Below are 116,283 nucleotides of genomic sequence, written 5' to 3' on the forward strand. Positions count from 1 at the left end.
GGCTTCACCAGTGTGTTATAAAACTTAAGTATAACCTGCCTTGACATGTACTCCACACATCGTGCTATATAACCCAACAAACTATTATCCTTTGTGAGGGACGGCCAGGACACCCTCACAGTTTAGTGACCGGGGGATTTAGTGTGCACTGAGCATTGTCTCCCCCGGATTGCTAGATGGCAGTATTGTTGCTGACCATGTCCATCCCTTTATGAGTGATGTGTACCCATCTTCTACTGTCTACTTCCAGCAGGATAATGTGCCATGTCACAAAGTTCAGATCATCTCAAACTGGTTTCTTGAACATGACAATGAGCTCACTGTACTCAAATGGCCACCACAGTCACCAGAACTCAATCCAATAGAGCACCTTTGGGATTTGGTGGAATGGGAGATTCACATCATGGATATGTAGCCGACAAATCTGCAGCAACTGTGTGATGCTTTCAGGTCAATATGGACTAAAATCCCTCAGGAATGTTTCCAGCACCTTGTTGAATCTAATGCCATGAAGAGTTATGGCAGTTCTGAAGGCAAAAGGAGGTCCAACTTGGTACTAGCAAGGTGTACCTAATAAAGTGGCCACTGAATATATTTTGCATGAACTTTACAGTTCCTGTTGTGCAGTGGGAATGCAACCCATGAAAGTGGATAGGGCTCACATTGTACAGGAACTCATTCATTCCTGAGAACAAAGTTCCCTGCAGAGCGAAAGGACCCCATGACTCCCCGGTCCTTTAGACCTTATGAGATGTTGCCATCTCCCCAGCTGAACTCCACACCCTCAGTGAATTGCTGTTAATGTGGTAACAAGAAAAAAAAATACCAAACATCCTTTGGCTATAAGTGAAATAAGAGGGTCTGTGTACATTAAGTTGATAATTACATAACTTTTAGTTGGAGGGAATCTCGAACTTGACGACTATGGTTGCCGATCTCGTCACCCAAGAATGTAAATTTATAGGACTAGAAATCACTGGCAATGTCAAAATGACGTGACTGCAGGATGGCTTGGCTTTCCAGCACAGTAACACTTTTCCAAAATATTAGCGGGTTGGAAAATGGATGGATGGATTTTGGGCTTACTCCTTTTACTGAGAGCCAACAACGTGCTACCTGCTTAAGCCAGTGCTGTATGAATGTTTGCAGTGCATTTTTTTTCCTTTTCCGTCATGGTACAGATTGACGAGCCTCTCTTCAGTTTATGAGGTTCAAAATACCTGCCTTCCTTATTCCTTCTAGTTGTGTTATTTGCATTGTAGTTCTGGGCGTACACCCACACACATCTGGCCCCTACAATGTAGATTTTGTCAGGATGAGTCACAGACTGGCTGGATTGTGTTTCTGGGTATACCAGATGACGTGACAGTAAGTGAAAGACTCGCTAAGATGATGTACATGAAGTTCATGACTCAAAAATTGCTGGAAAAGTTGTGTAATGTGGCAGGGCCTTTAGTGGTCCATAGTGGTCCTTAGCACCTCTCTGCTCAAACATATGCTAACACTGTAATCCTTTCCCCAAGTGCCGTAGTGTTACTGCAATATGAAAAAATGAGAAATGATATAACCTCAACCCAGCCACAGAGGCTGCACAAACCAGTGTGTTTCTTCATGCCGGTCCCAAGCCCAGATGTCAGGAAGGGCATCTGATGTAAAATTTGGCCAGACCAGGGCATCTGATGTAAAATTTGGCCAGACCAATCTGCGAACAACAATAGATACTTCCATATCAGATCAGACAAGGCCTAGGTTAACAATGGCCACCACCAGTACTGTCAGCCAACCGAGTGCTGGCCGAAATTAGGCTACTGTTGGCTGAAGAAGAAGAAGAGGAGGGGGAAGGCATGTCCAGAGACTTGGAGGAAGGTGAAGAAAGTGGAAGTGAGGGTAGGAACTTTGAAGGTTGGAAGTATGATTAGTAAAGGGAGAGAAGAATCAATATGTCAAAAATGTTTTGGAGGTGAAAAGAATGTCAGACAGAGTAATGATTATGAAGCTGGGAACTAGAGGTGTGAAGATGAATGTCGTTAGTGCATATGCCCGGCAAGTCGGGTGTGTGATGAATGAGAAAGAAGATTTCTGGAGTGAGTTGGATGAAGTGATGAACAGTGTATCCAAGGGACAGAAAGTGGTGATTGGAGCGGATTTCAATGGACATGTTGGAGAAGGGAATAGAGGAGACGAGGAGGTGATGGGTATGTATGGTGTCAAGGAGAGGAATGAAGAAGGTCAAATGGCAGTGGATTTTGTGAGAAGGTTGGACATGGCTGTGGTGAATATGTATTTTAAGAAGAGGGAGGAACACAAGGTGACGTACAAGACTGGAGGAAGATGCACACAGGTAGATTACATCCTATGCAGAAGAGTCAATCTGAAGGAGATTGAAGACTGCAAAGTGGCAGCAGGGGAAAGTATAATCAGACAGCATAGGATGGAAGTCTGAAGGATGATGTTGGATATCAAAAACTGGAGGAGAGTGAGGGCAGAACCAAGGATCAAATGGCAGAAGTTGAAAAAGGAAGACTGTAAACGTGAAGTTCAGGGAAGAGGTAAGTCAGGCACTGGAATGCAGTGAAGAGTTACAAGACAGCTGGGCAACTACAGCAGAAGTAGTAAGTATGACAGCTAGAAGGGTACTTTGTGTGACATCTGGATAAAGAAAGGAGGACAAAGAAACCTGGTGGTGGAATAAGGAAGTACACAAGAGTATACAGAGAAAGATGTTGGCTAAGAAGAAGAAGTGGGATAGTCAGGGAGATGCAGAAAGTAGACAGAAGTACAAAGAGATAAGGTAGAAGGTGAAGAGAGAGGTGGAGAAGACTAAAGAAAAGGTGTATGATGAGTTGCATGAGAGGTTGGACACTGAAGAGGGAGAAAAGGACCAGTGGGCTATGCAGGGGGACAGAGCTGGGAAAGATGTGTAGCAGGTTAGGGTGATAAAGGATAAAGATGGAAAAGTACTTACAAGCGAGGAGGGTGTGTTGAGCAGATGGAAAGAGAGCGGAAGAATGAAGAGAATGAGAGAGAGAGAAGGCTGGATGATGTGGAGATAGTGAATCAAGAAGTGCAACAGATTAGCAAGGAGGAAGTAAGGACAGCTATGAAGAATGGAAAGGCCGTTGGTCCAGATGACATACCCGTGGAAGCATAGATGTGTTAAGGAGAGATGGAAGTGGAGATTTTAACCAGATTGTTTAATGAAATCTTGGAAAGTGAGAAGATGCCTGAGGAGTGGAGAAGAAGTGTACTAGGGATGTGCAGAGCTGTAGTAACAACAGGGGGATAAAACTGATGAGCCACAGCATGAAGTTATGGGAAACAGTAGTGGAAGCTAGGTTAAGAAGTGAGGTGATGGTTAGTGAGCAGCAGTATGGTTTCATGCCAAGAAAGGGCACCACAGATGTGATTTTTGCTCTGAGGATGATGATGGAGAAGTTTAGAGAAGGCCAGAAGGAGTTGAATTGTGTCTTTGTAGACCTGGAGAAAACATATTACAGGGTGCCTCGAGAGGAGTTGTGGTATTGTATGAGGAAGTCGGGAGTGGCACAGACGTGTGTAAGAGTGGTACAAGATATGTACGAGGGAAGTGTGACCGTGGTGAGGTCTGCGGTAGGAGTGACGGATGCATTTAAGGTGGAGGTGGGATTACATCAGGGATTGGCTCTGAGCCCTTTCTTATTTGCAGTGGTGATGGACAGATTGACAGATGAGATTAGACAGGAGTCCTCATGGACTATGATGTTTGTGGATGACATTGTGATCTGTCGCGATAGTAGGGAGCAGGTTGAGGAGACCCTGGAGAGGTGGAGGAATGAAGGTCAGTGGGAACAAGACAGAATACATGTGTGTGAATGACAGGAAGGTCAGTGGAATGGTGAGAATGCAAGGTGCAGAATTGGTGAAGGTGGAAGAGTTTACAAATTTGGGATCAGCAATTCAGAGTAACAGGGATTGTGGAAGAGAAGTGAAAAAGAGAGTGCAGGAAGGGTGGAATGGGTGAAGATGAGTGTCAGGAGTGATTTGTGACAGACGGGTATCAGCAAGAGTGAAAAGGAAGGTCTATAGGGTGGTAGAGAGACCAGCTATGTTATATGGGTTGGAGATGGTGGCACTGACTGGAAAACAGGAGACAGCTTGAGGTAGCAGAGTTAAAGATGTTAAGATTTACATTGGGTGTGACGAGGATGGACAGGATTAGAAATGAGGACATTAGAGAGTCAGCTCAAGTTGGATGGTTGGGAGACAAAGTCAGAGAGGCGAGATTGTGCTGGTTTGGACATGTGCAGAGGAGAGGTGTTGGGTATATTGGGAGAAAGATGTTAACGATAGAGCTGTCAGGGAAGAAAAAGGCCTAAGAGGAGGTTTATGGATGTGGTGAGAGAGGGGGTATAACAGAACAAGATGCAAAGGACACGAAGAGTTGGAAAAAAGATGATCCACTGTGGCAACTCGTAACAGGAGCAGCTGAAAGAAGAATAAGAAATGACATAACCTCATTAGACCATATATGAAAGGGGAGGGTCCACGTCACGGAATCTGGTGGCTCACCCTCAGCACATTACACCGGTGTGGACATCATTATCTCCCTCCCAAACGGCTCCATACTCTCAGAACATTGCTGTTTCTGCAGCAAGGGTAAGCAGAAAATGGCAGGCCATTTGTTATTTTTTAACTATTGCAGCAGTGAAAGTAATAAGTAAATGATATACTAGCACACAAAACTGTTAAAACTGTGGACTGGCATCTTGCCATTCTCTCTCAACTGCCGGTTCGCACAGAAGTGTTCAGCGGCCCCTCTTCACTGCCAGTGGTGGTCTGGCAGCACGCTCAGAGTGTCCATTGCTGTGCCTGTGGACATAAAACACAGTATCATTAATCAAGTTTAGAGCCACCGTCGTATTTTTTAACTCCTTCACTGTTGTAATTTGGTGTGTCTGTTAAAACAGACAACTCAACTGACGGCACAAAATACGACATGTAGTAAAAAAGGTTAAGAAACCAGAAGGTTCTTCTCTGCAGGATTTCATTTGAAATGATGGTGTTCGAGCCAAAGTATCTATGATATTAACAAACTGAGTCAACGGCATCATCAAATGCTATCTGTTTATTTGCTTTTACACAATATAGCAATTCCATCTTGTGAAATGTAATGCAGAACAAAAAAAATCACTGGCTCATTTTAAACTTTATTAAAAACGAATGAATCATCAGATTATGTCCATTTCTCAAATTCCGTGATAGAAATGTGACTGGCTCCTCTGCCAGCTGAAATGACTTTATGATAAGCTTGGCCCTCTTCTTTGCAAACCTGCAGTCTCTGGCCTACGTCACATAGACTTCTGCTCCATAGCAGTAGCTCCGTTTGCACGGCTGAACCACAGCAACAGGAGAGATTAAGAACACAGTGCAGCGACATCACTGACAAGTACTAGTCAGCCAAGTGAATCCTTTCGTGTTTCACCAGGTTTGAACGGTGATTGAAACCACGACCACAGTGCTTACACTTGAACTGTTTCTGGTTCTGATGGGTGCGTTTGTGTTGCTGGAAGGTGGAACGGTGCGCAAAGCTTTTCCCACATCCAGATAATGGACACACAAAGGGCCGCTCACCAGTGTGGGTGCGACAATGCTCCGTGAGTGAGGCTTCCCACTTGAAACCCCGACCACATGTAGGGCACTTGAAAGGGTTTTCCTGAGTATGAATCCGTTCGTGTTTAACCAGGCAGGCTGCCCGCTTGAATGTCTTATTGCAAGTGTGGCAGGTGAAAGGTTCAGCCTCTGAGTGCACTGCCAAGTGCTTTGTAACGTCCCCTTGTAGCTTGAAGCACTTGCCGCAGGTGGGGCACGGGTATGGCCTCTTCTCCGAATGAACAAGACGATGCTTTATGAGGTCGGCACACCGAATGAAGCGCTTTCCACATTCGGAGCACAAGTATGGGCGCTCGCCAGTATGGATCCGATGATGCTCCTGAAACAAGAAGCCCAAGCAGGATGTTAATAATAACATCACACTCAAAGCTGTTTATTGACACAGTACGATGAAACTATGGAAAGTGACGAGAGTTGTCAGGTACACATTAATAGATATATACACTATTGGTCTAAAACTTTAGAACACCTCAGTGTTTTAAAATGGCAAAAAATGTAAGCAGTAAACTGAAAGAGGTTTAAACTTAACTGAATAAAAAAGAAAATGTCAGAATATTACAAACAGGCCTTCTTCAAGAACCAACTGATAGGTTACAATCTACAGATGTTCTGCAGCAGTTAAAGTCAGTTAAGCCTTGCAAGCTGAAGCAAACAATTTGCAGAGGTGTCCCAACTTCTATTGATTACTTAGAAACCCACTCTCTGTCTTAAAGCAGAGATGGAACAAACTGTGTTACTAATTTCCTTTTTTTCAGTTTTTCCTACCCTAAACTTTAAATGTAAACCTCTGTCAGTTTACTGCTTACCTTTTCATCATTTTAGGTAATTCATTGAACTTCAACTGATTAAATTTGAAGAAAACCAGACATGTTCTAAAACTTTTTACCAGTAATGCAGTGTAAATGATTAAGGCATCCGTGACCCCTTGAACCCTCGGATCAGACGTCTCACACCATATAAAAGTCCAAATATTGCTTTTATTCAGACAAATATGTGCACCAAGCACCCTATACTCCACTACACTCATATAAATAAATCAATAATTAATAAATCAATACAATAACCAATCCTCCTCGCCCAGACACTTTGCCACCCTACCTCCCAGCTCAGCTCAAATGTCTGGGCTCACCCAGAGTCCTTTTATAGCCCCCGACCCGGAAGTGGTTCCTGGCCAAACCCCCCAAGTCCTTATCCCTTCCGGGTCAGGGTAAACAGTCTTTCTTCAGCCCGGGAGCACGTCGTTTCTTCCTGTCACGTGGTGATGACGTACTCCCGGGTTATAGGGCACGTAAGGGCCCACTAGCCCCCTTACAGCGGCTCCTGGCGGCCCCCAAGGTATCCAGCAAGGCTGTGTAATAACACTACAATGTCCATGATGCCCTGCTGGAACTCGCGGCACGAATATGCTGTCCGGAGGGCTCCTCCTAGCGGCCTGGGGGTGAGGGCCGGACTGGGAAGCCGGCAATCCTCCACAGCAGATAGAACTTTTATTGGGCTTGAGCTTTTTAGCTCAGGAAATATCACAAACAACATCAACCCCCTCAAATACACAGAGGAATTACAAAAAGAAAACAGCTTCTGATTTGAGAATAGAGCGGTCACAGTGAGGCATTATAAGCATGTATTGATGAAGACATGAAGGAGCTCCAGTCGTGTTTCTTTACATACTTCTGCTGAATCATTCCTTGGCTGAAAGTCCTCAATGCTAGTGTGTCATAGAAAAGACATGTGGCATTGTCCATAATGGCATTCAGTGGTATGTTCATTCTTTCCTCAGATACAGTCATATGAAAAAAATTGGGAACCCCTCTTAATTCTTTGGATTCTTGTTTATCATTGGCTGAGCTTTCAAAGTAGCAACTTCCTTTTAATATCTGACATGCCTTATGGAAACAGTAGTATTTCAGCAGTGACATTAAGTTTATTGGATTAATGCAATATGCATCATAACAAAATTAGACAGGTGCATGAATTTGGGCACCCTGACAGAGACATTATATCAATACTTAGTTGAGCCTCCTTTTGCAAATATAACAGCCTCTAGACGCTGTCCTCCTATAGCCTTTGATGAGTGTCTGGATTCTGGATGGAGGTATTTTTGACCATTCTTCCATACTAAATCTCTCCAGTTCAGTTAAATTTGATGGCTGCCGAGCATGGACAGCCTGCTTCAAATCATCCCATAGATTTTCGATGATATTCAAGTCAGGGGACTGTGATGGCCATTCCAGAACATTGTACTTGTCCCTCTGCATGAATGCCTTTGTAGATTTCAAACTGTGTTTTGGGTCACTGTCTTGTTGGAATATCCAACCCCTGCGTACCTTCAACTTTGTGACTGATGCTTGAACATTATCCTGAAGAATTTGTTGCTATTGGGTTGAATTCATCTGACCCTCGACTTTAACAAGGGCCCCAGTCCCTGAACTAGCCACACAGCCCCACAGCATGATGGAACCTCCACCAAATCTGACAGTAGGTAGCAGGTGTTTTTCTTGGAATGCGGTGTTCTTCTTCCTCCATGCAAAGCTCATTTAGTTATGACCAAATAACTCAATTTGTGTCTCATCAGTCCAAAGCACTTTGTTCCAAAATAAATCTGGCTTGTCTAAATGAGCATTTGGATACAACAAGCGACTCTGTTTGTGGCGTGAGTCCAGAAAGGGCTTCTTTCTCATCACCCTGCCATACAGATGTTCTTTGTGCAAATTGTGCTGAATTGTAGAACGATGTACAGATACACCATCTGCAGCAAGATGTTCTTGCAGGTCTTTGGAGGTGATCTGTGGGTTGTCTGTAACCATTCTCACAATCCTGCACATATGCCGCTCCTGTATTTTTCTTGGCCTGCCAGACCTGCTGGGTTTAACAGTAACTGTGCCTGTGACCTTCCATTTCCTGATTACATTCCTTACAGTTGAAACTGACAGTTTAAACCTCTGATAGCTTTTTGTAGCCTTCCCCTAAACCAGGAGACTGAACAATCTTTGTTTTCAGATCTTTTGAGAGTTTCTTTGAGGATCCCATGCTGTCACTCTTCAGAGGAGAGTCAAAGGGAAGCACAACTTGCAATTGACCATCTTAAATACCTTTATATCTCATGATTGGACACACCTGTCTATGAAGTTCAAGGCTTAATGAACTAATCCAACCAATTTGGTGTTGCAAGTAATCAGCATTGAGCAGTGACAGGCATTCAAATCAGCAAAATTACAAGGAGACCCAAATTTTTGCAGTCAGTTTTTCACATTTGATTTATATTTCATACAACTAAATACTGCTTCACTAAAAATTTTTGTTCGGAACACACCAGTACTCAGATGTTTCTAGGAAATGAAAGACATACCACTGTTATCTTTTTTGTTGAAAGGAGAGTAAATTATTTTGCAGGCTGAGAGGGGTCCCCAAACTTTTTCTATGACTGTACTACACTCTTAAAAATAGAGAGATGCCATTCAGGAACAATTTTTCATTCCCAATCTTTATGAAGGTTCCAGAAAGAACTTTTTTTTATTTAGATCTGTAACAGGTTTCATAAATACCTACGGATGGATGGATGATAACAGATTTGTGAAATACTAATGGAGTATGTGATTTTACAAGGACTCGCCAAGTTCAGGTTTTCTTGATCTCTCAGAATCCTGCTAGGCAGTCTGCAATACATGAATGATTTCTGTTTTGTCCAAATATTAGGAACTTTTTCAGAGCCTAAAGAACCAACTTCATATGCAAAACCCTTCTCAGAATGAAATGCTTCTTTGTCAAGGAATGGTTCTACAAGGATCCACATAACCAAGTAAAGTGCCTTTAAAGACCCAGCGTTTTTAAGAGCGTGCCTTCTGCATCTCCAAAATGCATCCCATAATTTTGCTTGTCTTCTTAATCAGCTTTAATCAGATATAAGAGATGCCCCTTCATTCTTGGCTTTTACAACCCCAATTACAAAAAAATTGAATGCAAAAAACAGAATGCAATGGTCTGCAAATCTCATAAACCCCTGTTTTATTCACAATCAAACATAGAAAACATATCAAATGTTGAAAGTGAGAAATGTTATTATTTCGTAAAAAAATTGACCTCATTTTGAATTTGATGGTAGCAACACCTCTCAAAAAAGTTGAGACGGGGGCAACAAAATGCTGGAAAAGTAAGTGGTACTAAATAAGAAACAGCTGGAGGAACATTTTTGCAACTAATTAGGTGAATTGGCAGCAGGTCAGTGATGTGATTGGGTATAAAAAGAGCATCTTAGATAGGCAGAGTCTGTCAGAAGCAAAGATGGGCAGAGGTTCACTAATCTGAAAAAAAAACTGCATCTACAAATTGTGGAACAATTTCAGAATAATGTTCCTCAACATAAAATTGTGAAGACTTTGAATATCTCATCATCTACAGTACATAATATCATGAAAAGATTATGAGAATCTGGAGACATCTCTGTGCTCAAGGGACAAGGCGGAAAATCAATATCGGATGCCAGTGATCTTTGGGCAATCAGGTGGAAATGCATTAAAAACAGGCCTGATTCTGTCATGGAAATCACTGCACAGGCTCAGGAACACTTCCAGAAATCATAATCTGTGATAACAGTTCGCTGTGTCATGGAAAAATGCAGGTAAAAGCTCTATCATGCAAAGAAGAAGCCAAATGTGAACATGATCCAGAAATACAGCTGTCTTCACTGGGCCAAAGCTCATATAAAATGGACTGAGGCAAAGTGGAAAACTGTTCTGTGGCCAGATGAAGCAAAACTTGAAATTCTTTTTGGAAAACATGGACGCCGTGTCCTCCAGACTAAAGTGGGGGTGGACAATCCGGCTTGTTATCAACGCTCAGTTCAAAAGCCTGCATCTCTGATGGCATTGGGGTGCATTAGTGCTTATGGAATTGGCAGCTTGTAAATCTGAAAAGGCACCATCAATGCTAAAAGATACTGTATATACAGGTTTTAGAGCAACATCTGCTCCCATCCAGGCGATGTTTGTTTCAGGGAAGGCCTTGCATATTCCATCAAGACAATACTAAACTACATACTGCCTCTAACAACAGCATGGCTTTATAGCAGAAGAGTCTGGGTGTTGAATTGATCTGCCTACAGTCCACACCTTTCACCAATTGAAAACATTTGCCGTATCATGAATTGAAAAATACGACAAAGAAGACCCCGCAGAACTGTTGATCACCTAGAATCCTATATCAGACAAGAATGGGACAATATTCCTCTCCCAAAAGTCCAGCAACTGGTCTCCTCATTTCCCAGACATTTACGGACTGTTGTTAAAAGAAGAGAGGATGCTACACAGTGGTAAACATGGCCCTGTCCCAGCTTTTTTGAGATGTGTTGCTGCTATCAAATTCAAAATGACCTTATTCTTTTCTTAAAATGGTACATTTTCTCAGCTTCCACATTTGTTATCTATGTTCTATTGTGAATAGAATATGGGTTTATGAGATTTGCAAATTATTGCATTCTGTTTTTATTTAGATTTTACACTTTGTTTGGAATTGGGGTTATAAATCCAGACAGAAGGTTCACTACTTTAGTTTAGCATACCCTGTCTAGAGCTGCTGATTAGCTGGGGGCACACTGCATTTCTCTTTGTTATTTGTCATTTGTTACAGAAATATAAGTATCTCAATATTTTAAACCATTACTAACGCTCCACTATTCTGTTTCTCTTCTTGTTATTTGGATGTGGCACTTGGTGCCATGGCTTTATTGCCAGGCTGTTCTCCTGCAAATGGAAAAGTCATCTTGGATAAAGGAGTGTTGGAGAGATTCTCTCATCAGATTGGACAGTCAGCACAGACTCCACTTTGGAAACGCTAGGAGTGGGTAGGCGGCCAGTGGGCTGAGGTGTCCAGGACTTTGACTTCAATTTTAATCTTCTCCATTGTCAGCTTACCATAGTTTATCAGTTTGTATAGTGGTCTCAAACTCCGGTCCTGGAGGGCCACAGTGGCTGCAAGTTTTCGTTCTAACCCTTTTCATAATTTTTGCTGGTAATTAGCTTCTTTTGAATTAATTGTTATTGACTTGCTCTTGAACACTCAGACCCCTTTTTAATTGTTTCTTTTTCCTTAATTAGCTGCCAAACAATAATAAGATACAAAATGAACCAAAACAGGACCAGTAAACTGTGTCCATCATACAGTATCTGAAAATAAAGAAAGATGAGGGTCGCAGGAATGTTGATCTGCTCAGGTCCACAAAACATTTTACCAGTGCTCTTAGAAAAGAGAAAATCAACAATTTCAGAAATGTCTGCTATTACACAATGAGAGCAGCAACAAGCAATGGAATTAAAGAACGGGATTAATTAACGACAAGACTCGGCACCTAATTAAGCAACTGCTTGGAGTGAAATTGGTTGGAATTTGAGGCCCTGACTTAGTTGATCTTCTGTTGGCTCACTCACTTCACATTTCATTTCTGTTTGGGTACCATTTAAGGAAAGAAATGAAGCAATTCAGAGGAATGATGAAGAAATTCAGGGGAACAAATTATAAAAAAACAAGTCAATTAAAATCAATTCAAAAGAAGTTAATTAGCAGCAAAAACAGATCCCTAATTAAGAAAAGGGTTAGAATGAAAACCTGCAGCTACTGCGGCCCTCCAGGACCAGAGTTTGAGAACCTTGAGACAGATACCGTTGGATTCCATTTATGATTAATCAGTTGTATCCTGTTCTCTGTGTTTTAACATATGTGCATTTATATGTGTGCTAATTCTGTATTTAGCAAGGAGTATAACTTATACTTTTAAGTTTTAACTGAGAATTGTTCACAGTGCTCTGCATCTGCAGTTAGTGACAATGAGTTGGATTTGATGGGCCTCTCCTTGTAGTGATGTTATTTGCCCAGCACTCTGTAGTGTGGATAATCACACTGGCTACAGATCACCAGAGCCACAGAACATGTAAAGATGCCACTACCCATATTAAAGGCGCACAGTCTCTTAAGAAAGAACAGTATGCTCTGCCCCTTTTTATGTAGTAAGGAACTGGTTGTCAGCATGGTGACACTGCTGTCTCACAGGTCCTGATCCTGTCTTTCTGGTGTTTGACGATTCTCCCCATATCAGCATTTGTTTTCCTCCCACATCCAAAAAAACTGCCAGGTCAATTGGCTGGAAAAAATTCTGGCCCTTGGAAAACTCTAAGCCATCATGGTACTCAGAGCTGTGCTCTGCTTAAATTAAATTAAATTTAACGATTACATGTGTACAGCTATTCACCTAAATTTTGTGCAAAATAAATTTTTTTCTCATGCATCTACCCGAATTTACAGTTAGTCAGAATTCTTACTGTCGTGTGTGATGAACTTTGGTGTTTTTGTTATTTGATCCTTTTATAGTTCACATTAGGGCTGTGCCGGTGATGAAAAACAAAAGAGAAAATGGTGGTGTGGAAAATGTAAAACAAACAATAAAAACCAATAACATAAAAGGAAAGTAAAAGTACAAAATACATCCAAACTAAAAAATTATATTCTAATACCTCAGAAATCACAACAATCTCCTACACTGTTTGGAAAGGTTACTTATATCCTACCATTTCTCTAAAATGTATTCAAAAGCCAATTGGTATTCTGGGCAAAGAACCAATTTTTACATTCACATCAAACTTGTCACGAATGTCTTTAATTTGTAACTCACAGCAATCAGTCAGGATTCGTATTTGTATTGCATAATGACCAAGAAATACATATTTAGTTACCTTTAACCAGATTAAATCAAAGTAAAACAATCACAATTCCCTACACCATCCACAAAAATAGTATACCGAGTATGCTGTTAAGCACATTTAGCCAACTATTTATCACTAGTTAAAGTAAAAAATCTACAGCAATCCACGCGTGCAAGGATCAGTCTGCCTAAGGACATCATTTATAGTGTCACTGCTGTCATATGCGCTGGCGACGGTGAAATTCTTACTTGCACACACGAACACATCACCACGCCTTTGCAGTTACAAGTTAATACAAAATGCTTGAAAAAGACGTCAAGTGATTCAGATATGCACATTCCATAATGTGACATGATTTGCATTTATTTCTTAATGTTAAGAAAAGTGTACTTTTGACTGTAAATTAAATCAGGAATGTGTTGTTCACATTCACTCAGGCTGTATATTACAAATTAATATAATTGATGCAGATAATTAATGTTGATGATATACTTGGTCTTTTGTGGTTATTTGGGCACACATACTGCAACTAATATAACTGTCAAGAAGTATAAAAATGCTATTATAATAATTTGAAAATACAGTTTTTACTTATTAATAATATAACCAGCACAGTATTAGAGTTTGCACACCTTTATTTCCATAAGATACTAATAGAGGTTTAAAGTTAACAATATAATCAAGCAACTTCATATAGAGATTCACTGTAAATAAAGATGTTAACTATCTCAAAATTAATTAATTCTTTCCTTTACCTCTGCCTTATGTTCTTATTCTGGATAGAATATTGGGACAGCTTAGCTATTAGCTAAACAAATGAGCTTAAAGAACTAAATGGTCTCTCGTTTGTCGAATTTCTTATGAAGAATTAATAATACTAAGCAATAAATTGCATGAAACTGCTCTCTCTAGTCCTATATACATCTGTTTTGTAGGCTTATGCCCAAGTACCACAGCAGGATAATCCAGTGCTGCTGTTTCATGATAATTAAGCCTTGTATTTTGACATGCATTGTCTGTGTTGAAGCCAAAAATACATCCTTGCCTTGCAGATGTTACACTCAGGACTGAGGTAATGCACATCTAGCCCATGACAATTACTCTCCCTTGACAAGTAACAGCCAGAAAGAGCTCTTTTTTAAATGTGATGAACCAAACTATAGATATTTTGAGGTCTTTTTAGAAGGGTAAATCAAAAATGAAAGCCAATTTCAGTTAAAATCTAATACTCACCAAAGACAATTAAACCTACTACACCATTAGCTGAGTCATTCCGTTAGTCTGCTATTTATACTAATGAGGAGGATGCAGGGAGTAGAGTTGGTGAAGGTGGATGAGTTTAAATACTTGGGATCAACAGTACAGAGTAAAGGGGATTGTGGAAGAGAAGGTGAAGAAGAGAGTGCATGCAGGGTGGAATGGGTGGAGAAGAGTGTCAGGAGTAACGTGTGACAGACGGATATCAGCAAGAGTGAAAGGGAAGGTCTACAGGACGGTAGTGAGACCACTTATGTTATATGGGTTGGAGACGGTGGCACTGACCAGAAAGCAGGAGACAGAGCTGGAGGTGGCAGAGTTAAAGATGCTAAGATTTGCATTGGGTTTGACGAGGATGGATAGGATTAGAAATGAGGACATTAGAGGGTCAGCTCAGGTGGGACAGTTGGGAGACAAAGAGGCGAGATTATGTTGGTTTGGACATGTGCAGAGGAGAGATGCTGGGTATGTTGGGAGAAGGATGCTAAGAACAGAGCTGCCAGGGAAGAGGAAAAGAGGAAGGCCTAAGAGAAGGTTTATGGATGTGGTGAGAGAAGACATGCAGGTGATGGGTGTAACAGAGCAAGATGTCGAGGACAGAAAGATATGGAAGAAGATGATTCACTGTGGCAACCCCAAACGGGAGCAGCTGAAAGAAGAAGAAGAAGAAGAAGAAGAAGATGCAGGCCTTATGGTGTTATACTATATACTGGCTGGTATTTTACACTTTTGGCTCTTTAGCCTTTAGTATTTCTGTGGTGAAACTGGAATCCCAGTGTTAAAACTAAAAATCAGAGTCATGTGACCAGGACGTAGACAGATGCCATTAAACTTTATTCCCTATAAAGATGTTTGTTGGTTAGTGGAAATTGGCCTCAACATTTGAGTCCAGGGAAACCAGTAAACAGTACCAAGAGCAAAACATTAATGTGTAAATTCCTAAAAGAATTTGTTAATGACATGCAAAGAAAAATCCAAGAGGGTTGATAGGTTTATTGGCTCATTATTGTAACAGGTATGCAGTAGAGTGAAATTCGTACTTGTATGTGGATATTCAATCAAGAAAAAGTCTAAAACTGCTAAAATGTCTAAACAGACATTTTGTGGGGTGGTACATTGGCGCAGTGGTAGCGCTGCTGCCTCGCAGTAAGGAGACCTGGGTTTGTTTCCCGGGTCCTCCCTGCATGGGGTTAGCATGTTCTCCCCGTGTCTGCGTGGGTTTCCTCCGGGAGCTCCGGTTTCCTCCCACAGTTCAAAGACAGGTTAGGACAGGTTAGGTGCATTGGCGATCCTAAATTGTCCCTAGTTTGTGCTTGGTGTGTGGGTGTGCCCTGCTGTGGGCTGGCGCCCTGCCTGGGGTTTGTTTCCTGCCTTGCACCCTGTGTTGGCTGGGATTGGCTCCAGCAGACCCCCATGACCCTGTAGTTAGGATATAGCAGGTTGGATAATGGATGGATGGATGGACTTAAGGATGAGTTATTTCTCTATGCTTTACTTAACATTCAGTACATTCTAAATAAGGGGTCCTCAATCACAGTCCTGGAGGGCTGCAGGTTTGGATAATGGATGGATAGACATTTTGTTTGGGGATTGCAAAAATGTGTTTATAATCATTTACTGTTACATAACAAGACTATAACAAATACTTCTTTTGGTATTCATAGCACTTATAATGCATCTCTGTGCAGTGTGGCATTTGGCATGCCGGTAAAATTCGTTACAAATATGAAGAACTCACAAGTCTATTATTGAAATACGCAATATCAGGAGACAATGTCTCACTTAAGCCACCTCTGAGTGTTCCAAAGTGAAGATATTTTAGTAGGATGAATAACTGCTTTACCGAAACTTTGTAAGTGTTATGAACGCCAAAAGAAGCCTCTTTAAACTCCTTGTTACATAGAGTAAGTTATTTAGTAAAGTAAATAAGGTGAATAAAAGAAGAGGATGGCTTGACTCCAATTACCTTGTTTAATCTCTCTCGGTGTGGAGTTTGCACATTAACAGTGTCTGCGTTGTTGTGTTATGTTAATTTGAAAATAGGCGTTTGTAAATCAGCTCAGAGTGAGTGTGACTAACATTCCATCAGGGTCAACTCTTGTCTTGTGCCCAGTGCTGCTCAGACAGGCTCCCATTACTAGACTAAGCAGGTTCAGAAAATGAATTAAAAGTGTGACAACGTGACAAGAATAAGAAAGATCAAAGACCAGCTAAGGTAACCTAAGATTTGGTTCAACCCACTAGCACCTTGTTAAATGATGCAGTCATGCTATTATTTCATTAATTTCTAAACTGCCACCATCCGGTTTAGGGCTGTGGGGCATCAGAGGCTGTCTTGGTAGCAGAAGATGTAAAGTTGGCGCCAATCCCCGGGTGGGCTGCCTCATAGTCCCAGGGTCTAGGGCTCAAATCCTGATCTGGCTGCAGTTTATGCTGAGTCCCCCCCCATATGTCCATATGTTTTTCTTTCCCACCAGTTTCCTACCATGTGCCATAAACATGTACAGTGTGATGCAAACATTTGGACACCTCAAACCAAACTACATATTTTGTTGACATCTGAAGTAAAAGATTAAACACAACTTATGATAGAAAACAAATTAAAACAATGGCATTTTATGAAAATGTTACTGTATAATTACAAATTACTTGATGAAATTAAAAAATAAAAAAGTGTAATTGGCAAAAGGTTGGGCACCTTTTTAGGTATAAGGTCTAGTTACGTTGATAGTCTGTTCAAGAATTGTCATGAGGAATTGTCAGCTGATGATAGCCAGAGCCTAATAAATTCTGCAACTCTTGAAGCATTGTGCAACACTCAACAACAATGGACTCTTCTATGCAATTGGTCCACAATCTGCAAATTACACTACGCGATACCAATAAAACAGGGGAAGGCTGTTAAAAGATATCAACGTGCTTCCAACTGACAATTTCCATAGTCTGAAATGTCATTAAGAAATGGCAGATAAGGGGAACCATGTAGGTCAAAACAAGATCTGGAAGTCCAAGAAAACTGACCGACTGAGGAACTTGTCTACTGTTCAGAAAGGCAAAGGAAAACCTCCAAAGAACTGCAAAGGACAAACAGGCAGTTTTGCTGAGAAATGAGTGGTGGTGCAATGTGAGCATCACCTACATGAACATGGAGGAGCCATCATGGAAGAACTATCAGAAGGAAACCTTACATTCAGTCCCATCACAAACAGCACTGAAGCTGCTGGTAAGTAAGGCAGGATCAAGCATGGGTCAACCATGTAACCCAAAGAAATCTCTTATTCCAAAAAAGGTTCATTTTGAAAACGTTTAGTGAAAATTTAAAGCAAACTGTACACACAAGAATATAGGAAAGTTGTTACACACTTAAAATTATAGTCAAAAAAGGACAAATGTTTCTTTTAGTTCAACTTCAATTGTTTCTTTACTTAAGGATGACCCTGCGGTGGGCTGCCGCCCTGCCCAGGGGTTTGTTTCCTGCCTTGCGCCCTGTATTGGCTGGGATTGGCTCCGGCAGACCCCCCGTGACCCTGTAGTTAGGATATAGCAGGTTGGATAATCGATGGATGGATGGACTTAAGGATGAGTTATTTCTCTATGCTTTACTTAACATTCAGTACATTCTAAATAAGGGGTCCTCAATCACAGTCCTGGAGGGCTGCAGGTTTTTATTCTAACCCGGTTGCTTAATTAGAAAGCAATTCATGCTAATAATTTTATTTCATGGCTTGTTAGTGCTTTAACTCTGCAATGTCAGGTGATTCTCATATCCTAGATTTTCTTCCCCTTTGTAAGGATATCATCCAAATGATTTGAAGGCTAAAATGGATGAGTAATTCTCAGTCCTTCACATTTTTCTCTTCACTTTCCTTCTAAGTATTTAATTAAGTGTTATAAGAGCAATAAGTGCTTCTTATTAAGCAATTGGGTTGGAGCAAAAACCTACAGCCACTGCAGCCCTCCAGGACTGTGATTGAGGACCCCTGTTCTAAATGTACGACTCTGCGCATACAACTGAGCATGTTAAGGCATGGTCTGAAACCGTGTGATCCTCCATGCCTTACCTACAGCAAGGCAGGTCACTAACTGAGACTAGTCGGTGGTCAGAGGGACAAGAAAAAGTTAGAATATATTAATTCAATTCAGCTTTTGGGGGTTATAAGAACCTCCCATATGCTATGCACTAATTATAGGCTAACATTTAAAATAACTAAGAAAATACTTCTATCAACTTAATAGGACCTAAATAACTGGAAAATGGCTCTTACAAACCATCTTAAGTATGAAAAATAACTTCTGCATTAAACAGCGGTATACCAAAATAAAGCGGTCTGGACAGATGAAGTCAAATTCAAACTCTTTGGCCAAAACCACAACTGTTTTTTGGAGCATCATTTGAAGAAAATAACTTCCTGACAACTGTTAAGTATGGGGTGGATCTCTTATGTTTTGGGGTTACGTGGCAGATGATGGCACAGGAAAAAATATGCAATCATTGGGAAGAATGGATTTCCACTAAATATCAACAAATCTTTGAGAAGAATGTAAGGCAGTCATTCAGAAAGCTGAGGCTGACCAAAAGAATGGCTTCTACAACAAGACGATGACCCAAAACACGCTTCAAAATCTACTGCGGTGTACCTCAAGGATTATAAGGTGAAGGTGTGGGAATGACCTTTGCAGTCCCCAGACTTGAACCTCACTGAAAATCTGTGGGTGGGATGTTAAACATGCTGCACACGTAAGACAGGTAAGAACATCTCACAGCTGGATGTGACCTGCAAGAAAGAATGGGGAAAAAATCGGGAGTGGTCTCCCCTCGACTTTCCCGTATACTCAGATATGGGGATGGATATTTGAGGAGTAAACTGCAAGACAATGATTATACTTTTATATTATGAACATTAAAGAACAATCAACAACAAATCAAATCAAGTTAATGATCTATTGAAAAATTATTATATAAGTAAAGTTGAATAAATCGGACTCTGCAGCTGCATGAATAAACGGTAAAGTACCACTTCCAGTCAATGGAAAAATCCCAAAAGTTGACTGAAATCTACGTTTTGTACCTAATACTTGTATGCAAAATTTGCTTGACCTAAGTGAAAGCGTACTCAAGTTATCGTGTTTACATACACACAGACACAGAGACGGACATAGAGACATAATATCAAAAATGGCATTTTCGGACTCAGGGAGGTCTAAAATGTTGAGATTCATCAAAATCTCAACATCAGATCTTTGGACGACTGCAATATTTTCCCTATACTTCATATACGAGAAAGTAAAAAGTCCAAAAGAAGAATTCGTAGAATCACAGCTGGCTAAAAAACAGGGTTGGGGGGTATTACTACATAATTACTTAGTTCGATGCTTAAACTTCTGCAAATACCAAATGTACTCTTTTTTTTAAGTTTTTATATTCATCAAATAAATTGTAACTGTCTTGACTTCCGCGGTTTCCCTTAAGGGCCACACCTTGATGACATTTCGGACTGCAGGAAGCACTTTGATACATTTTATAGCACCTGCTTTATAGCATTGATTAGTTTAACTTTCATGCCCTCGGTCAGTCGGTTAGAGGAGCCCAGGGTTCGAGTGTTGAACAATGTCTGAAGAGTCAAACAGCTTATTTGGCTCTGGAACTGACATCAGCAGACGATTCCTAATGACATTTCTTCACCAGATTAATACCTAATAAGCTAAGCCAGAACAGACAACACCCTAACAAGTTCTTACAACTGAAAGGATGCCCAAACATTTCCAAATGACACATTTACTCTTTTATTACATTTTTTCAGTCCATCAAAAAAATTGTAATTATAAATTAGCATTTTAATAAAATGCCATTGCTTTAGTATGTTTGCTGTCAAAAATATACTATTTTTTTTTCTTAGTAAGCAATTTGGCCAAGGAAGTCCAAACATTTGCATGAGACTGTATACCATGCAGATTTTAGACTCTAAATTGCTCCAATGTGGCCGACTGTAGGTTTGTATGCCGTCCTATGCAGGGTTGGTTCCTGCCTCGCATCTGTTACTGCTAGGATAGACTTCACTTCCCTGCATCCCCTATAATGGAGAAAGAGGGTTTAAAATATAGACTGACTTATGAAAAAAATGGAGCTCAAAAACGGAAGAGGAAAATGTTGCTTATATTAAAAGTCAGAAAAAAGAAGGCACTTAAACACCGGCTTTTCTAAATGTAGACGCACAGTAATTTTTCTCGTTACAAAATGCCAAGAGGTTAGATTCATGCTTTCTCTGACTGTTATTTTGAGCGCTGCAAAGCTTTATATGCAGGCCCACTCAGAAAATCTTTTTAAAGACGATAACTGCGAGAAAACATGGTGTCCTTATAACCTCCACCTTCTACCACTGCTTTTCAGTCTTGCTTTTCTGAAGTTTCTTTTACAGGTTGTGGCACCTTTGGCACTCTAAACTGGAAGAAAGAGTATCAAAAATGTAAAAGTTTAATCAAACATTCTGGCTTAATAATACAGGAGACAAAAGGGGATATTTACAGGGGGAATATAAAAGTAACACAAAAAGAGAAGGTAAATCATATCTGGGTCAGAATAAATATGGTTTGAACGTCTTGGCTCACCCACTTGTCCACCAAACAAAAATAAAGTGCAAACGTACACCAGAAACTCTCCCACTCACCTTCTAAACTGTCCATCTGTCTGTCTCGCTCATCCTCTGCCCCCACACCATGGCCACACCACAATGTTACCAGTTAAGTGTTTGGCATATGGTGAGCTGGAGCCTATCCAGACAGCAGGGGGCACAAAGCAAAGAGCCAAATAAAGATGGGGTAGAATTCCATCACAGTGCACACCCACATGCACATCCATAGTGACACGACACCAATTTAGACACACCAAAATTCTTTAACTTCAATGTCTTCAGAATGTAGGAGGAAGCCAGAAAAAGTCTGGTGCAGACATGGGGAAGATCTGCAAACTCCAAACAGACAGTAACCAGGCAAAGAAAAAACTAGTAGTAGGGTGTTGTACCGTGTTAGCCATGATGGATGCAGTGAGAAGTCAAGCAAAATGACGCCTTTGATTGGCTAACCGAACAGATTACAATATGCAAGCTTTCGAGGAAACTCAAGCCTATTCTTCAGGCAGTTTCTAATCTTACAATTACAATCTGCCTTTAGAAGGGGCCTCAGTTGCCTTGAAACCTTGCATATTGTAATCTGTTGTAAAAGAATGAGTCTCAACACACTGGAAAGGTTTGAGGCAGCCACTCGTATATTATCCCTGGCTGTTGTCAGGTTGAGTTCCAGGATTGAACTGATCTGGTTTGGGAAGATGGAGGTTTTATATGCCGTGAACCAGAAGTGATGTCATCTGACTGGAACAGGAAGTGACGTCAGTCTGGATACCAGAACCGGAAGTGACGTTAAATCAGGCAGGTTTTCCCGTATTTGGTCTGCAGAGATAACAGAAATAGGTTTAGAGCACCCTGCCACCCCCTGGCCTGGCAGGTAACTACCTCCACTTGGTCCACTCAGCTCGCTCCTAGTTGCACGTGTGTGACACTGTTTAGTTAGCCAATAAAAGGAGTCATTTTGTTTGACTTCTCACTAAATAAAAAGGTGAAATATCACATTGACCCAAGTATTCAGACCCTTTCACATGATACTTGAAACATGGCTCAGGTGCATCCAATTCTATGTTTCTATGTCATGTTCGGAGTCAACCTGCTTTGCACCAAACCTGACTGGGGTGCCAGTCCATCCCAGAGCATACTCTCTCATATTGGGCCAATTATACTGTACATCAGTTGTATACGGTTCAGGGTTGTTGTGTGCTGGTGCCTATCCCTGCGGCACTGGGGTGCAAGGGGGAACCCATCAACTGCAAGAAGCACTAGGACCCACACCTACACTCACTCAAACTGGGTCACTTGAGACAAGCATGCATGAGCAAACTCCAAATGCAGGCTGGGAACTGAACTCAGAACTACAAATGTGTGAGTGATGCTACACACCGTGACATGTCTCTTTTCTGTTTCAACTTATTGTCTAAACTGGGCAGTCCAGGAAGTATAGTTGTGTATGTGATCACATTACTCCATTTTATAAATGTCATCACTTGATGCCAGTTGAAAGAAAACTCCACATATTTTTTTTATGTTACTTGCTCCATGAGGTTTGTGGTAATGTCTGAGAAAAAAATTTAACTGCATTGTTACATGGAGAACAGAGATAACAACATTTCTGATGGTCGCCATGTGCTGCTGTTCTAAAGTCAATAAAAAAAACTCGCGTTATCCTTGTTGCGTAATTTATATGTCAAGTCATCCAGTCGTATGCTCACAACATGCAGTACACGTGCATTTTTTGCCAAAACACTGTGCAATAAATAACTCCAGAAAATGAAAGCGGCCCATAAACAAGAAACCTCTTCATGCAAAGTCGTGCATCTGAGCTGAAGACAGGACTCTTGACCAATGAACTTCAGTCCAAAAGTGTGACCCCATATGATTGGATCTTCAATTTAGAAGTGTGACTTCAAGTGTTTGAGGCCTACTTTCATTTTCCGGAATTATTTAACAACATTTTAGCAAAAAAAATGTGTGCGTTTTACATCTTGTGAGCATACGACTGAATGACTCAACGTGTTGATCATGTGACAAAAGAAATGTGAGATTTTTCATGGAAGTTGTTTACACTGTTTGCAATTGTCAAGCATTGATCCTTATAGCTTGCCATTCTATGGGAAACTTAAATTCATGGAGAACAGAGAAGATGAGGGTAAACTTTTTTTTTTGCCATCATCACAAACTACATAGTATAACCTAAAAAATAAATGATATTATTTTTGGGTGGAGTATTCATTTAAGCACAGGACAAATTCTAAAATCCTTCTTATATCCTAAAATGCCATGTGGGAATGGCTTCTCCTTCACTTTGCTAAATTTGCTAATGTTTATACAGCTGCACCTACTCACTGATTACAAAATCCAATTATCTTATAACTCCATAAATACACAAAATTAGTGTAGGTGGTAAAACCTTTAATTAGGTTGACCTTAAACACTGCAAGGATCTGCCAGCCAATATGAGTATGAGGGATGCTCCAGTGTCTCAATATTTAAAATGAACTTGAAGACCCATCTATTTCTGCTAGAGCTGCAGGTGTTGAGAGTGTATTTTTATGGGATATGATATCATACCATTAGGGAGAACAGATGTCAGTACATTCTAGAAGTTAATTAACTAAAACTTGAACCACAAAGCTGCCTGTTTCATTCAACTTAATAACTCTCAGCAAATCACTTTACTTACTGTACCTGTGCTACTATTGTGAAAAGAAATATGGGATCACATTGAGTTGTACACATTCAGTTTGTGTTCACTATAAAAAGGTGTTGTATAAATGAAAATGTCATTTATAATCAAACTGCTCAATAGAAATCACTCCAACATTCATTAGGACAATTTCTGCCTGGATTTGCTAGGCTGCACAGGGCAAGGATGGCTTCAATGCTGGTATTTAGTGCTCGATTTTTTGTTATTTTCCTCAATCAGAAAGTTAATTACTCGCATGTTGTTTCAGCATAAAATTTGTGTATAGGTGACTGGGCAAAGATGGGTCCACAGTGAAGATTTTGCTGAGAGAATAAGGTGTGGTGAGCAGTGAGCATGACCATTTTTGTTTTTCTATAAATTACACTGGAAGTGAGGCAAAAGGCAACATGTTTAAAATTCTGTATAAAATGTGCATTTGACATTGGATCAGACAAAACAGCGTTGGTGGAGCATCATTATCGGAGTTCCCTGAGGTATGACAGGCATCTGAGTCAAAAGCAGCACATGATGACTGATTATAGGAGTGACGTGTTTTATAAAACACAATGTTGTAGCACAGCATCTACTGTAGTATTTCAACTGATCAATTAATCATCCATCCATCCATTTTCCAACCCACTGAACCTGAACACAGGGTCACTGGGGTTTGCTGGAGCCAATCCCAGCCAGCACAGGGCGCAAGGCAGGAACCAATCCCGGGCAGGGTGCCAACCCACCACAGGACACACACACACCCACACACCAAGCACACACACTACGGCCAATTTAGAATCTCCAATCCACCTAACCTGCATGTCTTTGGACTGTGGGAGGAAACCAGAGCACCCGGAGGAAACCCACGCAGGCAGGACCTGGGAAGCGAACCCGGGTCTCCTTACTGCGAGGCAGCAGCTCTACCACTGTGCCAGCCTCAATTATTCATTTTGGGAATATTTAGAACACATTTCAATGGGGCACCATCTAGGGTTTATTTACGCCTTGTACCAAAGTGCTGTTGGGAAAGGTTGTAGCAGCATCTCACTGCCACCCTGACCTGAATATGTGGGTTTGAAAATGGATGAATGACAGGCAGAATAATCTTGCATGTGTAAACATTCATTTTATGTAAATGATGTGTTTCTTTTCTTCACCTTTTATGGCACTACGATGGTTTAATTTTCACTTTTGTCATTATACATTTGGCAGGAGTAGTACCTTTGTAAATTTTATGTACACAATATGTATTTTGACTTTTTTTCTTTTCTTATTGATTTGACAATTTTTGTGTTTGTGGGTTAGTCATTTGCATTGTTCTAAGTAATAAAATGAAGAATGCAATATTAAATATCTTTTCTGTTTCAAGGTTGTGGGAAGCTGAAGCTTACCTCAGAAGCACTAGGCACGTTCCAAGAACTAATCCTGGATAGTGTCACTCCATTTGTAATCAGAATATAAGTTTAATATGTCACTGTGCCCTGTGCAAATATTTTAAATCTGCTTTTCTTTTCTTCGCACATGTACAGCTAACACAAAGCTGGATTTAGTACAGGGGCCCAGCATTTAGAATTGCTAGGCAAGCATCTTAAGACAAGACAAGTTAAGAACACCTGCAAATGGGCAACGTGCACTATTTTTGTGTGTTAGAGTCAGCATGAAATTGTATCCTCTCTTTGCCTTGTTTGGAATTGCATTATTCACCTAAGTGGGGGCCTGCACATGGAAAAAGAGTATAAAGCCTTGGAACATTGCCCGGCACACCTTTGAAGCTGACGGATGGATGGGAGATACCATCATCCAATCTTGAAAATCCTTCCAGTGCAGCGACGAAAATGGCAGACTGTATACATTGAGCTCCCACTTTGGTAATAGTCTTGTCATGGCTTCCTCGTCTGTTATGCCGTGTAAATCGTCATTAAAGATTTAAGTTATTTCTCTTAATACCCTAGAATGACAAGCAAAAACAGATTTTAAGAAATCTCTGCAAATTAATTTGAAATAATAAACTGAAATATCACATTGATCCAAGTACTCAGAGCCTTTTATATTACACCTGAATGGTCTACCCTATTCTATTAATCATCATTGAGATGCTTCTACACCTTGTTTGGAGTTCAACTGTGGCCAAAGCAATTAATTTGACCTGATTAGGAAAAGCACAGCTGAAGATGTGAATCAGAGCAAAAAACCAAATCTCAAAGTCGAAGAAATTGCCTACAGAACGTAGAGACAGAACTGTATCCAAAATTCTTAAGTGGAAGAAGTCTGAAACAATGACGACACCCTGCAAAACTGAAGAATTGTGGGAAAGGTATAACGTCAAGAGAAGTGGCCAAGAACCCCATGATCACTCTGGCAGAGCTCCAGAGAACCTGTATGGAAATAAGAGAAACTCCCGGAAGGACAACCATCACTGCAGCACTCCACCAATCTGGACTTTATAACAGGGGCCAAACATAAGTCTCTCCTCAGTAAAAGACACATGGAACCCTGCATGGAATTTGCAAAAAAGACACCTAAAAGGACTCCCAGACTGTGAGAAACAAGATTTTATGGTTTGATGGAACCAAGATAAGCATCAGGTCTGAAGGAAACAATGTTCCTTTCATTACCTGTGCAATACAATTCCAAATGGTGAAGCATGGAGAGACATCATAATAATGCTGTCAACCGACGGTCTTCATCCAGTCTAACAAAGCTTGAAAGGATCTGCAGAGAGGAATGGCAGCAAATCCCCAAATCTAAGTGTGTGCAGCTTACTGCATTAATACCAAGAAGACTCCAGATTCTAACTGCTGCCAAAAGGTGCTTCAACTAAGTTCAGAAATAGGGATCTACAGTTAGGTCTATAAATATTTGGACAGAGACAACTTTTTTCTAATTTTGGTTCTGTACATCACCATAATGAATTTTAAATGAAACAACTCAGATGCAGTTGAAGTGCAGACTTTCAGCTTTAATTCAGTGGGGTGAACAAAATGATTGCATAAAAATGTGAGGCAACTATAGCATTTTTTGAACACAATCCCTTCATTTCAGGGGCTCAAAAGTAATTGGACAATTGACTCAAAGGCTATTTCATGGGCAGGTGTGGGCAAGTCTGTCGTTACGTCATTATCAATTAAGCAGATAAAAGGCCTGGAGTTGATTTGAGGTGTGGTGCTTGCATGTGGAAGATTTTGCTGTGAACAGACAACATGTGGTCAAAGGAGCTCTTCATGCAGGTGAAAGAAGCCATCCTTAAGTTGCGAAAATAGAAAAAATCCATCTGAGAAATTGCTAAAATATTATGAGTGGCAAAATCTACAGTTTGGTACATCCTGAGAAAGAAAGCAAGCACTGGTGAACTCAGCAACGCAAAAAGACCTGGACGTCCATGGAAGACAACAGTGGTGGATGATCGCAGAATCATTTTCATGGTGAAGAGAAACCCCTTCACAACAGCCAACCAAGTGAACAACACTCTCCAGGGGGTAGGCGTATCGATATCCAAGTCTACCATAAAGAGAAGACTGCATGAAAGTAAATACAGAGGGTGCACTGCAAGGTGCAAGCCACTCATAAGCCTTAAGAATAGAAAGGCTAGATTGGACTTTGCTAAAGAATATCTAAAAAAGCCAGCATAGTTCTGGAAAAACATTATTTGGACAGATGAAACCAAGATCAACCTCTACCAGAATGATAGCAAGAAAAAAGTATGGAGAAGGAGTGGAACAGCTCATTATCCAAAGCATACCACATCATCTGTAAAACACGGTGGAGGCAGTGTGATGGCTTGGGCATGCATGGCTGCCAGTGGCACTGGGACACTAGTGTTTATTGATGATGTGACACAGGACACAAGAAGCCAAATGAATTCTGAGGTGTTCAGAGACATACTGTCTGCTCAAATCCAGCTAAATGCAGTCAAATTGATTGGGCGGCGTTTCATGATGCAGATGGACAATAACCCAAAACATACAGCCAAAGCAACCCAGGAGTTTATTAAAGCAAAGAAGTGGAAAATTCTTGAATGGCCAAGTCAGTCACCTGATCTTAACCCAATTGAGCATGCATTTCACTTGTTGAAGACTAAACTTCAGACAGAAAGGCCCACAAACAAACAGCAACTGAAAGCCGCTGCAGTAAAGGCCTGGCAGAGCATTAAAAAGGAGGAAACCCAGCATCTGGTGATGTCCATGAGTTCAACACTTCAAGCTGTCATTGCCAGCAAAGGGATTTCAACCAAGTATTAGAAACAAACATTTTATTTCCAGTTATTTAATTTGTCCAATTACTTTTGAGCCCCTGAAATGAAGGGATTGTGTTAAAAAAATGCTTTAGTTGCCTCACATTTTTATGCAATCGTTTTGTTCACCCCACTGAATTAAAGCTGAAAGTCTGCACTTCAACTGCATCTGAGTTGTTTCATTTAAAATTCATTGTGGTAATGTACAGAACCAAAATTAGAAAAAAGTTGTCTGTGTCCAAATATTTATGGATCTAACTGTAAATACTTGTGTCAATGTCATATTTCTTCTTTTTATTTTAATACATTTGTAACAATTTCTAAATTCCTATTTTCACGTTGTCATTCTGGGGAAAAATAAATGTAAATGATTTTAGCACAAGGCTGCAACATGGCAAAATGTCAAAGAAATAAATGGGTCTCAATGTTTTCTGAATCCATTGTGTGTGTATATGAGAAAGGCTGCAATATAGTGGATCGGTGGCCAGCTGGCAAGTCTTCTGCATGGCAATCTGCTAACACACTGTTACTCTAGCGTTAGAAAGTCACTGATTTGGAGGGTTTCCAGCTTGGAAAGATATGGTTTGTAGCTCTCCTCTTTCGAGATGATACTGATCTCATTGGACTTTGATCTTTGGTACACACTGGAACAGCTCACAATGAAGTGTGAGCCAGCCTGGATAAGAACTTGCACCTCCACATTTGAGGTCATGGTCCTCTCCCAGAAAATAGTGGCATGTTTCCTGCAGGTAATGGGTGATCAAATGCCTCAAGTTCAAATATCTTGGGGTCTTGTTCATGACTACGTAATTGTGAGAGTGACTAACAAATTGGTACTGGCCTTTGTATGTGAAGAGGGGCCTAAATCTGAGATGCTGATTTCCTCCATTCTCATTTAGAGAATTAAATCATGAGCATAAAGAGCCAAAAACAGGTTCTTTTGCAGGGCTGCTATTTTCCTGACAGAATAATTATCTTGGTAATCTGGGAGGACCTCAGATTAAAACTACTACTTGAGGACAGCCTGTTGAGTTGGTTTAGGTGTGTAGTTAGGACACCTTCCTGATGTCATTCATGGGCGGTGTACTGGACATGGACCACTGGGTGAATAGTGGAGGCAAACCCAAGACACGCTGGAGAGATTATATGTCTCAGTTGTCCTGGGAGCTTCTGGGTATATTCCCCAGGAAGATCTGGGAAATGTTACCAGGGACAGACCTACCTGCTCAGCCCACCTCAGTGTGTCACTACTGTGATCTTCACCATGGAAAATGAAATAATGAAAAAAAAATCACAAATTTTATATTATATACACATTTGTACACATACGTACTGGCCACCATATCAAGACCAGATTCATCTGCTCATTGACGCAAGCAGTCTCCTCCTCCAAACAATCATACAAATGGCTTCAACTTAATATATAGTATGAAGATTTGGTAAAGTTATTAAAATGGGAAAGATGCATGATCTAAGAAAATTTGACCACGGTATCATTGTTGGTAGTGGTTACAGGATCTCTTTTTTATACATTACAGTATCTAGAGGTTATAGAGAATAGTGTGATAAACAAAAAAAAACACCTTAATGACAAAGGCCAGAAAACAGCAAATCCTGTTTAAGCTAACAGAATTCACATAATAGCTCTTTATAACTGTTTTGTGAGGATTGGCGTCGCTGAATGTACAAGGTATTGAACTATGCAGCAAATTAACGATAGCAGCAGAAGACCAGAGCCGATTCTACTCCTGTAGGCTAAGAACAGGAAGATGAGGCTACAGTGGGCACTGGATGAGTAAACATTGGAAACTGCCTACTTCAACAAACCTCAGTTTCTGTTGTGAGAGGCAGATGGTAAGTTCAGTAATTGGGGTACACGTAATGAATTTATATGCCCATATTTCCTTGGGTCAATGGTACTGGAGATTTGGTTTGGGTAAGGGCAGCATAATGGTGGACAGTATGTTTTTCTGACACATATTTCGCCTCATCATACAATCTGAACATCGTTTAAATTCCATACCAAACATAAGCAGAGTTGCTGACTATGTGCATCCCTTCATGGTCACCGTCTACCTTTTATACTGCTAGGTCTAAAAGCCCACATCATCTCAAGCTGGTCCCTCACAGCTTATTTCAATGACCTGCACATTCCCCTGATCTCCATTCAATACAGCAACTTACAGATGAGGTGGAATGAGAGGTTCACAGCAGGGAGGGCGATGCCATAAAATTTATAAAACGACTCTATTCAGTTCAAAATCCCTTCTAGCAGCTAACTGAATCTACTGTATGTCTCAAAGGATTCAGGCTGTTCTGGATATAAAAGTAATTCTATCTGGTACTAACAAAGTGTCCGAGTGTATACAAACACAAACACAGGTTATTGACAGTTATAGCTATTACATCTCTTGTATTGGATTCTTCTTGTAGTCTCACCACTTTCAGATTTGTATTATACTCACAACTGAAAGAGAGCAGAATGTCAAAGGGCTGCAGTGTCATGAGTTGGCAGCTGCTACTGCATTAATGAACATCCTTAATTAGCAAAACACCTCTTCATTCTGTTTTTTTTCCGCTCGGGGACTCCAAGTACTTCACTAACAATGTCAGCTGTGTTTGCTTATATGAGTAATAACCAACTCTAAAAATAATGGCCTACCTGGAAGCTCGGAAGGTTTTTAATTTCCTTTTGACAGATTTCACATTTATACACGGCCACTTTCTTTTTCTTAGATACTGTGTCCATTTCCTTTTCCTCACTGCTGTCCCTGCCTGAGGCCTCACGGCTCATGGAGTTTTCAAGCTTTCCTGTGCTTGCAGTATGCTCCAGCGTAACTGCCAAATCATCCTCAAGGTGTTCTTTGTTCCACTCCGTCTCCCCGGTTGGAATGGGAAATTCATCATATTCATTTTTAATAACAATCTCTGTGTATTCTGACTTGATAGGCACTTCCACATATTCTGCTTTGATTGATGGACTGTCAAGGGACAATTCTGATTGTTGTATTATCTCTACTTTCACACTTGGATGCAGTGAGTAGGAAAACATTTCTTCTTCTTCTTCTTCTTCCTCTTCTTCCTCCTCCTCCTCCTCTTTCTTCACACATATCTCCATTGTCCTCTATACTCTAGAAATCACACAAAAAAAATAAAAGAGACAGTGCTGGGATTCATTCACTCAAGCTTCATAAACACCGACAGAGGTAATATCTGGTTATCTGTTTTGTTAACTTCTTAAAATGTATACCACAAAGAGATAAATAACATTTAATGCTTATCAGAAGAAAAAGTAACATTTTCTAAGTGACAGATTTTTTCATTTTATTTTACTTTTTTAAAGAGATGAATTGCTAATTAAATAAACAGCTCAAAAAAATTAAAGGAACACTCTGAAGACACATCAGAACTCAATGGGAAAAAAAATCCTGCTGGCTATCTCTACTGATATGGACTAACTAACGTGTTAGGAACGAAAGGATGCCACATCGTTTGATGGAAATGAAAATTATCAAGCTACAGAGGGCTGAATTCAAAGACACCTCAAAAATCAAAGTGAAAAAATGATGTGGCAGGCGAGTCCATTTTGCTGAAATTTCATTGCAGCAACTCTAAATCGTACTCAGTAGTTTGTATGGCTCCCACGTGCTTGTATGCATGCCTGACAATGTCGGGGTATGTTCCTAATGAGATGACAGATGGTGTCCTGGGGGATCTCCTCCCAGATCTGGACCAGGGCATCACTGAGCTCCTGGACAATCTGAGGTGCAACCTGGTGGGGTCGGATGGACTGAAACATAATGTTCCAGAGGTGCTCTATTGGACTGAGGTCAGGTGAGTGAGCATGGGGGTCAGTCAATGGTATCAATTCCTTCATCCTCCAGGAACTGCTTGCATACTCTCGCCACATAAGGCCGGGATTTGTCGTGTACCAGTAGGAGCCCAAGACCCACTGCACAGGCATAGGGTCAGACATTGGGTCAGAGGATTTCATCCCGATACCTAATGGCCGTCAAGTTGCAGTAGTCTAGCCTGTAGAGGTCTGTGCGTCCCTCCAAGGATATGCCTCCCCAGACCATCACTGACCCACCACCAAACTGGTCATGCTAAACGATGTTACAGACAACATAACGTTCTCCATGGCTTCTCCAGACCCTTTCACGTCTGTCACATGTGCTCAGGGTGAACCTGCTCTCATCTGTGAAAAGCAACAGTGGTGGAGCTGCCAATTCTGGTATTCTATGGCAAATGCCAATCGAGCTCCACGGTGCTGAGCAGTGAGCACAGGACCCACTAGAGGATGTTGGACCCTCAGGCCACCCTCATGAAATCTGTTTCTGATTGTTTGGTCAGAGACATTCACACCAGTGGCCTGCCTGCTGGAGGTCATTTTGCAGGCTCTGGCAGTGCTCATCCTGTTCCTCCTTGCCCAAAGGAGAACATACTGGTCCTGCTGATGGTTAGGGACCTTCTACGGCCCTGTCCAGCTCTCCTAGAGTAACCGCCTGTCTCCTGGATTCTCCTCCATGCCCTTGAGACTGTGCTGGGAGACACAGCAAACCTTCTGGCAATGGCACATATTGATGTGTCATCCTGGAGAAGTTGGACTACCTGTGCAACCAAACTCTGTAGGGTCCAGGTATCGCCTCATGTTACCAGTAGTGACCTTGACCGTAGCCAAATGCAAAACTAATGAAAAAACAGAAAAGATGAGGTGGGGAAAATGTCAGCGGCCTCCACCTGTTAAACCATCCATTCCTGTTTTGGGGTCGTCTCATTGTTGTCCCTCTAATACACCAAAGCAGCTGAAACTGATTAACAACCCCTTCTGCTACTTACAGTGCATCCAGAAAGTATTCACAGCACATCACTTTTTCCACATTTTGTTATGTTACAGCCTTATTCCAAAATGGATTAAATTAATTTTTTTCCTCAAAATTCTACACACAACACCCCATAATGACAGCGTGAAAAAACTTTACTTGAGATTTTTGCAAATTTATTAAAAATAAAAAAGTTGAGAAAGCACATGTACATAAGTATTCACAGCCCTTGCCATGAAGCTCAAAATTGAGCTCAGGTGCATCCTGTTTCCCCTGATCATCCTTGAGATGTTTCTGCAGCTTAATTGGAGTCCACCTGTGGTAAATTCAGTTGATTGGACATGATTTGGAAAGGCACACACCTGTCTATATAAGGTCCCACAGTTGACAGTTCATGTCAGAGCACAAACCAAGCATGAAGTCAAAGGAATTGTCTGTAGACCTCTGAGACAGGATTGTCTCGAGTCACAAATCTGGGGAAGGTTACAGAAAAATTTCTGCTGCTTTGAAGGTCCCAATGAGCACAGTGGCCTCCATCATCTGTAAGTGGAAGAAGTTCAAAACCACCAGGACTCTTCCTACAGCTGGCTGGCCATCTAAACTGAGCGATCGGGGGAGAAGGGCCTTAGTCAGGGAGGTGACCAAGAACCCGATGGTCACTCTGTCAGTGCTCCAGAGGTCCTCTGTGCAGAGAGGAGAACTTTCCAGAAGGACAACAATCTCTGCATCAGTCCACCAATCAGGCCTGTATGGTAGAGTGGCCAGACGGAAACCACTCCTTAGTAAAATGGACATGGCAGCCCACCTGGAGTTTGCCAAAAGGCACCTGACGGACTCTCCGACCATGAGAAAGAAAATGCTCTGGTCTGATGAGACAAAGATTGAACTCTTTGGTGTGAATGCCAGGCATCACGTTTGGAGGAAACCAGGCACCGCTCATCACCAGGCCAATACCATCCCTACAGTGAAGTATGGTGGTGGCAGCATCATGCTGTGGGGAGGTTTTTCAGCGGCAGGGACTGGGAGACTAGTCAGGATAAAGGGAAAGATGACTGCAGCAATGTACAGAGACATCCTGGATGAAAACCTGCTCCAGAGTGCTCTTGACCTCAGACTGGGGCGACGGTTCATCTTTCAGCAGGACAACGACCCTAAGCACACAGCCAAGATATCAAAGGAGTGGCTTCAGGACAACTCTGTGAATGTCCTTGAGTGGCCCAGCCAGAGCCCAGACTTGAATCTGATTGAACATCTCTGGAGAGATCTTAAAATGGCTGTGCACCGACGCTTCTTGCCATCCAACTTGATGGAGCTTGAGAGGTGCTGCAAAGAGGAATGGGCGAAACTGGCCAAGGATAGGTGTGCCAAGCTTGTGGCATCATATTCAAAAAGACTTGAGGCTGTAATTGCTGCCAAAAGTGCATCGACAAAGTATTGAGCAAAGGCTGTAAATACTTATGCACATGTGATTTCTCAGTTTTTTTATTTTTAATAAATTTGCAAAAACGTCAAGTAAACTTTTTTTCACGTTGTCATTATGGGGTGTTGTGTGTAGAATTCTGAGGAAAAAAATGAATTTAATCCATTTTGGAATAAGGCTGTAACATAACAAAATGTGGAAAAAGTGATGTGCTGTGAATACTTTCCGGATGCACTATAACTGACCAGATCAATAGCCCACAAGTTTCAATGACTTGATGCTATACTCTCATTAAAAAGGGTTCCTTTAATTTTTTTGAGCATTATATATTCAGATGGAGAAAAATTAGATTTATTACAAGCAAATATATTGAAATACTATGTCACTAATACAACAAGAACAAGTATCTTTTTGTGCACCTTGTGGTAATATAGAAGCATCGGTGCTTAAATAATAAAATGTAAAGTGCAGCTGAAGAGGAACTCATCACATTTGGCCGCGGTGGACACATGTCCTTTTGTTTCCACATCCTTACAAGCTACATTTTGATTCTGCAACATATAAACACAGTCAGAACTTCAATGAAGCTCCATGAGAAAACATTAAAAAGGTGTGATGATACAGTTTCACTACATGATTTGACCCTAAGATTAATAAGCATGGAATTCTTCTAAGAAATGAAAAGTGTTGAACATACTTTGGTTGTGTATGAATATTTTTAAAAAATCATTTTAAAAGGAGTTTGCATGGTGGGTTCTCCCCGTGTCCATGTGGGTTTCTTCCTACGGTCCAAAGACATGCTGCTTAGGTGAACTGGCATTGCTAAACTGGCCCTAATGTGCGTGTGTGTATATGTGTGCTGTCCTGTCCTGGGGTCTCATTTATAAAACTTGCGTACAAATATTTTGAGCCTCTTTTCCCACACAAACGTAGAGATTTAAAATAGAAAACTTGACGGGGGAACATGCATGCATTTATGGCAACTCTTGACACTTGTGTATGCAACATTTCAAAGACACTGGGAAATGATGCCACCCTTGATCAAGCAGGGAAATGTAGCCAAAGCAGTTAAATGACGACGTACGTGTATAATAATTCATGTGACTTAGCCGTTATTATAATGTGCATTGACATGACAAACAAATTAAATGAACATGATGTACACATTGTAATTTAGGAACCTTTTAAGAAGGCCAATGCCTGCACATTTGCAATGAGGAACTTTTTTGTTTTTGGGTCAGTTTATATTGGCTATCTGTTGTTACTTCTCAGCGAAAAAGGCCGATAGGTCAGGCATATCTCAGTCAAGCTTCACTCCATTATGGCTGCTGTGCTAAAAGCCATTTAGCTGATTGAGATAGATAGATAGATAGATAGATAGATAGATAGATAGATAGATAGATAGATAGATAGATAGATAGATAGATAGATAGATAGATAGATAGATAGATAGATAGATAGATAGATACTTTATTAATCCCAGGGGGAAATTCACATATTCCAGCAGCAAAAATATTAAATTAAAGAGTAATAAAAAAAAAAAAAAAAAAAAAAAAAAAAAAAAAAAAATGCAGATGAAAAAACAGACAATGACTTGAATAATGTTCAACGTTTACCCCCTCTGGTGGAATTGAAGAGTCGCATAGTTTGGGGGAGGAATGATCTTCTCAGTCTGTCAGTGGAGCAGGACAGTGACAGCAGTCTGTCACTGAAACTGCTCCTCTGTCTGGAGATGACACTGTTTAATGGATGTAGTGGATTCTCCATAATTGATAGGAGCCTGCTGAGTGCCCGTTGCTCTGCTACGGATGTCAGACCGTCCAGCTCTATGCCAACAATAGAGCCTGCCTTCCTCACCAGTTTGTCCAGGCGTGAGGCATCCTTCTTCTTAATGCTGCCTCCCCAGCACACCACTGCGTAGAAGAGGGCACTCGCCACAACCATCTGATAGAACATCTGCAGCATCTTACTGCAGATGTTGAAGGATGCCAGTCTTCTAAGGAAGTACAGGCGGCTCTGTCCTTTCTTGCACAGAGAATCAGTATTGGCAGTCCAGTCTAATTTATCGTCCAGCTGCACTCCTAGGTATTTATAGGTCTGCACCCTCTGCACACAGTCACCTCTGATGATCACGGGGTCCATGAGGGGCCTGGGTCTCCTAAAATCCACCACCAGTTCCTTGGTTTTGCTGGTGTTCAGTTGTAGGTGGTTTAAGTCGCACCATTTAACAAAGTCTTTGATGAGGTTTCTATACTCCTCCTCCTGCCCACTCCTGATGCAGCCCACGATAGCAGTGTCGTCAGCAAACTTTTGCACGTGGCAGGACTCTGAGTTATATTGGAAGTCCGATGTATATAGGCTGAATAGGACCGGAGAAAGTACAGTCCCCTGCGGCGCTCCTGTGTTGCTGACCACAATGTCAGATCTGCAATTCCCGAGACGCACATACTGAGGTCTGTTTGTAAGATAGTCCACGATCCATGCCACCAGGTATGACTCTACTCCCATCTCTGTCAGCTTGTCCCTAAGGAGCAGAGGTTGGATGGTGTTGAAGGCGCTAGAGAAGTCTAGAAACATAATTCTTACAGCACCACTGCCTCTGTCCAAGTGGGAGAGGGATCGATGTAGCATATAGATGATGGCATCTTCCGCTCCCACCTTCTCCTGGTATGCGAACTGCAGAGGGTCGAGGGCGTGTTGGACCTGTGGCCTCAGGTGGTGAAGCAGCAGCCGCTCCATGGTCTTCATCACATGTGATGTTAGAGCGACAGGCCGGAAGTCATTCAGCTCACCAGGATGTGATACCTTTGGGACTGGGGTGATGCAAGATGTTTTCCAAAGCCTCGGGACTTTCCCCTGTTCCAGGCTCAGGTTGAAGATGCGCTGTAGAGGACCCCCCAGCTCTGATGCACAGACCTTCAGCAGTCGTGGCGATACTCCATCTGGACCTGCTGCTTTGCTGGCACGAAGTTTCCTCAGCTCTCTGCTCACTTGCGCTGCTGTAATTGTGGGTGGGGATGTCTCTCCTATGTTGGTATCAGCAGAAGGATGTGTAGAGAGTGCAGTAATCCGAGGTGAGAGTGGGTTAGGGTGGTCAAACCTGTTAAAGAAGATGTTCATTTCGTTTGCTCTCTTCACGTCTCTCTCGATGGTGGCACCCTGCTTCGAGCTGCAGCCAGTGATGATCTTCATCCCATCCCACACTTCCTTCATGCTGTTGTTCTGCAACTTCTGCTCCAGCTTTCTCCTGTACTGCTCCTTCGCCGCCCTGAGCTGGACTCGGAGTTCCTTCTGCACGCGCTTGAGCTCATGCTGATCACCGTCTTTAAAGGCCCTTTTCTTCTGGTTCAAAAGGCCCTTGATGTCACTTGTAATCCATGGCTTGTTGTTAGCATAGCAGCGTACTGTTCTTACTGGAACTAAAGTGTCCATACAGAAGTTGATGTAGTCAGTAGTGCAGTCAACAACCTCCTCAATGTTCTCACTATGTGATCCCTGCAGGATATCCCAGTCTGTAGTTCCAAAACATTGTCTCAGAGTATTCTCAGCCTCCGGGGTCCACTTCCTGAATGATCGTTTGGTTACAGGTAGGACTCTCACTTTTGGTTTGTAGTGAGGCTGAAGCAGAACCAGGTTATGATCTCCTTTCCCAAGCGCAGGCAGCGGGGTGGCACTGTATGCGTCTTTAACGTTTGCATACAGTAAATCAATAGTCTTATTTCCCCGGGTGTTACAGTCCACATACTGGGAGAATGCAGGCAATGTTTTGTCCAGCGTCACATGGTTAAAGTCTCCAGCGATTAGCACAAGCGCCTCAGGGTGCTGCGTTTGTAACTTAGCAACAGCAGAATGGATGATGTCACTCGCTATCTCCACGTCCGCCCGAGGAGGTATGTACACGATGACAACAATGACGTGTCCAAACTCTCTGGGCAAGTAATAGGGACGCAGACTTATGGCCAACAGTTCGATGTCCCTGCAGCAAGTGGAGATTTTGACTTTAACATGTCCAGAGTTACACCACCGTGTATTAACATAGAGAGCGAGTCCTCCTCCTTTGTGCTTCCCACAGGTACTTGCGTCTCTGTCCGCTCTAACGGTGCTAAACCCGGGTAGCTCCACATTAGCATCTGGGATGGTGTTAGTTAGCCACGTTTCGCAGAAACACAACAAACTGCATGCTCTGTAAGTTCTGACATTTTTCACCAGCGCAGCCAGTTCGTCTTATTTGAGATTGAGTTCACATTCCCCAGAATAACAGAAGGCACCGAAGGCTTAAAACGCCACTTTCTCGCAAGCTGCTTCATTTTAAGCTTAGTGCCGGCTCTGCTGCCACGATACCGCCTTCTTACCTCGTCGGGTAAATATGGAACCACACCGGCACTGGCATTTGTTCTCAGCGCCCATTCAGTTTTTGTATGGTGTGGGTGTATAAAATATATTTTTGCCAATATAAAAAGGCAATATGACATAGCACTGCTATTTTAATGAAGGCAACCAGTGAGAATGAAGCTGCTTTTGTTAACTATAAGCTGCCCCATCCCATTAACGCACAAGTCATATGTGATGTGGCTGACAAACATCACGTCTCTGTGGCTTTGGTCAACCCCTGATTCATTTTATTTGAGGCAAACTAGCTATGGCAGACCTCAGTGTTTCATATGTTCTATACCAATTGTTGTATCAGAAATCACGTGCCAGGTAATAGTGATTACCTGCTCAGATGATGGTACCATATGACTTTTCTGGACCCCCAGAGGGCAGAGAAGGGGCACTATGTTGCCACACACAATCTTGATATTATCAGATGCACAGCACAGGTAGATGCTCTTGAATGCAGGTGGCGTGGTCTCAACACATCAGGAGGAAGACTGCTTTACCATGGCGTTCATTAACACACATTTACAAGATGATTGTGATTTATAAAAGTAAACTGCATAGAAATGTGTGTGCACCAGATTTTATAAATCTGATTTTTTTTGGCATATGCATATTCTTGTTTTTATGGCATGCACCTACAGTGGTGTGAAAAACTATTTGCCCCCTTCCTGATTTCTTATTCTTTTGCATGTTTGTCACACAAAATGTTTCTGATCATCAAACACATTTAACCATTAGTCAAATATAACACAAGTAAACACAAAATGCAGTTTTTAAATGATGGTTTTTATTATTTAGGGAGAAAAAAAATCCAAACCTACATGGCCCTGTGTGAAAAAGTAATTGCCCCCTTGTTAAAAAATAACCTAACTGTGGTGTATCACACCTGAGTTCAACTTCCGTAGCCACCCCCAGGCCTGATTACTGCCACACCTGTTTCAATCAAGAAATCACTTAAATAGGAGCTGCCTGACACAGAGAAGTAGACCAAAAGCACCTCAAAAGCTAGACATCATGCCAAGATCCAAAGAAATTCAGGAACAAATGAGAACAGAAGTAATTGAGATCTATCAGTCTGGTAAAGGTTATAAAGCCATTTCTAAAGCTTTGGGACTCCAGCGAACCACAGTGAGAGCCATTATCCACAAATGACAAAAACATGGAACAGTGGTGAACCTTCCCAGGAGTGGCCGGCCGACCAAAATTACCCCAAGAGCGCAGAGACGACTCATCCGAGAGGTCACAAAAGACCCCAGGACAACGTCTAAAGAACTGCAGGCCTCACTTGCCTCAATTAAGGTCAGTGTTCACGACTCCACCATAAGAAAGAGACTGGGCAAAAACGGCCTGCATGGCAGATTTCCAAGATGCAAACCACTGTTAAGCAAAAAGAACATTAGGGCTCGTCCCAATTTTGCTAAGAAACATCTCAATGATTGCCAAGACTTTTGGGAAAATACCTTGTGGACTGATGAGTCAAAAGTTGAACTTTTTGCAAGGCAAATGTCCCGTTACATCTGGCGTAAAAGGAACACAGCATTTCAGAAAAAGAACATCATACCAACAGTAAAATATGGTGGTGGTAGTGTGATGGTCTGGGGTTGTTTTGCTGCTTCAGGACCTGGAAGGCTTGCTGTGATAGATGGAACCATGACTTCTACTGTCTACCAAAAAATCCTGAAGGAGAATGTCCGGCCATCTGTTCGTCAACTCAAGCTGAAGCGATCTTGGGTGCTGCAACAGGACAATGACCCAAAACACACCAGCAAATCCACCTCTGAATGGCTGAAGAAAAACAAAATGAAGACTTTGGAGTGGCCTAGTCAAAGTCCTGACCTGAATCCAATTGAGATGCTATGGCATGACCTTAAAAAGGCGGTTCATGCTAGAAAACCCTCAAATAAAGCTGAATTACAACAATTTTGCAAAGATGAGTGGGCCAAAATTCCTCCAGAGCGCTGTAAAAGACTCATTGCAAGTTATCGCAAACGCTTGATTGCAGTTATTGCTGCTAAGGGTGGCCCAACCAGTTATTAGGTTCAGGGGGCAATTACTTTTTCACACAGGGCCATGTAGGTTTGGATTTTTTTTTCTCCCTAAATAATAAAAACCACCATTTACAAACTGCATTTTGCGTTTACTTGTGTTATATTTGACTAATGGTTAAATGTGTTTGATGATCAGAAACATTTTGTGTGACAAACATGCAAAAGAATAAGAAATCAGGAAGGGGGCAAATAGTTTTTCACACCACTGTATTTTCATGCTCAAAATCAGGCAAAGTTTTATAAATGAAGCCCCTTGTGTTTTTCCTGTCTTGCTGGGACAGGCTCCAGATGACCAGAGACCCTGCCCAGGATAAGTGGGTTAAGAAAATAGTTTTAAAAGCATGTCAGGGATATCCAATAACATAGTAACAATAGCATATTATAACATGGCATTCTATAACCTATTTAATCTTTAAAAACAGGATGTGAGACTTTTTATTTTCTTGCAACTCAATCTTGCTCTTGTTAGTGTCTTTTGAGACCCATGACAATTGACAGAGGTGAGAATTGGCCTAGGGCAAGGGGTTCTCCTTGGAGAATCACCATTAATTGTCAGAACTGGGGGTTGGGGTGGTGGTGTCCCATTGTGAAAATCACCGGGTGATCCTCAAAGCACATGGGTGGGCTGATCCTCCTTGGAGAATCGCTGAAATCCATTAGAGTGGTGCAATGTTGGCTGCTTAAACAACCTGCAGCACCTGACTTTGCAAACTGTACGTGACCCATTCCAATTAAATATGATGGTGATTCGTGACCTTTCATGGTCCAAATTCATAGTTTAGGAAATTCTGCATTAAAGGGAGCATCGCTTCAGTGCAGAGCACACTCGTGCACTTAGTCACGCTCCCACAGGGCCAATTTAGAACTTCCATACATCCGGACAGGAATGGAGATTGGACAATGGCATTAAAGGCTCAGGAAGGTTTCATCCCAGTGGAAAGCACAGCACAATATATGAAGTCAGAGGATTATGTTGGTGGTATTAATACAGAACAGCACAAAGGAACCTTATTCTTTTGGCCAAGGTACTGACCAATCAGGGAATAATTTATATCACTAAGAAAGCTAGTCTCGTTTAAGGTCATGTCATGTTACAGTCCTTTTCCTGCAATTTTCAGTCATAGACTTCATTTACATAATCTTTGTGAAATATGGCAGTCACAGTGTGCTCCCATGACTTCCAGTCACGTCATGTGACATACCAAGGAACTTCTTTTGGCTACTCCAGTTAGGGGTTGCCACAGCGGATAACATACCCAGCAACTCAGCCCATCTAATCTTTGGCTTGCCCTGAGGGATAAGGGCGAGCTCTGCATGCAATAGACCTGGCAGCCAGTCAGCACTCACCTAGAAATACAGTGCAAATAATGCAGCAAGAGGAACATGTAACGTACAAACAGAAGATAAGGACCTCCGTCTGATGTCTTGTTTTTTAACTGTGACTTTAATCTCCACCATTGTCAACTGGCCATAGTTCATCATCATCATAGTTCATCAACAGATAGTGCTGATTTCCATTTATGTTTAATTAGTTTCTTGTTCTTTGTGTGTTTTAACAAATCTCCATTTATGTGTGTACTGGTTCTGTATTTAATAATTAGCACACTCTATCTATATATCCATCCATCCGTCCATCCATCCATCCATCCTTGTATTTTAATCTAGAATTGTTCACAGCACTCTGGGCCTGCACTTAGTGAAGAGTGCTACACAAAAAATAAGTTGTATTGTATTATATTTTAAATACCATGACAGAATGGAAGAAAAAAAAGGCAGATATTGCGTCTAAACTTGCCATACCTGTAAACCCTTCAGCATCTGCGCCATCAGGATGCAAGTTAGGTTGTCAGAAAAAGGGCCTACTTTTGTGATACTTGGGAAGTGTGAAACTGCTGGAAAGTCAACATGCAGTTATGTAATCTGACATCCTCAGTGATTTCTAGTTGTGTAAATTAATATATTCAGGTGATGAGACCAACAACTGCAGCTGTCATGTTTGACATACCCTCCAACTAGAACTCGCGTAATGTGATATTGGTTTTAACGCCATGTCACACTGCAGGATATTTCCAGTGATTTTCAGTCATAGCCTTCACTTATGTAATCTTAGAAAGTCGGAGGCAGCTGCAGTACGTTCTTGTGACCACCAGTCATGTAGTCTGACAATCCCAGTGACTCACTCCAACTAGTCTGCAACTTACCCGGACAAAATCAAACTGTCTTTTAAGTTGCATGGTGGACTCAGTGTACATGAGAGCTGACATCCAATGAGAGAATACCCAGAAGTACAATGCATATAATGCAGTGACAAGAAATAAGGATAGTGGGTGCTTTGGACCCTGCTCACAGAGGAAAATCTCGTCTGTCTGATGTCTCTTGTTTTATGTATCATGGTAGAATGGAAAAGTCATCACACAATTAAGAGTGCAAATCGACAAGTTCCTGCGATGGGATCTGCAGCCGCATTCATCAAGTCTGACATACCCTCCAATGAGAAGTCATCTAATGTGACATCAGCTTTAGGAAAAAATACAGGAATGATCTTAGGTTCATTTGTTCCTGTAGAGATGCATCACGAAGTTAGAATGTGCATTGCTGATCATTTCTATTATTACAAGACCATTTGTTTAACCCTTAATAGACAATCAGAATAAATTTATTGTTAAGTATCTTACAATGCATTAATAAAGTTAACTCTTTTCTACAGCATTTAAATGATTTAGAAATTATTTTACCTTTCACATGCCACCTTTCTGGTCCAAAAGGCCAACCTAAACAACATAAATCTAAACAGTGTCCAAATCACTGTATTTGGGGAAGGAGTGGGTAAAAAAGGGGTTTGCACCTTTAGGAAAAGGAGCAGTAACAACAAAGGCAGAGGCAATGACAGAGGCAGGGGTCTCTTTATAAATAAAAACAACATAAACTATGATTAATCCAGAAACCAAGATGATAAGTTCCAGCTCCGGGCAGGCAACCAGTTAAAGAGCCAATCTTCATTAGTTGTAGTGGAAAAAAATCAGGGGTTTATGATGATCATCAGTGGCAGGATAAATGTGATCAAGCAAGGAAGAAAGATTAGTGGAGGCATCAGTAATTTACAACCAGCACTGGCAGCCAACGACTAGACACAGGTGCCATCACGATTTTCTCATAACTTCCCTAGCACCATTAATTTTGTTTGAAAAAACATGCAGTCAGCTAATATGTCTCACCATGCTTATGTTTAAGCATGGATTGGAAAAAGGAGGAAGCTAAAACCTGTTTTATTGTAGAAAAGACCTCAAAGACTTGTGGTGTCCATTGCACTGTACAGTAAAGGGTCTGGGCTCAGGGGCCTGAGCAAATCGTATACACATACTCTGGAGTCCACAGGCAGCAGTACCCACATGTACCCAGAAACCACTTCACTTGCCTATGACTAATAGGCCGAGGTAATGAAAGAATTGCTGAACTAGAACTGGGATAGGAGTGTGAAAAGGACTGTGATAATCAGAGCCTAAAAATGATCAGTTTGCAAAATTGAAGTTTAGAAAGGGAGACCATATTCCATTAAAATAAAAGCTTACTAAATAAATAGAACTCTTGACACATTCAGATTCTGAGGAAGCGACCAGCAAAGGATCATCTACGTGATGAATTGATGTAGACGCAGAGAAAGAAAGGCCTGACAGGTCTGAATACACAGCATGAGAAAACAAGATGGGGCTTGTACAATATCCCTGGGTAGTACTGTCCAAGTATACTTCTGACTGTCAAAAGTGAAGGCAAACAAGTAGAAAATATCAAGAAACAGAAGGATGTACTACACAGATTAATCACAGCATTAGAGGGACTTGAACCCCCAGTAAAGAAATCTTCACTCCTCTCATGGCTACTCCTGTTATGGTGCCTGTGGATGACCCACCGGTCTGTTTACTCCCAACCAACAAACAAAGTATCAGTGGTCAACTTGAACACCAGCCATTAATCTGAAGGGATGCTAAATCCTTCATAATTCCAGTTTCTTTGGGATGCACTGCTGTATTTTCTCCCTTGTTATGAGGTTCCCCTGGAAGCCTGTATAATTTTCCTCAATCTTCCTCTCCACTTCTCACAGGGTACTGCGGTGGTGGTGGGGCAGAAGGAAGACATTCTCATCTGCCTTTTTAAGTATCCATTATAGCCATTAATTTATTTACCTCATCCTCTTCTCATACACTTTTTTCTGACACTCTATCTGTTACTTACTGAAGTCCTGCTGTCTTCATATTTGTGTTTCTATTTGCTAAAAGTGCTGAAAGAAAAAATATATTAAGTGACACGATTTTATTAAAAAATGCACTAAAAAGTAAAAAAAAAATAAAAAAAAGATTTTGTTGGTCATATGCGACTAAAAATAAAATTGTGGGGTGCCCATAAACTAATTAATTTAATTCAATTAAAATGCATAGATTTGTTAAAGTGAAATTTCTAACCAGCTTAACTATGGAATGAAAATGACACATCATATAAAAGTTGATTAAAGGATGTAGGATAATGGTTAAAACTGGAGAAATTTTCAAATTGTCAGAGTTATTTTTTTGGAATCATTTAAGGAATCTATGCATTTTAATTAGAAAAAAATATTTTTTACTTTTTTAGTGCATTTTGAATAAAATTGTGTCACTTAAAAATCTTTTTTTTTTTTTATTAAATATAGTTTTTGGCCACCCTAATACCACACAGTCCTTGGCACGTTACAAAATCCTTGACTTGGTTGGGAATGTGATTTGACAGAAATGACATTTGCGACATTAGTGAGTGGAATCAAACCTACCATCTTAAAGTGAAACGTAACATTCATTCGTGTTCATTTCTCATTTCAGAAAAATCCTAACTGTAGTAAAGTACTGAAAATGTTTTAGAAAAGCACAAAACATTATCCAATGAGCCAATATTGCCAAATTACTGAAAAGAGTATTTGGCCAAATTTGTAACGAAAAATTGGTAAAATTAAAAAAAAACAAAAAACTTTGTGTGCATTGTTGGTCTTTCACTGAACGTCCAACATGCTAACCACTTGACCAATGCTGCTTAACTGTCATATTAAAGTCATTTCACAAAACTTCAATATCAATTAATCAAAATTATTTTTCTAAATGAATTTGTCTACATTGGTCTTGAACCTTCAACCATTTGTTTGAAAGTCCAAACACTTGATCAACACCGCTAATATTTCATACTAGACAATAATGGTGAACTGTACGATAACGTGCAGTGAATACACTTGGCTTGACCATATTCTGTTGACTTTTGACTTTGAACTTCGTTGACCATATGTGTGTACAATGATTTAAGATATGAAGAGGTAGGGGAAGTGACGGCGAAGGTAGTAGGGATGAGAATGGTACCCGTATGCATGTGACACACAGCTGCCCTGGAGCCTGTTGCCGAGAGTTGATTCTATAATAAAATAAAACCAAAAATAAAAAGAGTAATAATTCCGAAACACTTCACTTTTAATATAAAGCTGTAGTGCAGAGTTTCAGCATAGTATATGTGTACCAAATTTCAGGCTACAGGTTATTTGATTTTTGACCTTGACCTTCCTGGGTTGACCTTTGACCTTGAAGGTCAATCATCACCCCGAAAGCGGTTAGTAGACGTCACATAGTGTATATGTACCAAATTTCTGGTCAATAGTTCAAACGGTTTGCAAGCTACAGGTGATTTAAAATCCTGGACAGACAAATGAACAGCTATAGTAGGGTATTATATAAGAAGATATATGTGTGTTGGCTAAAAGCACTATATATATATTGTAAGTATAATACAAGGAAATGAGAAATTTAAATTTGACGTAATTAACTCACAGATCGGGCGGCACAGTGGCGCGGTGGTAGCGCTGCTGCCTCGCAGTTAGGAGACCCGGGTTCACTTCCCGGGTCCTCCCTGTGTGGAGTTTGCATGTTCTCCCCATGTCTGCGTGGGTTTCCTCTGGGCGCTCTGGTTTCCTCCCACAGTCCAAAGACATGCAGGTTAGGTGGATTGGCGATTCTAAATTGGCCCTAGTGTGTGCTTGGTGTGTGGGTGTGTTTGTGTGTGTCCTGTGGTGGGTTGGCACCCTGACCGGGATTGGTTCCTGCCTTGTGCACTGTGTTAGCTGGGATTGGCTCCAGCAGACCCCCGTGACCCTGTGTTCAGATTCAGCGGGTTGGAAAATGGATGGATGGATGGAACTTACAGATCCTGGGTCAAAATTGATGAAATATTGCACTGTTACCAGAGATCAGCATGCATGCAAAGTTTGAATGAAATCGGCTAAAAAACTGATTGCAAAATTTGACCCAGACAAAAACAAAGGGCAAGTGGAATAAAATCCATCCATCCATCCATTTTCCAACCCGCTGAATCCGAACACAGGGTCACGGGGGTCTGCTGGAGCCAATCCCAGCCAACACAGGGCACAAGGCAGGAACCAATCCTGGGCAGGGTGCCAACCCACCGCAGTGGAATAAAATCAATTATTAATAATATTAATAATAATAATAAAAATGTGTCCAAAATGTGTTCTTCCTTTTTCATTAATCTTCTCCTCCATGTCAAAAGCACCCTCCAGTGGCCAATGCAGATTTTTAGCTCCCCAAATTTTTCCCTTTGTTCAGTTAACTTATGCCATTTCTTACGATGACAATTAACATGGGGACCATATTTAGCACTGAGGTTCCTCGCTGAGGAGTCCTCAGAGTAGGATCGCTTACCCAAACTGTTAACAGTGCCCATCATCTCTGGCTATCTCAAGGACATCCATCCACCAGGCCCCCAGTTAAAACCAGGAAATAAATTCACATGAAAATGGTTATCCTACCTTTTAAGTTTTCAGCCTACTTGTTCCAATCTGGGGTACAGGGGAGAGAATGTCTCTGGGATCTCACGTCTGATATGAGAAAATTATGAAAGAACTGAGACTAGACACCACAGGAGTGAAGGTACAGGAGGGCTTTATGCAACACCAGCATAGAGCACAGCACAATATAGGAAGCACTCTGCAGCCAGAGAATTAGGGTGTGGGTATTTACACAGTACAGGAAACAGGACTCTTTATTCTTTTGGCCAACAAACTGACCAATCGTTGAATATCTTACATCACAGAAAAAAAGCTTATCCCTGTGGGAAACTCGACAGATGTGAAATAGTATTTACATTTAAGAAAGGTTGACTTAATTGATGTATGGCACCTGGAAATGTTTCCTGTGTTTAAAATGATTGCTTGTATTAGCTTTTTTCAGCTCAAGGTCAAATATATTAAAACGTAGATAATAGTACTAAAACAGTGTGTGACTATAGCACAGGTATATGCTGAAAAATTAGTTTTGATTACTTCATGTGATTTTTAAATATTTGTGGGCACCGAATTCAAAAAACGAAAACCATTTTTCTCCATCTTATATTTTTGCACAAAATACATTTTGAGCTGTTACAGTTTTAATTGTTTCACACTAATATTAATTATCAATACTTTAATTTTAATAATAACATGTTTGTATGTTAAAACAGTTCTTTTATTCAATAATAAGCTCAGAGTAAAGCAGGAACTGAACACGGTGATGTGCCCTAGCAGCAGGTAGCAGCAAGCCTGGCCCTGTCCATCAATGATCCACTTCACTGAAGTGTAGCAAGCAAACCTCAGTGTGACTCAGTCGGTTGGTCAGCGCAATTGTAGGGTTTTTACAAAACTAGAACTTCCATCTTTGATACGATTGTAAGAAAATTATTGAAATTCGATACCATTTCCGATATTCGATACAGTATATATTGTAACTCAATAAAAACATACTTAAACAAATTGCAGTTCTGTATGTATTAAAATCTTTACATTGATAAAATTATATTATAATAGAAATTATCATCCCTCTATTATATAAAAAATCTTGGGACGAGACGAGACTGTTTCAGAGAGACGAGATGTGACTTTCTCAGAGAGACACTTTCTCATCCTGCGAGACAAAGAGTAGATGACAAAGTAGAACGTCGTAAAGAATTCAAAAACGTTGGCGCGGTACACATGCAGAGCACGTTAGATATAATGGAAGTACGAAAATTCAAAAGTCTCCAATAGATTAGCGCAAATGGAAATTATTACTTGGTGAAATAATGGAACAGCGAAAAAAGATCAAATATATTGTTTGGATTTAAGCTTTAAGTTGGAGACTTGTAGAATGTCTAATTCGTGTTGCCATCAGGGAAAAGTAGTGTTTCTTCCCAATGAAGAGGCGTATATGCGAGAATTAAAAGATTTGTTGTTTGGTGAAAGTGAAATCCACATACGCTGTCACGCTTGGGTCACAGATTTGCATAGATACACAGGAGATTTTAGAGACAGAAACGTTTTCAAACACTGCAAACAAACAGAAGTCTCTTTCAGGAGTGAATCGAGCTTTGTGTGTAGTCGGAGGGGACAGTTCCGTCTCTCAATTAAAAGAATAGAAAATCTTCCTCTTCATAGGTGCGCGCCTCGGGAGCAGGACCCCCAACAAGAGCAGAGGATGTCTGGGGGAGAAGAGAGACAAGGCAGTGAGACAAAAGGACAGCTGCTGTACAGGCTTTTAAGTGTTCGAAGCGCCGCGCACAACTGAAGCCCTCTAGTTTATAATAGAAATAGAATTATAGGGGAGTTGTAGACACTTGGCCTGAGAAGTGCTTTGAAAACTTTTACCTTTGGTAAGGTTTTATTGTGTATATCCCTTTCTTCAAAGTATGTTTTCAAATGTTTTAATGAGATTTGAAAAATGTGTGTCTTTAGTTGTTAGTTGTCCAGTCCTGATGAAGGGATGAGTCCAAAACGCGTCGGCCTGATGGACTACAATGTGAATATGCTCTATCAGAAGTTTGATTCTTGGATATTTTTGATTATCTTGAACCTTTTGTTATGAGCTTATAAGATGTTATTGTGGTCATTTACCTGCCCTTCTTATTGTTAAAAAGTTGTTTAAAATGTCGGAAGCCTTTGTACTCAATTTATAATGTTGGAAGCCGTAGTGCTCATGTAATAATGTAATTTTTTTTTTGTATTTAAGATAATATCTTTGTGAAATGGAGGTTAGGTAAATTTAATAATAATAATTTTTGAGAAATAACCTAGCTGTTCTTTAATTTGTATCTAAATAGAAATTTTAGTCATTAAAGGCAAATACTTCTAGCAGTGCAATCTTTTGTGTAAGTTAAGCGTAAAATTCTGTAAACAATAAAAAGTAAGCAAGTTTACATCATAGTATACGTGCGCACAGAGGAGTACTGCCACTGTTTTATGCATTTGAGCATTTAAAAGTTATATCACCTTATGGGGCGGCACGGTGGCGCAGTGGGTAGCGCTGCTGCCTCGCAGTTGGGAGACCTGGGGACCTAGGTTCGCTTCCCGGGTCCTCCCTGCGTGGAGTTTGCATGTTCTCCCCGTGTCTGCGTGGGTTTCCTCCGGGCGCTCCGGTTTCCTCCCACAGTCCAAAGACATGCAGGTTAGGTGGATTGGCGATTCTAAATTGGCCCTAGTGTGTGCTTGGTGTGTGGATGTGTTTGTGTGTGTCCTGCGGTGGGTTGGCACCCTGCCCAGGATTGGTTCCCTGCCTTGTGCCCTGTGTTGGCTGGGATTGGCTCCAGCAGACCCCCGTGACCCTGTGTTCAGATTCAGCGGGTTGGAAAATGGATGGATGGATGGATCACCTTATGGTTCATTACATTTACTATACAATGTAAGTTTAATATCTTAAAGTAAAATAAAAGAAAGTAAAGCACAATGACTGAACACTTTGCAGCGAGAGTTAAAACAGATCACGGGAACGACGGAAGCTTAGTGCTAATGAGTGTTGCCCCTGAATGAACAACTCAGGATAAAAGTGAACCACAGGTAAATAGTCTTAACGCATTACATGTTTAACTGAATACAGAAAACGCTCTAACCTGAAGAAAAAACAAACATCACATCTCTACTTCAAACACAACAGTTTACAGGCTTAAGCGGGATTATGTTTGCATAATTTAAAAATAAGATATCTCTCAAAATTTTGTTTTGACTCGTGTGTCAGCCCTTCGAGTGTTTGGCTATACTAGTTGTGTTAGCTCCTTTAGTTGGTCTTGCATATAGGCTTGCATGTACTGTATCTTACCTTCTGGTTTTCCATCCACATTTGGCATAATGCCAAAGTATTTCCAGATGGCACTCCGACTGCCCTATTTGTCAGTTAAGTATGGTGGTGGAAGCTCTGGCACTGCTAAAGTTGCCAACTTATTAATACCCATGAATGGCTGAAAACGGGGCTGCAACTCCAGCTATGCCCATTGGCAGCATATGAGACTCAAGTGTCAAAAAACAAGTGAATTGGAAGTGCATTCTTAATATAGGCTACAGAATCGATACCAGGAAAATCAAGTATTGAAACAATTTAAAAAATATTACAATTGGTACTTATTTTTGTTTTGATACTTTTGACAACCCTAGTGGTTAGTTTCTGATGTATTTTGTTATTTTTGGGGAAAGTTTGTAGTAAAAAAACAGATTTTGAGAAAAAAAGCCTATTATGCCAACTCTGGAATGACCAGGACAAACACAGGGCCCCTCACACTGTCTGCTCTACTTGGGTTGAGGAACTGGGACAATGGACGAAAGGTAAGAAGAAGGATTTTGTTTTTGGCATTCAAATTATATGGTGGGAATCCAAAAATTATAGTGATGATTGTTATTTCTGTTCCTGCAAAATTATTGCTGATATGACTCACTCAATGCATCACCTGTTCCAAACACTTCATTCGAACAAACATTTTTGTGCATTGAAAGCTAAAACGACATGTCATCTAAACAGTTTTTTTTCATGTGCAGTTACTCTAACTAATCGGGTTTGAACTTCTACTCAGTATCTACTGTGATGAATGCCACGCGGGAACTGGCAACCCAGCTAGTTTATGCAGAGCATTGTCTCCCCCAAAACGCTAGATGGAAACCCCCTGGATTGTGGCATTGCCACGGTTTCTCACAGGGCATCTTGGGAATTGGAGTCCGCCAACTCAGCCCTGTTGGGGGCACTGAGGGAACTGGTGAGCCCAGCTATGTCTGGCTCCAACTTTACGCAGAAGTGCTTCCGAGCCACAGCTTTGGGACACAGTAAGTATTCCCTGGTGTAACATAAAAGGAGCAGCCCTAGTTCAGTCTGGGAGCCAGAGTTGGCAGGAGGAGGACAAACGTTGCGGGAGGAGTGGAGAAGGCTAAAAGAAGATTGTGGGAAACGTTTACCTCTGTAAAGTATTCTGATTGAGGTGTGGGAAACTCTTGCTTGCAGTAGGAGTTTCACACAATAAAACCCATTTGCTTGCTGAACTTGGGTCCAAGCTCTTTGTGTCAGGTGTTTGGGGAGCTGTAGCACTCTCTGATGACCACACTATGTATATATGCACACTTGACCGTCTTGACATTTTAATCCTCCTGTCTCTTTATATTATTGTATTTCCCTTGTATGCTGTATTATATTTTATCCTTTTATATTTTATTATGTTATATTTTATGTTATTATATTTATCTTTTGTATTCTGTGTTTTTCTTGTAAAAAAAAGTGGAAGAAATCTTGGGAATGGCAGTTCAGAGAGACACCCACTTCCGGGTAGGCTGAGCGTGCAATGGGTGTCAAAAAATTGAGTAAACACAATACACAAAACAGAAGTAGTCCTCCTCACAGAGCCAGATGGCCAATCTATCATGTCCACCTCAGAAATACATCACAACAGTACAAACTACTCTGTTCTTGCACAGCCCTCCTTACCAAGTGCAGGCACAGAGCACTGCAACAACTCTCAAGGTCCTGTTATACTAATCCCAACTCTACCTAATAGTCTTGATTTGGTAGAAACACAATCAGAGGGAGAAAATTCTTCAGGTGACAATGAAGAAGTTGTCCCAACATGTTGAAGAAATGAGCCATAGCCATTCCCTCAGGATGTATCTTAATGGCTGAGTAAGAGATCTAGGCCTTCCATGCATGAATTTTTAAGGATGTAGGAGGAAAACCCATGCAGACACAGGGAGAATGTACAAACTCCACACACCAATGACTGGGTGCAGAATGCAAGCCCAGCGCTCTGCATCTGTGAGGGAGCAATGCTAACCAAACTATCGTGACTCTGGCATGTGATATTGATATTAATGTAATATTTTAGGCTCCTCAATAATGATACATGACTTTTCAATTAAGCCTTTTGATTTTGTCCTACCTCATTTAGAAACTTCAGTCCCTCCTGAAACACTAAAATTATGTTTCATGCCACAAGTATTAAATCAGGTCCAATGACTCCTGCTGGGAAAAAAATCTGTGTTTGGGAGACAAGTTTGCCGAGGGTATGAAGTGAGACTATATGTCTTTCTTATCTTCTTTTCTATTTTTGTCCTCCCTGTTTCTCTGTTTTTCTTATCTTCTTTTCTATTTATGCACACTCTGGACTTTTTCCTGGTTGTTTTGCTGTTTGCCAGGCCAGGCAAAGACAAAAGTGTCACTGGAGATAAATGGCATAATTTAAAAAGATTTTTTTCTTTTAATATCAAAAAATACTCCTGAAATCCAAAACCAATATAATATGGATAACTCAAAAAATGCTGTTAACTGAAACATCATACAGTAGGGTCTTAATCTCAATTCTAAGAGTAAAAAAGTGTACTCACATCTTTCATCCTCCAGGGCAAGGTACTGAAAAGGTACATAAAAACACCATTTTTAAAATGGTATGGCACCAGCAGTTTGGTACTCGAAAGTAAACAGTTAGGTTTAAAAAACCTTGTGCTTGGTACTTTGTTCTTCTGCTGTTTGATGTGCTGGAGCCCCCATCACACTGGACTCCATGAGGTCTCCCTTCCCATTCCCCTTGACATGCTGGAAAATTCAAAAGGGGAACTGTGAAGTGCAGCAAAGGAGAGGGAAGAGCACATCTGTGGGGCACACCAGGAAGGCCCGAGTGAGACTGGGCGGTTGGTGGGGTTATCCTCTATTTGCTTCAGTATTGTTTTGGTACCGCTACTGAGGTCCGAAAGCTTTTATCGATAAGAGAAGTTAAGAGTTTTAGTACAAATCCAACACTATGACAGCGATAACATTTCTACAGAAGACCTGCTTAAATCATAAACATCAGTTTTGGCTGAAAAGAGATTAGTCTGGTTAAAATTTTCATTCCAGCTACATAGTGTTGAATCGATATTAAATTTTGATTTTGGTACCGATACCAGCTTTCATACCTCAGTACCAGTACCAAAATGATACTGAAACAAATAAAGGATAGCTTCGTATTTATAAAACAAAATGTAAAATTATTGCTTTTTCCCGAAAAAAAGTGTTGACAAAACTGAACACCAACTGTAGTAACAGAATAGTGGAGAGTTTCATTTATTTTAAACTAGGGGTGTGCTCTCCTGGCCACCTATGACGACTCAAACCCCCTATTGATAGCTCACCGCACGGTGGAATTTTTTATTATATGAAAAGAAAAAAAAGAAGCCCTTTTTTTATAATATTTCACACAGGGACGACCAGGGACGCAAACTCACTGTCTCCTTACTGTGAGACAGCTGTGCTACCCTTGGCTTGTTGAGTGCTAACACACAACTGAACTATTACTATTTTTAGCAGAGCACATGTATATAATGATTTTTTTTTTATGTATTCACGTTAAATTGTTTGTATTGACATGACATTAGCATTGTTGTATTATCCTCATGGAGATGAAAAAATGATATATAGATGTATAGTATATGACATACCGTTCTGAAGAAAAATAAGTGTTGCGTGAAAGCGTTGCACGACTTAGCTAATCTATATATATAAAAGCCAAATACCACGGACTCACTCATCATGAAATCTCCCAAACCATGAGGACTTGGGACTTGAAATTTGGAATGTAGGTTACCCTTGGCCCATAGGTGCTCACTAAGAAACGGTTTTACAAATTTCGTGGTCCAAGCACGTTCTGTCTGTATGTCTGTCCGCTTTTCACGAGAGAATTACTTAACGGATTTACATCTGGTTGTTTTCTATAATTTGCTTGAACTTTCCGGTTGATTTTGTGACTTCTCTCATTGCACTAAGTACCATAGTTCACTTGCAGTACCGATGTATTTATGCAAATCCAAGAGAGTGGCTGTGGGCCGAGAGCAATAGGGCGGGGCCTTCCTCATTCACTCACCAGCCTCTGTTCAAGTTAGTCTACGTCTCGCCACGTGTTGGAGTGCACCTTGCCTCCACTTAGCTAGTGATACCTGTTTGTTCAGCAGACATTATCATCTACGGATTGTTAAGGAGTAACGTTTGACGTTTTTGAGCGAGACAGATCAGAGCTCCATGTGTTTTAGAGGGTAGCTGCGGATTGCCAGAGATATCACGGCCATATGCTTTTCTCCCCACAGAGGGAATGCTCTCCCGTCAGAGCTGAACACAATCAGGTACAGTGCCAACGTCTATTGATTTTTAAAGTTTGTCCTGTTACTATGTGGGCGCAACCACAGGATACAACTAATTTTTTTATATACAGAGAGTAGATATTTAAACATCCACAGGAAAGAACAACATGAGAAGATGTGCTGTAGATTGAAATCACTGGTGGGGTTGGTGAGACACCTTACACAGCACTGAGCACTCCTGACCTACAAAGTCCATTACTACTACTAAAAGAGTCTATATACGAGGGGGGACCCAAAAATAACCGGAAATATTTTTAAAACGTGTTTAATTTAATTTTCTGTACAAACTACAATTAGTCTCCTTCAAAGTACTCTCCATTGGCGGAAATACACTTATCTAACCGTTTGTTCCATTGTTTGAAACATTTTTTAAATTCGTCTGAAGTAATGCCCATTAATGCTCTGGTCGTTTCTTGTTTTACCTCTTCGACGTTAGCAAAACGCCTTTCTTTCAAGTCTTTTTTCATCCGAGGGAACAAAAAGAAATCACATGGAGCTAAATCCGGTGAGTAGGGTGGGTGGTTCAGGGTTGTCATACCGTTTCTTGCCAAAAATTGGCGAACGCTGAGAGCAGTGTGAGATGGAGCATTGTCATGATGAAAGAACCAATCACCCGACTCCCACAAATCAGGGCGTTTCCTTCTCACACTGTTGCGCAACCTACTTTTACAAAAAAATTCACTGAACACAAGCACAACCTTCCAGACTAATGGCACTTGGCAGACTGACTTGTGAGGAGTGTATCTAGATTGCCCTAGCGGCCCAACCACGTACTACAAGTACCAACCTAACAACAACAAAATTCCGGTTATTTTTGGGTCTCCCCTTGTATTTATCAAAAGGTTAGAAGAAAAAAATAACTTAACTGAATTAGTATACGTGAAATTTGAAATTTTAATATTATATTACAATTTACATTTATTCCGAGTCAAAATTGGTACAGAACCAAGGAGGTTCTGCTCAATCTTTATCACATACTGGTGAGACCTCATCTGGAGTCCAGATTTTGGTCTCCAGGCTACAAAAAGAAAATGTCTAGAGAAGAGCAACAAGGCTGAATCCAAGGCTACAGGGGATGAATTATGAAAGAAGATTAAAAGAGCTGAGCCTTTACAGTTTAAGAAAAAGAAGATTACGAGGTGGCATGATTGAAGTGTTTAAAATTATGAAGGGAATTAGTCCAGTGGATTGAGACTGTTATTTTGTGTTCAACAAGAATACATGGATACAGTTGGAAAATTGTGAACGGTAAATTTTGTACAAACATTAAGAAGTTTATCTTTACACATAGAACCACAGACACATGAAATATGTTACCAGTTAGTGTGGTAGACAGTAAGACTTTAGGGATTTAATGTTCTCATCTAGATTGTTCTAATGTTCTAATCTGTCGGTGTGTCCATCCAGGTGCTATGTGTCTGTCATTTCAAAAGATGGTGCATCACAAACATTTTTAGTAATAAAATACACTGCATCTGGCACTCCAATAGATGGTGCATCACAAACACTGCTTTTATGAAGCCAATACCATATGGCATAAAACAGAGAAGCATGCATTGCATGGTGCACTGAGGTCTACGTTGATTACTTAGCACAGCTACTGTACCATATTCCCCCAAGAATACCTCAGTCTCCAGTGGCTCTGCTATCTTTGAATGCAGAAAAAACCTTTTCCTTTGTTTATCCATTTACTGCATCATACAAATGTACAGTTCCATGCAAAGATTTGGGTGCCCCATGGCTAAATTACATATTTTATTACCAAATATACTTTTTAAAATACACTATTGTTAAGCAAACTGAACAGAAATGACAGCTTCAAAGGTAATATGGACAGTAAAGGGCCAGTCACTAAGTGCCACATAACCACTTGTCGTCTGTTTTCTTAGGTTACTTTGCATTTAATTCAACTTGGAAAAGTATTCTTAGCCCATTCTACTGTAACCACACTAATCTTAAGACTACTGTACCATTGTATCATCACAGACAGTTTATCCATTCCAGTGCAACGACTCTGACTGACTGACTGAAGTTTTACACATCATGTTCATTTTAATAAGCATTGTTGTAAGAGCCAATCTTAGAAAGTAATGCTTTAAGTTAAATTCATTTAGTATTTGCTTAGTCATAGCCATAGACAATAGTATAGCCTTTTACCCTCTGCAAGTTCATAAGAGACAGAACTTTCTTGCTATAAATAAGATACAGTGTATTAATTGAGTCAGTTGATGTTTAGAATAAGTCCCAGTACACAGGGACTTAAAAAGAAATGGGACAAGCATACGGGCAGCACGGTGGCGCAGTGGTAGTGCTGCTGCCTCGCAGTAAGGAGACCTGGGTTCGCTTCCCGGGTCCTCACTGCGTGGAGTTTGCATGTTCTCCTTGAGTCTGCATGGGTTTCCTCCACAGTCCAAAGTCATGCAGGTTAGGTGTATTGGCAACCCGAAATTGTCCCTGGTGTGTGTGCCCTGCGGTGGGCTGGAGCCCTACCCAGGATTTGTTCCTGCCTTGCACCCTGTGTTGGCTGGGATTGGCTCCAGCAGGCCCCTGTGTTAGGATATAGAGGGTTGGATGATGGACGGATGGATAGGCATACAGTTTTCTGACTGTTTTGAAATGGTTCAGAAACTTTTAGAAGTGATTTATAACGATTAGAAATGTAACAAGATTTATAACCTTTGAACAGAACTTCTCTTAAACAAGAACTTTTCTAATTTTTGCTATTTTCTTTTTTCTTTTTTGTGTGAACTGTTTTATTTTGAATTTTAACTAAAACTTTTAAAAATGAAGACATTTTGTCTGTGGAATCATTTCGACGCATCAGGCTTTGTTGAATCCCATTTTTTATGTTAAAGCTGCTGAACTTTGGTAATTTTGTGAAAACGCAGCTACAATTGTTTTGTTATGTAAAGTGTCGTGTTATGGTGAACTCTATGAACAGCACCACAGAGTTGAGGTTATTTGTTTTTGCCATTTGGCACAAGAGTTGCTGTTTTAATTTTCTCAAGATACCTTATAATCTTCTTCTTTCGGCCGCTCCAGTTAGGGGTTGCCACAGTGGATCATCTTTTTCCATATCTTCCTGTCCTCTTACTTATTTGATTATATCACTTGCAGTTGGCGTACCTTTACATATTTTAAGTCCTGTTTTGCGCCTATTGTCATTTTCTTCATGATAACATATACACTCAAAGGGAAACGGCATACCACACATCAATGACTACAGTCATTTGAAAAAGTAAGTATAACCTGATGGGAATTATAAAAAAAAAAGATGAGACTTTTTCCCGGGGACGAGACATGATCTTTTGAAGAGAGACGGAGACACTTTCACTTCCCGCGAGACGGACAAGTTACATCATACTTACAACTCTCAGACGCAAGCCCCATGATACACATGCAGAGCAGATTACAGTAGTAGAAAAATTCGAAAGTCTCAAAAAATGAGAGTAAAAAAAACACCTGTTACTTGTTTCCCAATGTATCACCATTTAAGAGGGGTTTCGGAGGAGCGGCCGCGTCAACAAACTGAAAATATTACTCAGGGAAATAACGGACCAGCAAAAAGAGATTGAATATTCAGGTGCTGTACAGGCTTTTAAACGTTCGAAGCTCCGCACAAAATGCAGATCACGCGGCACGCAGCAGCAAGTCAACAGCTTCTCAAGCAAAGAGGAGGTGAAAAAAACACTATCACCGTTTAAGAGGGGTTTCAGAGGAGCGACCGCATCTCCCTGGAGTGTGCTCAGCTCCCCTCTTCACAACAGCTCCTACCGTAAGTCCACCCCTACATTTATCACCACTTCACATCCATCAAATTAGAATCAGGTGTTCCAGATTAGGTGACAATTATCAGAACCTCCTTAGGGAGTGTGCAGGCACACCTTGTCTTATTTGAACCACACATATCGAGGGCCTGGTGTCCTGTTGGCTATTGACCTGCGTGGTGTCATTATGTCAAGATCAAAAGAGTTCTCTAAGGTCTTCAGAAGGAATGTTGTGGATACCTTCAAGTCTGGCATGAGATTTAAAAAGAACACCACATTATTTGAACTGAATCATTCCATCATAAGGAAAATCATCTAAAAGTGGTGCAGATTTCAAATGACTGCTGATTTGTCCAAGGCTGGCTGCCATAGCAAATTAATTCCAAGACCTCACCATTTGATACTAAAATAAGTCTCCAAGAAACCCAAAATTTCAGAGTGGGACCTGCAGGTAAATTTTGCAAATGTTCTTGTCAATGTGCATGCATTTAAAATTATAGAAAGAGACGGCACAAATTTGAGTTACATGTGAGGGGTGTCAGAGAAAAGCCTATGCTATCCAATAAGAAAAGAACAACAAAACAGTTTTCCGTTGAACTTCTAGGCAAAGACCGGGCCATCTGAAAAATGTGCTCTGGGCAGATGAGTCAAAGATAGAGTTGTTGGGACACAGTAACAGTGGACATATTTGGTGCAAGACAGCATTTCAGGAGAAGAACCAGATACCAACTGTGAATCATGGTAGTGAAAATGCTATGGGTAATGGCTGCTTTGCTAGCTCAGTACCTGGATAGCCTGCAGTCATTGAATCGTCTATGAATTCTGCACCATATCAAAATGTGTCCGAGGAGAATATAAAACCATCTGTGAGAAAGTTGAAATTGAACCAGAAATGAACCTTTCAACATGATGATAGTCCAAAACACACTAGCAAACCCACCAACCAAGGACTGGCTCAAGATGGCCTAATCAAACCTCTGATTTGAATCCTATTCAACTTTTGTGAGAGGATTTGAAACTAACAGTACATGCAAGAAACCCCACAGATGTCTTGCAACTAAAGGAATTTTGCTTGGGAAAAGGACCGAAAATTTCATCAAATCAATGCCAGAGACTGGTCGGTATTTATGCCCTACAATAAGTAATTTTTTCTAAAGGAGGTAATACAAACTTCTGAGGCCATGGGTGGACTTTTTTTTTCTTCAACTGACCATTACATCTATTGATGTTTGTTTTGAATAAATGATTGAAAAGGCAAATGTTCCTTGTGTTTTTATTCAAGTGTCACATTTATCTGTTTGCATGAAGACCTACTATTTACTGTTTTAATGGTGGTGCAAAGGTTGATGTGTCCACCTCACTGGGCTGTGTTCTCACTATTTCAATATCTACAGTATGCGGTTTTCGTCTCACATCTTAAAGAAATGGGCATGTGTGTAAATGTGTCTTTTCACTCCCTCTGGTGTTGATTACTGCCTTGTATCTAATTACAGACAAAAAACTCCATGACTCTCAATGACTAGCATTGATTGACAAAATACGGCAATGTGTTTTCGCAATAAATATGCTATATTCACCAGTAACCTTGTTCACTGAATATTATCCTGTAAATTCGTCTTGAGGATGGCTTCAAGTATGTATCTCTTCAGCCAAGATCCTCCACTGTAGAACTCCAAGTAGGTGGAATTGACTCCAATTGGCACCAATAGAGTCTGGCTGTGGATCTCCAGAGCTCCACCCTTTTACACTATGGTTATGATTTGGGTTGTGGGAGGGTTATCCGACTTAAATAATTCCAAGTACTGTCAAATAAGTTAGCTCCACCAACTTGGAGCTCCAAGGTGAAGGCACCAGGATGCAGAGATACCAGACATGCTGGCTTAGGCAATTTTTTTTTTACCCCAGTGCCCCATGATGCTTAGCAAGGCCAGTAGTGACATCACAGAACTGTAGCAGCCATGTGCAGAACTTTCATGCATACCTACTGTAAGACTTGTGGAGCTGCTTCAGGCATGTGTGAAGTCTCCATTTGATCACAAATCCAGCCTTCCAGTATCTTACTGACTGCTGCATTTTCATTTTTGGGGTACATTAGCTGACTATAATGATCATATTATGAGTACTGCCACTGGACATTTAACACTGATCCTGGTGCCATGGTCTTGCAGCCATGCATGGCTAATTTGCATGCACAACATGCTAAACAAGCCTTATATGAACCCTCAGAAAGAAAACACATGCAACCTACTGAAATAATAAAAATAATGATTTATTGCGGTTTTCAAGCTAATTATACCTTCTTCATGGAAGAAAAAAGATAGGATAGGAAACAAAAAAGACATTGGAGTGACACCTGTGGACTTCAAACAATGGACTGCCTGGATGCATGGCTAATGTGTACCCCAAGACTGGAACTCTGCGAGTACAATGATATCATTTTCGTACCTATCGCTAGTTTGCAGCCATTTGTTGTCTGCCTTTTTTTGCTGTTTAAAGTATGCTGGTGGAATGGTTAGCACTGCTGCTTCATAGCTCAGACCACATTTGTGGCCTCAATAATCAGTCCAACACAGTTGGCAGACAGTTCCCTAAGCCTCAAGGGCACTTAAAACAGCATTGCAACATTATATGCCACTCAAAAGTAGTTTAGTTCCTCCTTTTTCAATGACTTCAATGCAGTTCCTCTAGTTTGGAAAAGTCTGCAAACATTTCTGTGATTTGGCCAAACTCAGGGCAAAGCAATCTCTGCTGGGTTTGCTCATCACTACCAATGAGTAGATCTGTTCAGCAAAATTCAGTAACGGGTTCTTTTGCAGCCGATATGCTGTGCTCCCCTGTGACCTTATTCTCTGAATACTTTTTCTTGCAAATTCATCATGCCACCTGCTTACACAAACAATTCTTTGCCAGTGCCCCATGATGCTTTGCGAGGCCAGCGTGACATCACAAAGCTGTAGCAGCTCTGCACAGCATCATGCCTACTACTGTATATGGAAGATGTCTATCTGCTTTGCCGACGAGTGGTGCATTAAAAAAAAAAAAAAAAGACTTGCAGTACAGGTATTTTAATTTACAGGTAATGTAGATTAGCTGACCATAATGAGAATCATAAAAGTATTGTTACCATATAACATTAATGTCTCTAGAGCAGTAGCACATTGCTAATTTGCATGCATTATTAGCCATGTGCTGAGACAAAACAAGCGCTAAAGGTGCCCTTCCGCTCCTCGTGTCATTATTAGAAACTTTAAAATAATAACGAAAGATTTGTTACTATTTACAAGATGTTTCTTTTATCTTGATGGAATAAAAAAGCGCGAAGTATCGGCACATAAAAAAAGATGTCTCTCCTGTGCTTGGAGCCACGACTTCAAAGAAAGGAACGTGCTGTCCCATTCTGCCGATTCCGAGCAGGACCATTGCGAGCCTTAAGACTGACACTCTATGTGCAATTATACTTTTTATTTAACTTATTGCTAGTTTGAGGCTATTTTTTGTATTTTGTTTGTGGTTATAACTTCATCTGGGTCTTTTGTTATTTAAGGCGGAGTGGCGTAGTGGTTAGCAGTGCTGCCTAACTACCCTGATCACATCTTTGGCCACAATAATCGGTCCCACACATTTGGCAGATGCTTCCCTAGACCTCTGTGGCACTTTAAAGACCATTGCTCCATTACAATTCACTCAAAACATTTTAGTTCAGTTCCTCCTTAATTAATGCATTTCGCCGAACTCACGGCAAAGAGAATCCCACGGAGTGCGTTCATCACTTCCAATGAACCTATATCTTAAAAGGCGAACTCATAAAGAAACAGGAAGGCTGAATATCAATAAGAAAATGTAAACTAAAATAAAACGGACTGAGAAAAATGTTGTGGATGCTCATATGGTTGTGCCACTAACCAACGTCTTAAAAATGTCAAGCATAGCCATCCTGCAGGCTTTTATTGATGTACAGCACAGATGCAAAAGCAGTTCGTTCAATTGAAACAAGGAAATCAGATACAAAACAGCAAAATAAATAGATAAATAAAATAACGAACATGCAAAAGTCGTTGAAAACAGTTAATTATCGCTACAATCACAGTAGTTGATGCTCAGTTAAATACAGCAGTTATATTTATTTGTTTTGAAATAATAAACTAACGTATCCATCTATTCAGTGCGTCTTAAAAATAAATGTCTTGCTCATTAAGTACCAGCACCAAGCAAGTTTTAAACAGTCAAATTTAAATAACAGTTTGCCCATTAAGGATTACGTACTGATTTATTCCAAAGGTAAATGTACAATGTATTGCAGTGCTACTCGAATACTCTGCTCTTCTGTCCAGTAAATAACAAAAATTAATTCGGCTACACACATTGCAGCACAGCTTGACTGACGCTTTAATGCACTACTTATCATCATGAGCTCTTTTCTTATACACAATTGCTTTCGATGTCGTCAGACTTTTCTTACTCACCTGCACGCTTCAGGACCGCTTCCGAAACTATACCATACCCTTTGACCTTTGGAGACTCACTTCCGGGTAAAAGGAGCGCGTCCTTAGCAACCGTTTTTCCCTACCAAATTAGTACTACTGCATTTCAGTACATTGTTTTAAATTCCTCTGTCAGAAAAAAAAAGTCTGGTCGTGATAATCGCTTAAGGCAGACCACGAGAATAACAACAAGACTCGTCCGCCCTCTAAATTGTGTCATTCCCTAAACCTGACAACTCATCCAACACTTAAAATGCTTTAATCGGTTGCGATATCAGTCACCGCACCTGCCCTAAATCAAAATGGCGGAGCAGCGGGGCTCGGCTACTGCTGCAGCACTGCTGTCAACTAAGCCGGCTCACGCTGACTCGGAGATTGAATTTCTCACTCGGCTGGGCACAGGCGATCTGCTGAGAGGAGCCCTCATAAAGCTGCTTGAAGCCAGACCGGACGACCAGCTTGGCTTCTTGGCCGATCATTTCAAGAATCAGCTGCAGGAGAAGGACGCTGTGAACGGCGCTCCGGGCGGACAAGTGGAGCAGCGATTGCTTGGACAAGCCTGTTGGCATCTCGGTCTTGTCAACCACTCTCAAAGGTATGTATCTCCATATATTGATTGTGGGAGATGAAAACTAACGTTTACCGATCAATGTGACTTTATTCAGGTTATGAATTACTTGTCGGAGAGATGGGGGGCGAACTGGGGTTTCAGTATAGTTTCGGTTCTCGCCGTTCAATGTAATTTCCGTGTTCGATCTTTTCTTCGGGGAACGCTAAAGGAATCTGATTTAATGATGCATTTGAAATATTCATTGATTTTGTTTATCCCAACCGGCGTTTGTGCCTTTCTTGTGTCGTAGTGCAGTGGTCCTCAAACAGGGGACCTTATTTAAGTTCCAGGAGGGCCACAGAATGACTGAAATGAATGATACAATTACAGCAATATACCTGTACTCCATGCACTAAAACTCAAGCGCACTGCAGCTACTAGCATATCGTTAGAACGGGAGTGGGCTGCTCAGTTTGAACCAACAGCAAAAAGTGAAAAGAAGGCTACACGCCACACTGCCAGGAAGAAATTTAGTATATAAGCATTAGAACATAAACTGTGTTAAGAAAGAGGATCACAGCAACATGCATGCTATTCAAACAAGACTATCTGAGGAACTTTGGAGACTTAACACAACAATATACATTAGGTTAAAAAATTCTACTGATACCTTAAAGTCAGATATGTAAAAGAAATGAAAGCAACAACCATTTAGAAGGTAAGGAAATACATCAATTGTAATTCTATATATGTTTATCATTAAGGAGATTGGAATAGATAATAGAAGAGTGACTGTGCTTTTATACTAATTGCTTAGACATGCAGTTTGTATTTTTATTGTGTACTGTAATAATCTACACATTTATATAGAACTTTTCTCACTACTCAAAGCACTTTTCATGGTGAGTGGGGAGTCACTTAAACCATCACTAATATGTAGCACCCACCTATATGATACAATGGCAGCCATTTTTGCACAAGTACACTCCCCACACATGAGATTTTAGGTGGTGAAGTGGTGAGAAAGAGAGACAATTAGAAGCAGGGCATATTTAGGGGGCCAGAATTACTAGACCATGGTGGGCAATTTAACTTGGATTCTCTTAATTCTCTTTACGAAAGATGCCCAGGGATCTCTTATGACTACCGAGAGTCATGACCTTGATTTTACGTCTTATCCTAAGGATGGCGACATTTTTACAGTATGATGGCCCCATTGCTGCACTGGGGCATTGGGATCCACATTCAGACCATGGGGTAAGCACACCCTGCTGGTCTCACCAACACCTCTTCCAGCAGCAACCCATGCTTTTCCTTGATGGTCTCCCATCCAAGTACTGGCAGGGTCTGAACATGCTTGGCGTAGATGACCTCTCCTGAAGTGCATGTGGCATGGCTGCTTACCTATAACCATCCATATCTGCTGGCATATTGGTTTATAGTTCATTCATTCATTCATTTATCTCTCTATTATAAAAAAAATCCTGGGAGGTAGACTAGGGAGACGAGACGTGATCTTCTCGGAAGACAATTTGACATCCCGCGAGAGACATTTTAACGTCACGTGAGACAATATTTAAAACCAGTTCACGGATATCTAGCCAAGCAGTTGTTGGAATGCTCTTGGCAGACAGACATCATGTGCTCCCAGCTCTTAAAACAATGACAAACAGAACACGCAGCTTGCCAGCAGCAGCAGCAGCAGGAAGCCAGCAGATGATCTGACCGCTTCTCATTAGCGTGCATTCAGCACCCCCCCTCCCCCTTTTTACAACATAAGAGACAGAGATGTAAAGTGGCAAAAGGACAGCTGCTGTACAGGCTTTGAAATGATCGACGCGCGACAAGCAGAAAACGCAGCTCGCCAGCAGCAACAAGCCAGCAGATGATCCGACTGCAACTCTTTAGCGTGCGTTCAGCCCCCCTTCACAACGCAAGCGGCAGACGCATGCAGTGGCAAAAGGACAGCTGCAGTACGGGCTTTTAAATGATCAACATGCAGCGCGACAAAAAGAACAAGCAGCTCGCCAGCAAAAGCAGCAGAAAGACAGCAGATGATCCGACAGCATCTCCTTCAGCCGCCCCCCCTTCACAACACGAGCAGCGTTATACGTCATGCGAGAAAGATTTAACCACGCACAGGGCCGGAAAGAAAGGACAAGTATTGTTTTTACAAACGTTTTAAAGTAAAAGTTAAAATAATGCATATGTAACAATTCCCATGAAAATAACAATCTCTTTTAAATTGTATATATCCGGAAAACCAAATACGGGAGTGGGCGAGCGAAAGCCCCCTAGTCTTGTATATAAACATGTACAAATGTAAGTCTGTACGTCTGTCTCTCTGACCCGGAAGTGAGAGGTGGAGTCGTGGTAAGGGCTCCACCTCAGTGGAAACAGAAACTCACTTAGCCACTAATACAGAAGCGAGCCGAGTACGTCAGCAAAACAAAACCTCCTAGGAGAGAGATGTCCAGAGAAGTTCCTTTCAATTACCTGACATCTCTACATTTCAGTTGTTTTTCTGACGATTTCAATATATTGTAGGACCCCATTTATGTGTGTACTGGTTCTGTATTCAATAATTAGTACACTCTATCTATCTATCTATCTTAAAAGTGTAACGTTTTTATGTCACGTTTATTGTCACACTTTAATTCGGGCTTATTTTAAAACCTACAAAAAAATGTTTGGTATCATTCTTTTCAGAATGTATCGAACTTTACTGTGATGTTGTTAGATTTTCAGATTGTTATTTTGTTTTTAAATTATAAACTAAAATATCAGTTATAGCGGGAATATTCCAATCAGTAAGAGAGTAAATATTTTTTTCTCATTTCATGATTTTTGCTCCATTAAATAATTTATTTTTTCTTTTACATATTTATAGAATTTCGTGATTTTTGACTCCAACAAATAATCATTTTTCTTTTGTACATTTACAGATTTCATTAATATTCTGGCCGCACCTGGGGGTTGATATAAAGATATATATAGTGTGTGTATGTGAATGGATGCATATACAACCAGGTATATGTTTTAAGGTATTGCTTATTTTTTGCATTGCTAAAAAAGTTGAAAAAAAGACTGTGATGAGAACTTGCCCTTCGCCTGATCAAGTTTTTTTCATTCTACTATTCATATAGATAGTCCAAAATATCATCATGTTCAGATTTGAAGGTGCCTAATGTTTAACTCTCCACCACACTGCTTGGTCACTTATTCCATGTGCCTGTGGTTCTTTGCCTCAAGAAAGACTTTCTAACATTTGTGCAACATCTGCCCTTAACAAGTTTCCAACCGTGTCCCACATATTTGTTTCAGAATGTATTTTAAACTAACAACTGGGACCCACTGTTCTAACTCATTTCATAATTTTAAACACTTCAGTCATGTCACAGCTTAATCTCTGTTTTCTTTAACTAAAAAGGTTCAGCTCCTTTCATTCTCTCATAGCTCTCAGTCCTGAGTCCTCACTGGACTATTTCTAGCACCGTTGTCTTTTTTGTGATATGGAGACCAAAACTGAGGACAGAACTTCAGGTGTGGCCTGTGGTGGCAAAGTGACAAGAGTCAGATCTTCTTGGAGAAGAGTAGGAGATCCCATGGCAGTCGTGATAGCAATTCTGATTCATTGATTGATGGAACAACAGGCTTTTTATAGTACAATGAGCTAAAGGGGAAAAAAATAATAACATTGCCCAAATAATTTTGGGAGATCATAAGACATTGCTTCATCCCCCAGTGCCATGGGAACACAGAACCTGTTACTGGAACATTCTGACCTAATGCTGACCTAAGTGGTTTTACAATTTCTTAAACAAGCATTTCTAAGAAATAGACAGTCCCATGAAGCATTGTTTTTCTTAGCCTGAAATTACTTTTTTAGCGGTCTATTATCGAACTAAAGGCGGTCAGACCTTCAAGCCTTGCAGCTACAGAAAAGCCAAAGATGCATTGCTCTTTTTCCTCCACAAGCATCACCAGTGTGTTATATAGCTTAAACATAACCTCCCTTGATTTAGACTCCACACATTGTGCTATATAACCTTATACTCGCATTAGCCTTCTTGATTGCTACACTGTACACTGCCTGCATGTAGGTATTGATGACACTACAACTCCTACATCCATCTCATAAAGGGTACTTTCAAGTTTCAGACCTCCCTTGCTGTTTTCAAATCTAATATTTTTACTTCCTATATGTAATACCTTACTACGTTTACTTGCATCTGCCACAAATTTGACCACTACTGTATGCTGTCCAAGTCCATCTGCCATTTTGAAAAGAGCAGTAACTCCAGCTCTGATTTATGTGGGACATCACTTTTAATATCAGCTAATTTAGAAGACGTTTCATTCGCCATTACACTTTGCATCCTGTGTTTGCAGTCACTGGACGTCAAAGACTTGACAGTCTCATGAAGAATACGGTAGGCTGAAATTCACACATGCTGCTGTCGCCACTTTTGAAAGCTGCACAAGTGTCATTGTTGGCCACTTGTCCTGCTGTAGCTTGTCTGACTGCTGCATGTAGAGGCCAAAATCCAAGATCAATATAAGGTAAATCAATATAGCAGTTTTATTGAAGAAAAGCAGTCCGACACCATTACAAGTCCTACTCCAATTCTGATTAATGAATCCAAGGCAAGCCTTTTTATGCACAACTCTGATCAAATGAGAGAAAAAAAAAAAGTTTAATTCCCTAAAACTTGCTGGAATTTCCCAGACATTACCTCTCCCTCCATATTACAAGACAAAATAGGCTGACCATCTTGTTTGTTTTACTCCAGTGGTGTGTTATGTCTGTAGGGCAGATGAGATTTGGAGTACGCAGGAGAAGGATGTGAAATCAGAAACCGGTCAAATCTGGGAGATCACAGAAAACTGTACATCAAGGTCAAAATGAAGAGCAAGAAACAATGTCAAGGACGTAAGGAAAAGGTCAATACACAAACAAATAAAAAACAAGAAGTTCTTTAGCGAGTGATAGAATTGTTTTTTATCCGCATCTTGGGTAAGAAGAGATTGCCCTGCAAGACCTCAGTTCCGTCCCAGTGCCCAGGTCATGACTTCCGAGGACACACCCATAACAACTATCACATGTCATTAGTAACAAGTGCCCAATAGCACAGTGGATATACGCATTCACCTGTAGAAAAAGAATTCTACCACAGTGATTACAACATGTCAGCAAACCGTTACAATCTAGCACAGACTGCTATGGTCTGGGTCGGCTCCATGTTCCCTTCTTATTTCTGGGACCTGAACCATCAATAGTCATGAACTGAAATGAGTCGGGCAAATGAGGACACACACTTACAGCAGGGGTAGGTGCAAAAAAAACCAAAAAAAAACTGCTAAGTGCTTTTATTAATATCAAATGGTATTCAGATAAATAGTGCAGTAATTCAAATGTTCTTCAATAAATAAATAATCCATAAAAATGGTGAACATGTGGAGGTTAAAAAATTCAAGTAAATAAATAGATCCAATAAAACAAGTTTAAAAATCAGAGTTCTTTCTTCCTCAAAAAATGAGTGTCCATGCTTCTTTTTAAAACTGATGTCTCCTTTGCTTACCCCATGCGAGATCTTGCAACAGAGAAGATACCCAACGGATAGGTGCAGTCAACTATCATTTCCTAGTTTGAGACCCCATTTCCAGGCAGACAACTTCCAAGGGCCGCTGAACCGAACCGCACAACCGTCTCCCACCGCCAGCCCCTAGGTGTCCTCATGAGACTCCCTAGCAGTGCTCAATAAGGGGTTCGTCGTCCTTCAACCCCAGACTCCTCACCCTGAGGCTCATCTCTGACCACCTGTCTTCATTTAACTTTAACACAATCCTGCCTCTCACTCTTTCTTCTTTTCATTCTGCTTCTAATTATGCTTTTAACTGCCATTGCTCTTTTTCTTTCTGATCATTCTGTTCTCTTCTCTCTCTGCCATGCAGGCTCCTTATATTGACTTGACTGGGTGCAGATGTGACCCTCTGACCATTCCAAGGTGTGAGTGCGGCATCCGACTGTTCTGCTTGCTTTTATTCATGAGTGTGCGATCACCGAATATGCCTTATTCTGAGCTCTCGGATCTTGATTATTATTTTTTTAAAATCTGCACGGTGCCACAGACCATTTATCACACTGACCCTAACTTATGTCAGTAATATGCTAATTTAAGTCATCTTTGAGCCTTTAACAGTCCCAAGAAGCATAGCACCTTTAATTGTAGCAACACTTGATATGACTTCAGGCAATCTAGCATTCAAACTAAAGGCAATCAGGCCTGCAGTCCTTACAATTGTAATAAAAAACAACTTTTCTTCCACATGCCACCAAACATCATGATGCTTTTGTCCTTTCTGCTAGCTTGACTATTGTATGTGGAAAGAAAACACCTTTGCATTTCTGCTTGTGGTAAATGTGGCTGTTGCTGACAGAGCTGCTGTGACAATGAATCCAGAAGATACTGAAGTAGCTTCTGTAATTGAGTTATGAAAAAGAAAGTTGCAGCAAACCATTCTGTATTTAAAAAAAATACTTTTTTGTTTTCAGGATAAGTGATCATTTTCTGCATATTTTAAAAAGTAATACTTAAGCCAAGTGGGCAGCATTTTGTATTGGAAATATCTGCAGTTACAAGTTCTGTATTTGGTAAATTAATGATTGTTATTCATCCCTGGAAAAAAAAATGCCATCCCATTTTCTTATATATAAACGTCTAAGCGTGGAGATGTGTGTGTGTGTCTCTGTCCGGCACGGAAGTGAGAGGTGGAGTCTGGGTAAGGATACGCAAGCGAGACCAACACGTCAGCAAAACGAAACATCCAAAAAGAGAGTCACTCACTTATCCACTATTACAGAAGCATGTCGAGCACATCAGCAAGATGGTATCCCTTTTACTTTTTCTCCCACCGCTAATATACAAGCAAGGCAAGCATGTTGGCAAAACTAAACCTCCGAAGAAAGACAGTTGCTTAGCCGCTAATACACAAACGATGCGAGCACGTTGGCAACACGAAAGCTCCTAGGAGAGATGCCCAGAGTAGTTCCTTTCAATTACCTGACATCTCTATTTAAATTTTTTCTGACTATTTCAATAGTTTCTAGGACCCCGTGCTTTTTTATAGCACGGGCTTACACAGCTTTTATTTTATAAATAACTGTGCTACCCATCTAAGACGGGTTGAATTCTTAAGTAATCAACGTAGACTTCAGCAGTAACATTTGCAGCGCATCATGCAAAGTAATACATCTCTGTTGTGTTATTTGGTATGGGATTTGTGAAAGCATTGTTGATGGTTGTGACGTGCCATCTGTTGGAATGACAAATGCATTGCATTTTATTGCTGAAAATGTGTGTCATACACCATCTTCTGGAATGACAGAGAGATAGTAACCAGTCCAGACAGATACACAGACACTTATCCCTTTATTAAGGTGGATTAAGAAATTCAGGCACTACTAAAAACTTTTAAATAATGAAAACACTGGGTGTTCTTTTAAAAGACTTCTTAATTTTGTGTTATGTTTTAAAATGCAAGCAATGTAATAGCACTTGCAGCAAATATAATTTTGCTAATAAATGAAAGTTCAAAAACAAACACCTGCAGCAGAAGTACAAGAGGGGATGTATAATGGCCTGTACAGGGGGTCCCTCACATGTTCTCATAGTTCCCTGTGGGATCTTTGGAAGAATAAAGTTTGAGAAAGACTGCCCTACCAACCAGAAAACAAAAGGTTAAGAACATGAGTTGATTGAATATTATACTACTGGCTCCCAGCATGTTGGCAGTTTCCTTTTTGCTGGGCCCTTTCCTGATTAGATTAAATTAAATTAAATAAACATTATTTATCCCAAGGGGAAAGTAGATGTATACAGCTGCAAAAAAATAAATAGGGTATACTGTAGACTGGCAGGACAGGTAATACAATCAATCAATGAATCGATCACTCAGTAAATAAATATAATATATATTGTGCAGAAATTGCAAAATTAACTTAGAATATCAGTATTTAGTTTGGGCCTTAGGGTGAAAGCATTAAATTGCCTGATAACAGCAGGTAGAAAAGACCCCCAGAGACGCTTCAATGTGGAGGAATGGGCCTGTGGCTAACAGTGTGTCTTATAGGGGCTGGAGGGTATTTTTAATGATGGCATCCAATTTTGCCACCATCCTCTTTTCCAAAATAGCTTCCAGTGTGTCCAGGGGGGTATTTTCCGTACATTGCTTAAATTATCGGAGATCAGATGCCTCATCTTGGATGAGTTAATGCCAGTGAAACTCATCCGGGATAAGTCGGTTTTTCAAATGCAGCTGTGTAGTAGAATAGTCTAGCTGGATCTAATCATCCGAGATGAATGCGCGCGCCTGTGCTGATTGAAAAGACCATATATATTGAGTCTAGAAAACATGATCAGCAAGCCTTTGATAGGCTGTAACAAAATGACGAAAGAACGGGCGCATTTTTTTGTTCACACAAGCAGAGCAAGACCTTTTATTCAAAGGACATGAAGAATTTCAAGATTTAAGATGCAAAAGGAGTAACACTGCAAAAGCAGCCCAAACCAGAAAAGACTGCTGGCAAAAAGTGGCCGACAAATTAAACGCTAAGTAGTGTGCATTGTACTTACTGAATGCAGTGTTTCATTTCCTATGTGTCAGATTAATTATTATTTAATATGTCATAATTCCCGATCAAACGTGAGCACAAGGAGAACATGGGAACAGATTAAAGTGAAGTACAAGAATATACTTCAAACTGGATGGATGGTACATATTGGTATATCTATGTAAAGAATTGTTGACCTAAAGAATCATATATAATATAAAAAACATTAATTTTAAAGCTAATAAGAAGGCAGACAAGCATAAAACAGGTGGATGTCCATGCGGTCCAGACCTAACCCCTGAAGAACAGTTGGCTTTCCAGCAAAATGCCCATCGCCCTGTTTCTGAGGGCATTCTAGGGGGAAGCTCCTTCTCAGAACCAGTGGCAGGATGCAGTGGTCACTTCATTTCAGGTAAAGGATGGTCATTGCATATATTTGTCATCGATGTGTGCCATAGGTATGTTCCATATAGCCCTATTTTTTTTGTTGGGTCAGTTGCAGGGAATGTCATATCCCTAGAACCTGTGTCTGACCAACGAGATATTGACGAAGGTGAAATATTTGATGAAGACACTGGGGCCCTGGATTGTACACAGATCCGAATAATCAGACACAATCACATTTGAAAATCCTGGGTAATGAGAATGTTAGGCTGATTGTGAGATTCTTCATGGAACTGTGGGTGTTTTTGCCTGTGTTGCCTACCTGCAATGGCATGAAACGCCTCTTTTATTGTCTGCACACGCAGGTGTCCAGGAAACACTCTGAAAACCCGAAGGAAATATTTCAGAGCCAAACAGACTTTATGATTTCTCTTCTTATAATTTGCGCACCGATATCAATTGGTCGCTCATTCATGAACGGTGAAGCCATGACTGAATGAATTCCACGCACGGACACTGATTAAGTGTGTGAGCTCATCCTTGTTTACTTGCTATGACAACACATCCAGCAAGAGTTTCGAAAAACCGACAGATCCAGGATCAGGCCAAATCGTCAACAATTACATCCGGCTAAACAAGTAATCCACATACGAAAAATACCCCCCAGGCCTCACACCGTGATGATGCAGGCTTCACTGATAAGTTTGGTCAGGCATTGTGTGTCTTTTGAGTTCAAGTTGCTTCCCCAAGAGACTGCAGTGTAGAACACCACACTGGGTACTATGGTCTCCTTAGGATATTTCTGTATTGAACCTGCATCGTAGTTACCTGGAATCTCAGATGCTAAAGTTCCCGGTGGATATGGCATTTGGACACAATCTCCTAACGTTTCACAGGTATGTATGGTTTAAAAGTAGTCAATGCTAGTCCTGTTAATTCCACATCCCAGACATGCACTTTCAGTTAATTTGCAGCTCTGAGTTGTTCCCCTATGAGTAAATGAGTGAGTGTTCACTGCAGTGGACGGGTGTGTCTGATCTACGGTCTGTTTGCATGTGTGCCCACTGCTGCCAGGCTAAGCACTAATTCGCCATGACCCTGAACTGAATGAGCTGATTAGGAAATGAATGAATGGATGGAGAATAATAGTAATTCTGTATAAATACGTCCAACACGCCTCAATGTTGGAGCATACCTATGTGGTTTGAGCAAATGTGTCACATCCGCGGCTCCAGGCCAGTTGGGTTCTTTAGTTTGGGTTTCTGTTTCTAGTCCTGGGGCTACTTAACTGTGAGGAGTGGCTTCAACAAACTTGTGGCTGCTTGCCTGGCTTGCGTCCGTTTTTGCTTGGCTTTCACTTTCTGATGCTGATAGAGGGAATGGGCCCAGGCAGGTTCTGGCCTATGCAACACACTTAATTATCCTTCGGGGTATTTTTTCTGGTCTGATCTGATTTTTATTTTCTTTTTTTAAACATGAGTTCCTATGGCATGCTGAAATGCAGCAGTATGAGGAATAACCTTAGTTTAATTTGAGTCTGGCTTTCAGAAGTAGGCTGTGATGTGCTTTTCAGCGAAATTATTTACCTCCGGATAGTGCACCCTTCATGGCAATGGAGCTGAGACTTGATTGTTTACTGTATACATTTACAGTTTGGAATTGCGATACCGTATATACAGTGTCCTCCATAATGTTTGGGACAAAGGCACATTTCTGCTCCACAAGTTAAAATATCAAACAATTCAGACATTGTGATTAAAGTGCACATTGCAGACTTTCATTTAAGAGGATTTGCACACACAGAAATGACAACACGTTTTCTATATGGCCCCCTGTTTCAGAGCACTGTAATGTATGGGACAATTGCCCTCACAGGTGTTTGTAATTCCTCAGGTGGGTTTCATTGCTTCATAAGACACTTCACTTTGTTTCTACCCTTTGGAGCCTATAATTGTCATTGTTCATTATCACTGCTTTTGTCCTCATGTGAAAGTCAAAGAAGCCATTATGATGCTGAAAATCAAGAATAAAACCATTTGAGACATCAGTAAAACCATAGGATGACTGAAATCAACTGTCTGGAATATCACGAAGAAGAAAGAGCACACCGGTGAGCTCAGTAATCACAAAGGGACTGGTAGGCCAAGTAAGACCTCCATTGCTGATGACAGAAGAATGCTCACCATGGTAATAAAAAAAACCCCAAAGCACCTGTCCGACAAATCAGAACTCAGAAACTCATTGGACGGCGCTTCATCCTACAACAAGATAATGAGCCAAACATACTGCTAAGGCAACACAGGAGTTTTTCAAAGCAAAAAAATTGAAAATTCTTGAATGGCCAAGCTACGAACCCAATGTGCTATATAAATAAATGTTGTTGTTGTTGAAGAGAACACTTAAGGGGACAGCCCTTGAAACAGGTAGCAACTGAAGATGGCTGCATTAGAGGCTTGGCAGAGCATCACCAGAGAAGATCCTCCGCACCTGGTGATGTCTTTGAATCACAGACTTCATGGAGTCATTGTATGTAAGGGATATGTGACAAAGTACTGAATATGGCGACTTTAATAGATCTGCCATTGCTGTGTCCCAAACATTCTGGTACCCTAAAATGTGAGGGGGGGGGGGCATGCAGAAAAATTGTTGTCATTTCTTTATGGTGTGACCAAAATGTATGTACATACCCTTGAATGAAAGTCTTTAATGTGCACTTTGTAGTTGTAAACTTTGTGGGCTTTAACAGGCCCTCTTTTTTTAACAGCCCCCGAGCCTTGACTCCCTAAGAAGACAATAAAAAACTCCCAAAAAAAACCCTTGTTTGGGGGCGGGGGGTTGGTGCAGGTGGTGTGTATGGCAGAATTCTGCCAAATCTTGGGAAAGGAAATTCAGAGAGAGAACCCCTTCTAGAGGCAAGTAATGATAAACCTAACCCAGGTAGGTTGGGTGTGTAATGGGTGTCAAAAAATGTGGTATATACAGTTAGATCCATAAATATTTGGACAGAGACTTTTTTTCTAATTTTTGGTTCTGTACATTACCACAATGAATTTGAAATGAAACAACTCCGATTCAGTTGAAGTGCAGACTTTCAGCTTTAATTCAGTGGGGTGAACAAAACGATAGCATAAAAATGTGAGGCAACTAAAACATTTTTTAACACAATCCCTTCATTTCAGGGGCTCAAAAGTAATTGGACAAATTAAATAACTGGAAATAAAATGTTCATTTCTAGTATTTGGTTGAAAACCCTTTGCTAGCAATGACAGCCTGAAGTCTTGAACTCATGGACATCACCAGATGCTGGGTTTCCTCCTTTTTAATGCTCTGCCAGGCCTTTACTGCAGAGGCTTTCAGTTGCTGTTTGTTTGTGGGCCTTTCTGTCTGAAGTTTAGTCTTCAACAAGTGAAATGCCTGCTCAATTGGGTTAAGATCAGGTGACTGACTTGGCCATTCAAGAATTTTCCACTTCTTTGCTTTAATAAACTCCTGGGTTGCTTTGGCTGAATGTTTTGGCTCATTGTCCATCTGTATCATGAAATGCCGCCCAATCAATTTGACTGCATTTAGCTGGATTTGAGCAGACAGTATGTCTCTGAACACCTTAGAATTCATTCGGCTGCTTCTGTCCTGTGTCACATCATCAATAAACACTAGTGTCCCAGTGCCACTGGCAGCCATGCACACCCAAGCCATCACACTGCCTCCATCGTGTTTTACAGATGATGTGGTATGCTTTGGATAATGAGCTCTTCCACGCCTTCTCCATACTTTTTTCTTGCCATCATTCTGGTAGAGGTTGATCTTGGTTTCATCTGTCCAAAGAATGTTTTTCCAGAACTGTGCTGGCTTTTTTAGATGTTCTTTAGCAAACTCCAATCTATCCTTTCTATTCTTGAGGCTTATGAGTGGCTTGCACCTTGCAGTGCACCCTCTGTATTTACTTTCATGCAGTCTTCTCTTTATGGTAGACTTGGATATCGATATGCCTACACCCTGGAGAGTGTTGTTCACTTGGTTGGCTGTTGTGAAGGGGTTTCTCTTCACCATGGAAATGATTCTGCGATCATCCACCACTGTTGTCTTCCGTGGACGTCCAGGTCTTTTTGTGTTGCCGAGTTCACCAGTGCTTGCTTTCTTTCTCGGGATGTACCAAACTGTAAATTTTGCCACTCGTAATATTGTAGCAATTTCTCGGATGAGTGTTTTCTGTTTTCGCAGCTTAAGGATGGCTTCTTTCACCTGCATGGAGAGCTCCTTTGACCGCATGTTGTCTGTTCACAGCAAAATCTTCCACATGCAAGCACCACACCTCAAATCAACTCCAGGCCTTTTATCTGCTTAATTGATAATGACATAACGACGGACTTGCCCACACCTGCCCATGAAATAGCCTTTGAGTCAATTGTCCAATTACTTTTGAGCCCCTGAAATGAAGGGATTGTGTTCAAAAAATGCTTTAGTTGCCTCACATTTTTATGCAATCGTTTTGTTCACCCCACTGAATTAAAGCTGAAAGTCTGCACTTCAACTGCATCTGAGTTGTTTCATTTTAAATTCATTGTGGTAATGTACCGAACCAAAATTAGAAAAAAGTTGTCTCTGTCCAAATATTTATGGACCTAACTGTACAATAGGCAAAATAGAACACAAGTAATCCTCATCACAGAGCTAGATGGCTGACCTATCATGGCCACCTCAGAAATACAACACAACAGTACAAACTACTACTTTGAACTACTACTGCAAGTGCAGGCTCAGAACACTGTAACAACCTTCAAAGCTAAATGCAAGAATAGATTATGCCACACACTACCTACAGAACTATTGCATTTAATGATACAGATTTCATAAAATACATCAAAAACAAACTGGAAACTAATTAATAAAACCAATAAACAACAATATCTGTCCATCAGCTAATTGTCAAACCATAGCCAGAAAGGCCAGACACGGTCAAAGTCCAAGAGACCTCAGCCAACAGGCCGCCTCCCTCCTATTGGCCAGTTTACAAATGAGTTAGTGCAGAGCTGGCCAATCAGAAGAAAGACCCTCCTTTCTGTCCTATGATTCCAGTGCTCCTTTATCTGAGATGACATTTCTATGGCAGGCCAACAACTTGGCAGCTGAGCAGCGGCACCAAGTGCCCCGAAAAGAAAAACCAAATAAGGGAGGATTAGTAACAGTTTATAAAAATCGTATTTCTTATGTTTTAGCACTAATGACTAGCCACAGAGATGCAGTATGCACAGCTAATCAGCAGCTCTACTCCAGGTATACTAAACTGAACCAGTGAATCTTCAGCCTGGTTTAAAAGGTTGGACTGAAGGGGCACCTCTTATAATAGCAGGTAGACAATTCCACAGCTACAGGGTCCTGTAACTAAAAGCTCGACATCCCACTGCTATTTTATTTATCCTTGGATTTATAAGCAGATCGGCATCTTGAGATCTTAATGTGCGCTCTGGTTTATAAATAATGATAAGCTCAGATGAGTAAGTAGGGCCTTGGGCATTTAAAGCGTTATATGTTAAATGTTACATTTCATTTTTCATTCTTTTCAGTGTTCTTATTCTTGGCACTAGCCCTTCATTTGGGACCCCATCCATCCCCAAGTAGTACCCTTGGATTTTCTCCATTCAACAGCTTTTCAAATTGCCTTATTAATATGCAGTAAGTACTGTATATATTGTACATTAGTAGCTTTTAAATGCAATGCACCTGTGTAGGGTTACATTATTTTGTGGGTCACTTGGTGTGTGCTGATAAGGCTACATCAGGCAGACTTTACACCTGGTGTAACTCCAACACAACAAGAGGGCTGTTTCATAAAAATCACAAACCAGATGAACTCTATATGTAAGAAGATGCATGAAGGAGAGTAATGGTGGAGAGAGTCTTGTCTCCTCTCATGCCTCTGTGAATGAGGCCGCTAGTGTATGGCAGCCATGCTTCTTCCACTTCCTTGTACCACCACATTCCATGATGAGAGACCAAATTATACTAATGGCATTTCTTGTGCCATTGAAGAAAAAAGGTGCGCCACTGTATGCTGTGCCAATTTTTTTTTTTTCTCCACCACTTCTTAGTATTAAGATGAGGTTTACTATACTACAATAAGCCTTTCCTGTTTAATAATGGGGCACACCATAAACTGTGATTGATCATTTTGGATTTTAGTTTAAAAATGTTTACAGTTGTTTTACAATTGGTTTCATGTAAATAACTAATTCCTACCAAGGGTGCTTTAGTTTTTCCCCTTTGTCTTTTGAGCTTTGGCTAAATAAACAAGTGCTCATGTTGGAAGAGCCCCACATTGGGTGTTTGTTTACTTCAGTGACAAATCGTGTTGTGATTCGCTTTCTTTTTAATTCCTTCTTTTCTAGTTGCAGTTAACTTTTTGATCGTTATCTTGAAGGGCTAGGCCTTTGTTGGAGGTTCCTTATATACTAGAACATTATTGCCTCACTGCAGTGGGCTGGTGCCCTGCCCGGGGATTTGTTCCTGCCTTGCACCCTGTGCTGGTTGGGATTGGCTCCAGCAGACCCCCGTGAGACCCCGGGTTGGAGAATGACTGACTGATTGCCTCACCTGTTTATTATCGCCTTGTTATTTCAACTTGCCACATTGTCATTAGTCTTAAACTACCCCTGTCTCAGATTTTTTGGAACATGTTGGAGGGTATTACACCCACGCACACTCATGCTTGTCCTTTTATTAAGGTGGTTTATCAGTGTGTCCATCTTGTTGCTATGTCTCTGTTATATGGCATTTGTAAAAGCAGTGATGTGCCATTTGTTGGAAAGAAAAAATGCAGTTCATTTTGTTACTACATGCAGTACAAAATACAAAATATTATAGATGGTGTACTACAACCATTAACGCTGAATATGCTGAGGTATATATTACTAAAATTTCAACCCATCTTAGATAGGTAGCAGAGCTAGATTTAAAAAAAAATGTGTATCTTCAAAAAACAATATACTTGATTAGATAAAACACTAAATACGTTTCTGTTTGAATAGAAGTCAAAGAAAATTTGCAAATCATTTATTTTTTTGTGCTTTTTTAGCATTTTCCATACTGTTGCAACTTTTTTGGAATTGGGATTGCAGAATCACCAATTAACCTAACACACATGTCCTGGAGTCGTCATATTTGTGAAACTGCAGACTGCTTATATTAAGTTTTAATTTAGCTCAAATGAATCGGGATGAACTATAAGGCAAAAAGGTATCAATTTCTATAAATGATAATACTGTAAACATTTCTGGGTGTGTCCAAACTTTTGACTGGTACTGTATGGAGTAAAAATGTTCAATTCATTTCTTAAGAAACTAAATCATACATGGCAGTTTAGTATATTTTGGATTCCAAACTGAGAACAGAAATAACATATCAGATGGAACATACAGTTCAATTAAAGATGGAGCCGGCGTCTAATAAAGAACTGGCTGAAACAAAAGCCAGCAGCCACAGGGGTCTCATGGGACAAAAATCTGAGAAACATTGTTCTACTCTCCACTTGTCGTAATTCATGCCTGCCAGGCAGACAGTTTCAGGTTGCTCAGTGTAACATTTCACAATGGAATGATGCTGTGGGAGCCACTTGGTACACACAAGGCAGTCACCTGGTTGCCACACTCCTGTGCTATGTGTTAAATAGGGGAGTCTCAGCATTCACGTCCCCCACCTCCTAGGGTGGTCGCGCACAAGTCAGAGAGCTCATCTGAAATGCTCTGACTTTATCTGGGTGAGGTGGGGAATGAACCACACTCCTGTAGCTGACTTAGTGTTTTCTATTTTCATGGTTTTACTTTTGTTGCATTTTGGGTATTATTTGTCATTACACCATATGTTGAGATACTCTAGGCCCTGGTGAATTTCCATATTTACATATGGCAGTGTAGTGTAGTGTTTAAGGCTTTGAACTTTAATGCCTGAGGCTGTGGGTTCAAATCCCACTACTGACACTATGTGCCAATGAGAAAGTCATGTGACCTGTCTGTGCTCCAATTGGAGGAGGAAAAGAAATGTACCCAATTGTAACTCAAATGCAGTAAGTCACCTTGGATAAAGGCATCAGCCAAATACTTAAATTATAATAATTTATCACACGAAAAATTGGACAAAATTTACATCTCGGGCTGAAAGAATCTAGCTGGGAACTCTTGAAGTAAACTGGACTCCTTAACCCACTGATTTTCCTTTTATTACAGATCTGCCTTTAACAACAATGTAACGATTGCCTATCACCTGCTGTCATCTAACAATGCGATGAAGAAACGAGGCTTGAAAGGAAAACTCTACACTGCCCTGCTCTCTGAAATTGGAAAGAGGGGTACTGCCACAGAGACTTCCAAGGCCTTTCTGCTGAAGAAAATCCAGTGCCAGGACCACGTGGCTGTACCCTTTGAGGTGTTTAGGCATGGAGTGCTTACCTGTTTCGTTTTTGAGGATTATGTCTGTAAATCTCGCTTGCTCTTCCAGAGCATCTTGCAGTCGACAAAAGCCAGCAGAGGGTTGTGCCATGCTATCCTTGGCACACTGCAGGATGCTCTGGAAGCCACTGACTGCCACAACCCAGCCCGTTACTTGGAGGCCAGCTCCCAAATCTCCCCTTGCAGGTTGGCGCAAGCCATGGACCAGGCTCAGGCTTCTGATGGCCTCTTAATGACTGAGGAGGAGTTCCTCAATGAGGCAGCCATGATGTTCATTAGCAGGGTGAAGTCCGTCTCATGAGACAGTTCCGGTGCCTGCTAAGTTCTATGTGGGATGGATTAGCATACTGCTACTTATTAGAATTGACTGGCAGCAGCAAACCCCAGACTACCTTGAAAATAAGCAGTCCATTACATTAAGTAGAATGACCATTGTTCACAAAGCTAAGCAAGCCAAATGATTTGCTGCCTCTTAACGCCATGTTTAATATTTGCTTCCCTTCAGGACTTTCCTTCTGCATTTCTTTGTTTCGACTACACATAAGTAAGAGAACGTGCAGTCGTCTCTGCCATGAAATACTCTTTTGGACATTTGCATGTGGAGGGCCATTCAGACAAACTCTCTCCTTTGGCCTTCCCCCATCTGCAGAGAGCAGCAGGCTCCTTGCAGTAACTTATACTTTAATCTACTATAGTGCCTTCCCTACCCCAATTTAAGTTTAGTTTGTCCTGAAATATTTAATAGACATCTCACAGGTACTTTGCTTGAAAACTCTACAGCATGTAATTGAGTAGAATATTTCCTTAACGTTTCACTTTGCAGTCCTTGATCCCCTGATGGATGATGACTAGTATAGGTAGGGGAGTCAGGAGAGAACCATCATACATTCAAGACATTAATGTTGTATACCATTTGAAGTGAAAAGATCAGAATTTACAAGTTCTTAAGTCGGAATTTTCAACCAGAATGCCCCCTTAAGTCGGATTTCCAACTTAGAAACTCTGGGCTGGTGTGTCAACTCCGGGTTTATCCGACTTCAGATCATGACGTCAATCCAAACAGGCGACATACACTGTAAACTTTAGTGAAAGGTGTAGTATTGTACTGTTTATTAGCACTTTTGTCTGTTTGTGTCTCATTAAATCATACACACACGGTACTGTCCAACTTTTATCTGTGGACATGCTGCTACGGTGTTGGGATACGCACAATACCGCTGTTATCAACTTCTGTTTATTCTGATGGAGCAAGCAGAACAAAGGTTTTCCAGGTTAATTTTCAGGATGTTATACTGGAATGCGTTCAACTCGGGTGTGACGTCATTCTCAGCTCTGACCTCCAACTTCCGAGATAAATGGAACATAGCATTACACTCCATCTCTTGGGGAAACTGATAATTGCAGGAATTTATAAGGCCAGCTATGGAGAAACTGAACAACATTTGCATGTGCCATCTGCTTTGTTAAACAGCTAAATATAGTGGTATAATTATTAGGGAGGGGATCCATAGGAACAAGTAATAAGTAACATTCATAATGAGTTAGTCCATTAAATTTAAAACCAACACATCCATTTCCATCCAAGCATTTTCTACCGCTTATACCGTCTGGGTTGCATGGGGCAGTTGTGTAAGCAAAGATGCTCTTCCACACCAACTCCTTTAAGAGATACTGATGTTACCCTAAACCAGCTGGGACCAAGGTCACCTCCGGATTGGACAAGCCTGACACTCCTCCGCAGGGTAGCGTCCAGGAACCATCCTAATCCAATGCATCAACCACCTCAGCTAAATCCATTCAATGCAGAGGAGCAGCAACTCTACTTTCGCGCTCTTCCCAAATGTCTCTGCTGTTCACCAAATTTCTAAGGCACGAGCCCACACACACTGTGAAGGAAGCTCATTTCCATCGCTTGTGTCTGTGATCTAATTTTGATCAGTATCCAAAGCTCATTAGATGAGGATGGGAATGTAGATGATGCTGTACTAATCCGTCTGTTAATCTCTCACTCCTTTCTCTCCTCACTTGTAAACAAGACCCTGAGATACTTCAACGCCCTCCACTTGAGGTAGCACTGTCACCCCAACCTGGAGAGGGCACTCCATCCTTTTCTGGCTGAGTACCATGACCTCAGGCTTAGAGGTACCAGTCCTTATCTCCAGTGGGCCTACCACCTGCAGGATCTGGTGCATTGCGTTTAGGACAACAGTCAATGGCAAATGCCTTGGTGAACCGATCCCCAGATACTGAGAATTTATGCACATCTTTGTTTTTGCTTACTTATGCATCCAGCAGCCAGTTGCTCAATATGTTTTCTGAATTCTTTAGGTTCAGCTTTCCATTTTCTCTACTCTTGTGTTATATATCTCCATTAAAAACTCTGTCGTAATTGGCCACAATGGATGAAGATGGTATAGTTTCTTGGGGCAGCTGTAGGCCATCTGATGTATTTAAGCAGTAAATATAGCATGCCTTTAGTGGCTGGAAAAAATATTGATGCTGTTTGATCAGCCAAGCATCTAACCACTTAACTACTGTAGGTAGGCAAAAAACCATCCAGTGATGGTTTGGTGCTCAGTGAAAACTCTGGTGAACCCTGCAGTATTTCATCAGTAAAGCCAGCAGGACAACACGGCTAATGGGGCTACAGGCACTCATTAGTTGTGTGCTGTCTGATGTAGGCAACCACCAAATGCAGAAGGCCAAAACCATCCAGTTGAGTCACGATGTTCACTGGACAAGCACATGCCATCTAATATATTTAATCAAATAAGGCCACAATCAGCTTATGATGCTATGTTAATTGATTAGTGAGGTATTAATTACAAAATGGAGCTGTGCAAAACCACCCAGTGACCGTGTGATGTTCACTTAATAGTTGTGTGTCATCTGATGTATATAATAAATGCAGAGCTGGCTAATGAAGTTACAGATACTTGTTAATCCGTCCCTTGCCATATGATGTATGTAACAATTACAACGCCTTTAGAAAGTATTCAGACCCCGTCACTTTTTAAAAGAGTTTGCAAGTTTGCAGCTAAATTCATTTTTTTCCCTCGTCAAGCAACACCCAATACCCCGGCATGATAAAGTCAAAAAAAAAAAAATAGATTTTAGAAATCTTTGCAAATTTATTAAAAACAAAAAAACTGAAATATGCCATTGGCACAAGCATTCAGACCCTCTACTCAGTACTTTGGTAGCGATTATAGACCAGAGACATCAGTACCTGGATCACACATCTGGATTTAGGGATTTTCTGCCATTCTTCTTCACAGATCCTCTCAAGCTCTGTCAGGCTGGATGGAGATCATCAGTGGACAGTTATTTTAAGTTTTTTCCTGAAGTGTTCGATTGGGTTCAAATTCAGGTTCTGGTTGAGCCACTCAAGAATGTTCCAATTCCCAGAGTTGTCCCTAAGCCACTCCTGTGTTGCCATTGCTTTGTGTATGGGGTCATTGTTCAGGTGCAAGATGGTTTTCATTAAGAATGTATGCTGTACTTTTCTCCGTTCAGCTTTCCCTCAACTTTGACTAGTCTACTAGTCCCTTCTGCTGAAAATCAACCCCACAGCATGAGGCTGCCACCACCATGTTTTACCAGTTCAATGGTATTAGTGGAATTGAGACCAAACAGTTCAATCTTTTCACTAATTGTCTGCAATTAAACATCAGCAGAACCAAGAAACTGGTTATTGACTTTCATGGCACTAACAAGCCTCTAGATCACAGATCTAGCCACTATTCACAGAGTGGAAGTAGAGGTGGTGCAGAAATATAAGTACTTGGGAGGGTTTACATCAATGAAGGGCTGGACTGGTCTTGTACCGCAAAAGACCTATAAGAAAGGGAGACTGTTTTCCTTAAATGTCGGAAGTGACATCCTTCACATCTTCTACAACTCTGTAATAGCTAGTCTGTGGTGTGCTGGGCTGATAATATCACTTCAAGAGAGGCCGACCGAATTAACAAGCTCTAATTAAAAGGGCAGACTCAGTTATGGGGCACACTTTGGACCCACTGGAAGTAGTTGAGGGGGAAAAAATGAGGACAAAACTCAGTGCCAACAGGAACAATGCTGCACATCCTGTCTCTCTCTCTGACACACGGATACTGAGGACTTTCAGCCAACATTATGCAGCAGAAGTGTGTCAAGAAACGCTACGGGGGCTACCAACAACAATATGCCTGTATAATGCCTCACTGGGACTGCTAAGTCAGAAGTTTTCTTTTTCATTTTCTTTCTTTTCAGTCATTTTGGTTCATGTTCAGACCATTGTGTTTGTGCGTGTGTGTTTGTATATATGTGTATGTATGTGTGTGTGTGTGTGTATATATATATATATATATATATATATGGTACAGTACACTTTACATATTTTGCCTTTATTGGGGCTCATCAGTTGTACTCCCTTTTGCATCCCCTTACCGGGATCAGCACCTGAGGTGGCTGAAGCCTCTGTTGTTACGCCATGGCGGCTGGTTTGCTTACTTGATGGGGTGAAGATCGGAGTGTTATATTCATAGGTCTGAATCGCAGTCACGTGTCATGTACTCTTTGTATGATTTGGAAGGTACTGTATCACATATCTATGATATGCTTCTCGCAACGGAGAGGACATGGCGGATGTTTGCCGACTAGCTGACCAACCACACACGTTACCTGGTAGGTAACCACCTAAATGGTCGGATTGCGATACAGACCTATGAATATATATTATTTATTTATTTATTTATCTACCTATATATTTATTTAAAGAGATGCTATAAAAAGTTTGTCCCCAGGGGTAAATTTGGCTATCTATTAATTATATAGTGCCTTTCATATCTATCTCCATCCATCCATCTGTATTCTTCATCTTATCCTATATTAACACGTCAAACAGATTAAATACTGTATCTTATTATACCACAATGTATAAAGGATTGTTTTAATATTGTATTATCACTGTTATTTTTGAATATGACCTACTGTTACAAAAATAAGCAATAAACAAAGATGCGATAATAAACGTTTTGATGAAGTGGCTAGAACATTTTACATTTTTCCAACTTTCAACTCCGCTAACCAAGCCTCTGAATGCACCTGAATGTTTCACCACACTTAGGTTTTCTTACTTGTTTAACTCTGTGCAGGCCCGGGCTTCCTTTAGATGAAGTTGTCACCAAGCAGTTAAGTCTATTAGTATTACTGGCATGCAGTGTGGTATCGTGGGTAAGGCTTTAGACAAACCCTGGTTTGGTTGCAAATGCCACTAGTGATACTGTGTTACCATGAGCAAGTCACGTCATCTGCTTGTGCTCCAACTGAAAAAACAAAATGAATGTAACCAATTGTATAACTCTCATTTTTGTTTGAGGCCCTACTGCCATTTAAGGAAAAAAAGAAGCAATTCAGATGAATGAGTCTTAAAGAAACAAGGCAATGAAAGCAAAGGAAAAATAAGTCAGTTTATCAGCAAGGTTTAGATGATGAAAATATTGTGTTAACATAAATGCCAAATTCTTTTCTGAGGTTGTTTCCTTTAGGGTAGTGTCTCCCATCTTGTATGTAATTTTTGTTCCTTTTGCCCACATGTTGCCTCTTGCACTTTTCTACGCTATGTTGAATTTTCCCGGGGTTTGCTCAGTTCTGAAGCTTATCCAAGTCTTAATGATTTTTATTATTTGCTGCCTCCTCAGTGTCTGTCATTCCTCCAATTTTACTATCAACTAATTTCACAAGTTTACTAACTACACCAAAATCTGTATTATTACTATGAATCAGAGAAAATAATGGCTCATGGACAGACCCCTGAGGGACTTCCCTGATGGAGTCACTCCATGTGGAGCATTGTCCTCTTAAGGTAAGGTAAAGGGTGCACACTGTCCGGGGGCATCAACCCCAGAATTAGAAGTGTCAAACCGTTATCATGTCCTTGCGGAGCTGGACGGTGTCTCTGATAATTCTGAGGTGGTAGCCAGGGATGAGGAGCCCCAACAGGCCACCTCAAAACCAGTTCCCAAAAAGAGAGAGATAGTGATAGTTGGGGACTCAATCATTAGGGGGATTGAAGCGCAGGTGTGCTCCAGAGAGAGAGAGAGTCTCACACGGTGTGTTGCCTTCCGGGAGCACAGGTGGGAGACCTCCCTGGCAGGGTGGATAGGCTCTTGGCCAGAGCGGGGGTGGATCCAGTTGTCATTGTCCATGTTGGAACAAATGACATACGTAAGGGTAGTCTGTCAGTTCTGCGATCCAAATTCAAGGAGGTAGGTGCCAAGCTGAGGAGCAGAACTGACAAGGTAGTCTTCTCCGAAGTTCTGCCTGTGCCACGCGCCAGTCCAAGTAAGACTGAAGAGATTAGAAGGCTTAACGTGTGGCTCAAATCTTGGTGCAGGGTAGAAGGGTATAAGTTTATGGGGCATTGGGACTCCTTTTGGAACAGATGGGTTACATCTGACACCAATGTATTGGGGAGGCGTATGTATAGGCTAGTCGAGGATTGTTAAAACTAGGGAATGGGGGGACAGGGAGTTTGGGACAGGCCAGGTTTAGATCTGTACATGGAAGAACAAACAATGGTGTAGAAATAAAAATGCATAGTAATGTAAATTCTAAGCAAACATTTAAATGTAGAAGGAGTAACACATTAAAAATAGCTTGCCTTAATGCTAGAAGTATCAAAAATAAGGTAAGTGAGTTGGAGTTGTATGTAGCAGAGCATAATTATGATATTATAGCAATAACAGAAACCTGGCTAAATAACAAAAATGGGGATGAGTGTAACATAAAGGGATACACATTTTTTAGAAAGGATAGACAGAACAGAAAAGTAGGAGGGGTTGCTGTTCATGCCAAACAGAATTTAAATGTAAGTCTTCTTCAGTTGGATAATGAGTCCCATCTTAGTGAGGACATGTTGCTTCGCCTGGAAAATGTTAGGGAAAGAGGTCTTATTTTAGGAGTGGGATATAGACCACCCAATTCAGACAATACTTTCAACACACATCTTTTTAGTAATATCAAAAAGTTTAAAGGGAGCTATTATAGTTAATGGGGACTTTAATTATGCAAATATTAACTGGGATAACCTTGCAGATGCACAAGAGCAGGAGTTTTTAGAAGTAATCAGTGACTGTTTTCTAACACAGCATGTTAAAGCACCAACACGGGGTGAAGCCTGTCTGGATTTAGTATTTTGTAATAATCAGGATAGAACTGAGGGTGTAGAGGTGATTGAATCACTAGGGCCAAGTGACCATAATATCATACAATTCTCAGTATTTTGTAAGAGTGCAGATGCAAAGACTAAAATTGTTAAGTTGAACTTTGGTAGGGCTAATTTTGAGCAGATGCGGCAAAGACCTAAGAGGATAGACTGGGCTAAGTGTGGAGACAGTCGAGGAGCAGTGGAACAGGTTTAAAAATGTTTTACATGTAGTGCAGGACAGATACATACCTAGATTTGGAATTAATAGGAAACTAACAAAAACTCCACGGTGGATTAATAAAGATTTAAAAAAGAAGTTGCAAAGGAAAAAACTGCTTCATAAGGCATATAAGACTAATGACTGCAAAGTGAATCGTAGAGCATATGAGAACATGAGGGCAACCATTAAGAAGGATATCAGGAAGGCTAAAAGACAGTTGCAGAGGAATATAGCAGATAAGGCGAAAGACGACCCTAAGAGATTCTTTCAGTATTTTAGTAGTAAAAGAACAGTCAAGGAGGAGGTCAAGTGCATCAGTAATAGTAAAGGGGATTTAAAAGATACAGACTGTGAAATAGCGGATGACCTAAACTTACATTTTTCTGAGGTGTTCACAAGTGAGCAAGTGGATAACCTCCCAGAGGTAACAGGGACTACTAAGGAGGTACTGAGGGATTTGGAAATTGTAGAGGGAGAAGTGCTGCTCAGATTAAATAAGCTGAAATCAAACAAATCACCAGGGCCAGATAATATTTACCCTCAAGTTCTAGCGAGTACAGATATAAACCCTTGACACATATTTTTAGGAAGTCACTGCGCACTGGAGAGATTCTATAGGACTGGAAAATGGCAAATATCATCCCATTATATAAAAAGGGTGACAGGGCAGATCCAAGCAACTATAGGCTAGTAAGATTAACATGCATCATAGGAAAATTAATGGAAGGAATTATTAAGGATAAGATTGAGAAACACTTGGCAAGGACAGGTGTTATTAGGAACAGTCAGCATGGGTTTAGAAGAGGGAGGTCGTGTCTTACTAACATGCTGGAATTCTATGAGGAGGCAACAAAAGGGTACGATCAAAGTGGAGCAGATGAAATTATTTATCTGAACTTTCAGAAAGCATTTGATAAGGTGCCACATGAGAGGTTGGGCATCAAATTAAAAGAAGTGGGAGTTCAGGGTGATGTTTTTAAATGGGTGCATGTGGTGTAGCGGGTCCACAGCTCATGTCAAAAGGCCGGTTTTAAATAAATAATTGCCACGCTTGCAGCTTAGTGAGGGGGTGTGGTGGTAGTGTGGCTCAAGCGGTTCCAGGCGAATTTGTGATGTGGCAATTTCTCACCTAAGTACACAGGTGAGAAACCGTCCGTATCCGTGATTGTTCTTGGGGCTGCTGATTTGCTACAGCTGCCACGTCCTTTTCATAAATAGAAGCGTGAGGCAGCTAGGGAAGAGAAAGAAGAAAGAAAAAAGTAAGAGAAAGAAATGGAGGTTGCTTGGATGAAGGAGGCAGGAAGCAGCGTCGAGAGAGAGAACGTCGGTGTGAGAGAGAGCGAGAGAGCGCAGGCTTGCAGCTGGACAGTGAGCCCTAGCAGGGTTGTTTGGCCGACACTAGGTGGGGCAGAAGGAACCGGTTACTCCAGCTGAGCGATCATGAAGGGTGGCTGGCCACGTAAGGCCAAGATGGCAGCGGGAGTCCCAACGTGAGTGTCCTGGCCGTTGGGTTTAAAGCCAAGTCTTGATCGGAGAGTGGAACCGAAGCCAAGGATCGGGGAGCCTCCAGATCAGTCATGTGGAGTGAAGGCGACTCTCCTGTTGCGTGGCCCAAATGGGAGAATCAGGAGAGCCGCAAGATAAAAGACACCAGGCTTTGGATTGGTTTTAAAGAGACTGCTTTCAGCATTGTTTTAACCTCGTTTTAAAGGATTGTTTTTTTTTCTCTATGTTTTAACCTCCACTATTTCATTCATTTTATGGATTATTTATTTAATGATTTGAAGCACTGCACTTTATTTAATTTGGATACTGTTTTGTTGTTTTAAATAAAAGCACTTTCCACTATTACACCATCCCCTTGCTCCATTGTTATACCTCACTGCCGAGCTCATCGGTAACATTACAGATGGTGAAGGGTTCAAGGGCTCCCGAATGGACGATGGGAGCATGCAGCGTACCTGTATCGTCACAGTGCAGAATTGGCTCAGACACTGGAAGCAGAGGGTGATGATGCGAGAAACCTCATCAGAACTGGCCGATGTTAAAAGTGGTGTTCCACAGGGGTCAGTGCTAGGGCCGCTGCTATTTTTAATATATATAAATGATTTAGATAGATAGATAGATAGATACTTTATTAATCCCAATGGGAAATTCACAAGATAGGAATATAAGTAACAAGCTGGTTAAGTTTGCAGATGATACCAAGATAAGTGGATTAGCATATAATTTGGAATCCGTTCTATCATTACAGAAGGACTTGGATAGCATACAGGCTTGGACAGATTTGTGGCAGATGAAATTTAATGTCAGTAAATGTAAAGTATTGCAAATAGGAAGTAAAAATGTTAGGTTTGAATACACAATGGACGGTCAGAAAATCGAGAGTACACCTTATGAGAAGGATTTAGGAGTCCTAGTGGACTCTAAGCTATCGACTTCCCAACAGTGTTCAGAAGCCATTAAGAAGGCTAACAGAATGTCAGGTTATATAGCGCCTTGATGTGTGGAGCACAAGACCAAGGAGGTTCTGCTCAACCTTTATAACACACTGGTGAGGCCTCATCTGGAGTCCTGTGTACAGTTTTGGTCCCCAGGCTACAAAAGGGACATAGCAGTTCAAGAAAAGATCCAGAGAAGAGCAACAGGGCTGATTCCAGGGCTACAGGGGTTGAATTAGGAGGAAAGATTAAAAGAGCTGAGCCTTTACAGTTTAAGCAAAAGAAGATTAAGAGGTGACATGATTGAAGTGTTTAAAATTATGAAGGGAATTAGTCCAGTGGATCGAGACTGTGATTTTAAAATGGGTTCATCCAGAACACGGGGATACAGTTGGAAACTTATTAAGGGTAAATTTCGCACAAACATTAAGAAGTTTTTCTTTACACAAAGAACGATAGACACTTGAAATAAACTACCAAGTAGTGTGGTAAACAGTAAGACGTTGGGGACTTTCAAAACTCGACTTGATGTTATTTTGGAAGAAATAAGTGGATAGGACTGGCGAGCTTTGTTGGGCTGAATGGCCTGTTCTCGTCTAGATTGTTCTAATGTTCTAATCTGTACCCTTTGTCACCTGTCGGTTAACCAACCTGAGGTCCAGTTTTGTCAGTGGAATTACAGGATTATAACAAAGTCAAAATTTTCATATCCTCCTCTGACCCAGAAATGCCCCTTCATGTCTTTTATCATTTCTTGACTGCAATACAGCAGTTGACGTTTCAATTGTCAAACAGCAGTACTTGAAATATTGATGTAGTATAACAAATTGAAAACCCCTCTTTTAGACTTTTAATCCAGACATTTTGAAGCCCCCCATCATGCAATGACACAACAGCTCTGGCTGGCTCTTCTTACAACTGCCTCTATCTGTGTCTGCCGTGACTCTTGGAAGCAGACCTCTGTCTTCCTCTGCACACCCTTGGCATCTACCAGATCCTTGAGGTTTGGAGGACTTTCCCATTGCCCCTGCTCCTCCAGGCTGTTTAGAGAGGGACAATCCACTCCATTCCCGTCACTCCCTCATGGGGCTACTGACCACTCTGCTTCCTTTCAACTGCGCTGGCTCTCACTCCCGATCCGGCCCCTTCTTTGGTTTCCTTTTAAGTCGATAGGGATGCAGGTGTGCTAATCAAAGACCTCAGAATGTTGGCTGCCACGGAAATCCCCTCATAAGAATACCTGGCAGGCCAACTGCCCATCAGGCAACCACCATGCTATCGCTCGCACCTACGTCCCTTGGAGCCTGAGTACAAAGTTTTTATTAAAAAAAAAAAAAAAAAAAGACACATTGCTATATACCATAACAAGTGTCACCATCATATTGCTGACATTTGGTGAAGTTAAAGACCACAGTTAATGTAAAAATGTCAATCAACAAATTAGGTGCACGATGACACACTGGTAATGCTGCTGTCTCGTTGTAAGAAGTCTGGGGGGTCACAGACTGGGTGCTGCTTGCGTGGAGTTGATGTGTGGGTTTGCTCCAGTTTTCCCCTCAAAGACCCACAGGTTAGGTGAACTGGCGATGCTAATTTGTCCTCTGATGTATGTCTGTGTGTGTGGGCTGGCATTGTATCCAGGGGTTGCTCCTGTCTGTTCCCATTGCTTGTTAAGATAGGCTTGGGCTTAGAGCAGGGGTGGACAATGTCGGTCCTGGTGGGTTGCAGTGGCTGAAGGTTTTTGTTCCAACCCAATTGCTTAATAAGAAGCACTTTTTGCTCTAATAACACTTATGCTTCATTTTAGTTGTGTCGCTCCTTAAGATTTTGAACCCTTATTGCTTATTTTAGTCTTAAACAGCTGTATTTTTGGTTTTTAATTGCTCCTTATTAGCAATAAGATGCAAATGACAAATGAAACCAGCATTTCTCCATTTAGCTTGTTTCCATTTTCACCTGTGTGAGTGTATTGTGCATTATCTGGTTTGATTAAATACTTGGAAGGAAAATGAAGAGAAAAAAGTGAAGGACTGAGAATTACTAATCTGTTTTAAACTTCAAATCATTTTTAGAAAGGAAAAAAAAATCTAGGATATGAAAATGACCTGACATGGCAGAGTTAAAGTACTAATCCTGTCTGTTGTGGAGTACAAAATCTGTACATTTTGGTTTATATTTCCATTATATTTTGTTCAAGATAAGACAACAGATGCACTACATTCGGGACAAATCAAAGCATGTCTTCTTCCCAGTTATATCTCACTTTTAAAACAGCTGTTCCAACAAAGAAAGGAAGACATGCTGGTGGCTCAATTACTTTATAACTTGAGAAAGGATGGACATCTAATTATTTTATAGCCTGGGAAAGGAAGACATAGCGACACCTCAGAGAACATAAAAAAGTTTTATTGTTTGGGAAAATGGACAGTGAATTCATTCATTATATTGACAGCCAGCCAATCAGAATATCTAACAATCACATCTTGCAAAACCCCCCGGTAGAATTTTAGAATAAATATGCCTCGTCTGAGGAGCGAGTAAGGAAGTAAGGAAGGAGGGAGGATGAAGAAGGGACGAAGACATCAGAAGAGAAAAGAGTGATGTCAACGTGAAGCCGTTTCCATCTGGTCATCAGAAAAGCATCATGAGCATCTAGATAACAAGCGCCTGTGACATTCATCCTTGTCATCTTTACTTTTTCATAAGCTTTTTCTGTACTACTAGGGTGTTGTATTGTGTTAGCCATTATGAATGTAGTGAAAAGTCAACCAAAATGACTCCTTTTATTGGCTAACTAAAAAGAATACAATATGCAAGCTTTCGAGGCAACTCAGGCCCCATCTTCAGGCAAGATATTAGCCAATAACAGGTGTCATTTTGCATGACTTGTAAGCTTTTTCTAAAGTCTATATACTAGTATATATACAGTCTTTTCTATCAGTACTATTTTCTATTATTCTTTGTTCCACTGGTATTATTATTATTCCTGTAATAAATACCATGCTGCTTTTAACTTTCTATGCTTTGTCTTCATGTCTAGAGTGATTGAAGTAATAACTTAGATTTCTTTCACCACCTGATGCAGCCGGAGGTTTGCCATTACCTCTGTGCTGCGAGGTTTATTAAGGCTGAGGGTGTGAGCTTCACCCAAATAGTAGGGAACAGTAAGTAAAGTAAGGCATTCTTTGCTTATAAATGGCCTATAGTCAAGTGTACTTAGACTTTGTATGTTTAAATATATTCTTGTAGACCAAAAATAATATTTAGGTCTGAGATATCATTAAAACATTATATGTTGTTCATGTCGATAATAAGTAAGTCTCTTGAAGTGCTGAGAGAGTGACAGGTTGTATTATTCCTAAGGCACTTGTGTGGTTTAAAGTGCCACAGGTTAACCAGCTGTGTGTTTGTCATTCACGGGGCACTGTTTTGATTAGGGTCTGTGTGTATGCAAGTCTCATGAAGTCCTAGGAGAGTGTCAAGTTGTGTTATTCATAAGGAACTTGTGTGTTTTAAAGTGCTAGAGATTAACCAGCTGTGCATTTGTCATTCATAGGCCACTGTTGAGGTTCTGCATGTATATCTACGTATGTGTGTGTTAATCTTAATGTGCAACAGTATACCAACCCAGTAAAGAACTTGACGAGTACGCTTACTCTTGAAGAAAACAGGTAAGGGTAAGTAGAGGGAAATACTACGATAATACACTGTCCATCCTTGTCACACCCAAATGTTAGCATTTTTATCTCTGCCACCTCCAGCTCTGTCTTCTGCTTTCTGGTCAGTGCCACCGTCTCCAACCCATATAACACAGCTGGTCTCGCTACCGTCCTGTGGACCGTCCCTTTCACTCTTGCTGATACCCATCTGTCACACGTTACTCCTGACACTCTTCCCCACCCTGCCTGCACTCTCTTTTTCACCTCTCTTCCACAAACCCCATTACTCTGTATTGTTGATACCAAGTATTTAAACTCATCCAACTTCGCCAACTCTACACCTTGCATCCTCACCATTCCACTGACCTCCCTCTCATTCACACACATGTATTCTGTCTTGTTCCTACTGACCTTCATTCCTTTCCTCTCCAGAGCATATCTTCACCTCTCCAGGGTCTCCTCAACCTGCTCCCTACTATCGCTACAGATCACAATCAGCAAACATCATAGTCCATGGGGATTCTTGTCTAATCTTGTCTGTCAACCTGTCCATCACCATTGCAAATAAGAAAGGGCTCAGAGCTGATCCCTGATGTAATCCCACCTCCACCTTGAATGCATCCGTCACTCCTACCACAGACCTCACCACTGTCACACTTCCCTCGTACATATCCTGTACAACTCTTACATACTTCTCTGCAACTCCCGACTTCCTCATACAATACCACAACTCCTCTCAAAGCACCCTGTCATATGCTTTCTCCAGGTCCACAAAGATGCAATGCAACTCCTTCTGGTCTTCTCTATACTTCTCCAACAACACCCTCAGAGCAAACATCACATCTGTGGTGGTCTTTTTGGCATGAAACCATACTGCTGCTCACTAATCATTACCTCACTTCTTAACTGAGCTTCCACTACTCTTTCCCATAACTTCATGCTGTGGCTCATCAATTTTATCCCCCTGTAGTTACTACAGTCCTGCACATCCCCCTTATTCTTAAATATCGGCACCAGTACACTTCTTCTCCACTCCTCAGGCATCCTCTTACTTTCCAAGATTGCATTAAACAATTTTGCTAAAAAATCCACTGCCATCTCTCCTAAACACCTCCATGCTTCCACATGTATACCATCTGGACCAACGGCCTACCCATTGTTCATCCTCTTCATAATTGTCCTTACTTCCTCCTTTATAATCCGTTGCACTTCCTGATTTACTATCTCCACATGACCCAACCTTCTCTCTCTCTCATTCAATAGCCTTTCAAAGTACTCTTTCCATCTGCTCAACACACTCCTCGCTTGTGAGTACGCTTCCATCTTTATCCTTTATCACCCTAACCTGCTGCACATCTTTCCCAGCTCGGTCCCTCTGTCTAGCCCATCTGTCCTTTTCTCCCTCCTTAGTGTCCAACCACTCCTACAACTCATCATACGTCTTTTCTTTAGCCTTCTCCACCCCTCTCTTCACCTTGCGCCTTATCTCCTTCGGCTCTTGTCTACTTTCTGTATCTCTCTGATTATCGTACTTCTTCTTTCACCAACGTCTTCCTCTGTATACTTTCCTTTACGTCCCCATTCCACCACCAGGTTTCCTTTTCCTCCTTCATCTGTCCAGATGTCACGCCAAGAACCCTTCTTGCTGTCACCCTTACTACTTCTACTGGAGTTGCCCAGCTGTCTGGTAATTCTTCACTGCCACCCAGTGCCTGTCTCACCTTTTCCCTGAGCTCAACCTTGCAGTCTTCCTTTTTCAACTTCCACTATTTGATCCTTGGCCCTGGCCTCACTCTCCTCCTCTTCTTGATCTCCAACGTCATCCCACAGACCACCATCCTGTGCTGCCTAACTACATATTCCCGTGCCACCACTTTGCATTCTTCAGTCTCCTTCAGATTGACCCTCCTGCATAGGATATTATCTACCTGTGAACATCTTCCACCACTCTTTTACGTCACCCTATGTTCCTCTCTCTTCTTAAATTCATGGTGACTTAATTCAAGGTGACTTAACAACATTTTAAATACAATTGGTTACATTTTTTTTTTGTTTTTCCAAGTGGATCACAGTCAAGTGAAGTGACTTTCTTGTGGCCGTGTGGTGTCAGTAGTGGGATTTGAACACAAAACCACAGGGTATGAGGTCCAGAGTCTTTACCAGCACACCACACAGCCTACCTTTTCTTTTAAAATGAGTATAATCTAATTGGAGGACAGCAATATGAATTACAACAACTATATTAATCAGTAGAAGGACTACAGTTTTGTGATTATAAAAAGGTGTTTTATTACGACAAACAACTCTCCTTACATTTCACCAGATATTACTGAGCATGTAATGCATACTTTCAAAATACAAAACAATGTCAAGACACTATTTGGAAAATCTGAGGCCTTTGTGTGACTTTGCTCAGATTTCTGCTGGAACTCAAGAAGAGACACTTGTGAGTACACCAGGGTATTTTGCCTCAGGAAAAAAATCTGAGAAGCCTGAGACAAAAGAACATGTCTCCATTTTATTTCTTTCTGATCGATGATCTCACTGTTGTCATGGAGAAACCAAAAAAGATATTAAGGAGATCTCTTGATTGATTTTTCATTCCTGTGGGTCTGAGCAAATCTCTGTCACATGTCACGCATATCCCAGTTTAAAAAAAAACAAAAAACAAAAATGTGATATCTGTCTCTTTGATGAAGCAAATACTCAACATAACATACTCCAGCTTTCAAATCAGTCACTAAGTTGCACCCAAATGTTATGCTATTCATTCGTTTCATAACTTCGAAGAAATAAGAGAGTGCTTATTTTGCCACAATTAAAATATTTAGAGAAACAAACCTTAACCACAAAAGGGCACTACCAAGCCCCAAACTATAGATCCAATGTCACCCAACCCAATTCCACATTCAAATTGAAGGTTTTTATTTGCCCCAGCACTTTTCTAATTAAATACCAGCCAAATACACAAGTATAAGCAGATTCTCTTCCTCCTTACGTCTTCCTGATGACCGCCTCCTGACTCTGACACCTTGAGGTGAGGCTGCAGACTTCCTTTAAACTGGATTTGAGATTGTTTCTGGTATTCTGGTATTGGTCACCTGGAACACTTTCAGGTCAGACAGAAACTGGGGTAGTCCTGCCCAGGCAGCGCCCTCTGGTGGCACCCAAAGACTCCATTAGGGTTGTACTTCTGGACTGTAAGTCCTATGCCACTCTGTGAGTTTCTCAACTGGGTTCAGCCTGGAGGAGCACTGCAACCTGCTACGTGGGGGAATTAACTGCTTCTGCCAGTTCATATCATCATCCTCCTTACTGGGATGTTCTGGCTGGGTCAAGTCTCAGCTCCTGCTATCCTTCAACTATGACCTCCTGTCTGTTCTTCATCCCAGCCTATCCTCCTCCTCTGGCACTTACAAAACTTAAAATCAATTTTAAATATTGTTAAAGGTATTTGTGTATTTGTGTCCTTTTCATGATGAGAATGACTTGACTAATAAGCTGATTTAGATCCTAGAACTGTCCTCTTGGAGTTATGTACTGAATTGGAGCCTACATTATGGAGACCATCATGTAGATATCACGTGATCCCTGTTCTTTTACTTGTTAGGAATAATTGGGGTTAGAAAATGAGTGGATGGACCAACATCATAATGTAACCAGCTCGTCATTGAAATGCACAATGAAATGAGACTTTCTGTCTTGTTCTGCTGCATGGAGTTGCTAAAATGACAGCACCAAAAAGTTTACATAGGACTAACAGATGGTTAAAACTTTCTGTATCTTTAAGCCAATTTTTCAAGCTAAGTTCGTGTTTTATTAATCCCAACTGTTTTGTAAGAAATGGCTTACACATGTTTCAGAGTGTATGCAAGCTTTATATATGAAGCCCCAGGAGAGCAAAACACAGGCATCAAAATCAGAAACAAAACCTTAAATCAAAGAATTAGCAAGGAGTTTGGAAACAAAGAAAATCAGAAAAAGTTAAGGACTAATCCTATCTCGGAAATGCCCAATGCTAACCTCTTATCTCGTCGCAGTGATGACATCAGAATTCACACATTCTTGGATCATTTCCTCAGCAACACTAGGGCAACTGTAAACAAAACAGCGTCAAAAAAAGACAAAAAAATACTTTAAGTATTGTGATGGATGGCTGCGGCCCTTTCCTGGCTGGGAGGCCAATGTATGGGAAGGACTGGGGGAGCAGATGTGCACAGGACACTGTCTCCCCTCGAGCACTAGAGGGCAGCCCTCTGGGTTGCTGTGACTCCATGGATTCTTGCAGGGCATCCTGGGAGTTGGAGACCTAGGAGTACTTCCAGATAAAACTGATGAGCCAGCTGAAGTGCTCCCAGATGCAGCATATAGGGAGCCGACTCACTTCACTCTTAAGCCAGAGTTGGGAAGAAGAGGGATGAAGAGAGCTGGAACTAGAGCTGGAGACGACGAAGAAGAAGCAGGAAAGGAAAGAAAAGAAAGTGATGTGTGCTGTTTATGGTACAGTGCTGTAGGGGGAATGACAGACAAGCGTTTCTCCTGGAAAACAAAACATGCGTGTTGCAAAGACTTGTGCCTAGAGTCTGTCTGTGTCAGGGTTGGGCAGCTTGTGCGCCCCCTGATGGCCACAACATCCATCCATTATCTAATCCCACTTTATCCCCAGTAAGGTTGAGGAGAAACATTTTAACTAAATAACATACATTTTAAACAAAAAAATTAATCACCATTGCTTTCAGAAAGTTTCAAAACCCATAAAAAAGACTAAAAAAAACAGTAAAACACAGCATTAAGAAACAACAAGGATCCTAACAAACTCATTCATAACAGGGGTAGGCCCTGACACACTGGGAATCAAAACTGAATGAAGGGAACATACAATGAATGAATGAATCACTACAGTCACTGTGGCTTAGTCAAAGCTGCACCATTAAGAAAGGCAATACATTCTCATCTAGTGACTCGTGCAGTAAAGGGAACAGAATGTAGGAAAAGTGATAAAAAAAACAACAAAATCCATCTCAAATATTAGAAGTATTTTCAACAGCAAAAGAGGATGGAAACAAGATTGGATGTCATCATGAAAAATCCCCTCCATCCCCTCCAGGATGTGCTGTCTTGGAGCTCTGTTAGCCAGAGGCTCATTCCACCATGCTGTGCTAAGAAGCGTCTTTGGGGGTCTTTTCTTCCCACTGCTACAAAGCAATTCAATACTTCCTCCTGATGTACTCGTAAAGTTCATTTTGAAAGATCTGCACGATATACATTTATTTATCGATTGATTGACTGTATGACCTGTCCTGTGAGCCTGTACAGTCATGGCCGAAATTATCGGCACCCCTGGAATTTTCCTTGAAAATGCACCATTTCTCCCATAAAATTGTTGTAATTTTGGTATAAACATGTTTATTTCCTTTATGTGCATTGGAACAACACCAAAAAACAGAGAAAAAAAGCCAAATCTGACATCATTTCACACAAAACTCAAAAACCGGGCTGGACAAAATTATTGGCACCCTCTACTTAATATTTTGTTTGCACGCCCTTTGGAAAAAATAACTGAAATCAAGCGCTTCCTATAACCATCAACAAGCTTGTTACACCTCTCAACTGGGATTTCCGACCACTCTTCTTTTGCAAACTGCTCAAGGTCTCTCAGATTTGAAGGGCGCCTTCTCCCAACAGCAATTGTGAGATCTCTCCATAAGTGTTCAATCGGATTTGGATCCGGACTCATTGCTGGCCACTTCAGAACTCTCCAGCACATTGTCTTCGACCATTTCTGAATGCTTTTAGAGGTATGTTTGGGGTCATTGTCCTGCTGGAACACCCATGACCTCTGATGCAGACCCAGCTTTCTGACACTGGGCCCTACATTGTGCCCCAATATCTTTTGGTAGTCTTCAGATTTCATGATGCCTTGCACACAGTCAAGGCATCCAGTGCCAGAGGCAGCAAAACATCCCCAAAACATCTTCCACCATGTTTGACTGTAGGTACTGTGTTCTTTCCTTCGTAGGCCTCATTCCGTTTTCTGTAAACAGTAGAATGATGAGCTTTACCAAAAAGTTCTACCTTGGTCTCATCTGTCCACAAGACGTTCGCTCAGAAGGATTTTGGCTTCCTCAAGTACATTTTGGCAAACTCCAGTCTGGCTTTTTTATGTTTCTGTGTCAGCAGTGGGGTCTTCCTGGCTCTCCTGCCATAGCGTTTCATTTCATTCAGATGTTGACGGATAGTTCGAGCTGACACTGTTGCACCATGAGTCTGCAGAACAGCTTGAATATGTTTTGAAGTTGATTGGGGCTGTTTATCCACCATTCGGACTATCCTTTGTTGCAGTCTTTTATCAATTTTTCTCTTCCGTCCACGTCCAGGGAGATTAGCTACAGTGCCATGTGTTGTGAACTTCTTGATTATGTTGCGCACAGTGGACAAAGGAACATGAAGATCTCTGGAGATGGACTTGTAGCCTTGAGATTGTTGCTATTTTTCCACAATTTTTGTTCTCAAGTCCTCAGACAATTCTCTGCTCTTCTTTCTGTTCTTCATGCTAAGTATGGCACACTCAGACACACAACAGAAAGGTTGAGTCAACTTTTCTCCATTTTAACTGGCTTCAGATGTGATTCCTATATTGCTAGCACCTGTTTCTTGCCACAGGTGAGTTCAAACAAGCATCATATGCTTGAAATTAAATGATTTACCCACAATTTTGAAAAGGTGCCAATAATTTTATCTGGCCCATTTTTGGAGTTCTGTGTGACATGATGTCAGATTTGGCTTTTTTCTGTTTTTTTGTGTTGTTCAAATGCACATAAAGGAAATAAACATGTATATACCAAAACATTTGTAATTGCAATAATTTTCTGGGAGAAATGGTGCATTTTCAAGGAAAATTCCAGGGGTGCCGATAATTTCGGCCATGACTGTATCCCTGTTTTTTATGTTTCTGCTGCTGTATGCATCTGAATTTCCCCTTGGGATTAATCAAGGTTATCTAATCGTTTTTTTTTTCTTTAATTTTATTGATTTTATTAAAATCACTTACATTCCATACACATTACTCAAGTTTTAAAAGAACAAAAAAAAGGTTTGATACAAATCAACTGCCATCCCTCAGAAAGAGAGCTAGGCCAACAGTATAAAACTTTATGCTAGTAAAGATAAGTGAATAGATAAATGAATAAATGAATAAAGATAAATGGAGTGAAAGAGGGGAGAGAACCATCCATCCATCCATTATCCCACCCCCTATATCCTAACTACAGGGTCACGGGGGTCTGCTGGAGCCAATCCCAGCCAACGCAGGCATAAGGCAGGAAACAAACCCATGGCAGGGTGCCAGCTCACCGTAGGGCACACACACACACACACACACAGCAGCACACACACACAGCAAGCACACACTAGGGACAATTTAGAATCGCCAATACACCTAACCTGCATGTCTTTTCACTGTGGGAGGATGCTGGAGCACCCGGAGGAAACCCACACAGACATGGGGAAAGCATGCAAACTCCACACAGGGAGGACCAGGAAAGCAAACCCAGATCTCCTAACTGCGAGGCAGCAGCGCTACCCACTGCGCCACCATGCCGCCCGGGAGAGAACCAGCTTCCTCAATTTAACTGCTTATTCTAAAATGTTATTGATTAGATCCTGCCAGGTTTTAAAAAAGTTCTGCACAGATCCTTTAAGTGAAAATTAGATTTCAAATAGTGTACAACATCAGTTACCCACTGACTTAGAATAGGAGAGTTAGGATTCTTCCAGTTGAGTAAGATAAGTCTACATGTTAATAGTGAGGTAAAGACCATTACAGTGTGCTTGTCCAACCTCCACTTTAAGCCCTTCTGTAAGACCATCAAACACAGCTGTTAGTGGGTTAGGAGGGATTGTGACACCAAGGCTCTCTGAAAGGCATTTAAAGATTTTGGTCCAGCATGATGTTAATTTGGTGCACAACCAGAACATGTGGCCCAGTGAGGCTGGAGCTCGATGGCAGCATTCGCAGGTTGGATCTTGCCCTGGAAATATTTTGGACAATTTTAAATGAGAGAGATGCGCTCGATATATGATTTTGAGTTCAATAATTGTATGCTTTGCGCATATGGAGCTCGAGTGGATTCTGTGCATTGCTACCTTCCACTCCATTTCTGAGATTCTGAGTGAGAGATCCTTTTCCCACTGTTCTCTTGGATCTTTGAATGGGAGGGACTGTAAAATAATTTTATATATTACAGAAATGCTGTCTGAGTCCTCAAAACTGATCAATATTTTTTCTGGCATAGAGGTAAGTGGGAGGTGAGGAAAATTTGACTGTTTAATAAAGTTTTAAATTTGAAGGTAGTGAAAGAAATGTGTTGCTGGAAAGTTAAATTTGGAGTGTAATTGTTTGTAGGATGCAAAGACGTTGTCTATGTACAGATCTCTAAGTCATTTAATCCCAAATGTTTTCCAGGCATTAAAAACTGCATATGTTTGAGAGGGTGGGAAAAGGTGGTTCTCGTGCAGAGGTGCCACTGATAAAAGCTTCTCTATCTTAAAATACTTCCTATGTTGGTTCCATGTTCTAATTGAATGAAGCACAGTTGGGTTGTTAGTATATTGGCGATAACTTGTATTTATTGTGGTGCAAAGCAAGGAATATAAAGAAGTACTGCAGGATTTTATTTCTATTGTGGACCAAGCCTGTGTATGTTCATCTGTTTGTGTCAATTTTCAGGTTTTTATAGTTTGTATGTTTGCTGCCCAGTAATAAAACTGAAAGTTAGGTAGAGCCATGCCACCTTCTGCTTAGGCCTTTGTAGGATCGCCCTTTGGATACGTGGATGTTTTGAATTCCAAATAAATGAGGTTATGGTTGAGTCTAATTTCTTATAAAATGATCTATTGATGTATATTGGAATGTTTTGAAATAAAAAGAGAAGCTTAGGGAGGATATTCATCTTAACAACGTTAATTCTTCCAGCTAAAGTGAGATAAAGGGTTGACCATCTATGCAAGTCTTGCTTAATTTTTTCCATACACATGGCAAAATTTTGTTGAAAAAGAGCTTTATATTTACTTGTGATGTTTACCCCAGGTATGTAAACTGATCTGCAATGATAAAAGGGAAGGTGTCCAAACTAATATTGTAAACTTATAACGATACAATATACAAGTTTATCTAATCTAATCTCATCTAATTCTGGCCGCCTGTCAATATGCAGCTCCACATCTCAGCCCTACTCCTCTGCATCAGTTTAACTGTTATTATTTACACCACTATAATATTATCTATTATGACTGAGAACAACTTAAAAACACAAATGTACACCCTGGCAGAAGCTTTTTCTCTTCTAGAGAAGCGGTGTGTGTTGCTGACTCTTTTATGGCATTGCTACATGACCTCTTAGGAAATGTGACTTCCTCGTTTGAAATCCTGTCAAAACTTCTTTCCTGCACTTGCAGGTAAACGACAGTCGTAAAAGCTGCTCAGAGAGTGCAACGCTTAATTAACTGCTATTGTATAACTAAGCCCCAAATTTTCCATGAACATAAAACGTGACTTCGGAACAAACGTGGCAGACGACAGTCAAGAACAACATACTGTGATAGTCTGTGTGGTGTTTTGGAGTGAAAAACCAAAAAGAAGAAAGAAAACTTTCTGCTTGTCTCTCGTTGTTTGTTGGACTTTTCTTCTGTGACATCAGAATGCATTGCATATCATAAACTCTGTGGCCCCCCCACTATATGGAGTTATAGATAAACTGGATAATTCATATTTATGATATTAAATTGGTACTCCAAATAGCATGTGAGTCAGTCAGGGAGGTCAGGATTGATCACTTTGGCCCTCATATTATAGCATCACCTGGAAAGATAACTGTTTAAGAGAGGGGTGTCAAACTCAGAGACTGGGGGGCCGCAGTGGCTACAGGTGTTTGTTCCAGCCACTTTCTCCATTAGTAGCCAATTACTGCTGCTAACTGATCAGACATCTTTTGGTGAATTTTAATTGACTTGCTTGTTAAGACTGTGGAAAAATAGTTTTAGGGTAACATAGCTTTCATCTTAAAGAAATAGCATAAAAGGTAAATGAATGTCAGAAACCTTTGCAGGCATGTCAGGAGGCCAGATTGGGGTCAAGTGAACAACAAAATGTACTGAAAGATGACTAAGAGATGACTAAGAAATCAGAAGATGTCCTGTAAACAACCAGAATGGACAGTTGTTATATGCACAGAAATTTCAAAGGTGGTGGCTCATCTCAAAAGGTATAAGAAGAACCAGAATATAATAGAATAGACTTTTATTTTATATAAGTCATCTGGGTGTAAACCAACGAACCAGCCAGAGTAAAGGTATGCATTGATTGAGACTGTATGTAAATTCAATAGTTTATAAAATTAACCTCTATTCTTTGTTTCTCTGATCATTCCGACCATGCTGTAACAGACTGCCTTTGAAGAATGCTGTCTCCAAGGCATTTTGCCAAGGAGTAATTAAAAGATTGTCACGCACGCGCGCATGGGGAGTCGCAGAACGACCCGGGAAAGAGCGCGAAAGCCGAAAGCCATACGGGACGGACAGGCAGCTAACCTTGTTTTCTTTATCTTCCCAGAAAGAAGGAAATGACAGCACCCTGAATCACCTCCCGCTACTCCACTTCCACAGCTTACTTCCCTCTGATGACATCAGTATCCCAGACTGCACCACTCCTCGTTACCCAGCATTCCTCTGTTCAATTCCGGTCCCCTCTATAAATGTTCCCCCATCAAGCCACATGTTGTTAGCAGTTAAACCAGTGAATGCACTTTGGACTGTATAACCTCTATTTGAATCTTCTTTACAGTATACGGGGCCGGAAACACCAAACCTTTATGCTCTTATGTGTCTTTATTTTACAAGATACAATGAACAGCTTTTCTCCTGCCTGATGACTGATCTGTTCTGTTAGAGGATGTTTCTTTCTTTGATAAGAAGTTAAATTTCTACCACAAGATTCGAACCTCCACTTTGAATGCATCCGTCACTCCTACCGCAGACCTCACCACGGTCACACTTCCCTCGTAAATATCCTGTACCACTCTTACGTACTTCTCTGCCACTCTCGACTTCCTCATACTACACCATAACTCCTCCTGAGGCACCCTGTCATATGCTTTCTCCAGGTCCACAAAGACGCAATGCAACTCCTTCTGGCCTTCTCTAAACTTGTCCATCAACATCCTCAGAGCAAACATCACATCTGTGGTGCTCTTTCTTGGCATGAAACCACACTGCTGCTCACTAATCATCACCTCACTTCTTAACTGAGCTTCTACTACTCTTTCCCATAACTTCATGCTGTGGCTCATCAATTTTATTCCCCTGTAGTTACTATAGTCCTGCACATCCCCCTTATTCTTAAATATCGGCACCAGTACACTTCTTCTCCACTCCTCAGACATCCTCTCACTTTCCAAGATTCTATTAAACAATCTGGTAAAAACTCCACTGCTATCTCTCCTAAACACCTCCATGCTTCCACAGGTATGTCATCTGGACCAACGGCTTTTGCATTCTTCATCCTCTTCATAGCTGTCCTTACTTCCTCCTTGCTAATTTGTTGCACTTCCTGATTCACTATCTCCACATCATCCAACCTCTTCTCTCTCTCATTCTCTTAATTCTTCAGCTTCTCAAATACATCTTTTCATCTGCTCAACACACTCTCCTCTCTTGTGAGTATGTTTCCATCTTTATCCTTTATCACCCTAACCTGCTGCACATCTTTCTCAGCTCGGTCCCTCTGTCTACCCAATTGGTACAGGTCCTTTACTCCCTTCTTAGTGTCCAACCTCTCACACAAATCATCATACGCCTTTTGTTTAGTCTTCGCCACCTGTCTCTTCCCCTTACACCTTATCTCCTTGTACTCCTGTCTACTTTCTGCATCTCTCTGATTATCCCACTTCTTCTTCGCCAACTGTACTTCCCCATTCCACCACCAGGTTTCCTTTTCCTCCTTCCTCTGTTCAGATGTCATGCCAAGCACCCTTCTTGCTGTCACCCTTACTACTTCTGCTGTAGTTGCCTAGCTGTCTGGTAACTCTTCACTGCCACCCAGTGCCTGTCTTACCTCCTCCCTGAGCTCAACCTTGCAGTCTTCCTTTTTCAGCTTCCACCATTTGATCCCTGGCTCTGCCCTCACTCTTAGTTATACTATAGCAGTTAGTTAAGCGTTGCACTCACTGAGTGGCTTTTATGACTGTCGCTTAAATTTCTGTCACCAAGACTCGAACCTCTTTATTGTTTCTTTTTTTGTTAACTAGTCATTAAACAAAATTGAGATGCAAAACAAGCCAACATATGACTAGCTAAGATGGTGAACTCAAAATCCCACCAATTTCCTAATTAAAAGCCAATTCTTATTGCTAGTCATGTCATTGTTTTAACCCACTTAATTCAGACCAGGATCACAGGGTTGGTGGAGCAGATCCCAGGTAGCATAGGGTGCAAGGAAGGAACAAACCCTGCAGGCCAGGCACACACACACACGGGACAATATAGCATTGCTGGTCCCCCTAACCTGTATGTCTTTGGACAGTAGGAGGAAACTAGAGCACCACACAGTCATGGGAAGAGCATACAAACTCCACGCAGGGAGGACCTGGGACTTGAACCCTGGTCTTCTTATTGCAAGGTGGTGGTACTACCACTGCTGTTAGTGAAACCAGTTATTTCATTCCATGGCTTATTGGTGCTCATGTTCTGCCATTCCAGACATTATCAAAACTGTTAGATTTTCTTTTTTCTAATGGCACCATCAAATTGTTTTGTATACTAAAACTGATTAACATGTCTCAGACTTTCACCAGGGGCCTCATGTATAAACGGTGCATACGCACAAAAATGTTGCGTAAGCCTGTTTCCACGCTCAAATTGCGATGTATAAAACCTAAACTTAAAGTTCTCCGCTTGGTTTTGCACCCAGTGTCAAAGCAGTGCTACTGTTCCAGTGTGGTTTCCCTTTGTTTTTCAGATCCACATCCCTGACATGACTTTATAAATACACTGAAATTAACCACATATTGTTTATTAGTTTAAGGCATCAGATTGTAATTAACCTGTAACAATATAATGGTCCACAGAATGGCCAAACTATTCCAAATACCATAGCTGCTTTAGCGTTGTTACTCTCACTGCACCACTTGGAGCAGCTGATCAGAAAGAGAATTATCGGTATACAGCATCAAGCACACGCTGCCTCAGCCAATCGCTATTTGAACTGCTCTCATCCGACAAACGCTTCAGAGCTTTACCTGTACGGACCTCGCGGTTCAGAAACAGTTTCATTCCAAGAACTATAAACGCACTCAATCAGTCCATCAAGTGCTCCTTATAGAACTGTTTGTGCTTATAAGTACAATTACCTCAATGTAAACTTGGGATACTGTTATAATATTGCACAACCTGCGCCACTTTATAAAGCGCGTATTTACATATGATGACAATATCATTTTTAAGATGAAATGCAGCAAAATATGTTTATTACATTATACAGATAAAATGTTAACGTAATTTAAATAACCTATACTGTTAATAATTAAACGTGAGGACATGGTGTAGCAGCGCTAGGAACGAGCTGGCACCCCGATTATTCCTGCCTCGTGCTGTATTCTTGCTGGTGCTGGCGCAACACTGGAAGGATAGATGGATGGAATAATAAACACGTACTATGAAGATATTTCAATGTTCCTTAAAAGTTTTGAAGAATCGGCATTCTAAGATTACAGATGGCTTAACGTCTATTACAGAGCTGATTGTGTGGCGATTGGGTATTTGGAGAAAGAAAAGTAAGGACAAGAATTGGGGGTTAGTACGTTTGAAAGAGACAGTACTGCTACAATAAATTATTTCATCAAAGGTCGCGAACAGCACAGCAAGCATCTTGTAGGAGGCAGGAACAATCTGTGGACGAGGTGCCAGCTCGTCACTATCACTGCTCCACCGTGTTTCCATTTTTAATAACAGCTTTAACTTCTATCATCATGAAAATGATATCACATATACATCTCAGTATTTTAATTATTCAGACAGCTGTAATATTACGAATGTAATGGATTCTGTGTCCTGTCGGAGGAAGAGAAATCCCGGAAGCACGTAGTGATTCACACACATAGAGCACATAGAAGATCAAATACAAAACAAAACATTTAACATGCTACTTTAGTTACGATGGTATTTGACAAACTAGTAAATTAAACGATTTTAAGATGAAGTTTATGATGTTCTACTTTAATGGCAAAATAAACTACGTGATTAAAATGGAAATTTCAAGATTAAAGTTGACATTTCGTGCTTTTTTCCCACTGTGTCCCTATTTTTTTTTCTCTGTACCCTAATAAGCATTCATATGACACTCAGACGGTGGGCTACGACTTGCCTTTGCACAGCGACTTCGATATCTGACAACTTCTTTTTTATTTCGGGCACTGTGCGACTTTGTGAACTTGAGCTTTCGAGTTTCTCCGACATGCTATGTCACTCAATCAACTTCCTTTTGTTGTTTATACCACTTTTTACACCAACAAATAGTAAGTTTTTCCTTGCCTCCACTTGGTATTCGCTAAAATTCTTCTATTTTCCCCTGTGCTTTTGCCATTGTCTTTTCACAGAAAGCTGATCTTAAGGGCTTTTTATATTGATTTGCAAATTCAAAGAGGCGTAATTCTGGGACGAGTTGGGGCGGGACAGCAGGTGCATGCATGTGCATTACTTTTCACGCTGACCGGGATTTAGCGGGATGTAGCGGAAGAACGTGGAAGTTGGCGTTCACACAGATTTATGTATCCGGATTTTTTTGTGCGTAAGCACATTTCCGCTTTTGTCCGTACGCCATGTTATAGTGTGAATTCTACGCACGGCGTTAGACATGAGGCCCCAGATGACCACACAAGTGCAAGTTGGATCAGGTTAGCTTGTTATGTTGATTCGCTTTGGATATCGTTATTGTCTGATGACTGATTAGTCTTAAGGAGCAAGACAATTAAAATTAGGGCAAATAAAAGTGTATTTTATGATCAATAGTAAGTGGCTAATAATTAACAATGTGGCAGGAAGGAAAACCTGTAACCACACTAGCCCTTCACAATCTGAATTTGACACCCCTGACTTAGAGCAATACAAACACATGATAATCCATAAAAGAAATAAAAGGGCCTACAGGTGTCCAGACATAAATGTAGAAAATACACCAATCACCCATAACATTAAAACCTCCTTCCAAATATTGTGTAGGCCCCCCTTGTGCTGCCAAAACAGCTCTGACCCATCAAGGACTCCTCAAGATCTCAAGGTGTTCTGTGGTATCTGCACCAAGACTTTAGCAGCGGATCCTTTAAGTCTCGTAAGTTGGGAGGTGAGGCCACTATGGATTGACTTGTTTTTCCAACACATCCCACAGATGGTCGATCGAATTGAGATCTGGGGAACTTGGAGGCCAATGAACGCTACACCTTGAACTCATTTTCATGTTCTTTAAACCAGTCCTGAACAATTTTTGCAGTGGAGCAGGGTGCTTTAACCTGCTGAAAGAAGCCACTGCCATTATGGAATACCATTGCTATGAAGGGCTCAATGTGGTTATCAACAACCTTTAGATTGGTGGTATGTGTCAACATGGCATACGCATGAATATCAGGACCCATGGTTTAAGAGCAGGACTTTGCAGACAGCATCACAATGCTTCCACTGGCTTGCCTTCTACTCATAATGTATCCTGCTGCCATCTCTTCTCCAAGTAAATGATGCACACCTGGCTGTCCACCTGATTTAAACGTAAATATGATTTATCAGACCAGACCACCTTCTTCCATTGCTCCACTGTCCTGTCCTGTTCTGATGCTCACTTGCTCATTGTAGGTGCTTTTGGCAGCTCTGTGACGCACTGTGTATCCTATGTCATGCTATGCTATCCTAATAGCATATTTTCATACAGAACTGTAACTCACTAATAGAGAAATTACAATATTAAAAACATGTCTCAAAGTAACAAAAGCCAGTGTCCAATTCAAAAATATATCCTATGGTCAGATAGCCAAGGGGGAGAAAGGTAGGCAGCCAAAAAGTTCAATAAATATTCTGCACATCACTGTGGATGGTGTATTCAATAAACTTTGCATCAATATAAAAAATATCTCATGAAATATTATTTTTTCAGTACACAAAAAAACAAACAACGATACTGAGTTGAGGACACAACCTGGTGACCCTGTATAATTACACATGAAAAAAAAACAGCTTACAGAGACATTGAAAGAATGTCTTTTTCAGATGTGGGTCCAGAACTGAAATGATTCAAAAATGTCGATGTCTTAGGTTTTAAATGATCTCGGCAGAAAGGGGCGGACAACAGAAGTGACGTCAGAGGTGAAATGGCTGCCAGTCGTTCTGCAGAGGGAGGAAGAGAGAAGGCATTAGATAACAGCACCACCCTGTGGTCTGGCTGGTTATTACCATCACAAGAGCCCTTAAGATACGTTTTATGTGCATGCATATACCAACATTAATTACTAACATAAGAAAAATATTCACCCCTTGGAAGTTCTTACATGTTATTGTTGTACAACGTTGATTTACAGAAAGTTTAATTTGGCTTTTGTACACTGATCAGCAGAAAAAGACTCTTTAATGTCAAAGTGAAGACAGATCTCTGCAATGGGGGTGAATACTATTTATGACACTACATATTATATAATTGTAATCATTACTGTTTTAAATCACATTGTTTGCTTCCCTATTTATATCTTATTTATTATATACTAGTTGCGTAAGCCCGTGCTGTAAAAAGCCTGGGGTTCTAGAAACTATTGAAATCGTCAGAAAATCATCTCTCTCCTAGGAGGTTTTGTTTTGCTGATGTGCTTGTCTCACTTGTGTATTAGCGGCTAAGCGAGTTTCGATCTTTTCTCGGCAGTTTCACTTTGATGACAGAGTCGCTTCTTTGAGCTTCATGCTGTAGCCTCGCACTTGCTGGCTGGACAGACAGACAGACACACACACACACACACACATGTAGATGTTTATATATAAGATTAGTGGTTTTTGCATTCACTATTATGCTGTAGTTAGAGTTATAAACATCTTACAGATCCTCTGTTGGCTTCTTCCTTAGACACATGCCAAATCCCAGTATTGTCTGCAACAGAGAAAAGATGACTCCAGGATGCTGACCATAATATGCTTTTCCCATCATTGTCTGTCCATTGTTCATGTTCTTTTGCCCAGTTTAATCTTTTTTTTAATACCAGTTTCAGATATCCCTTTCTCTTTGACGTTCTTCCTCTTAGGCCAGCACCTCAGAGTTGTCTTTTCGCTGTTGAAGATGACACTGGTATTTGGTGTGTGTTTAAGAAAGAAGCCAACTGAGGACCTTTAAGGTGTTTGTTTCTCACACCACACATTCTGATGTCCTTATCCTCTTATGCAGTTGTTCATCCTGTCCTTCCTCTTTTTTTTCTATCCTGGTCAGATCCAGTTTGTCTTCTTCTTTCAAGACTGCAATGGACAGCTTAGTTTGGAATCTTCAGTTTCTTGGCAATCTGTCACATGGAATAACTTTCATTCTGCACAAAAAAGCAAACAAACAAACAATACACTGACATGTTTCTTCAGAAAGCTGTTTCATTTTGGCCCTTCGTGAACCCAGAACTGAATTTTATGAATGCCAGTACCTTGCAACCCAAGGAAAGACAATTAACTTTCTTTATGGAAAAGAATAACAGGTTTCAGAAGAGCTAATGCAATTACGGAGGATTCTCTAATAACCAATCAGCATTTGGAATGAGTAATTAAGAATGAATTTATCATTAGCACACTGAGGGAATAGCTGCTAAAAATGTGGCTTTGCATTCATATGTGAGTGAGAAATTAAAAATCCATAATTTCAAGTAGTAATGGCCATTAGCAAACCTAGCAATGTTTTGGCTGTATTTCTAAACCAATTCATAGGTATATTGATGAATAAAAGTTTCAGTGTCTCTCAGAAAACAAACATTTCTGTGTGATTCTAAACTTTTGAATGCTAGTGTATTTTCTATTTGGATTATTTATGTTATGAGGATTTATTATCACAGACATATCAAGGCTGTGCTTTTGCTAGGCCACTTGTCACATACATCCATGCATTTTTGATAGCATTTCATATTTATTTATTCTGGACCTTTTCTTTGCTTTGGTTCTTAGCTTTTCTTTTCTTGTATGGCAATGTGTTTCTTGTTTTCAAGTGTTTTTGGCATCATTCAAATCATATTAGATAGATAGATAGATAGATAGATAGATAGATAGATAGATAGATAGATAGATAGATAGATAGATAGATAGATAGATAGATAGATAGATAGATAGATAGATAGATAGATAGATAGATAGATAGATAGATAGATAGATAGATAGATAGGAATGGAACTTGCCAAATAGATACTTGATTCCTTGTTTGATTCATTTCTTGGTTCTCTGGCACATCTTTGCCACTTTGATTTTTAGTTCATGTATATTGTTTGACAAAAGATTTTTTGAACTCCTGGTTTTGACTTTTGTTTGACCTTCAAGGTTATTCCTCTTTTTATTTTATTTTATTTTATTGTAGAATCAACTCTTGGCAGCGGCCAGCAGGGCAGCCGTGCGTTCTCATCCCTACCACCTTTGCCGTCACTTCCCCTACCTCTTCATATCTTAAATCATTCTTGAAGCAGATTGAAGACTTAAGTGCCAGCTTAAGTGAAAAATTAAAGAAAACATACTAAGTAAGTGCAACACAAACACTGACAATCAGTTTTAACTCGAAAAGATGCAGATGAAAGAAGAGAAGAAGCGAACCACTAGGGTGGAGAAAAGAAGAGCTGCTCAGGAAGCAGCAAGCACATCAACCTCTGAGCAAACGAATGCTAAACGTACAGAGAAAGAGGATGAAAACTAGGAATGCTCAAGTCAAGTGTATTCACTGCACATTATCGTACAGTGTTCCATTACTGTTAATAAATAATTTATAATAATTACATACTGTGCTATCTCCGTCTGTATGGTTTACCAATTGAGTATCATTTAGATGTTGAAATTTTTGTGTTTTTCAAGACTCATGTTATATTGTTCAAACATTTGTGCTGATTACTCTTTGCTGTACAGCATGTTTTTTAATGTTTAAAACACTGATTTTGTTGGAAGTACCAACACAATAAATATATGTTTAATTTTATCGACCATTTACATTTTTTTCCTGTGAGTGGTTGTGTAGGTAGGGACCCCAGTGCACTGCTTTGCCCAGGGGCCTATAATGCTGTTAAGACAGCCCTGTGTTTAGCAATTGAATTCTACTGTATTACTAAATTTGAAAAGTGTTTCTTGATCTGCCAGGACAACAATACAAGAGAGAACACCTACCTATAGTTTTTGTGTTTATTACAGAAAGAGAAATCCCTTCTGGATATAGAGTAGCATCATTTGCTATGATAAGGAACTGTAAGGAGAGACTATAAATCCTGGGAGCATTGGAATCAAAGGATGAAAAACTGCTGTCATAGTATTAAGACTGTGTCACATTATGTGACTGTTCCAGTGATTCTCCGTTGCAGCCTACATTTCCATAATTTTAGCCAGTTGGAGGCAGTTGGCAGAGCACTCCAGTGAAGGTCATTCACGTAATGTGACAGGTCCAGCGACTCACCCTGATAAAATCAAGCAGGTCTGATTTTGTTGTAGTTCATAAGGGTAGGCTTGTGTCTATGACAGCTGATAACCAATGAATACTCATTCGGAAGTACAATTCATATAATGCAGCGATGAGGAATAAGGAACATTAGGGGATCTGGACCTCACAAACAGAAGAGAAATTCATCTGTCTGATATTTCATGTTTTCTGCACTGTCACAGAAAAATCTTTGCTCTGTCTTCAAAGAAGGCAGTTATGGAGCACAGATGAGAACATAAAACATTTCTTTATTTGCACAAAGTTATGTTCAAATGTCTCAGTCCATGGAGTGAGCAAAAAAATTAAACAATTTATCTCCTTTTATACTTTTTTCTAATTACCATTACCTCATCTAATACATAACGTCATACAACTCTTGACATGCAGAACTTTATTACCTCCTCCAATCAACTAATGTCACCAGTAATTTCTGACTCTTGTTGATTTTCCGGTTATTATGAACACCACTTCATTAAGACAGGCGTTTTGCTGATTGTCCTAGTGATCTTAGCACCGCTTCATAGGAGGGGTGTATGGGCTTTTCCATCAGTTTATCTCCACTTTCTGGAGGGGTATTTGTTACTCATTTACCTCATTCCAACCTTGGAAAATTAAGTTGGTAGTTTCCCTAAGATGAGGCAGAGACCTCTTGTGCTTTCAGCTTTAAGTTACATTTAGTGAACCCTTGAGTTACATTCAGTTCTTTTCATTGTGTTTAATAATTTATTCTGTTTTGGCTTCATAGATATATACACTTGTAATAAATTGTAATAGTGTATTACATATTAACTACAAATTCCATAGTAACAAGACAGAATGAAAAAGAAAAAGAAAGGGCAGAGATTGCAGTTGAACGTACCATACCTGTTTGCTCCTCATATACTGTAGTGTCGGGCCCACACAGGCAGCATGTAATTGGCTTTCACATAAAGGGGCGAGCAAGACTGTACTGGATGGTCGGCACTCTGTCAGTAAATATAAATGCCCAGCAATTTTCAGTCGAGTAAATTGAGGTCCAGTGATGAGATAAGCAAATTCAATTGGCAAGTCTGACGTAGAAGTTAGAAGTTGTGCAATGTGATACCAGCTTTAGACAGTCCATCACCAACGTATACTGTAGGTAACTGGACACACAAATGGCTGACGCATAGACAATACTGTCTATTTTACAGAGTGAATTAGAGGTATGTAGTCTATGTAATCTGCGGTGGGTTGGCACCCTGCCCAGGATTGTTTCCTGCCTTGTGCCCTGTGTTGGCTGGGATTGGCTCCGGCAGACCCCCGTGACCCTGTGTTCGGATTCAGCGGGTTGGAAAATGGATGGATGGATGGATAGTCTATGTAATTGATCTTATTGTGTGTTTATTTTGGGTTCTTCCACTAAACGTTTTGTAAAATGTTTTTGTCATTGGTCACTTAGCTTTTGAAATCAAAAATGTGAAAATGAGCATGACAATGGCAGTAAATAATGTGCAATATACTGTGTTCCATACACAATCAAAATTTATAGCTACAACAGAAAATCAGCTTGTGAGATTGCTCACACTACAACAGAGCTGAATGAAATTTCTGACATGACAG

General features: G+C 40.8%; 2 protein-coding genes across 2 annotated transcripts; one reads left to right on the top strand and one right to left on the bottom strand.

Moving 5' to 3' along the window:
• Window positions 1-5,089: 5,089 nt before the first annotated feature.
• On the bottom strand, window positions 5,090-63,551 carry LOC114662746 (zinc finger protein 501-like). The gene is made up of 3 exons (XM_028816395.2): window positions 63,470-63,551; window positions 30,788-31,256; window positions 5,090-5,968 (listed from the first exon to the last, which is right to left on the bottom strand). The coding sequence occupies exons 2-3, from the start codon at window positions 31,241-31,243 to the stop codon at window positions 5,429-5,431; spliced, it is 996 nt and encodes a 331-aa protein (XP_028672228.2). The 5' UTR covers window positions 31,244-31,256; window positions 63,470-63,551; the 3' UTR covers window positions 5,090-5,428.
• Window positions 63,552-63,577: 26 nt separating this feature from the next.
• On the top strand, window positions 63,578-83,729 carry tpgs1 (tubulin polyglutamylase complex subunit 1). Its single transcript, XM_028816396.2, has 2 exons — window positions 63,578-64,082; window positions 81,255-83,729. Exons 1-2 carry the CDS (start codon window positions 63,790-63,792, stop codon window positions 81,775-81,777), a joined length of 816 nt encoding a protein of 271 aa, XP_028672229.1. The 5' UTR covers window positions 63,578-63,789; the 3' UTR covers window positions 81,778-83,729.
• The last annotated feature ends 32,554 nt before the right edge of the window (window positions 83,730-116,283 follow it).

This window comes from Erpetoichthys calabaricus, chromosome 12 (genome assembly GCF_900747795.2).
Source record: "Erpetoichthys calabaricus chromosome 12, fErpCal1.3, whole genome shotgun sequence".
NCBI lineage: Eukaryota > Metazoa > Chordata > Cladistia > Polypteriformes > Polypteridae > Erpetoichthys > Erpetoichthys calabaricus.

Bases quoted from the DNA above. Each gene is read 5' to 3' on its own strand.
- LOC114662746 (XM_028816395.2), bottom strand. From the start codon at position 31,243: ATGGAGATATGTGTGAAGAAAGAGGAGGAGGAGGAGGAAGAAGAGGAA. The intron at 5,969-30,787 runs GTAGGCCATTAT...TTCTTGTTTCAG, and splicing joins AAAACCTTCCGAGCTTCCAG to GAGCATCATCGGATCCATAC.
- tpgs1 (XM_028816396.2), top strand. From the start codon at position 63,790: ATGGCGGAGCAGCGGGGCTCGGCTACTGCTGCAGCACTGCTGTCAACT. The intron at 64,083-81,254 runs GTATGTATCTCC...CTTTTATTACAG, and splicing joins CTTGTCAACCACTCTCAAAG to ATCTGCCTTTAACAACAATG.